At 32.8% G+C, this 106,746-nt stretch overlaps 8 protein-coding genes, 2 long non-coding RNA genes and 1 pseudogene across 16 annotated transcripts; 5 read left to right on the forward strand and 6 right to left on the reverse strand.

The window, feature by feature from the left end:
- Window positions 1–19,608: 19,608 nt before the first annotated feature.
- On the forward strand, window positions 19,609–40,525 carry LOC146919313 (protein HOTHEAD-like; annotated as a pseudogene). The gene is made up of 6 exons (XR_015011438.1): window positions 19,609–19,816; window positions 33,974–34,319; window positions 37,456–37,760; window positions 38,669–39,051; window positions 39,629–40,194; window positions 40,333–40,525. The product of XR_015011438.1 is annotated as a protein HOTHEAD-like (transcript).
- Window positions 22,631–26,547, reverse strand: LOC146919314 (uncharacterized). 2 transcript variants are annotated; one of them, XR_015011436.1, is made up of 7 exons: window positions 26,289–26,547; window positions 25,895–25,957; window positions 25,184–25,742; window positions 25,029–25,097; window positions 24,160–24,215; window positions 23,855–23,993; window positions 22,631–23,044 (listed from the first exon to the last, which is right to left on the reverse strand). It is a non-coding gene; the product is annotated as an uncharacterized LOC146919314 (long non-coding RNA). The 2 variants fall into 2 exon arrangements; XR_015011437.1 differs by lacking the exons at window positions 24,160–24,215; window positions 25,895–25,957; window positions 26,289–26,547 and having other exon boundaries at window positions 25,184–25,740.
- On the forward strand, window positions 28,739–31,644 carry LOC146919315 (uncharacterized). 2 transcript variants are annotated; one of them, XR_015010666.1, is made up of 5 exons: window positions 28,739–28,811; window positions 29,126–29,247; window positions 29,325–29,409; window positions 29,508–29,597; window positions 31,195–31,644. It is a non-coding gene; the product is annotated as an uncharacterized LOC146919315 (long non-coding RNA). The 2 variants fall into 2 exon arrangements; XR_015010665.1 differs by lacking the exon at window positions 31,195–31,644 and having other exon boundaries at window positions 29,508–29,631.
- On the forward strand, window positions 40,094–46,094 carry LOC146919316 (protein HOTHEAD-like). Of its 3 annotated transcripts, XM_085712667.1 has the most exons (7): window positions 40,094–40,193; window positions 41,202–41,241; window positions 41,978–42,323; window positions 43,120–43,424; window positions 44,327–44,715; window positions 45,165–45,730; window positions 45,893–46,094. In XM_085712667.1, exons 3-7 carry the CDS (start codon window positions 42,001–42,003, stop codon window positions 45,945–45,947), a joined length of 1,638 nt encoding a protein of 545 aa, XP_085568793.1. In that variant the 5' UTR covers window positions 40,094–40,193; window positions 41,202–41,241; window positions 41,978–42,000; the 3' UTR covers window positions 45,948–46,094. The 3 variants fall into 3 exon arrangements, with proteins under 3 accessions (XP_085568793.1, XP_085568791.1, XP_085568792.1); XM_085712665.1 differs by lacking the exon at window positions 40,094–40,193 and having other exon boundaries at window positions 41,070–41,241; XM_085712666.1 differs by lacking the exon at window positions 40,094–40,193 and having other exon boundaries at window positions 41,070–41,241; window positions 42,071–42,323.
- A 50-nt stretch (window positions 46,095–46,144) lies between these two features.
- On the forward strand, window positions 46,145–47,866 carry LOC146919317 (uncharacterized). The gene is made up of 2 exons (XM_085710708.1): window positions 46,145–46,237; window positions 47,231–47,866. Exons 1-2 carry the CDS (start codon window positions 46,145–46,147, stop codon window positions 47,864–47,866), a joined length of 729 nt encoding a protein of 242 aa, XP_085566834.1.
- An 8,678-nt stretch (window positions 47,867–56,544) lies between these two features.
- On the forward strand, window positions 56,545–61,465 carry HMGS (hydroxymethylglutaryl-CoA synthase / HMG-CoA synthase / 3-hydroxy-3-methylglutaryl coenzyme A synthase). 2 transcript variants are annotated; one of them, XM_085712672.1, is made up of 12 exons: window positions 56,545–56,734; window positions 57,111–57,217; window positions 57,825–57,957; window positions 58,394–58,537; window positions 58,681–58,839; window positions 59,091–59,164; window positions 59,638–59,713; window positions 59,880–59,935; window positions 60,023–60,110; window positions 60,225–60,365; window positions 60,459–60,608; window positions 61,007–61,465. In XM_085712672.1, the coding sequence occupies exons 1-12, from the start codon at window positions 56,663–56,665 to the stop codon at window positions 61,217–61,219; spliced, it is 1,413 nt and encodes a 470-aa protein (XP_085568798.1). In that variant the 5' UTR covers window positions 56,545–56,662; the 3' UTR covers window positions 61,220–61,465. The 2 variants fall into 2 exon arrangements, with proteins under 2 accessions (XP_085568798.1, XP_085568797.1); XM_085712671.1 differs by having other exon boundaries at window positions 59,880–60,110.
- Window positions 61,466–63,846: 2,381 nt separating this feature from the next.
- On the reverse strand, window positions 63,847–68,555 carry LOC146919319 (phospholipase D gamma 1-like). Its single transcript, XM_085712669.1, has 9 exons — window positions 67,288–68,555; window positions 67,004–67,120; window positions 66,545–66,739; window positions 65,792–66,040; window positions 65,633–65,701; window positions 65,395–65,542; window positions 65,011–65,159; window positions 64,653–64,829; window positions 63,847–64,555 (listed from the first exon to the last, which is right to left on the reverse strand). The coding sequence occupies exons 1-9, from the start codon at window positions 68,254–68,256 to the stop codon at window positions 64,064–64,066; spliced, it is 2,565 nt and encodes an 854-aa protein (XP_085568795.1). The 5' UTR covers window positions 68,257–68,555; the 3' UTR covers window positions 63,847–64,063.
- Window positions 68,556–69,317: 762 nt separating this feature from the next.
- LOC146919320 (uncharacterized) lies at window positions 69,318–70,268 on the reverse strand. Its single transcript, XM_085710709.1, has one exon. The coding sequence runs from the start codon at window positions 70,266–70,268 to the stop codon at window positions 69,318–69,320; it is 951 nt and encodes a 316-aa protein (XP_085566835.1).
- Window positions 70,269–70,816: 548 nt separating this feature from the next.
- On the reverse strand, window positions 70,817–75,417 carry LOC146919321 (phospholipase D beta 1-like). Its single transcript, XM_085712670.1, has 9 exons — window positions 74,384–75,417; window positions 74,133–74,249; window positions 73,115–73,309; window positions 72,746–72,994; window positions 72,582–72,650; window positions 72,333–72,480; window positions 71,957–72,105; window positions 71,626–71,802; window positions 70,817–71,516 (listed from the first exon to the last, which is right to left on the reverse strand). The coding sequence occupies exons 1-9, from the start codon at window positions 75,332–75,334 to the stop codon at window positions 71,025–71,027; spliced, it is 2,547 nt and encodes an 848-aa protein (XP_085568796.1). The 5' UTR covers window positions 75,335–75,417; the 3' UTR covers window positions 70,817–71,024.
- Window positions 75,418–78,783: 3,366 nt separating this feature from the next.
- KNAT7 (homeobox knotted-like protein) lies at window positions 78,784–83,421 on the reverse strand. Its single transcript, XM_085712673.1, has 6 exons — window positions 82,752–83,421; window positions 82,275–82,395; window positions 79,742–79,941; window positions 79,509–79,640; window positions 79,116–79,252; window positions 78,784–79,001 (listed from the first exon to the last, which is right to left on the reverse strand). The coding sequence occupies exons 1-6, from the start codon at window positions 83,022–83,024 to the stop codon at window positions 78,959–78,961; spliced, it is 906 nt and encodes a 301-aa protein (XP_085568799.1). The 5' UTR covers window positions 83,025–83,421; the 3' UTR covers window positions 78,784–78,958.
- Window positions 83,422–92,431: 9,010 nt separating this feature from the next.
- Window positions 92,432–98,928, reverse strand: LOC146919323 (FAM63A-like protein (DUF544)). The gene is made up of 12 exons (XM_085712674.1): window positions 98,467–98,928; window positions 96,950–97,068; window positions 96,760–96,866; window positions 96,588–96,675; window positions 94,803–95,901; window positions 94,632–94,686; window positions 94,429–94,510; window positions 94,186–94,266; window positions 93,755–93,862; window positions 93,618–93,667; window positions 93,235–93,352; window positions 92,432–92,959 (listed from the first exon to the last, which is right to left on the reverse strand). Exons 1-12 carry the CDS (start codon window positions 98,696–98,698, stop codon window positions 92,879–92,881), a joined length of 2,220 nt encoding a protein of 739 aa, XP_085568800.1. The 5' UTR covers window positions 98,699–98,928; the 3' UTR covers window positions 92,432–92,878.
- Window positions 98,929–106,746: the final 7,818 nt, after the last annotated feature.

Raw genomic sequence — 106,746 nt, forward strand, 5'->3', positions numbered from 1 at the left:
TTTGGATTGGGCTCCAAAATATCTCATTCTTCATCATCTTTCTCTCTCTAAGCTTTGGCAAAACTTTCCTCTTCCTTCCCTCTTCCTCTCACGCCATTCCTCTCTTCTCCATACCATCCAAAGATGTTTCCAAAGTTGAATCAAATTAAGTAAAGTTCCCTCATGATTTCTTAAGCCAAAAGAAAGCTTGATTCTAGCATGATTCCACTTCTTTCATCATTAAGTCAAGATTGAAAAAGTTAGGGTTTCAATGATGTTGGGTGAAGTTGAGGCTTGGAAGTTTGGTGAACCAAGCATGGAGGTTAGCAACTTATCAAGCAAGAAACAACCATGGGTTTGAAATGAAGATTGAAAGCTATTTTGGAATCAAGATCTAGAGCTAGAGTTTTGGTGGTTTGAGCTTGGGACATGATGATGCTTCAAGATTATTGATAGGTGAGTTCCATAGATAGATATCCTACCTTTGGGATTATGTTTATGTCATGAAAGATTGATATGAAAATTCTAGGTTCCAAGTTTTTATCTTTAGTACCCCAAAGAAATTCTTGTTGATTATATGTTAAAATTGCCATGGAATATGTTTAAATAAGTCTATATATGTTGTTGGATGTATATGGTGCATTACAGGATCGATTTGGACGAGTTTTGGGTCGAAAATGGCGAAAACCCGTAGCCGAAAGCACAGAAAACGCAAAATTCGCAGCGCTGCCCCTGTACAAGGGCGTTAGGCGCCCACACACAGAGAGCTAGCGCTAGGCGCCATGCTCCTGGCGCCCCAGACAGGGCAACTTTTGCGTTGTTTTGTGTTCAGGTGCTTGAGGCCAGTCGTGTAGGGGTCCGATGCGATCGTTTTGAAGTATATTTTGGCTGTTTTCACTTACTTTACAACTGGAACAAACTTGTCTTTATAAAATCATAGAATTTTCTAAATGGCTTAAGACTTGGGTTTTGGCATTTTCGGTCTTCAGAAATTATTGAAAATACGCACATCACATCAAATGATCCTTGAATCAGAAATCATGGCAATCTTAGCATGTATCACAAGGATGGCTCAAGAGAGTTTATGCATGATGGGGTAGCAATGAACTAAGAAAGGGAATGTATGTAGAGCCTCGGCTTAGCTAGTCGAGAACTAGAAAGATAGTAAGAATCCCTAGAATGATAAGACGCAAAGTGTAATATCTTCGCACATGAGCTAGAATAACTTAGCTAGTACGTAAGTTGTGGATTGATAAGTTATTTCTTTCCACCATGTTAAGTATGAACAAGTATGCGTTACCATTAATCAGATCGATCAAGGTTCCGAGGTAAACAAGTAAGTATGTATATGTTTAACTTATATGCACGACAAGACCATGATTAATATGTGTAGGTGACATGTCTCTTGCTATCCACATTAGGGAGATACAAGGGGTTCTCATAATGAGAACGATTCAAGCCGTAAGGGACCCGCATGTCACTGAGTAAACAAGACGTAGGTGCTCGTGTCTCTTGTTATCCACGTCAGGGGGATACGGGAGGTTCTCGACCTAAGGGGAACGGTTCAAGCCGTAAGGGACCCGCACGACACCGAGGGAGTCCGATGTACGTACATCGGTCATGTATAGGATTGTTCTCGGGGTTACTCCACCTGGGACTATCCGTAAAATGAATCAAGATAATGTTTGTTTGTTCAACGCTAACCTAATGAATGAACTTAGATACGTTTATGTATGATATGAATACGATTATGTTCCTCATGAATATGATTATGCTATGACATGTAGAATGATTCCATGCAAGATTAAGTTAAGAGCAAGAGCATTAGATGCTAAAGACAAGTACAAGGCATGAGTAGAGCGTATCTGTGGCAATGCGGTTTTAGGTTCCCCCTCGACCGCCATGACACGTATAGGAAGTGAAGCCTATAACAAGTAAGTTAATCCTATGACGGGTCTAGCATGCACTACCGTCTAGGGAACATGACCACACACGTATAATCAACCGTCAGGTTGTATTGTAGACACGTGGTGACCGTAGGTTTTCCCCTGAGGTTACCTATAGCCTAGGATTTAGGGGAACTCACTGAGACATTATGTCTCATCCCAATCCTTATTTGTTTCAGATAAGCAAGATGATTATGCATGTTCGTAGCCGGATGGATATTACTTCAAGGGTTTGTTCGTACAGCTGCAGGATGTTATAGACGTCAAGGATGTATTTTTATGTATGGATGAGATGTATTGTATTATTATTATACGAACGTGACTTGATGTAAATATTATTCATTCGGAAAAATTTTAAGTTGTATATTTTAATGTATCCAGTACTAAGAATAACGTTCATGCTAAACTTTCTAGATACGTTTAGTATGGGTGTTACACTTTTCGTCCGCGGTTTCAAGCGTAAAATTTTGATTTTCAATCCATTATCGATTCTGATTTCACCAATTTCATCCCAATCACCTAAACTACTCATACACAACTTCAAAACATCATTTTAAAATTAAATATCTCAAGTTCAATCATCAAACACAAGGCTTATTTCATATAATCACATAAAATGACTTTTAACTTAAAAACTCATTTCCTCCCAACGATTCCACACCCAAAACCTTTGATTCAAAACATATATTCTAATCAATCTAACTCAACACTACAACTTGATTAATCCATTCAAAATCATCAAAAATCAAAATTCTCCTCGTTTGACCCATTTTCACAAAAGTTACAAAAACACAACAACTTAACCACGACATCTCATTTATCACAACCAAATTCGTGGATTTAGAGCACATACTCAATAACATTTAGAGCACGTTGGTCATGAATTCATCAATAATCAACCACAACATCATAATTTTCACCAAATTAAGCTAGAATTTCAAAGTACACAACTTAACATATATCAACAATGAAATTCATGCATCGACAACAAGTTTTCAACAACTTTTATATACTCAAATTCACACTTAATTAAAAGCACGAAAGTTACACATATAATCATCAATTTTCACAAATCAATCAAAACAAATATGACCCATAAGCTAAAAACAAGATTAAAGATTATTACGAAGAAGATACCTTCACTCCCCTCTTTAATCCTAGCTTTCCTCTTCTCTTTTATTTACTAGGTTTATCTTCCTTTTTCCTCTTTCTTCACATCTCTCTCAATTCTCTCTATTTTTCTCTAGCCACCCTTTTTGTGTTAATGTGTGAAATGAATAGCTAACCCGAATTCTCCTCATAAATTATCCTTATATACTCCAATTGATGGGTTAGGTTACCTCAATTAATAATGGGCCTAGTGTCTCTTACCACTTAATTAAAAAGTTACTAATCAATTGACTCCTTAAACCATCTCATTAATTAACATCTCAAAATAATTACTTCCAGTTACTACTAACTTAGTAAAAAAAAACTATTCACGCTAAAAACAGTAAAATACTCTTCCTTCTAAAATTACTAGTTTACTCTCGCTCTTTAAATGACAAAAATACCCTTAGTCCAAAAAAATACTAAAATACCCCTCTCACACAAAAATCCTCTAATCCCAAGCTAAACACTCAAACAAGCAATTAAACCCTTCGTTATTATTTTTAATTTTAATATTTTCATTACTTATATATATATATATCACCATTCCATTTCAAGCTTAAAATGTTTTAGTCTCATAAAGTTGTTTCACAACATTTACAACAGAGGACTAGCTTACTCTTGAAGTTCAAGAGCACGATAACTATTGGGGTTTGTTGCGGAAGATACTCATCATAATCACCATCTCTTTTCTATAAAGCATAACCGGTGAGAATTTGAGCCAAATGTTCAATCCACTATTCTACTATAATTCGTTATATATTGAGTGTTCCATATGAATGTTATGTTTTCTCGAATTTGTGATCGTTCACTATGGACTATCAATCATGTTAGACTACACTTGAGGCGCTTTATTTTTTGGTAAGTTGAGACTTTTAAGCCATCCTTGTTGTTGTTGTTGTCGTTGTTATCATCATCATCATCATCATCATTATCATCATCCTTTGCTTACCCCTTTAAGCCTCCATGCAATAATTTCTTTTGTTGTTACTACGTGATGAGTCATATCACAAGTTTTGCACCTTAATGTAATCTATTTGATTTTTCTTGGAGTTATTTATCAAAAATGAAAAAAAATAGAAAAATATAGATAAAACTATACAAAAGTATGGGTCTGCAGATAAAAAAATAGAAAGAATAAGCAAGACCTATGACAAGTAAGATGTACGTACGGCGGATCTAGTATGCACGACCGTCTAGGCAAGCATGACCACACGTATAATCAACCGTCCGGTTGTATTGTAGACACGTGGTGACCGTATGTTCTCTCCGAGGTTACCTATAGCCTAGGGTTAGGGGAACTCACTGAGACATTATGTCTCATCCCAATCCTTATTTGTTTCAGATAAACAGGTTGGTATGACAAGCTAGTAGCCGGATGGTTATTTCAGCAAACGATCGTTCGTACCCGCTACAAGATGATATGGATTTCAAGGACGCACGCACTATGTTTTGGACAAGTTATGTTATAATTGTATTGTACGAACATTTATGATTGTATAAGATATTCATTTATCATGTATTAAGTTATAATTTTTTTTACTGTATCCAGTATCAAGTTAATCCACATGCTAAACTTTCTAGATATGTTTAGTATGGGCGTTACATTTGGTATCAGAGCAGGTCGATTCAGATCGTGCTATGGGTTCCGGGTAAATGTTCTAATTGTCGTTGCTAGTTGAGCCTGATCAACTCAATTTAGCACTCGACAGTTAGGATGGATGCCTGAGAGCTGAATAGGACCCAGGAGGAACAAAGTATGTGATGAAGATGAGCTCGGAAGTATGAACTCAGAACGAGTAATAGTAAGAAGTTAGTCCTGCCAGAAGGTGCCTGGTAAGTTAAGTTGTTGAAGTTTGAGTCCTCCGGGAATATGAGGCAATGTTAAGACGGAGTGTTCTGATGACGTTAGGTAAGTTGTTAATGATATTCCGTATACTCGAAGGTGAAGAATTTGGAATTGTATTTTGGAACATAAGTGCAAGGCTACGAGATAAGAAAAAGTTGACATATGTTGACGGAATCGGTAAGCTTTCAGGGGTAGTAGTATGTGGACGAAGTCAAGATGTGAATGCCCAGAGTGGACAGGGTTCTAATGTCTGAAAGGTTGCGCGAGGCGACAAAGTTATAAGATAAGCTATGCGTAGCGGAAGAAGTTAAAGTTTTATGTTAAGCGTTAGGACGATTAAGATATTGGTTCCAATATACCGTGTATTGTATTGATTAGTGTTAATGCTTGCCTTGTCAATGTTATGGAATGTTTTTATGATGTTAGGGGTGGTCGATGTTCATTGTTACTTGCAAAATAAGAATTTTATGTAAGAAACATTTTCTGGAAACATTGAATTGAAGAAGCTCGTTAATAGCCAACCTGGGGGCGAAATTCCAGTTTCCTTCGGAAGCTGTCAGTTCGTCTCTAGGGTTCATAGTGGCTATTGGGAGTCGTCTTTGCAATCTTTTGCACGATAAAGATCCTTTATAACATCAAGTATCGAATGTACATTACATGCTAAGATTTCCAAAGGAAATGGCATGGACAACCATTACCATTAGAAGTTAATGTGTTAAGAGTTAGGTAGGGACTTGAATCAGAAGTTCGAGGTTCCGGCTTATGGGATGGACGTTATGGATGTGAAGACATGAGACGGAAAGTATAATGGTTAAGAGTTATATGAGATCACAAGACTCTTGGATTTTGTAAAGATATAGTTATTTCTCGAACCTATGTTTTGCTTGACTGACTTGCTAAGGCTCGTCATGATGTTGAATCATAAAGTTTATATGGTTTTAGAAAAGATATATGCCAATGGGTGATTGGAGTTGACGTTCTTGAAATTAAAAGGGAATTCTGCAGGTACCGGTCCAGTATGACTCGCATAGAGTAAGCTAAACTCACTTGGAGCAAGTTTGATTGCACTGTTGTGTTATCAACTCGTTCTGTGAAATTTTATGGTAACAACTAGTACCCAGATTCACAATGTTTTTATATATAATGACGAAACATCAACGCCAATGACCCGTGTGCTAATTTATAAAGTTTTCCATAAAATAAAAATCAACGAGCAAGCATTAGTATGATTAAGCAAAGCATAGCATGCGAGAATACAAAGATGTAATGTTGGATGTCCAAGAAAGGTATGTATGAGTTCATGATGAGTCTACCATGAGAATTCGTAAGGATGATTCATGGCAATGGTAATTATGTAGTAATAAAGATGTGCACTATGAATCGAGATTGCTCGAGAACAAGTTTAAGTATGGTATGGATATGTCAGGATGTAAGCCCAACCAGTAAATATGTAAGGTTTGACCACAAGGAAAGTATTATGAGTATATGATAAGTTTACTATGAGATTCGATCTTACAAGGAAGTGAAAGGTGCAAGATTACAGCGTTAGTTGCAATATGGAAGGTCTTGAGATGATAGCAATCATATGGTAAAAAGGGAGTGTGAAGTTTCACTCGTCTCAACGGATTAAGGTATTAGTTAAAGCCAACAGGTGGGAATCAGAGTGGCGCAACGAAATTGATCGGTAAGGTCTTTGACGGTATCCATGTAGCCTTCAGTTTGATAGTAAGAATCTTTGCGAGGAATGGGAAGAAATGTCAAGTGTAGTAACACGGTTTTGGTAAGAAGTGTTACGGGATGATTAAGGAGTTCTCGAAACATCAAGTAAGCAATGAGACTTATACAGTCAGTGATAGACATGATAAAAGTATAATGGATGTGTTTTCATCTAAGTAAGATAAGAAAGGCTGGAGTCACCGCAAATGTAGTAATCAGGCTGCCTAGTTGGTGATGTTAGACACACGCAAGAACTGTGAGTCGGTTAGAAAAGAGTATATGCTAAGACAAGAGAGATACATGTAAGATTCGAGAGGTTTCTTCTTGCGACTCAAAGAAAAAGATTCAAGTTCAGTGTCCTTGAAACAAGGGAACGAGATATTGTCATGTGGGTCAAGGATCTTATATGATTTATGTTATGCAGTAATGTGCATCTCTGAGATATACATATAAGTTAAGAAGGAATATGAAAGAATCTACTTTTGAAGTTTGAGGATTTTATCACGAAATGAAATACGATTCATGAGTTATGTACGATAAGGTGCATACCCACATATGCTGAACTTGTTAAGTGATAATGATACATGATTTTATAACTTTTCGATTTAAAATGGGTATTAAGGGACTTGGAAACGAAGTTTATCTTAAAAACAAGATATCTTTATATTCCAAAACTGATGACTCATGTCGTAAGCGAGTAAGCTCACTTAAGATGTGCAATCTTCAGGGCCAACTCGTCATTGACGAACTTGGGGCGAGAGGTAAACTTTTTCAAAAATATAATAACTCGTCTTGTGGTTCAGCAGTACCATCATAGGTTTGGTTCCGCAATGTTCTTTCAAGAAATCATGCATTTATTTGTACCAAAACCCGAATACCAATGTTTAGAAAATTTTATGAAGCATTATGTTGGAACAAGTATCGTTATTATCTAACAAGGTGTGTAAATTGAAAGTATGTAGCAAACTATGGGAATTAAGGTTCGAGGAAGTGAACGACAATGTTCTTCGAAGGGTTATATGAGACGTACAAGTTTCTGTTGAAAGTATACAAGTGCAAGTAGTCTAAGTCAGAAGAATTCAAGAGCATGCAAGCTAAAAGCCTGGTTAATGGATGTCAGGCGTATCAGCGTTGTTGATTTCGCTTCTCTATGCTAAGTTATATGAGTTACCCATGAATTTGGGTGCAATACAATCGTAATAAGATCGGAAGATTTCTTAAGACTCCAAAATGAGATAAGAGAATTGTAGAATCAATGGATAACCAACATAAGTATGAAGTATGAGTCTCAAGGTACAATAAGAAAGATTAAGTATGGACTATGTGTATGTACAATAAGATGCCTTTGATGCAATTGAGCACTGCGGGGCAAACCTGGATTCCAGAAGGACCCCAGTTGTAAGGCAAATCCTTAATGTTCCGATTTGTTGGAACAAAATGTGTTTAACAATGAACTTGAGAATTTTGATGATAACAAGCTATTAAAAATTTTCAATTGGACTAGCTAATATTTGTTCAAGTGTCCAGGACCATAGTAAAAAATATACATCATATATGGGTTCTGAAGAACAAAAGAGAGCTAAGAAATCAACAAAAAGGAAGCTTTAAAGCGTCTGAAGAGAAGTGCTCCTGAAGTCAAAAATGCTCCTGAAGATGATGATGTCATCAGAAGCTGAAGCTCATCAGAAGCAAGTTCATCAGAAGCGACTTCATCAGAAGCTGAAAATCACCAGAAGCTGAAGATTCAATAATTAATACTTCAAAAGTTGTCTAATAGATTCGAAAACAGTGCAGAATACTAGGAATACAAAGCAACAGTCAATTTGAGAAGATTTGAAGGCATTGGATGCTTATCTTAAAAAAGCGTTGACAAAGTACAACTGTACGAAGTGTACAACCACTACCTCCACTACTCTGCAATGTCCATACTACAAGACAAGAGAAAAGCTCTGAAATACAGCTCTGCCTACAACCATGTTCCTTCACATACATAGCTTCAAACGACTCTTTTTGATGTGCTGGCAATTTCACAATGTATCTTTCACACCTCTATATAGAGGAGTGAAGACTTAGAGAATGGTATCAGACATAACAACAATTTACAAGTGCCAAAACTCTGCTGAAATTGTTCTGCAATCAAAGTTCACTTAGAATTTCTGTTTTCAAGTTCATATCTTAGAAATTCTAGAGTCTTAAGAGTCTGTATCTGATTTGTATTGTGAGCATATCTGATTGTATATCAAGTGTTCATCCTCAAACATTTTTCTTTGTAATTCTGTTTGATTAGAAGTCTCTTGCAGTTGTGCTTGAGCAATAGAAGTCTCTTGATTGTGTTCAGGAGCATAAGAAGTCTCTTGCTTGTATGCTCGAGCAATTTGAAGTCTCTTGCTAAGTTTAGTAGTGAGTAGTTGTAATCAGATATTACATTTTAGTGAACTCTCCTTGGAAGTGCAAGGGGGACAGGACTACTTTCGGTTTGTGGAAGGAACCTGTATAATTATTTTGTGTCTTTCTTCTCTCTCTCTCTCTCTCTCTCTCTCTCTCTCTCTCTTTTTGTTTATACCCGCTGCATCTTAGTTCTGAATTTCACTTCAGAAGTAGTTGTCACTTTGCTTCTGATCAGTGTTTTCAGCTTAGGAGAAACGAAGAAAAATCTAACACAATTCAACCCCCCCTTCTTGTGCTTTTCTCACCTTCAATTGGTATCTAGAGCCTGGTTTGTTGTCTTAACACTTAACAGTGTAACAGAAAAAGATCTGAGAAGAACATGTCTGGTGAATCCTCCAACACTGCTTCTGGTCATACAAACAACAACTCTGTTCCATATGACTATGGTGACAGTAAGAAATCCAACTTTGGAAAGATTCCTAAGTTCAATGGAGATCCTAAAGAATTTTCTTGGTGGAAAACCAACTTCTACAGCTATGTCATGGGTTTAGATGAAGAACTATGGGACATACTTGAAGATGGTGTTGGTTACTTGGTCCTTGATGAAGAAGGAGATGTTGTTGATAGAAAGAAACATACTCATGCCTTGAAGAAACTTTACAAGAAGCATCATATTATCAGAGGAGCACTTGTCACTGCTATACCTAAAGCAGAGTATATGAAAATGAGTGACAAATCCACTGCTAAAGCTATGTTTTCTTCTCTCTGTTCTAACTATGAAGGCAGCAAGAAAGTCAAAGAAGCAAAAGCTCTTATGCTTGTTCAGGATTAAGGATGATGAAACTATTGAGGAAATGTACTCAAGGTTTCAAACCTTAGTCTCTAAACTACAAATACTGAAGAAGAGCTATGCTGCTTCTGATCATGTTAGCAAGAGACTGAGAAGCTTTCCTGCTAGATGGAGACCTAAGGTTACTGCTATTGAGGAAGCTAAAGATTTAAACACTTTAAGTGTTGAAGATCTTGTCAGCTCTCTCAAAGTTCATGAGATTAGTCTTAATGAACATGAGCCTGCTAAGAAGAGTAAATCTATTGCTCTACCATCTAAAGGGAAGTCATCAAAAGCTCTAAAGGTTGTTGAATCTGAAGAAGAGTCATCTAATGAAGACTCTAGTGAAGACCCTGCAGAGAAGATGGCTATGCTCTCCAACAAGCTTGAGTATCTGGCAAGAAAGAACATGAAGTTTCTAAGCAAGAGAGGTGGTTACAAGAGCTCCAAGAGAGAAGATCAGAAGGGATGCTTCAACTGTAAGAAGCCTGGACACTTCATTGCTGATTGTCCTGATCTTCAGAAGGAGAAGTCAAAGGATAAGTCAAAGAAATCAAGCTTCAACACAATTAAATTCAGAAAGCAGATTAAGAAGAGTTTAATGGCAACCTGGGAAGATTTGGATAGTGAATCTGGGTCTGAAAAGGAAGAAGCTGATGAAGATGCTAAAGTAATTGTTGGGTTAGTGGCTACTAAGACTTCAGAAGCAGATCCTGACTCAGACTCTGAAGATGAAAATGAGGTTTATTCTAAAATTCCCAGTGAAGAACTTGTTCAGTCACTTAAAGAACTTATTACACACTTTGAGCTGGGAACCAATGAGTTGAAAGATTTAAAAGAAAAATATGTTGTGTTAATGAAACAACAAGAATCAACTCTATTGGATTTGAAAGCTTATGAAGAGGGACTTAGAGGCTTTGACTTCATTTGTAAAACTTATGAAGAAAAGCTCAAGTATCTTTGTCAGAAGCTACAAGAAAAGTGTAATGGAAAGTCTTTAAGCAAGCATGAGATAGCTCTTGAAGATTTCATTATATCTGGTATTGACAGAAGTAAAGTTGCTTCAATGTTTTATAGCATTTACAGAAACAAGGGCAAAAGGATTGGATTTTCAGGAGGGAAATCTAATGAAATCAGTCTCAAAGCATGTTGTGAATGCATCAAAGAAGGATTGAAAACCTTCTGTTGGAACAAAATGTGTTTAACAATGAACCTTAAAGGGTTTTGATGATAAGAAGGTATTAAAAATTGTAAATTGGACTAGCTAATATTTGTTCAAGTGTACAGGACCATAGTTAAATTTTTTACATCATTAATTGGTTCTGAATGAGCAAGTAAAGAGCAAAAGAAATCAACGGAATTGAAGCTTAGGCGCTCCTGAAGGCAAAGTGCTCCTGAAGAGAAAAAGCGCTCCTGAAGTCAAGCTGCTCCTGAAGAGAGTAAAATGCTCCTGAAGACTAAAGCGCTCATGACGAAATAGTGCTCCTGAAGAATAGTGCTCCTGAAGACTAGAGGTTCAATAGTGCCACGTCATCATCAGAAGCTATGATAGACGTTTGGCAAGTGTACCAAATACTATCGAAGTAGTAAAAATATCGATCCCACGAGGACTGTGTTAATCTCAATTCAGCAGTAAGGTTAATATTTAGGATGTGTAAAATTTATTTTGGTTTGCCACTAGGCAGTAGATTTGGTTTGATTTTATGAAATCAAATAAAAGAAATAGATTTGATTAAGAAAATATGGAGAGAGATGAGATCAGGTCTGTCGAATCCTCTATGTTTCCCCTAATTGGTTACTACACCTATTATTACTAATGATTCTCTAGTTTCACGATTGTTAACAAATTAGACCTAATCAATCCCTTGAGTTAGGACCCTCTTCTTAAACTACAGCCTCTAATTCCTTAGGTGGTCTAATAATCCTTGAAGCTTTTATGAACGTTAACCTAATATCACTAACAAACGATTATCTATTCCTAGACTAACCATGTTTATTAGAACAATTCAATTAGGTCTAAGTCGAAAGCTATGGTCAGTAGTCATTAGTTCTCACAAAATCATGTTTATATTTGATCAGGATATAAAAAGCATTAAGAACAATTGAATTGAATAAAAAGTAGAAATTCATTAATAAGCAATAGAGTTTCACAACAACATATGATCAATTAGAGTTACATAGATTCATCTCTGACCTAATCTCTAAGAGATTTAGCTACTCATAATTGAGTTTACAAATAGCATAATCATTGGAAGAATTAAAACATACATAAACTCGGTTAGAGATGATGAAATCCTCTCCGCTGCAGCCTTCTGGGTGTTAAAATCGCACTTTAGCTCTCCAAAATCGTAATCCCTTTGTTTGAGACTGACTTCAGCTTAAATAGGCAAATTTGGATCGCCCAAAATCGTACCACGATTAGTAAATCGTACTACGATGACTTCATTAAACCCTAATTGACTTCAAAGCCCTTCTTGAAATTGTATCACGATGGTATGGATCGTATTGCGATCCAACTCCTCAAAAAACATGTTCTCTGACTTCAAGAAATCGAATTGCGATGGTGAAAATCGCAATACGATTGGCAGCTTCCAGTTCTTCAAATTTTGTTGCTTTTAACATCTCCTGGATACTTAATATTGCTTAGAACTCTATAAAAATGTCAAAATAAGTCCTAAAAATTACGTAATGACAACATGTCATCAAGCTACAACATCAGAAGTTTCCTCATCAGAAGCCATTTCACCAAGAAGCTGAAGATCAACTGAATTTGGGAAATTCAAGGATTCAAGAGTTGTTTCATGGATCGAAATTCATCAAAGGACAGCAGAAGGATAGTGGAACTTTACAACGGTCATTTCAAAGGTGTTTGAAGGCATGTGCTTGCAATTTGGACGAAAGCGTTGACATTGTACTATTGTACGAACTGTACAACCACCTTCTCCACTACTCTGTTTTGTGTCCACGCTACAAGACAAGAAAACAGCTCCTGAATACAGTTTCGCCTGCTAAGATGTTCCTTTGGATTAGGAATGGATTTCAAATTTGTTCTTCATAGGACAACAACCAAATCAGGCAAAGGATCATTGGTGAAAGATCAAGCTTCAACAATGACTCTTTGATGTGCCGGCAATTTCACAACGTCTCTTTTACACCTCTATATAAAGGAGTAAAGACTTAGAGATTTGGTAATGCTGAACGAAAGACTCTCAACATTTTTACAAGTGCCAAACCTCTACTGAAATTGTTCTGCATTCACTTAGAATTTCTGTGTCTCAAAGTCATATCTTAGAAATTCTTAAGTCTTAGAGTCTGTATCTAATTTGTATTGTGAGCACCTCTGATTGTATATCAAGTGTTCAACCTTAAACAATTTTCTGTGTAATTTTGTTTAGTTAGAAGTCTCTTGTAGTTGTGCTTGAGCAGGGAAGTCTCTTGAGTGTGTTCTTGAGCATAGGAAGACTCTTGCAGAGTGTGCTTGAGCAAAGGAAGTCTCTTGCTGTGTGCTTGAGCATTTGTAATCAGATATTACATTATAGTGAAATCTCCTTGGAATTGCAAGGGGGACTGGACTACTTCCGGATTGTGGAAGGAACCAGTATAATTGCTTTGTGTCTTTCTTCTTCTCTCTCTCTCTCTCTCTCTCTCTCTCTGTTTTATTCCGCTGCATTTAGATTCTGATTATCACTTCAGAAGCTGTTTGACTCAGCTTCTGATCAATGTGTTCAGTTTTTAGGAGAAACGAAGAATTTTCCAAAAACACAATTCAACCCCCCTTCTTGTGTTTTTCTCACCTTCAATTGGTATCTAGAGCCTTGGTCTGTTGTTCAACACTTAACCGTGCAACAACAAAAGATCTGAGAAAAACATGTCTGGTGAATCCTCCAATACTGGTCACACCAACAACAATACTGTTGCATATGACTATGGTGATAGCAAGAAATCCAGTGTAGGAAAGATTCCAAAGTTCAACGGTGATGCTGAAGAATTTTCTTGGTGGAAAACCAACTTCTATAGTTATATCATGAGCTTAGATGGAGAACTATGGGATAGACTAGAAGAAGAAGTTGGTGACTTGGTTCTTGATGAAGAAGAAGCTGCTGTGGATAGAAAGAAACATACTCCTGAGTTGAAGAAACTCTACAAGAAGCATCATATTATCAGAGGAGCTCTTGTCACTGCCATTCCTAAAGCAGAGTACATGAAGATGAGTGAAAAATCCACTGCTAAAGCTATGTTTGCTTCTCTCTGTTCAAACAATGAAGGCAGCAAGAAGGTCAAAGAAGCAAAGGCTCTCATACTTGTACATCAGTATGAGTTATTCAAGATGAAGGATGATGAAACTATTGAGGAGATGTACTCAAGGTTTCAAACCTTAGTCTCTGGGCTACAGATTCTAAAGAAGAGTTATGTTGCTTCTGACCATGTGAGCAAGATACTCAGAAGCTTGCCTGCTAGATGGAGACCAAAGGTGACTGCCATTGAGGAAGCTAAAGATTTAAACACTTTAGGTGTCGAAGATCTTGTGAGTTCTCTCAAAGTTCATGAGTTAAGTCTTAATGAACATGAGTCTACTAAGAAGAGTAAATCAATAGCTCTTCCATCCAAAGGCAAGTCATCAAAAGCTCTCAAAGTGATTGAATCTGAAGAGGAAGAACAATCAAGTTCAGATTCTGAACCAGATACTGCTGAAATGGCCATGCTCTCCAACAGACTACAATATTTGGCCAAGAAGAACAGAAAGTTTCTAGCAAGAAGGAACAAATCTAGAAGCTCAAGGAAAGAAGATCAGAAGGGATGCTTCAACTGTAAGAAGCCGGGACATTTCATTGCTGATTGCCCTGATCTTCAGAAGGAAAAGTCAAAGGACAAGTCAAAGAAATAAACATTCAAACCAAGCAAATTCAAGAAGCAGATTAAGCAGAATTTAATTGCAACCTGGGATGATTTAGGAAGTGAATCTGGATCTGATAAAGAGGAAGCTGTTGAAGATGCAAAGGTAGCTGTTGGGTTAGTTGCTACAGCAACTTCAGAAGCAGGATCAGATTCAGACTCAGAAGATGAAAATGAGGTATACTCTAAAATTCCCAGAGATGAACTTGTTGAGTCACTTAAAGAACTTCTTACACATTTTGAAGTAAGAACCAATGAGTTGAAGGATTGAAAAGAAAAATATGCTGATTTGGTAAAACAGCAAAAATCAACTCTATTGGATCTGAAAGCTTCTGAACAAGGACTTAGGGGTTTTGACTTCATGTGTAAAACTTATGAAGATAAGCTCAGGTTCTTATGTCAGATGTAACACCCTACTTCTAATAAACGGTAAAACGCGCGAATACATCAGACATATTCTAGAAATAGATGCTACGTCTTCGAATCAAATCACAAAAATACATGCATAAGATCATGTTACATAACATCGCAGCGGAACATACACATAATTCATAAAACATCTCCCAATCTCAACATAATACAAATATATATCCAAATCTCAAATAACAATTGATGTCTCAACTCCAAAATACATGGTCCAAAATAAAACTAACATGCAAGAACCATCCTAGATCAGAGCCCTAATCTAGACACTTGCATAGATAAAAGAGGAACTCCACTCCTCGGCAACATCAAGCAAAACAGCTAAGCATCCTGCACGCCGTCTACCCGTCCATACAGAAAGGTAGGCGGTCCACCACAGACCACTGAGGGTTAGCATTACATCATCATAATTCATATAAGATTAACAAGAATTTTGAAAATGAAAGATATAATCAAGGATAAAGAATGACAATTCATACATAGTTCCACAATATTCACAAAATATAATGAATCCAAGATCATTCAATATCATCATATCAAGTTCATATCCACAAGTGTATCATACACCTATCGCAACCTCACCTTGTCAATCAACAATTAACAAATCAATCCGCAAGTACAATTGGCAATAATCAACCATCAAACACATCTTAATGCAATTAAATCCACCAACAGTTTATGCAATGTCTCTAGACTCATCTAGATGCATGTGGTACCAAACACCTCAAGGTCGTCACCTTCGATGCAACAAAAACATCGTAATCACCTCCATTGGATATAAAATCCACCACCATCAGTCATGTATGCATGAACATATGACTCAACTACAATGCATATGTTCACACAAAAAATAATCACCTAACCATCAATACTTGTATATATATGCAATCATTAATGATTCACCACCACATATTATATATACAATCACCAATAACATCCAAAACCACACAACATGTAGTTGTCACATAAATACACCTTCAGGAAGATTGAGTTGTAACTAAACCAAAGTGACAATGAAATTCATAGCACTTGCTAAGTAATAGCATATAGAAGGCTTGTTAAGTAATAAGCTACTCTTTCAGGTTTATATTTTAAAACATCAAAAGAAAAAACTAAGTCCAATCAAATATTAATAAAGTTACATGGCAGACACACATCTATATAATAAAAAAGAGACTTCCAATTGCATTCAGACTTGCTTGACTAAGGTTGTTGGTAACCTTTCTAGCTCTTACTATTATATCCCTTTTCAAAACTGTCAAAACCTCAAGTAAACCTCTTTGTCACTCTTACCTGTATTAACCACCTGCATTGTACTTATTTTTCCAAAGTCTACTTAAACTTCTTTAATTCAAAGGTCCATCCACCGTAATCAAATCGAAGCAACCTATAAATACCAAGTAACCATATAAAAAAAAATTAAGATTAGAAAAATTAATTTGTACTAGATATAAGGACTGGAGTTCATGCAGTTAATTTACTATGATGTAATCAAGCCAATTGCATGATTTGAACTGAAAGCCACATATTGAAAGATCAATCAGGTAACTTGTCACTAATTAAAGAAACTTGTTCTAGTTTTTGTAGAAGAGAATCTAATTAAGGGTCAGCCTATCCCTATTAATGAACCATAGCTTCTTGTTTCGAATGTAGATAAAGGACTCTTATCAGGAAACAACACATTTAATGTGAAGCCACTAAGAGTTGCCTCTTCCAATTCATCCAACAATTTCTCTATGACTGAGATTAGAAACTTATTAGGCACTGAAACACAATTAAGGACTTTCTAATCAACACAAAAGCACTAAAACTTTATACTCCCTCCGTCTCACAATAATAGTCGTTTAAGGTTTGTGCGCGGTAATTAAGGAAATGATTAATTGTGTTGATTTCAATGGTAAAATCAATATTATTTACTAATATACCCTTATTAATTGTAGTTAGTGGAGTAGTTAAGTTAGATGAAATTCAATAAATACGGGTATGGTAGTGGAAAAAAGTAATAAATGATGCATTGGTATTCTAAAGTGACTATTATTTTGAGACAAGGAAAAAATGTTAAAGTGACAATTATTGTGAGACGGAGGGAGTAAACTGATCATTCAAAGATATGGAGAATGGAATTTGCTCTGTCATTTTTACCAAGTACATGAAAGGCATGTTTTCCATGTCCTTTTGGTGTGTGCGGAGTCATCAATAATAAAACTATTTCCCTTATCAAGGGCAACCATATAGCTGCTTCATTGGTTTATTATTTTACACATTTGGTCACACACATGGACCATTTAATGCCCAAATTCATTTAGTTGCATTTATGGGCGAATAAAATTGTTTCTTTATTTACGTATTTTAGTGCAAGATATTGGGAAGGGAATGATGACATGTAGGAAAATTAATATTTGCATTAAAAAACAGGATATTAACTTATACTACTTCCATTCTTAATCATAAAACCATTTTGAGAGAACAAAATTGTCCATTGTCATAACACCATTTTGGTATTTCTAACTACATAATCATTTCTTTACCAATATGCTCTTATTTATTTATTTTTTACAATTTTTCTTCAATTAACAATATACAATATAATGAAAACATAAACTCTCTCTCTAAAATAAAATCCATTCTTAATTATAAAAACATTTTGAGATAACATAATTGTCCATTAATTGTTATAACACCATTTTGGTATTTCTAACTACATAATTATTTCTTTACCAATATGCCCTTATTTATTATTTTTACATTTTTCTTCAATTAACAATATACAATATAATGAAAACATAAACTATTTCTCTCTAAAATAAAATTGTAAAAACAACAATAATTACAATCAGATTTAATACTACCACAAACTTTTTTAATTCCCGTGATTTGTTCAAAAAGACCTTGTATTTAGAGATGAACGAAGTAATACACTATTCATCCAAAATAAAGACCACTTGAAAGAGACAACACATATTTTCCATTTCTTTATTATCATGTTATAGGTGTGAAGTTTCTAAAATCTTTGCAACACTATTTATGCAACAACATATATTTTCCATTTCTTTATAATATTTTTTAATAGATTTTTTAATAATTGTAATTTAAAAGGTGTGTCTAATATGAACCTCTAAAAAATGTTAAAATGTGACCTTTTATCATCGTTAGTAAAAAAAATTAATAATAAAAAATGTACAAAAATAGTGTTTTATTAAAATTCATTAAGCATATCATGGTTCACCATTAGACTTGACCCATATTAGCAATCCCTAATGTAGAAATCCAAAAAATCAAACCAAATTAAATCACATTAAGTTGAGTAAGATCAATTTAAATTTTTATAAATGAGTCATCAAAACCGAATCGCGTGCATGCCATAATGTCTTTGGATTGAACAGTTTTTTTGTCTTAAAATTGATCAAAACCGCATCTTAAACATCCTTAAATGAAATTTTATGTTGACACATCATCATTGGCTGATAAACACATGTAAATGATGGGAACACCCCCGCGGCAGTTATGGAACGCCCATACTAAACTTATCTAGAATATTTAGAATGTGCGTTAAATTTAGTACTGGATACATTAAAATTACAATAATAAAATTTCAAATGAATAAATATATACTTCACTAAAGGATCGTACATTTGCTATCTGAATATATGTCTGGAACCGTAATAAATAATCTGAGCTGATATGACACAAGCATGTGAAAATATATCATCAGCCTCCCGTATTGTCTCCTTGCCACATACAACCTGCTGATCTGAAATAAAATAAAAGGGATTGGGGTGATCTCAGGGAACCTAGGATCGCCATCTGTCTCTAAACTCAACCCATTTTGGGTTTATACAATTTTGTCATGCATAACTCAGTGATCGGGGGATAACTAGGATCGCTATCTGAAATGCTGAGTCGGCTCTGATACTAATGTTGAAATCATACTCATAATTATATTCATAATGTCTGTCATATTATGTTAGAAATGTTAGCGTTGAACAAACAATATTATCTGAGTTGATTTTACGAATAAACCCAGGTGGAGTAACCCCAGAATTTATTCCTCTGCTAACCGGTATATATATATATATTTCCAACTGGCGGGAACCCAACTGACGGGGATACCAGACTCCTCTGATTATCGTGGGGTCATCCTCAAGGATAGTGCCCGTTCCAACTGGCGGGAACCTTTCGTATCCAACTGGCGGGATAGCGAAAGCCACAGCTTAAACATGTTTTAATATTATAACTTGAACTGATTTCTGATAACTGAGTTAATCCTCAACTCCACTACTAACGGGGAGCTAGAGAGGAATAACTTATCTTAACTGATTTCCTTGTAGTAATAACATTCTGAGTCTAATAATAAAGACGTAGTAATTTCGTCTTTATTCTAAAATTATTTCTTATACTAACACACCCTTAGTTTGACGATAAAACAAAAACTAGTCTTCATCTTAGTGAAAGTAATAGCCGCTGGTATTGTTGAGCTTTGCACATTATATAATCAACACAAGGAGAAAGGCTGGTGTATGTCACTAAAAGGACTATCAATATTTGAAATCATAAGCTCTAAAATGGGTGCTTTGTTGTGGAAGCTAATTCTTCTTTCTCTTGCTGGCATTCTCTTCTCTCCTAAACATTGTGCATCTCATAGAGGTAATAGTAATATTATTTTATTGAAAATGCTACGAGCGTTTTTGGATACTCTTTAAATATTTTAAATTGTATGTTTTTTTATCTTGATTTTGGTTGGTAACTAATTGAAGATAGATTAGATGGTCATCGCAAAGGGAACCCTTTGAGTAGCTTGTTTAATTAGAAGAAAGCAATTAGAATAGTTACATTATAGTTGTTGCTCATCCAACCTCTTAAAATGGGGCATGTTAGGAAGCAAGCTTCCATTATTATATGAAAATAGCCGTTCAAAAAAAAATTATATGAAAATATACTAGTAGTATATTTTAGGGTTAATTAAGTAAATAATTTTTGTAAATATTTAGAATTTCGTTTTCTGTGCTTACAAAAAATCACACTTCTAGTCTTTGTAAAATTTTCCGTTAACATTTTTAATCTTTGTAAAATTTTCCTTCAACATTTTTAGTTTTATAAAAATTTTCTGTCAGCATTTTTGATTCCTAAAATTGCTACAGGGTCTCCTTGAATGAGTTGCAAGGTCGTATTTTATTTTTTTCTATGAGTGGTGCAAAGGTTGTACTTGAGTTGCAACGTACAATTAATGTTGCTTTTTCTTTTTTATATAAAAGATTTTACTTTAATATTCGCTTTAACTCTTAATTGTCATGCATGATTTTTTTTTACACTTGCATCTATTTAAATTACGCCACATAGATATTTAAGCAACTTAAATTACGCCATATTGATTGGAAACATGAGTAAAATTGTTTTAAATTGTCAACGAATGAAAATTAAACCTTTAATTACGCTGTCGATGTACAAAAATTATATATATATATATATATATATATATATATATATATATATAATATTTAATGATGTGTTGTTATGTAAATTAATGAGGTATGATAGTCATGTGCTTTTAACTTGCTAGATAATTTGGTTGTACATTATTAGATGTATGCGTACAAAAATTTAGATTGACGATAATTTGGTAATACATTATTGATGCAAAGAGATGATGCAAAGCGAAAACATACACATCATCATGAAGGCAAAATGGCTGTTTAGAAAGAATGATTGGTCAATTTATTTCTTAAAGTATTACCGTCTCACCAATTTAATCATTAAACTATTAAAATCAGCTAAAATATTTTTAAATTATTCTTCCATCCAACGATTTAGTCTCCCATTTAACAAAATTGGTTGTTTTTCATAATAGTTTAGAAATTAAATTGATGTATTTTTCATTGTTTAAGGACATTTTAATTGATTTTAATATTTTAAGGATTAAATTAGTGAGAGAACAATGGTTTAAGAGCTATAATTATTATTAAATAAAAGCTGCAACAACAAATGAGTGATTCAAAAAAAAAAAAAAAACTCATAGGTGATTGGCCGTTATAGGCACTCTTATATAAGTGGGAAAATTTGGTCCAACTATTTCAAACGTATTAATCAAAATGTAGTAATTGACTATAGACCTCTATACAACTTTTAAAATTTTCGTGTCAAAATTAATAGGTGCTTGAAGAAGTATTGCACCTCTTCACATTCAAATGATTTATTGATCTTGTGGATGGACTTATATTTGTCATAACTTTACAGAGTATATCTAATCACTAATCCTCAATTCTCAACATGGACAAACCAAACATAATTTTTTTTATTTCAAAAAGCTTAGTGGTAAAAGAGAGATATTGCAAGTTCGAACCCTAACCCACATATTAAATATCTTTGCAATATTTTACTATTTGAACTACGAGACAAATCAACCCTATTTTAATCAACCTATATAAGACTACCTAGGGTTTTATTTTCTTTACTAATACTAGAACATCGACCCGTGCTAACGCACGGGTCATACAAAAGAACAAATATAGCGCAAATATGAAAGTAAATACTTACCTTGAATCGAAAAAATAGTATAATTCAACTCATAAAATAAATTGCCACAAACGTTTTTAATGTACCATATTAAACAATTTCCATGACATCGACCCTGTTACAGAAAGGAAAAACACTGAATCCTAAATGTCTGATTTATGGAGATTGAAGAAATTCGATAACAAAGCAGATAGTTCCAGCATTCGAGCAAGTTAAACAACTTTAGTGTCGGTAGGCTCAATCTTGACACGAACAGCCCTGTTAGGTTTTGTAACTGATGCCTGACCAGCTTCACCATGTTCAACAGCCACAGAGTTATTGCTATCAGAGGACCTCTTAAAACTATACATTGCAGTAAACTTCTTTATATATATACCACATTTGATGTAGTGTTGATGTAATTACCCTCTTCATCAATCAATAAAATTTTCAGTCTGTTTCTTGATGTAATTATAAATGCTCATCAATTACCTCATTCATTGGAGAAGAGTAACCCATCATAACATGTTTGCCACGTTGTAGCTGCCGCAACTCATAACTATGGACCAGCCACTGAGTTCACCGCCACCACCTTGGAAAAAACACTTGAAAAATAAATCATTCTAAAATATTACGTATCATTGATTAATGCGCCATACATGAATTTTTATATAAGAAAGTCAAACACAATCTATCGCACGGGTCTATTAAAAAACACAGAAGAAACAAAAATTATCATTTAAAAAAAACAAAAAAAATGATTTTTTTTTATATGATTAAAGTTTTAACCAAACTTCTTAAATTAAAATAGTGTATGATAAGTTCATTCAATCAAACTTATATCAAAGTAATACGGAAGTTATTAGTGCACAATTAAAATATTCAACTATGGTATACATTATTTTGTGATAATTAAAATTTTATACATAATGTCTAAACTCGACATCACATTGAAAATACTCTTCCACCTTCTATGAAATGTTGTAGCGATCCCACAATTATTATTTCCTCCATTGTATTTAGTACATATAAACAACTCCAATGGAGCTACACCTGTAAACTCAGGTACACCATTCACATTGACATCATTTTATTATACACGACACATACACTCTTTGGCAGGAGTTTCCTATACTAAAATAAAAGCAACAGTACACTAAAATCACACCATCAATCTCTTTAGGATATCAAGCATCTACATCGGTGATGAAATAAATGGTAGCTTGCCAGAGCTGAATAATTTTCTATTCCATGAACTCCAAGCTTCCTGCCTTTCTTTTTCATGATGCGTAAGTAGTACAACTCCAAGATACAACAACTTCATTCAATTACCGACACTTTTTCTAACAGCCACGTCAATTCAACATTCATGTATACATAGTTCTGAACTTATACAAAAATTAATAGTTACATCACATGATGGCTGCAAAATACACTTTAGGCAGGAAAAATTGCAGCAGGAATCATAGGTTTAGGAACAGTCTAAATCCTTAATACCAAAGATTAATGAATAACCACCATCACCATATCACTCTAAGGTGCAGAAAAATTAATAAAAGACAACGCCTCTAGTATATTTTTCATAACACATAATAATATAATATATGAACACCTATGGAATCAACTCTGCATTCTCATAGTAGCTACATGCAGTCATTCTACAATATGTTAAGCTCATATTCATTCTGTCTCAGTCAACTAATGTGTTACTCACAAATCAAATGTGCATCATACCACACCAAGGAATTTGTCCAATAACTTTTAATTAAACAAACATTATCTCTCATTGAAGGATTGACCTCCTCTATGTCTGTTAGCAGTTGGTAATGCACTTTCTTGATAAATTATCTCTTCTTTTGGATCAAGTTGAACACTCCACATTTTAAGTGAAACACAAATTAAAGTTTTATTAAAATGCAAATAGTAGAGAAACATGAATGCTTACTTCATATAAATTGAAAGTTAAACATACTGATGCTTATAAACCCCAAAAAGCAGCAATATCTTTTACACTATTTTATTAGAAATGTCACAAAAGATACAAATATCTAATGTCATAACCATAGCACCAATGATAAAATATAAAACACTTATGCAGAAATTTCCTCATAAACCATTCACTTCCACAAAATAGACATAATAATAAATATGCTTAAAAACCATTTACAGTACTTATATTTTGATTAAGCATACCTCATTCTTAATCATGCTCCACTTGTTTTTCTTAAGCCACTTCATCAAAATGTCTCTTTTGCAACAAAGACCTACATAAATAATTCTTGAAGGTCCCATTCACGTAGGGTAATTTCCACTTTCAATGTGAATTTGAGCCCTACATAACAAAACAAAACATGACAATTACGAAAAGAGAGTTTGACCTCTCATGTAACAAATGTGAAAACTATAAGATTTGGAATGATTATTAATATTGAGAGTTATGAGTCAATTATAGTAAGATAAACCCACATACAAAAAAAAAATCATCTAACACCAAATACCTTGACATGAATCTCTACCATCTAGGTATACACAATTTTCTGCACTATTTTCCAAACTTGCAATCAGAAGTGGTAAAATCAAAAGCCTCAATTAGAAAATCTCAAAAACACAAACTGATCAAAAATTGAGAGGGGACTTATAGAGGGAAGACATAAACACAACAAATAAAGAGCAGAAGAGAACCAAGTCTGATTCCATCCAATTCCTCAAAATGGACAACAATCATCCATTATAAGAACCAAATGTACCAAATCAACATCAAAAACAACGATTAAACGACTTTTTAAATTGCATATCAAGTAAATTTTGACTTTTAAGCTACCTAATTGCTATAAATTTGCACTGCTTTATAGCTTATAGAGCATCCTCATTGACTACCAAAGAACTAACCAAACATGATTCTTTTATTTACTTTGTGAGATTGCAATAAAAACATGAAAAAGAAAATAAAACTATAGCAACAACATTGGAGAATGATTTATGCAATAATTGCGGCATTGGAAAGAAAAACAGAAGTACATGATTGGAAGCCAAATCGAAATCAAATCAAAATCTAAATTGAAACTCCAAAATAGTGAGTTAATTTCAAAACCACAAATTCATAATCATTCGCGCATTTCACTCACGAACGTCGGTGCCACTCTCGTCAATTTTGTACGGCAAGAACAACAAAATTTCCAATTCTCTCCTTCTATGATATTGCCTTGCCTCCGAAAAAATTTGTGGCAAGATGGGAGTGATGGAGGCAGCGCCAATGGAGAGTTGGCTAATTTGCAGGTGGGTTTATTTTTTTAACAAAAAAATATCACATTTACATCTAGTCAATAATTAAATGGACAAAAATAAACATGAAAATCGATAAACTTACCCAGCCAGTCCATAATTAAGAGGACAAAAAAACCTTCATATAAGGCATCTATTTTTCCACGACCAATGTCTGCGACATAGACAAAGGTGTGAATTTATAAGGGAATATAATTACAGGAACAAACCACAAACAGCAAGACATTGCACAAAAAATACCCGCCAATGATATGACAGGGGCAACATTAACAGCACTGCGCACGCGTTCGTTGCCACTCGAACGGTAGATAACTTATCAAGCCACGGATAACTTATCTAAGATAAGGTTGCCATCTTGAAGTGTATATTTTCCAGGAAGCAAGTGACCTTGCAAGCCACGGATTCGATTGTGATGACTCAGACTATGCAAACCAACCGGACAAATTGTACACAGTTGTTGGACGGTCAAGATCATGTGAAAATAAAGCAGATCATTAAATTTATAAGCTAGCATACATCTGTCAATTTTTAAATAACGATAAAGATCGAATAAAATAGGAGGCAGAGGAAAAGAATATATACAACATCATCATATGAGTGTGTGGAGCACTTACTTCACATCAGCCGCGAGACAAAATAACGGTTTAAATGCAAAGACAGAAGGCTCGCCTCCACCATACCTAAATAATGTATTGTCATGTAATGGATGTCTATCTGTGTTGTGCATAGCGGAAGGCTCGCCTCCACCATACCAAATGCTCGCTTCATCCGTTCGAATGCTTGTTCTCTTCAACGGTCTCTTAAATTATATTGATTTGATAAAACATTTATAAACTATTTTTCAAGACATGGAAGCTAAAAACTCAAACCCTAATTGTCATACCCTTAAATTAGAACATCAATAACAAATTTTCATTCACTTAATTAGAAAATGCATTTCACACGTCTCACCGGTTAAAAGTTTGTTTATAACAATTGATCAATCACCACAGCAGCTTCCAATTTATTGCACTTCTAAGTCAAATAAACCAAAAACATAAATAAACCAAGTTACAATAAAATTAACATAAAAAAAAAGACCAAAAAAGAGAATTATGATTAAAATCTAAATCAAATAATCCAAGTTACAATAACAGCACCATATCAACTACTTTATCCTTGGCATTTTCATAACGCGCTTTTGCCTCTTATCGCTTGTTAATCGAGTTGAGAACGAAAAATTAAATTAAGCTCAGTGGGTTGCGATTAGATAAGCTAAAATAATCGAGTTGAGAAAAAAATATGCGAGTAGATAAGCTAAAATAAATAAATTCAAAAATCATAAATTAGAAACAAAGCAACAAACCTGATGGGTTGTGATTAATAGATGGGAAAGGTAAAAAAGCTCCATAAGAAAGAGCCATGGAGAAGAGGTTGGGACATGAAGAAGAGATATAATTTTTTTTAAGAAAAGGTAGATAGAGAAAGGGGAAGAGAAGGTAAATTGATAGAGAGGCCGATGAACGTGTTTTGTCGCCGCCTATGGATTGGGGGAGAGGGTTGGTGGTGGTGATGAAGAAGAAACGCATGAGAGAAAGAGAGGAAAAATAGGAATTTGCGGCTTTAGAAGAAATTTGCAGTTTTTTTTTTTTATGTTTATCCGTTTAATTGTTTTGGTTAGGGTAAAACAGGAATTTTATTCATTAGGGCTTAGGTTTAATTAGGGCTAAAATGTTAGCATGGGTTAACTTTTATATATAGATAGATACTAGACCATCGACCCGTGCTAACACACAGGTCATATGGAAGGTAATATTTGACGGTAATAGGTAACAAAATAGTTTAGATGAATGTCATGATTGTCATATAGTATTTCATAATATTAAGAATCATAGACGTTGGTACTGTACCATAAAATAATTTTTCATGACATCGTCCTTGATACCGTAACGTAACATCATATGTTAAGTACAGGGACGAAGCTAGGTACTAATGAAAAGGGGAAGCCGCCACCCATGAAATATATAGGACCCCTATAGGACTCATGTGCATATTAACCGTTCGCCACCCATGCTTTCATATCCACTTGGTTCACTTATACTAAATTTTATTTTTTTAATTAAAGGTCCACTCATGTTCTCTTTTTTCTTACCATCCACTCATATTATTTTATAATAATAAATATAACATATTGAATTGATCAGTCTATTAAGTTTTATTCCTATTTCCAAGTAGAAGCCAACAACATTTGGGAAATTAATTTAGGGGTGATAGAGACACCCTAAATCATACATTCAAGAACAATTATATTCTAAAGTTGCAATTTCTAAAAATTTCAAGTACCGCCACACCTCAAGATTTAGTAGTATATATATTTGTTATTGTTTATCTTGCAAACAAAGTAGGATCAGGGAAACAAAATAGGAGGAAACTGTTATAGGATGGACTCCGTTAAGTAAAAACAAAGTAGCAATGATGAGTTGAAAATAGGAGCAACGATTATAGGATGAAACATGTAGAGTCCGGGTTAACTTTAATAAATAAGAGATAAGAGATCTCTCCGTTTGAAAATAAGATTTTGATTAAATTGATTAAATTAATTAAATCAAATAGGTTTAATTAAACAGGGGTAATACAGTAAAAGTAAGCGTAGAATTTAGGTTAAAATTAGGGCAACAGTTAGCATCCAGGTTAACTTTAATAAATAAGAGATAAGAGATCTCTCCGTTTGAAAATAAGAATTTGATTAAATTAACTAAATTAAATAGGTTTAATTAAATAGGGGTAATACAGTAAAAGTAAGCATAAAATTTATGTTAAAATTAGGGCAACAGTTAGCGTCCGGGTTAACTTTAATAAATAAGAGATAAGAAGATAATAATAAGAAGAAGAAGAGAAAGAGTAGGAAGCAGATAAGGTTAAACCAGAAAAAAAGCATCTATTCTATATATAAAAGTTGTCCCAAGCCAATATTGAAGCCCTAATTTTAACCTAAACCTAGGGATTAAATTTCCTGTTTTAACCCTGACCTAAAGCTTAATTACTAAACCTAATTTAAACCTAAACCTACCAATTTTTCCCCTCTTTCTCTCACGCGTTTCTTCTCTCTCTCTGCGATCCACACTCTCATCTGAGGACGCTCTCATTCTGCGATCCGCACTCTCATCTGAGTTTCACATCTATTCTATATATAAAAGTTGTCCCAAGCCAATATTGAAGCCCTAATTTTAACCTAAACCTAGGGATTAAATTTCCTGTTTTAACCCTGACCTAAAGCTTAATTACTAAACCTAATTTAAACCTAAACCTACCAATTTTTCCCCTCTTTCTCTCACGCGTTTCTTCTCTCTCTCTGCGATCCACACTCTCATCTGAGTTTCACATCCCTCTCACTCCACTTTTTTGATCCAGTTTAGAAGGCATCTCTCTCTCTCACTCACTCGACTGCTCTGACACCATATTCATCGTCGATGCAACCGATCCTCTCCCTTCACTACCGATGAATCCACTGCCACCGACAATCAATGGTTTATATTCCAACTTAAAGTTTGTTCCTCTCTCTCTCCATCTCTCATCTTCATTTTCGTTTGTTTTTTCAATCAAATTATTGCTTAGGTTTTAACCTAATGTTTTTTCAATTAAAATTCTTCATCTTATCTGGTTATTGAATTTCAGAAGTATTTATGCAATGAATCAATATTTTAATTAGTTATTTCAATTTTGTAAATGCACTGTTGCTGATTTCTTCAACCCACAAGGTGTATGTAAAAGTGTCTGAATGATTGTTTATGAACTATAATATTTGTTGTGTTTTTCCTCTTATTTACAGGTTGTGAAATGTGAAATTATCCATATGGAAGTCAAGTTTGAAGCTTCTATACTTTTTCAGGTGAGGTTCATTTGTATTTTGTTTTCTTATTTTGCAGTTTTTTTTAGATGATCATATCATAGGTCTTTATCTTTTTTTTTTTTCCGTGTTTTTCATTTTACAACTAATTGTTTTATGCTAGGTTGATATTACTCTACACTGATATGGATGATTTTATATGTGCCTCTATATCGACTTTAATGGTGTTTTTTCATTTTACAAGTATTTAGTTTACACTTGGTTGATGTGTAGTTAGTTTTATAGCCGCAGATGCCAATTTGAAAATAATTATTGCAATTTGTTTCCACCATCTCACCTTATTTTATTTTTTTCAGCACATCATGGAAGAAGAACAAGAGCACAATAGTAAAAAGAATTCTCTGGCGGCCGAAAATGGTATCACCGATGGAGCCCGATGAACTAAGAGCAGTTGTCCTTCAGAATTTTGACATTCATGGTGAGGCCCAATGAAAATTGTACTTGCTTTTTTGTAGTTCGTCCTCATCTATTTTTATCGTATTTCTTATTTTACAGGTAGGTGTTTATTAAGGTTCTCTCTTTGTAAACTTCAGATATGACACATGGAGTGATTCCCAAAAGCTTAAAAGTTGTTGAAAAGGTAATATATTTGATATTCTGCCACTGTGTATGTGAGTAGATTGAACTCTGGTTTTGTTTGTGCTCTAATTTCCCTAATTACTTCATTTTTGCTTTCAGATTTGACTATTCATGTTGGATTTGGAATGTGATTGGTTTATCCTTTGATAACTTGGAACTATTTTAAGGTTGATTTCAAACATTTGATAGGTATTTTTCTAACCAAAGGTATTTTTCCTTTTCTGAACATTATATAGTTGAGCTACTGCTTATTTTTCAGGAATCTTTTTTTATACTCCTTAAAACTGTACAAAAAAAAAACAAGTTGTATGATTCCTCGACTTCACCTATTTTTTCGATGAAAGATTCCTCAATTTTGTGAAAGATTCCTCAACCCCTTTCGAGTAATAATTCTTGATCCATTTCCCTTTCTTTTGATTATTGATTTTTATCATCAATGTTAGACTTTTGATTATTATATTAGGTAACTTGGTCTAAACTCTAAATGACAACTTATATAGCATTTATGTTTGTTACTCTGTGTTTTTGATTTAATGTTTTTGTCTTAGAAATCATGTAGATGATGAAATAGAGACATAAGCATAAACCAAAATTTAATGTTTATTATATAGCATCTATGTGTTGTTACTTCTTTTGAATGTCGTATTTGCCGAATTTTGTGAGAAATTTGCTATGGGCAGTGTTAGTAATGTTTTGACAGGCCACAATTTTATGAGGGAATTATACTTTCTTTAGGAAAAACTTCATAATATAACTTATCAATGATTTTAGGCTAATATGTTCTTTACATGTTTTGCCATTGTGTCAAGAGCATATGTAATTTCCTACAATTTCTAATAATTGAAATTTCCTGCTATTGAATACAATGATTTCATCATTTTAGTGACAATGGAAATTGAAAAGTTGTAACCGACTATAATTTAATGCCAAATTATCATACATACCTTCTGTTTTGAAACAAATGATCAAGCCTTTCTCTCACGATCATTATGTCGAGTTTGGAAAACTTTGTTATGTTTGCAAAAGACCAAGATTCTCTTGATGCCCTTATCAACTTGAAAGGTTGTTTATTGTCAGATTCTGTTTTGTTTCCATATTCCTATCAAAGCTACAGCAGTTTTCATACTTCTGTTATTATAGACTACTTTTTTGCGTAAACTTACTTTTCTATCCCGTTGTTATAACATTACCAGTTCAGATGTGTGCAAGACCGTACAAAATGATTTGATGAAACTGACACATTCCACTGGAATTGGACATAGGCATTGCAAGTATATTTTAAGCATCAAATCTGATCTTTGTGTTGACAAACTTAAAAAAGTTTGGCATTTTTCTGTTATAACTTGAGATCATATGAGTAATTGATGATACACAATACTGTAAGCATGAAAAAAAGAGCTTGATACGAATTGTGTTACTTTAAATCATAAATATGTTGTGCAGAATGCTAGATGCACGTTTTTGCTTTATTTTTCAGTTATAAATTTTGGCTTATTCTTCTGTTTGGCTAGATACACATTTTTGCGTAAACTTTTCTGCTTAAGTTTGCCCATTGTATAGCATTGCAAGATGCTCAAATGCACAATTTTGCTTTCTTATTCACAACTATTGATTGCAATGTATCCGCATTGAACTTTGCCCAGTGTACATGTTATTTTCCTGATAGTGTTGTTGATTGGTCTTCAAGGCAATAGTTAAATTTGTATTTGGATTTTTTTTGAAAATACAAATGATAGAAAGGAAATATAAATTTGTTAACCATTATAGCTCATAATCATTTATGCAGGGGAGGAAAAATATATTACCATAATTTAATCGCTTTAAGGACTCCATTGCAACTTTGATCATGTAGTTCTAAGAGATGCATGCACGTTAAGAAGGTATATTCACATTGTTGCTATTGGAATCCTTCTTTATCATTGGTATGTTTCTAATGAAAACAAAAATGGATCTCTTGATTATTATTTGTTTCATTGCTTGGAAGTTTAGTGCTGCTACTATAGTCTTCTTGCTTGGCATTGCACAAAGTCATTCAACTTCACTCAATCCTTGGCATTGTTTACTTTTTGTTCAGTTTCTGATTTTTGAATTATCTATTTGGAGATTTCGATCTGTGTAATATGGTAAAAAACACAGTACTTGAATATGCAGGTTTGGAATCACTGCAACAAAGGTCGAGAGTTTCTAATATGAAATTAATTGTGGTTTAGACTAACGAATAAAGGGAATAAAATAGGTAAGTTGTGTGCACTGTTCTTTTTACTTTAGCATTTAATTTTCAATATATGTTGGCTGACTGATATTGATACATATATATACTCATTTGATTATCATAAGAACATAGTGCACATATGACCAAAACAGAAACTCAGATCATTATTTATCCGCCTTTGGAGACCAATGATCTTTATTTTTTTCTATATTAGTTAGTTTTTCATCTTTTTGTTTTTATTGCTTGATCAAATTATTTTTTCTATATTACTCATCAAACACTTGAATTTTGAGTTCTGATTTTGTCTATGTTATGTTACTACGAGTGATTTGAGGCCTGTTAAAACTTGCAGTAGTACTGTTATGTTAAAGTTTTTGAATGCTTCCTTTGCAGTTTTCCGCCATAGACGCAGTTTGGATACGGCCATTCGAGAAATCTCATCTTCAAATCCAGATTTGTGTAATCTTTTAAGCTTCAAGTACTTCTCCTTTAAATGTTTAATGGAATGCCTCATTGGATTTAACTTTCAACACTCATATTCTTTTTGGGTTGTGTGTTCTATTAGATTTAGGAGTTTAAATCGGTATTATATATATTTTTTGGTTACTTCATATACTTATTGATGTTTATTAGGTGACTGAAATTTGTTGGACGTAATTCCGTGTCCTAAATCTAATCATACTCAAGTGTTAAATGAGATATGAAGTTATATTTATGTATTTTTTAAAGAACTTCTTTGTTAATTCTTTTACATAAGCTATCAATGGTGTTTTTACTAATATTTTTATTTTTGGTTTCAAACTTTGAACAAGCTATGACTCTAAGATTCTTTTGGGGTTTATTTGTAGAAAGGAAGATTAATGGGAAGTTGATTTTTTATGTTTGAGATGCTTAAAGGTTATTGAGGTATGAGTTTTTTTTTATGCTTGAAAGATATTGGTTCTTCCAATTGAATCTGCTCACCAATCAGTGAAATTTGATCCTTAATATTCTTTGTGCAGGAGGATGTAACTTTTTTAATGTGGTCTATCTAGCAAATACAATGCATGTGACCTACATTTTAGAATGCCCTAATAAAAGCCATATAAATACATAATATTGAACAAGTCAATTTTGAATCCCATAAGCAAGTATGTCTTCTATAACATACCATGTTTTGTGCCTATAAATTTGGTTTCTATGAAATTGAAAAATAAAATAGTTCATTTTGTTTTTTGAATGGGCTTTTCTTTTTAAGCATATTAACGTGTTTTTTCTATCATTTACAATTTTCTTGATCCATTTTGCCTTAGAAGAAATTGATTTTACTCCTCTACATCTCCATCATGTTATATTATGGAAAACTCTATCCCCTACAAATGAACTATTTCGAATACTGCAAAGTCCGTAGGAAACGATTTTTTATCTGTAGCATTCATCATGTGAATAATTGATCCCCTAAAAAAACATGTGAATAGTTGATAGTTACTTTTTGTAGTTTTGCTAGCATAATATACTGATAGTGATGAAAGATACTAAAAACAAGTCTTCTTCTCATAGACTATAATAGCATCACTTATTTGCTTGGTTGAGTATAACATTTGGCCTTTGCATCAAATGTGGTCTACAGGGAAGTTTTCCGTAATGTGTAGGACTTTTTTGTGTGATATTCATTTTCTTACTTATTAAAACTATTTGCATGTCAACGAACTTCAGTTTCCCTTTTAAAATTATATGTTATGTTAGAGTAACAGGAATTACGTACTAGAATTATGGAACAATAACAAAGTTTATGGTAATTGACATTATGGATTGATTTACGACAATTTTTACATTCAAGCGAACTACATTGTTTTATTTTTACAGTGAATATTAGCTTCTTAAAATGACCCGTGCGGTAGCACGGGTCGATGATCTAGTTAGAGTTAAAACAGCAAATCTATGCAATAGGTTTAGGTTAAAATTAGGGCTAAAATATTCACCCGGGTTAACTTTTATATATAAAGAAGATAAGAGATAATAATAATAATAATAATAATAATAATAATAATAATAATAATAATAATAATAATAATAATAATAATAATAATAATAATAATAATAATAATAATAATAATAATAATAATAATAATAATAATAATAATAATAATAATAATAATAATAATAATAATAATAATAAGAGAAAGAGTAGGAAGCAGATAAGGTTAAACCAGAAAATAAGCATTAGGGTTAAAACAGTAAATCTATGCAATAGGTTTAGGTTAAAATTAGGGCTAAAATATTCACCGGGTTAAATTTTATGTATAAGAAGATAAGTGTTGCTAGCAATTGGAAAAGGTGTAAAACTAATAAAAAAAATCATGATTATATACAGATACAAGAAGAAAATACAGTTTTATGCAAGATGCAACTTCAGCACCAAGCATATCCTACTATGATTACATCATAATTGGTGGTGGCACCGCAGGGTGTCCTTTGGCTGCAACACTGTCCCAAAATCATAGGGTTTTGGTGCTTGAGCGTGGTGGATCACCTTATGGGAATCCAAACATAACCAATTTAAGTGCCTTTGGTGTTGCACTCTCTGATACATCTCCTTCCTCTCCTGCTCAACGATTCATTTCTGAAGATGGTGTTATCAACTCAAGAGCTCGTGTTCTTGGTGGTGGAAGTTGTTTGAATGCTGGCTTCTACACTCGTGCAAGCCCTCACTACGTAAGGTAACACAGAAATAAACTATTCTCACGGTTACAAAATTAGGGTTTCATTTTTTGTTTTCACACTTATTAAAAAAAAATGTATAAATAAATGAGATATTACTATTTTTAATAAATTAAGTTTTATCATGTATTGGTGTCATCATCTTTTTCATAAATGCATAGTTAATTAGTATTTTACTTCCCTCGTTGCTAAATACACGTCAAAGTTGACCATTTTACACACGCAATGCAAAATTTTGATGATTAATATGTTAAATTATTTATTATTAAAAATTCTCAAAAGTTAATATTTGAAAATATTATTTGAGACAAATCTAAGAACTTCTTATATGCTAACATTTGTTTTTAAATATTATTAAAAAATATGATCAAATTGGTTATGTGAATGCATATTATCAAAAGACATGTATTTCAGAACGGAGGGAGTACTTAAGAGTGATGAAAGTAATATTTATTAGAGGGTAGATTTAGAATATAAGCGATTAATATTACCTTAAAAATCAAAATGTCATTTATTTTGAAATACATTTTGTTTACAAATAGGTCACTTGTCGTGGAACGGAGGGAGTGCTATAGTACGTCAAATATGTTCCACCTAATCTATATTATATACTTGATATCAAAATGTTTTTCTTCCAATTTCATATCAGAATTAGACTCCTATAACGTGATGATTCAAATTCAAACCAAGGTTTGAACTTCTATAGGAAGCCAAAAAAGACGAGGATGTCAAATTTTTGTGCATTCGTTTCTTTTAAATTTAGACTTAATTTAAACTACTCTCAAAACGTAATGTTTTTAATAATCGAATAAAATTTTGTAATTTCTATTAGTTTTTAGAGATAAGCATGATGGGAGCACTTACATTTAGTTTAACTTAATCTTAAACATAACTACTTATAGAGTATAGAAACTCAAAAACACTTGAATGAGATGATACATGTGTCTTTTTGTGGATCCATTTTGAATTTTGAAAATGTAGTAACATAGTCCTATCCAAAGTACTTCTTGTGATTTCAAACTCAAACCACACTAATAAACTTAGATGTATGGAGCAAATAAGTGACAACCGATAATCAAAATAGTCTCAAGCAACAACTACATATTTAGATCTAATCTAACAACCAAGTGTGTAAAGCAAAATTACTATCAATGGCAAGAACAACAAGATAAAGAGAAGAGGGAGAAGAGGAAAAACCCACCAAAAGTTTATTTACTTAGTTTGATCCAACAATGATCTACATTCGGGTGAAGAGCATCTCTTTAATCCATTATCAAAGAGTCATTACAAAGAGATATAAAGAGTTACAAGGAATTAGCTTCAACAAACTCTTCAAGAGAAAAACATAATTTCTACCTTCTTTGTAAAAAAAAATTGAATTCCAACCTTGTAATTTTAAGATTATTTGATTTGAGACCTTCATGACATCAAATTTTAAAATATAAGGTACTTCCACCCCCTGTAATTTGAATGGATTTTGGTTTATCCCCTGACATATCATCTATTTTGTACAATTAAAAGTCATGAAGGTTCAAAAACCAAAGAATCTTCAAATTACAAGGTTGGAATCCAACGTTTTTTTTATAGAGGATAAACCAAAACTTGCTCAAATGGCAGAGAATAATTGAGGGGTGGGAGAATGCTAAGAACACTCTCTTTCTAGCACTTACTCTAACACTCGCTCTCGTATTGGATGAAACTCATGTTGGTCTCATCACTTTATGTGAGATCCATTTCTAAATTGTGGTATCCACATGGATTTCACCTAATAAGTGAGTGCTAAAAAGAGAGTGTCCATAACATTCCTCTCGAGGGGTGATTTAGACATTCACTTTTAACACTATCTCTAACACCACTCTATTATTGGATGAAATTCATGTGATACCACACTTTATAAACTAGTCCCGTATAAAGTGATGAGACCTATATACATTCACTCAATAAAAGAATGAGTGTTAGAGAGAGGATTAGAAAGAGCTAGTGGCGGAGCCACTTGCACTCTTGTGTGGGCATGTGCCTACACTATTTTTTTTCAATTTAGTATATAATGGTGTAAAAAAAATTATATGCCCCTATTACTAAGTTAAAGAAAATACTCATCTTAACAAATTAAAATCAGTCCAATTATTTAATATCTCGTTCATTTATAAATTGAACAATGAATCATAATATTTCAATGCAATCTTAATTAGTTTTTATGATTGTACACCAATAATTGTATTATTTTCAAGTCAACAACTTCTACTTTGTATTTACGAAAACTGTAAATACGTTAATATTTGATAAGAGTAGTTTTGTTCTTAAAAAAGAAGATAAGAGTAGTTTTGTAAAAGTATATTTACTTCTCTTTCGTTTATATATTTTTTCCGGTCACTTTTATAAGAAACAAAATACATAACCCATAAAGACCATTGAAAAACATTGAAAATAATTATTTTTCATTTAATGTTCCTATAATTTAAATTGATTCCATGGATACCCCATTTTTTTATAAACGAAATGACAAGAGTTATTGCACAAACAAGTAAATGACTCAGGATTCGAACCACAGTCACGACGTCCATAATATCAATTTCGGCATTTTTTTTGTCAATTGACCCAGGACATGTGGATGATACTCCTATAATAATTACTCTTAAATCCAATAAGTAACTTACTTTTAATATTCTCTCTCATAATAAATAAGGACACAAATGAAATTAACTTATAACACATTTGAAAGTTTGTCGATGTTTTTTATAAAAAGAACAAAAAATATTGACACTTTTGTTTTTTATAAAAAAGATCGGAGGAAGTATAATTATAGATGTTTATTTTACTTTCATCTTAATGAAACCTAAATAATAAGTTTTCGTAGATGTTTATTTTACTTTCATCTTAATGAAACCCAAATAATAAGTTTTCATTTTTTGATAAAATAGTAATTTTAGTGTTATAGTGTATGAATAATGCTCCCACAATCTAAAATTTCTGGCTCCGCCACTGGAAAGAGCATTCATAACATTTCTCATTATATTTACTCTGTTGAAGAGAGTTTATAAAAACAGTTTATGACATATTGATAAAGCTGGTTTTAGTTTAGAAGACAATCACACACACACATAAATTTTTGTGTGCAATGGTTGATGTTTTCAGAGAAGTCGGATGGGAGGGAAAGTTAGTGAATGAATCATATAAATGGGTGGAGAGAGTGGTGGCTTTCCGGCCTCCTATGCGGCAATGGCAATCAGCATTTAGGGATGGATTGTTGGAAGTAGGAGTATTGCCTTACAATGGCTTTACTTATGATCATATTCATGGTACTAAGGTTGGAGGTACAATCTTTGACCAAAATGGTCAAAGACACACTGCAGCTGATCTTTTGGAATATGCTAACATCAACACAATTACTCTTCTTTTGCATGCCACCGTTCATAAGATCTTGTTTACAACACATAAAGGTTTTCATCTTAATTCTTCTTCATATATATAAATCATTTCATGCATCCAAAAAAATAAGCAATGTGCACTCTTTTATGAAGCATGGACTCTGACACGGACACCTGACACGACACTGACACGGACACGTCGACACCGCTAATGTAAAAAATATAGGACACCGACACCGCTACATATATGTTAATTTATTTAAAGTCGGTCTAAAATGAAAACTAAAATACATATATAAACATCTAACTTGAGCAATTTATTTAATTAGAAAAAGTTCTACAAGATATCGTAGTATTTGACCTTTATTTTTTCATCTACAATTGATATAATCAATTGTAATGTATATATGGTGTGTGGAAGCAAGAGAGAATTTTTTTTTTTAGATATTTGCCTGAGTTGTCCGACACGGCTTGTATGACTGTTATATAGGTGTTGGACGCCGATCGTAGGAGTGTCGAAGAAAAGAAAAAAACAATTATTTGGGAAACCGGTTCGACACGTGTCGTACAAGTGTCATATGAGTGTCGGACACCGATGCGTGTCGGACACCGCGACACGCCTAGTCCTAGAGGTGTCCGTGCTTCATAGTAATTACTAGTAAATGAATATTCCATTCTTCCATATTATAGGAGTCCAGAAATTTAGTTTTTCAAATTTGAGAAATAGTAAGTTAGTCTCTTAAAATAAAATAAGTCAATAATTTAGTTCCTTCACCAAGATATCTCTTAAATTTGCTAAATTTGAACAATGATTAAATTGACTAACTTTGTTCATTTTAAGAGAGACTAAATTACAATTTCTCAAATTTGAACTACTAAATTGCCCGTATGTTACGATTTTGAGTACTAAAATGATAATTTTCTCAATAATTTCCATGTAATAATTATTTTGTGAATGCATGGTGTATGATGTTAAACAGAAAGATCAGATTCAAGGCCTGTTGCATATGGAGTTGTATTCAAGGATGCACGAGGAACAGAACATAGGGCATACTTGAATCATGGGACTAGGAGTGAGATCATAGTATCCGCTGGTGCACTAGGTAGCCCACAACTTCTGATGTTGAGTGGAATTGGAGCAGCACATCACCTTAGGGAACACAACATCAGTGTAGTGTTAGATCAACCTCTGGTAGGACAAGGAATGTCAGATAACCCAATGAACGGTGTTTATGTCCCGTCTCCTTCCTCGGTAGAAGTTTCCCTCGTTTCGGTTGTTGGCATTACCAACTTCGGCAGCTACATTGAAGCCTCGAGCCTTGTAGCGAGATCGGGAAGAGACTTTACAATGTTTACTTCAAAGGTACATCTTATAAATTTAGATACTATAAATCAATTCTTACAAACTAGTGCGATATGTCTTCGACCTATAAATACTTTTTCAACACATAGTAAATTTTCTTTTAGGAAGACATATTACATTTACCGAAACTTTCAAAACCACATGCAATTACACTTGCTAAGTTACACCCACTTCAATTTATTATTTAAAAGTTGAAGTCCAAACCAAATAAACATCAATATGGTATTGCTGTGGCATGACCTAGCTAACAAATAGCAATATTAATTACACTATTTTTGGGACCGACTCCCCCTGCAATTAATAAATCAACACACTCATACAGTCGGACATTGGTAGCCGTTTGATCAAAATTGAACGGTCCATATTCAAGCACGAAATTTTGATTTATAAAACAAAAATAAAAATTTGTATTTTGTTGGAGAATCCGAACAAGATCATCATACGACTACCAATGTCACGAATGCGTGAATGCAAGATCCTAGAATCAGATACAAGAATCCCCATTCATATTTTTCTAAGTATAATGTTTGATGAAACAAAATTATTTTAAATTTAATCACAAATATTACAAATGCAGATTGGTCAATTTTCAAAGTTGCCACCAAAGCAAAGGACCGTAGAAGACATAGAAAAAGCAATAAAGAGGATGGAAAGCCTAGACCAAGAAGCTTTAAGAGGTGGATTGATTTTTTAGAAAGTAATAGGTCCAATTTCAACAGGTCATTTGGAGCTTCGAAACACTGATCCAAATGAGAACCCTTTGGTAACATTTAACTACTTTCAGGACCCAAGAGACTTAGAAAGATGCATACAAGGCATGAGCACAATTGAGAAAATTATAGATTCAAATGCTTTTTCTCCATTTAAATACAATAACATATCATTTTCTATGTTACTTAACATGATTGAAAATGCACAAGTAAATTTATTGCCTAAACACACAAATACTTCAATGTCTTTGGAACAATTTTGTAGAGACACTGTGATGACTATATGGCATTACCATGGTGGTTGTCAAGTTGGTAGGGTTGTTGATAATGATTATAAGGTTCTTGGTGTTGATGCATTGCGCGTAATCGATGGTTCTACCTTCAACTATTCTCCTGGAGCTAATCCTCAAGCCACTCTTATGATGCTTGGAAGGTAAAATATATAGCTAGTATATACATATAAATTTCATTTGTGTGTCACAATGTGTGTACATTGTTCAAATTGTTCCTTAACCTTGTGATTTCATATATCTTATGGTACTTGAATTTTTTTTATTAATTTGGTGTGCAGGTATATGGGAGTCAGAATATTGAGAGAGAGACTTGTTGCTGATGAAACCAATTAGTATTGTATAGATAAATTTAATTTATAGTTTTTCATGTTCATCAATTGATGTCTGGCCACTGAGAAAATCCACTCTAGACTTGGATTGTTTCAAGTTAATATTACTCCACAATGAATAAAATATTGTATCTTTGTCCGATGAAGGCTTTTATGGTGCGCGAGCGTCTAATATCGCTCGTGTTCACCGTATGTGAGTAAAAAAATACCATTAGATTAGGCTTCTATGGTGCGCAAGCGTCTAATATTGAGTTACCTAATTAACTTGTATTAATCATCTTTGATTTGCAATATAATTAATTTATTGATTATTTCAATCAAAGAAATTAATTAATACTACAATGATTCCTTTAGATATAATATACATACATTTTGAAATGCCTTTTTTACTTATTTATTTTTGTAACATGTGTTATCTTGTCTTGATATATATTCTCACTTCATCCCGATATATAGGTGCAATATAAATTAGTTAATTCATCACAAAGTCTGCATTTTCTTGAATCATTGTGGACCATACATGGAATTCTTCGTTTCAACTACTCATAACATTTGTTTTAGTTTGGGCAACAAAAGAGCAAGTAATCTTTATTATTATTATTTTGAGTAAGTAAGTAATCTTTATGTTAGTCCCAGTTATAGCCGCTGGTATCGTTAGGCTTTGCACATTATATAATCATCACATAAAGAAGGGTTGGTATGTGTCACTACAGCATACTCCACCATATACATTTCATATACAAGGACTATCAATATTTGAAGTCATAAGCTCTAAAATGAGTGCTTTGCTGTGGAGGTTAATTCTTCTTTTTCTTGCTGGGATTGTTTTCTCTCCTAAACATTGTGTATCTTTAAAAGGTAATAGTAATATATTTTGCTTATCTGCATTTTGCTCGGTAACTAATTGCAGCTAAATAAGATTGTCAAATCGGTAACAATGTGTTAGTAACTAATATGGATTATATTATTGAGTATGATTGAATGCGCATCATAACAAAGGGAACCACTTCGAAATTGCTTACTTAACGAGGGAAAAAAAAAAAAAAAAAGCAAAGTAGCATGGTTTATGGTTATATTATATATGGAGAATGCTAACATTAACCAATGCCCTAGGGCACTAGTTAGCAAAACTCTAGCGTCGATCCAAGCATAAGACGGTCCAAGTTCTTATTTTTTTGGCTTACCTTTTAGACCTCCAAACAAACTATGTTTTACTAATATTAAATATGAAAGTTGGAAATTCTATACGATGGCAATGTAGCTCAACTGGTTGAGCAACTATCTCTTCTTGACTAGGTTGCATGATCAAATTTGACTATTTGAGTGACAACTTGTTTTTTTTATTTTTGTACAGAAAAACTTCATTTTAATATTCAATTTATTTAAACCTTAAAATTTGTTAGACCCCTAGCTCAAACCATTTGATATCTAATGACTAATCCTCAATTAATTTCTCAATTTGGACAAATCAAACGGATTTTAATCAACCTATAGAACATTACATAGGGTTTTATTTTATTTACCAATAAATAAATGTTGCTAGCAATTGGAAAAGGTGTAAAACTAATTAAAAAAAAATCATGATTATATACAGATACAGGTAGAAAATACAGTTTTATGCAAGATGCAACTTCAGCACCAATCATATCCTTCTATGATTACATCATAATTGGTGGTGGCACTGCAGGGTGTCCTTTGGCTGCAACACTATCCCAAAATCATAGGGTTTTGGTGCTTGAACGTGGTGGATCACCTTATGGCAACCCAAACATAACAAATTTAAGTGCCTTTGGTGTTGCACTTTCTGATACATCTCCTTCCTCTCCTGCTCAACGATTCATTTCTGAAGATGGTGTTATCAACTCAAGGGCTCGTGTTCTAGGTGGTGGAAGTTGTTTGAATGCTGGCTTCTATACTCGTGCAAGCCCTCGCTACGTAAGGTACGTAACACAAAAATAAACTATTCTCTCAAGATGGTCAGGAGTAAGTCTACTATGGTCACAACTCCAAATCTAATGATTTATACCTACATATAAAGTTGATAGTAAGTTTTGGTTTAGTCATTTTTTCTCTTAACTTGTTGCTTTTATTTAAACTACTATATGTACAATATCATTTGTATGGGTCAAGTAATGTCATGATTTTCTATCTGATTAAACTTTTTAAATAATGCCTAAAACTTTGTAACTTTTTTTTCTCTTCATTTTTATAGAGAAATTCATGGTACACTTGTATAAATAAGTTTCATATTTATTCACACGATGAGTGTTAAGGTAGTATTTTTTTTTAACACCTTTTCTAGCACTTACTCATTTAATATATAAAATCAATAAGGGTGCCGGGCTTTACAAATGAGTCACACAGAAAGTTGTCGGACCTATATTAATTTTAACCAATAAAAAAGTAAATGTTGGAGAAAGTGTTAAAAATCAAGTGTCATCTTATTGACATACAGCTTAGATTAAATATCTTATAACACAACTATTTGTACAAATTATTCAAGAGACTCAAGAGCACTTAAAAGAGATATAATAGTAGTGTCAAGTTCGAATTCTAGAAACACAACACCAACATTAAAATTCTACATAATAAAGTTTGTTGTCAATATAGTCCTATCCAACTCAAAGATTGCGATACTCAATTTACACAAAAAGAAAAGTGTTGAAAAGAGTCTATTAAAATAGTTTATGACATTTTGATAAAGCTGATTTTAAGCATGTATATTTATGTTGTTAGTGAAGCTGGTTGGGATGAAAAATTAGTGAAGGAATCATATAAATGGGTGGAGAGAGTGGTGGCATTTTGGCCTCCTATGCGTCAATGGCAATCAGCAGTTAGGGATGGATTATTGGAAGTAGGTGTATTGCCTGACAATGGCTTTACTTATGATCATATTCATGGGACTAAGGTTGGAGGTACAATCTTTGACCAAAATGGTCAAAGACACACTGCTGCTGATCTTTTGGAATATGCTAACACCAACACAATTACTCTTCTTTTGCATGCCACCGTTCATAGAATCTTGTTTACAAAAAGCAAAGGTTTTCATTCTAATTCTACATCATATGATTCATTTCATGCATAAAAACAAAATGTAATGTGCATTCTTTTACTAGTAAATGAATATTATAGTTTTCGAAATTGTAAGATGTAGGGTAATTTAGTTCTTCAAATTTGCAAATTGATAAATTAATTTCTTAAATTAAAGAAAATCAATCAATTTAGTTCCTACGTCAAGATATCTTGTTTTTAAACATCAATGACAACTAAAGAAAAACATAAATATTGATTTGAATAGTGTCATGTTATGATGAAGGTAACCTTGTGAATTATATTTAGTGGTCCATCATGGTGAACTTAAAAATAACCATCTATTTAATAATGTATTTTTTTAATATTGACTATTAAATTTTAATATTATTAACTTAATGATTATTTTTTAGTTCACTTTGATGGACCAATAAATATACTTCACAATGTTTTTTTTTTTTTGTGAAAGAACATATACTTCACCATGTTGTCCCGTGCTTAGTTGGCGGAAACATTGAATTATATATATAGTGGCCGGAGTTTGAAATTTGAATTTTCCACTTATTCACCTTAAAAGGTACAATTCAAGGCACTAAATTACTTGACGGAAAAAGAAGAAGAAAAAACTTCACTTGCCTCTTTTTTGGTTACACTTCACTTGCCTCTTGTTATATCAAGATAAATATAGAACCTTTAAAATTATAGTGCTAAATTTGAAAAATGATTAAATTGACTAATTTTGTTCAATTTGAAAGACTAAATTGCTATTTCACAAATTGGAATGACTAAATTGAATGAATCTTTAACTTTGAAGTGCTAACATGCTAATTTACTCATACTTCTAATATTTATTTTGTTGTCTCGGTCCATTCAATGATGATTATGTGAATGCATTGTGCATGATATCAAACAGGTGGATTAATTTCAAAGCCAATTGCACATGGAGTTGTATTCAAGGATGCACGAGGGACAGAACATAGGGCATACTTGAAACAAGGGATTAGGAATGAGATCATAGTATCCGCTGGTGCACTAGGTAGCCCACAACTTCTGATGTTGAGTGGAATTGGAGCAGCACATCACCTTAGGGAACACAACATCAGTGTAGTGTTACATCAACCATTTGTAGGACAAGGAATGTCAGACAACCCAATGAACTCTGTTTATGTCCCATCTCCTTCCCCGGTAGAGGTTTCCCTCATTTCTGTTGTTGGCATTACCAACTTTGGCAGCTACATTGAAGCCGCTAGCGGCACAACCTTCACAGGTTCTCAAAGAGACTTCGGAATGTTTTCTCCCAAGGTACATTTTAGAATTTGTGTTCGATCTAAATCAATTCTTACAAACTAGTGTGATATGTCTTTCACCTATGAATTACTTTTTAAAGACATGTTACATCTAATGTTTACATCAAAACCAAATAAATAATATGGTATGGCATGACCTAACTAACAAATAACAATATTACAAAATATTTTTCAAACCCGACTCCCCTGCAATTAAAGAATCCGTGCATTCATGCAGTCAGACGGTAGTCGTTTGGTCAAAATTGAATAGTCCTTATTCAATCGTGATATTTTTTATTGGTAAAATAAAAATCTATTTTTATGGAGCATCAGATCATGATCATCAGAATATCACCGTTGTCACGAATGTGAGATCCCATAGTCGGCATTCATATATTTCTAAGTGTAAATATTGCTGTAAAAAATTAGTTATTTTTAGTTTGCTCACAAATATTACAAATGCAGATTGGTCAATTTTCAAAGTTGCCACCAAAGCAAAGGACCCCAGAAGCCATAGCAAAAGCAATAGAGAGGATGGAGAGCTTGGACCAAGAAGCTTTCAGGGGTGGATTCATTCTAGAAAAAATCTTGGGGCCAATTTCAACGGGTCATTTGGAGCTCCGAAACACCGATCCAAATGAGAACCCTTTGGTAACATTTAACTACTTCCAAGACCCAAGAGACTTAGAAAGATGCATACAAGGCATGAGCACAATTGAGAAAATTATAGATTCAAATGCTTTTTCTCCATTTAAATACACAAACATGTCAGTTTCTATGCTACTTAACATGACAGCAAATTCACCAGTGAATTTATTGCCTAAACACACAAATACTTCAATGTCTTTGGAACAATTTTGTAGAGACACTGTGATGACTATATGGCATTATCATGGTGGTTGTCAAGTTGGTAGGGTTGTTGATAATGATTATAAGGTTCTTGGTGTCCATGCATTGCGCGTAATCGACGGTTCTACCTTTAATCATTCTCCTGGAACAAATCCTCAAGCCACTGTTATGATGCTTGGAAGGTAAAATATACAGTTAGGATATATGCATATGAATTTCATTTGTGTATGACAGTGTTTGTACATTGTTTAAATTGCTCCTTTATCTTTGTTTAAATTGCTCCTTTATCTTGTGTTTTCAGATATCTTATGGTAGTTGAATTTTTTTATTAATTTGGTGTGCAGGTATATGGGAGTCAAAATATTGAGAGAGAGATTTGCTGCTGATGAAACCACTTAATATTGTATAAATAAATTTAACATATGATTTTTATCTATTGATGTTCATCAATTGATGTCTGGTCATTGAGGAAATCCACTCTAGACTTAGATTGTATGAAGTTATTATTACTCCATAATGAATATATACTACTGTATCTTTGTTCAATTGAATTCCCAAAAATGATTTTTTTTTTGTTTTGTTTTATTTCAATTAGAATGGATGAATACTCTATGGATGTAAGAGTACGAGATTTGTTTGGACTTGGGAGAATTATATATAGAGGGATTGCTTTGGCAGAAATTTTAAACGTAGGCTAGTTTTTTTTCCTTAGTAAAAAGGGATCAACAGTGTTCTCCGTTTATCCTTCATGACTCCAATGCATAATATATGATCCTAATTTGACAACATTATGTCCTCCCTGATTGCCATTTCTTTCTTGGTATTACATCCCTGATCAAACTAGAATTCAGATTCAAGAACACGGGGTAAAAAAATGCTAAAAAAAGATAAGTAATAAAAGGTAGTTGGGACATACAACATATCTATTGAAGTGTGAATCAGTCTTGGAGACATAGGTATTAGGTGGCTCATCAAGCTTTTAAACGAGATTATGAGGTCAAAACAAATGAGTGGAGAAGAATCACTTTAGTGCCAATCTTTAAGAACAAAGAGGATATACAAAATTACACAAATTATAGAGGTACCCAAGAAACATGTGATAGAGTGCCTAGAGAGATTTTGTGGAAAGCCCTCGAAAATAAAGATCTTAGGGTGGCTTATATTGAGCAATCAAGGATATGTATGAGGGTTCTCGACTAAGGGCCAGCCCTGAGCATAGGCTAGGGGTGCGACAACCTAGGGCCCAGCCCTGTAGGGGGCCCGACATTTTTTTTGTAGGGAGGGGGTGTATATATTAAAGCTTCATTTTATGGGAGCATATATAGTAAAACGTATAAAAAGGCCAAAACAGACTTAAGCCGAACATCTTTTTTTTTTTTTTTTTTTGCAAATCTACTTCAAAAACTCCAAACTCTAACAGACTTAAGTTCAACTGACCTTTATTTTATTTTTTTGGAATTTCTTTTATCACCCTACTCACTTCTCAAGCGTCTTCAATTGATCATTTTTTTGGTTTGAATTTTATAATTCGAAGCTTATTTCTTGTATTTCGGATTTTAAAATCAAAATTGTGATTAACTAGTTTTTTCAAAACAGTGACATAAACTATTAAAATGACATAAATGAAAATGACAATTTAAAGAGACATAATACAAATTATTATCAATGACATTGTTTTGCAGGTAGACGTTCTTGACAGGTGGCGATGGGTTCCCGATCCCATCAACGGTTACACTGTTCGTGGGACCTATCAGTATCTCACATCATCTGATTCACCTATGGAGCAGGGTATGTCTGATATGGTTTGGCTGAAGCAAGTCCCGTTGAAGGTGTCGGTTTTTGTGTGGAGACTTCTTCACAACAGATTGCCAACAAAAGACAATTTGATACGTAGAAGCGTTCTTCAGCCAGCTGACAACGCTTGTGTTGGTGGTTGCGGCTGCCCGGAGTTGGCGACTCACGTTCTTTTCCAATGCAACATCTTTGGTAGCTTGTGGTATCTCATTTATAATTGGGTTGGTATTTCTTTCATTCCTCCTGAGCTGGTTGCTGTTCATTTTCATCATTTTGGTCACTATGCTGGTTTACCTCAGTTTACTTACGCCTACCTTAAGGTTATTTGGCATGCTACTGTTTGGGTCCTTTGGAAGGAGAGAAATAACAGGATTTTTAAGAACACAATTCAGGATCTGGTTAACCTATTAGAGTGTGTTAAGTTTTTGTCCTTTGTATGGTTAAAATCTAAGCTACTCACCTCAGCTTTCAGTTATAACGACTGGTGGCGGAACCCTTTATTATGTATGGGTGTTAGGGAGTAGTCTTTTCTGGTTTTTAGTTGCACTTACTGGCAACAGACTCATAACGTTGTAATCTTTTGGGTCGTTCTTCTCAGCACACCTTGTGCGGGATGAGCCACTTTTGTTGAGTTATATTTCATTTTGGCTTGTTCAAAAAAAAAAATACAAATTATCAAGAATTGAACACATTATATTATTTGATCCAGAATTCATAATATATTTAAATTACATAATATTTATTACAACAAATTATTTGATCAAGAATCAACTATTTTTTTATTGTTGTTTATATAGCAATTACTTTTGTGAAAAATAGATTTGAGGTATCGAAGACATTTGAAATAGTTTTGCAACTCAAAATGCTTGAAGAAACCGCAATCTTATGACTTTCTGATAAAAGTGAAGATTTTTTTTTTGTTGATATTTTGTAAAACAATTGTAGATTCTCAATGGTGATCTATATATCCTAGTTATATTCCTACATATCGTTTTACTTAGCTTTGTTGGGTTTGGTTTAACCCACCAACTTTTTTTGTTGTTATTATTAATAATACAAAGGATGAGGTGTTTTTGACATACGATGTTTTAGGATGTAGCATATTTTGGATTTCAAAACATTTTATTATGGTTACTTGGGGTGCCAACAGGAGTAGTTTAGAATTCAACCGCCATAATTAATGCGTGTGACATTCATCGTTTATCAAGAAAAATATTATGAAGTATTATCTAAGGGGTCATTTTCTCAAACTACGCCTAAGGTCCATAAAATGATAGGAACGAGACCCCGTGACTAGGGGTGGGAACGGGCTAGGCCGCCCGACAGGGGCCTACGGCCTAGCCTATTTAAAGCCTAACTCGGCCCAGCTCGTTTAATAAAAAGGTCAGGCTCAAGCTTTATATAAAGCCTATTTACTTAAATAGTTCAGGTTAAGGCTTAGAAAAAAAGCCTATTAAGCCTGTCAGACTGGCCTATTAAGCTTTTTATATATAATATATCTTTCCTCATTGATATTGTGGAATATTTTTTCATAAACTCAACCCTTCATATGATTTGGTTATTTAGTACCACATATAGTTGTGTGATTAGACATTTGTAAGATTTCGTTATTTAGTAGCAGACATATTCGTGTGTTTCAGACCTTCATATGTTTTGGCCTATTTAGTAGTAGGCTTATAGATGTTGCTAGACTTTAGTGTAAAATAAGCTTTTAAATAGGCTTTCAGGCTTCATCAGGCCTTTAAAAAGGTCAGGTCAGGCCTTAAAAATGAGCCTATGACGGATAATAGGTCAGGCTCAGGCCTATAATTTTTGAAGCAGGCCAGACTTAGGCCTTACAAAGCCCGACCCGGCCTAGCCCATTTCCATCCCTACCCGTGACTAGTATGAGGACGCAAGATATAGATACTGAAGATTTTCCCATAACAACAGGATTGCACCAAAGTTCAACATTAAACCTTATCTTTTCACCATAGTTTTGGATCTACATACAGAACATATCCAAAAACGAACAATAAGATGTATGCATTTTGTATATGATATAGTCTTACTTAAAGAGTCGAAGCAAGAATTAAAAATAATAATAATACCCAAAAGAAACTCAATTATTTGGTTCTAATAAAAATGCACGAGGGCCAAATCATAACCTAACTAACACCAAATAAAAATAGTCAAATGCAGGCTTCTGCGCTGCACTCGTGGCGTCGACATACACAAGCCATATGACGTTCGTGCAAAGCGAGGGAAAAATATAATCATTTAATGACTTCTATCAAATACTATAAGGTTTTGTTATTGGCAACGTGAACCGCGAGGCACCCAAAATTATTATTACTAGTACTACTACTACTTCAATAGTGACAACAATAGCTGCAACTTGTAAAAAAAAAAAAAAAAAAACTACAAATTCTTTTGTGTTTGTGGACCGTGGACATATACAATGAACCAGTATCCTAAGGGCAGGGTCGGACCTTGGAGAGTGTAAGGTGTTTAATCAAGTCAGACTTCTAAATGCTTTAGGTCTCAAAAAATAAATTTAAGTTTAATACCCACCCCTTACTTAAATAAAAAAAATTAGAAGTTGCCTCCTTTTCTTTCTTCTGTTCATGTTTGAGATTTTTCTAGACTCTAGTTCTCCTTTTTGTATATAAATTTGGTGCTATCAAACCACCCTCAATTTGTATAATCACTTAATCATTGAATTTGAAAAACTATTTCATTGAAAGAATCACCTAAATCATTTCTTTTTTGCATAAACAATTCATTTTCTCATTTCCCACAACGGAGGAGTGACAAATCCAAACGACACTATTAGGTAAATTTCACTTCTCTTTCACTTATTTTTTTTATTTCCTTTCATGTTTAGAAGTTCTTCTGATTCGGATTTTTTAATGAAATTTAGCTACACAAAAAAATGCATTTTTATGTTACCGGGAGTCTGTTTTAAATAGAGAGTCGAACCTTCCATTTTATAGGAACGGCCCTGCCTAAGGGTAATGGTTAAGGATTCCATTACTAGAAACTTTGTCTTGGAAATACAAGTTTTTTTTCTTAGCAATGATTACACCACTTTTCGATGCAAACTTATTTTTTTAATACTTTAACCAATACTTCAAGGGCAATGGTTAGCATTCTCCAAATTTAAAACTATAGTGAAGTATCATAACAAATTATATGCCCTCTTTTTTTTTTTTTTTAAAGAAAAATTATATGACCTCTTGTTTTTTTTTTTGGTAGTGCCCAGGATTTGAACTCCGGACCTTGCATATTTTATGCATTGTCCAAACCAACTAAGTTAAGCTCACGAGGACCCCTCTTGGTCTATATTATAAGAGAAAACTTACTTTTTTTTTTTTGACAAGTGAAAAATTATGTCAAATTTACTTTTTATACATGAGTACTTTGATCCTTAAAAAAAAAAATACATGAGTACTTTGAATGTATTATAATCACTAGATTCATTTTACTTATAATTATGTCAAATTTTAATAATCTCAATCGGGTTAATATCAAAGTAATGGAATTTAGAACGGGAAAATGTTTGTTACAGTTTTAATCAGACCGCCCCTGCTAATATAATAACATTACATGACCTGGAACCACACTAGAAGATTAAAAAACAACAAAATATAAATAGATTGATGTTAAAATTTGAGTTAGACCTAACTTAATCTTACAAAAACAGTTTGTAGGGTAAAGATTATCTCTACTTATCTTATAAACCCATGACCATACCTTGTCTCATTTAATATGAGACTCGCAACACTACCTGTTCAAGGACAAACCCATAAATATTTAAATTGTTAGTGAGGCTAAAAATTTTGACAAAATAAATTATACTAAAAATAACAAATAATTTGGAGAAAGTTCAATCATCCTCAATAATTTGTCCACATCAAAAGTTGTAAATGATGGTGTTGAACTCAAGCATGCAACCCATTGTAAAAGTTCAGTAATCACTTTATCAAGCCTAGCATTGAACTCATACAATTGTAAAAGCTCATTTATTATTTTTTAATGGTCAAATGAATCTAAAGGTCCTTTAAGTTTTTCGTTTTTCCCAAAGTGGTCCTTTAAGTTTCAAAAGTTCCAAACAAGTCCTTTTAGTTTTTGAATCGTTTCAAACAAGTCCTATTGTAGATAACATAGTTGGTAATTGCTTCCTTGAACTCATCTTTGGTACCAAATCTGGCTCCTAACACCCACTTAAAATTGGTCATCTTTTTAGGCATGACAAATGGTGGATAATGCTCTTTGTTGCTATCATCTGAATAATCACCATCATCCTCTAAAATGACTTGTTTGAAACGATTCAAAAACTAAAAGGACTTGTTTGGGACTTTTGAAACTTAAAGGATCACTTTGAAAAAACGAAAAACTTAAAGGACCTTTAGATGTGGGTAGGGTTGGTGTGACTATAGTCACACCATGCCCCTCACGTCCAAAGCCTAGATAGCACAAATTTGAGTGGTCCAATAACAAAAATTAGATGACAAACGAGCTTATAGATCTTAGGATATACTCTAATACTATTTTAAAATTTAAGCTGATTTAACTCAATTTACAAACCAACATATAAGATGGATATTGTATCTACCTGTAAACCCTTTTTTTTTAGAGGAATCCACATGTAGACTCATTATCATGCCTTGTCTCATCAAATGTGATTAAAAAAAATATAGATGTTATACCGACGAATACGCAAAGTATACATGTAACACGATACTAGCCTTAATCTTTTGAATCCAAGGTATTCCCGGCCGAAAACTATGAACTATATTTGGCTTGCACTTAGAAATTTTGATGACCAATTGTTGATTTTCATTTTTGTTCTCATAGATGAAATGATAAACAATCATCGAAACTCACATAATTAAGAGGTATGAGTTCGAACCCCAAACACGACGTTTGACCTAACAATTTTAACATTTTTGTCAGTTGAACTAGAACTTATGAAGAGAGGTATATTTCTAACAATTTTTTTAACTCAATAATCCTAACTTGAATTCAAAAAAATAATAATTTCCTAATTTATATATATTTCTAAAAGAAACTATCCGAATGAAGACAAGACAATTAAGGTGCACACTAAGGCATGAACAATCGTGTGATGGTAAGTGAAGTCACAGTAGAGAGCTCCATTGCCAACGGGTTAAGTTTAATTTAAGTGCGTCAAGCTCTAACGTAGCAGCTAGCTTGCCGCCAAGTCAATTAACTTAGAGTCTTGAATTGCATGTAATGTATATTTTTCAAATATAGCAATCTACACATTAAGATCGAAATTAAATACTAGTATTATTAATTATCTTCGGTCTAAAGGAGGCAGCCAACAATGTCTATTTTGCTTTGCAGGTCTTGTTAGTTAACCTAACTGGTGTTGTTGAAGCACCGTTTAAAAAATCAAAAAATAATTTTTGTTTTAGAAATACAAGATTTTATTTTTTATTAAGTAATAATTACATTTTAAAAATTTTACTTCTTTTGGTTGTTTAATCAATAACCTTGAGACACTTTTAGCAGTCTCTTTGTTTAATTAATTCCATCCCTATCATTTCGATTAATCTTCAAAGAATACCGATATGAAATGCAAATGCCAGAGATATATGTGGATTTTTTTTATATGGCGTCATTTTTGTTCATTTTATATCTTTTTTTTTGTTTTAAAATAAAAAATATATTATTACGTAAAGAAAGAGCTTGGCAAGTGATTATTAATAATAAGTGATTAAGGGCTGTACCCATTTGAATAATTAGTAATAACTAATAAGCCATATGAATAAATAAATAAATAAATTGGGAAGCATGGAACACGAGTACGGCTATGGTGCAAGACCCACAAAGTAACGGCACATTACATGTAAAGTTGAATAGCCATAGCATAATAACATAACCTGTCAACACTGTCCTAAGTATAGTTATTAAAGGAACTTTTCATTGTCTATATATAGCCCTTATTCAGCAACACAAAATAAAATAAATGGCCCTTCAATAGTGCTTGACACTGCATGTGGTAGCTGTGTTTGAGATTCACTCCTTTTCTGTTCTACAGAATCTTTTTATATTCATTTGTTAAATAATACTCCCCCCGTCCCGGAATAACTGATCCATTTTCTAAAAAAAAGTGTCCCAAAATAACTGACTCATTTCAATTTTCAATACAACTTTCATCATTTCCAATACAATATATTCCACTTTCCTCTTTATTTATACACTTTTCTTAATCTGTGTGAAAAACCAAAGTAGGTCAATTATACCGGACGGAGGTAGTAGTAAATATATAAAAAGACAATCATTCAGTCAATTATAGATCATATGTATGTCCGGACAATAATCACGTGTTTAACAAATCTAAAATACGATTGTTTAGAAGGAATTAATAAAATAATTTTTTTTAATAAAATGAATTATTGATTAGTATTCTATATTCTATAATGATAATATACATGTATAAATTATACTATTGATTTTGTTTAGACATACTAGTAAAGTAAAAAAAAACCAAAAGGAATGGCGTGTAATTTTTTTGATTTTAAAGGGTTTAATAGTTGAACCCACACATAAATACTAAGTTGAGAATTGTGGACTAGTAAGATAAAGAGATTAACATCTAAACCCAACTCATCACATGTCAATGCAATAATTAACAATTTGAGATGTTGACAACTCAAGATCAGCTGTCTATAAGTGAGTAAATTTGATTTTATCCTATCCAAACACAATTCTATACATGATGAAACACATATGAGAGGAATCCTAGGATTAACATACCATTACAAGAAGATTGAAAACATATGAAAAGATGGGAGATTAAATATTTCCCTAATTCAAGCATTTCCTGAGGGCGTAGATAGGTGTATGAATGGGTTTTTTAAATTATAATGATAGTAGCTATTTAACTATAGAGCTCAACTTAGCATAATGGTTTCAGTAGTTATTAGACTTGGGTGCCCTATCCAACTCTGAAACATATTTTAGACAATAAATTTCATTTTTACATTTTATTTATCACATTTATATTTGGTCCAATCAATAAAAAAACTCAAATCACGACGCTACGCAAGAAAGAAAAAAAATTCCTTAGTAAAATTGTCCCTTTCACTCATTAGATTTTCTAAAGGATATATTTGTTAAATGATCTTGGTACTCTCAAAAGTTAGCTTAAAATATGAGTTTCTAAATATGAGTGTCTAACACATAGTATATACATCCAACATTTCAAAAGTCTTGATAATGTGAGACTTCAATACAATCTCAATGTTCGCCTTCACATCTAGCGTAGGTCTTTAGTGCAATCTTTAACCCGACTCTAATATAATGGTAAATGAGCTTGAATCTAACTCCAAAAATTTAGCTCAAAAAATTATGGTGTCTAACCATATATATATGGCCTGTTTGGTTTGGCTTCTGAGAAGCAATTCTAGCCCAAAATCAATTCTCTACAGTGCCAAAAGCAATTCTAGCCAAAAACAACGTGTTTGGTTCAGCTTTTTAGAATTGCTTTTGTCCTCCAAAAGCAATTCTCCATGAAGCTACAAATCCTAGCTTCTAGCTTTTCTAGAATCAATTCTCCTTGAACAACGTGTATAGGTTTGCATATTTTATTATTACAACATGTTATTTTACTTTATTGCCCTTTATCAATTCTCATTCTTTATCAATTCTCCTTTAGCTATGTCTATTTTAGTAATTATACATTCAAAAGCAATTCTACATAATTGCATCCAAACATAAATCATTTTGTTTAATCAATTCTACATAATTGTATCCAAACATAAATCAATTCTCTCAGAATCAATTCTGTCAGAATCAATTATATCAGAATCAATTCTCTCAGAATCAATTATATTCAAAGCTGAACCAAACGGGCACATACTCTAACCAAGATAGTGTTGGATTCCAATGCAACTTCAACAATACTCACTCCATCTCAAATTATAAGAAAAAAATTATTTCACACCTATTATATGTTAAGAAAACTAAAAATAGTAAATTTGTAGTATAATTTCTTGTGTTATCATTGGAATAAGTTTCATAGAAAGATGCAAGAACAATTTTTATTGGTTATTAATTATAGATAAAATGAAAGGGAGGCAAAATGAATGCAATTTACATTTAATTTCTCTTTAGAAAATATAATTTTTTGAAATAACATAGTTAAATATGATAAAAGTTGGTCTTTTTTGCTTATAACTTTTTTGCTTATAACTTGGAGAGAAAAAAATGAGTTTTTTTTTTTCTTATAATGCATTAACGCAAATTTGAATAAATGAAAAAAAAAAAAATAGAATGCTTCATAGTTGCCAACACACCTATGAAACATAAATTCTTAATTTTACTCAACATGTCTCAATTAAATACTTTATAGAGATATAAAAATGAAGTGTTTTATGAGGGGTTAGAATTCTTCTATTTTGAAAAAATTAAGAAAATTACCTCTCAACATAATATGGTGGTTGGAAGTTACTACCTTAATTATTAATAACAGAAAAGGACAAGGGTAGGTAGCCACGTATAACGTGGTATACCCTCTTGGTATATCACGCAAAATGGCAATCATTGGTAAATAAACACAAAAAGAAAGGTCACTTCAGGTACAAAAAAGAGCCTTCTTTGTATTTCTCGCGGAAACTCACAAATTTCGCATTTTTTCCATCTTTTGTTCGTTTAAAACACAAACCAGCTGGCTTCGCTATTTCTTATCTCTAATTATCTCCTAAATACAATTTCATCCTTCATAATTTTACAAATATCAATTTAGTCTCGGACAAAAATTAAAACTCTAAATAATTTCTGATATTTTTATACTATAGAAAAATTAATCTTTTAATATAAATCATGAAAATGTCATAACTATTTTCGATTTATTTTTGTTTGAGAAAAATTGTCAAAGGCTCTAATTATAAATTTGTTTTAGATGTCATATGTAGGCACAACTTAATTGATAATTGGAAAAACGATAACATACAAAGATCAAAGTTTGAACTTTAAACATTAAATCATAACAAAAAAAAAATATTTCAGATAAATGAAATAATTTATTGCAAACAAAAAATAATATTCATTGCAAACTTTCACGCGGGCGGTTTGAACTCTGACCATCCATCGTTAATAATTATCATATTTTGTTTAGGAGAATTATTATATTGTTATGGTGGGTGTATTTATTTATATATAAATAGAGGTAAAGTTGGCTAAACATTACATGTGATTAACAAACAAACAAACACCTTGGCAACTCTTTCTTATTCATTCATTCATTCAGCGCAATTCTTCAACTCTCTATTCATTCCTTTCCTTTGAACAAGAGAAAGAATCAAGAAATGGCACCAGCAGCAAAGAACGTTGGAATTCTTGCTCTTGACATCTACTTCCCTCCTAACTGCGTTCAACAGGTAACATAACACCGCTTCCTTCTTTTCATCATTTCTAGATTCTTCATTCTTTCCATCTTCATTAAGCTAATCACGTACTTAATCATTCAATATTACCACCGTTATTTCCTAATCATTCAATTAATTCTACTGGAAAGTTAACGCTTCTAAGTTCTCTGATTTTTTTTCAACTTTTCATATATAAATAAAAGAACTCAACATATTTATTAATGTCAGTCATATTAATGTGGATTAATCATTCTTCTATGTTTTTTTTTTAATTAGAAAAAAGGTGTTTACTGTTTATAATGATTAGTGATGTTAATTGAAATTATTTTAAAACCTCTTTTTGTTTTTTCACTTTTTAATTAAGGTTTTAATTTTGTTTTTGATGCAGGAAGCATTGGAGGCTCATGATGGTGCGAGTAAAGGGAAATATACAATTGGACTTGGACAAGATTGCATGTCATTTTGTTCTGATGTTGAAGATGTCATCTCAATGAGGTTTCTTTCTTGTTTTTTTGGCTGTTTATTATGTTTGGAGTTGTCATTGCTTCCGAGTTATCATCTACGAAGCACTGACACAGACACCAGACACGACGCTAATAATAATCTATCTGAGAAAATGACATACTTCAATGTAATCACATGTGCCAGTGTCGTGTTGGTGTCGGGCACTGAGACGTGTCAAACACCGGATAAGCATGTCACATGAGATTTGGTGATTTTAAAGCAAGTTTTACAGATTACAAACTTTGCATTTTGATTTGATTTGTCATCATTCAGGAACATGTAAATTGGTGATTTGGTAAATACAACTCATGATGGTGTTGAACCATTTAAAACCTTGTCAAGGTGTTTTAATTTTTGAATTAAGAACAAATACAAATATTGTCACTTTTAGAGTGAAAAGTATTTTAACTCCTGGGATTTTTTTTTTTTTTTTTAAGTCTTGGTGTAGTTTTAGTGTTTTATTACTGTCTTGTGTGAGACGAACCTGCTGTATGTGTGTTTAATGTTTGATAGGACTTCATACTGAAGCTTTATATTCGATCTTGTAACTGATCATTTTACTAATCTTATTTCTTGATGATTATTATTGCATCTGCAGTTTGACAGTGGTTTCTACACTTCTTGAGAAGTATGAGATCGATCCTAAACAGATTGGTCGTCTGGAAGTCGGCAGTGAAACTGTGATCGACAAAAGTAAATCCATCAAGTCATTCTTGATGCAGATCTTTGAGGTATCTTTTCATTGTCTAACCATTTGGATATGTGATTCTCGCTGTCAATGTAGGTTGATTATTGTTTAAATGTCAATTTAGTACCTATTTGCATGGTGATTAAACCTTAGTTTTGAGTATTTAAACTTGGATCGCAAGCTCTTAAGCAGTCAATCTTGTGTATATCAAACAGAGCGCACAGCTAAATAGAAATATAATTAGCTGTGCAGCGTGCTCTTTTCATCCCGATGCCGTAACCTTAGTAGTAGCGACCAGTGACTGTTTTCATGTAAAGTTATTAATTAATATTTCACTCTCTGATATATTATAGGATGTGGTTAGTGTTAATAATCAGATTGGATTGGTTCTGTTTGTGTTATTATTTTCTTGATCAAACAGTTTACCTACATAGCTTTCTAATACAATATTTATTTATTTTTTTGTCTGGAACAAACAGAAATATGGAAATACTGATATTGAAGGTGTTGATTCAACTAATGCTTGCTATGGAGGAACTGCCGCTTTGTTCAATTGTGTCAATTGGGTGGAGAGCAATTCATGGGATGGACGTTATGGACTTGTTGTCTGTACTGACAGCGCAGTAAGATAATTTCCTAATTATATGTTGCCTCTAGACCATATTCAGTAATAATAAACCTTGATTCTGAACTAAAAAATTCATGTCCTGGATTCTATGACTATCACAATGTTGGGGAGTTGATCCATCAATGCTTACTTTCTCAGGTCTATGCTGAAGGTCCTGCTCGACCTACCGGAGGAGCTGCTGCTATTGCTATGCTAATTGGTCCTGATGCCCCTATTTCTTTTGAAAGCAAATTGAGGGGAAGTCATATGGCTCATGTTTATGATTTTTACAAACCTGACCTTGCTAGTGAATACCCGGTAAGCTTTTCAATCCATTTTCATTGTTGTCACTTGTCAGAACATTTTACTTTGGAATCATATAATTTGAAAAATAAATTCCAATTGTTTTTCTCTTGTGATGATCAAAGCATCCTTGCAACTTTAATTTGGCTTTGATATGCCATGAAGGATAACATTGTTGTTCATACCTGTTCTTTATTTCTACGTCATCCACATGTAGCATTTCAGGATACCAAGTGCACTAAATCCACATGATTTTTGTGCTGTAGGTTGTCGACGGAAAGCTTTCACAAACATGTTACCTCATGGCTCTTGATACTTGCTTTAAAAATTTCTGTCAAAAGTAAGTCTCAAATCTCAATTTTGTTTCTTACGAACTTATTTTTTTATGAAAAATATTAATTAACTAGGGGGTGGAATGAGTCAGCTCAAATAATCTAATATTTTTCTTATGTTGATTCAACATTTCGCTGTCTTGATGCAAGTTGAGTCTGACCTGGCCTGGCCCTTGGTGAAATTTTTTATTGTATACAACTCATTTTCGAGTTCCAATTCTTAAATGAGGTCGGAAACCGGTGCCTGCCAATGTGTCCTTTGGTGAAAATGGAGATTTCTTTGTACATTAGGATAAAGTATAATAGCAATATATTTGTTAAAAATATAATTCTAATTTTGACTTAGCTCAAATCAACAATGGTTATATGTATTTGTGTGCATCCTTAAACCTCTTTCCAAATTTGTACTAACTAAGACTGATCTTGTCTTTAAAACATTAGCAATAACTTATTGACCAAATATCTAATTATGTTTTTGCAGATATGAGAAACACGAGGGAAAGCAATTTTCTCTTTCTGATGCTGACTACTTTGTATTCCACTCTCCTTATAACAAGGTAGTTCAGACTTTAAGCATTTAGTATTTAATATTGTAACTGCCAATGATAATAATGCTCCCTGTATATGCTCTATATATTTTTGTGTCTGACTAAAAAATGATATGGATGATTGTAATTTAGTATTTCGGTTTGTATATTTCTTTTAATACTTTAACTTCTGCAGCTTGTGCAAAAAAGTTTTGCTCGTTTGGTCTTCAGCGACTTCTTGAGGAATCCCAGGTTCTCATCATTTATCCATCCTCTGGAAAACTTTTTAATTTTTATTCAGTTAATGCATAGGTGTTTAAATATTGATTATGATTGTAGCTCTAAGGATGAGGTTACCAAAGAAAAGCTTGGACCTTTTACAACTTTATCCGATGACGAGAGCTACCAAAGCCGGGATCTTGAAAAGGTATGTGATTCTATATAAGTAAAAACAATGTGAATTCAAATTTAAAATATTCTGTTAAAATCAGACAGCAGAGAAAATATTTGCTGACAATGTACAATGTTATTTATTTTGAAGGCATCCCAACAAGTTGCAAAGCCTCTATACGATGAGAAGGTACAACCATCTACTTTGATACCAAAGCAAGTTGGTAACATGTACACCGCGTCCATCTATGCAGCATTTGCATCCCTTCTTCACAACAAAAATAGCTCACTGGTAAATGTTCTGACCACTATCTATGACATATATAGCTTTCTCGCTACCATGTTGCCTGTTTTCTAATAAATATTTACGCCTTAAAATTTTCAGGAAGGTAAGAGGGTGATATTATTCTCATACGGAAGTGGCCTAACTGCCACAATGTTTTCCTTGCAATTACGTGAAACTAAACATCCATTTAGTTTGTCAAACATTGCCCAAGTGATGGATGTTGCTGAAAAGTTGAAGTCAAGACATGAGGTATTGATCCATAAACATCTAGTCAGATATGAAAGTATTCAACAAGTGTTCATAAGCTTTGATATTAAATTGAATATATGACTACAAAAAACATACATATGTATTGCAACTAAGAAAACATCTGTTTTAACAAATATTTTGACATACAACTGATAAGTTTCTAAACGAACAGAGATACAGATTGGTGTTTGAATTATTTTTTCTATTTCCTTTTAGTTGTGCTCCTACAAAAATTTTGAAGCCTCAAAAGGATTTAGATTGTTTCTTTAAAATTTCCTATAGTATGTCAATATGTTAGTTTATTAAAATGCTGGAACAGAGTACTATGTTGTATTGTAATGAAAAAAGAGTGCTATGTTGTATAGTCTTTTGATGAATACATGCTTTTTCAATTGCAGTTTCCTCCACAGAAGTTCATTGAAACACTGAAGCTAATGGAACATAGGTATGGTGCCAAGGATTATGTAACAAGCAAGGACAGCAGCCTTTTGGCTCCAGGCACATTCTTTCTCACCGAAGTCGATACCATGTATCGTAGATTCTATGCAACGAAATCTAGTGAAAGCAATTTGACTCCTGCAGTCAACGGTTTGTCTGTCAATGGTCACTGATAGCTAGCATCTATGCAACGAACAATAAATGGAATTAAGCTCCACATTGAGTGAAGGGTAGTCTTTGTATTGGTTTTGCAAGGGAAAGCAAATGCTTTCTGCAGTTGCATTTGCTCAGTTCAAATATTGTATGAGTCAAAAAATTGTTCTAATATTGTATTGTACCCTTTAAAATGTTACGTTGAAGTCAAAAATTTATATTTTTAGGTTACTTGCTTCATTTTAATGATTGAAATATTTCGAAAATATATGTTCATAATAGTTGTGAAGCTCTGGAATATGAACATAATTGATTCTGACAGAATTGATTCTGATAGAATTGATTCTGACAGAATTGATTCTGAGAGAATTGATTTATGTTTGGATACAATTATGTAGAATTGATTAAACAAACTGATTTATGTTTGGATACAATTATGTAGAATTGCTTTTGAATGTATAATTACTAAAATAGACATAGCTAAAGGAGAATTGATAAAGAAGGAGAATTGATAAAGGGCAATAAAGAAAAATAATAGGTTGTAATAATAAAATATAATATTTACTGTTTATAATTGATTCTAGAAAAGCTAGAAGCTAGGATTTGTAGTTTCATGGAGAATTGCTTTTGGAGGATAAAAGCAATTCTGAAAAGCCAAACCAAACACGTTTTTGGCTAAAATTGCTTTTGACACTTTAGAGAATTGCTTTTGGCTGGGCAGAAGCTGAACCAAACAGACCCTATATCTCCATTGGCATAGATAGTGATAGTGGTCACAGGCTCACAGTCACAGGTGCTAGGAAATCTGGCCTTTCAAAAAGTAAAGTGTCCTACCTTGGACCCACCCTTCTGCGCATTTAACTATCTTTGTCAGACTCTGCATTCTCTTTCATAGTTCCAAATAAAGCTTGAATGAATCAAAAGTTAATTTAATCACTTGCTGGTGACCTTGCAATATGCAATAGTAGGAGTTTGAATTTCTCACTTTTTTTTTAAGAAGATAAATTAGTCCATTTAAATTAACATTGAAGAGAATTGAATTTAAGACCTTAAGGAGAATACTTCAATGTTTCAAACCAACACTAGGCTAATTTAAGTGGGTTTTGAATTTCTCACTTATTCGTCATAAGAAATAAATTTTTAATCGATATGAATACCTTTTTTAAAATTTATTTATTACATCATTGATACTCTAAATCAATATTAAATCAAGAGAGCATAACAAAATGCAAGCACTCACCCAACGCAAGAAGTTATTATGTAGTCAAAATTTAGCAAAAGTGGAGTAGACATCTCTTTCATATGGTCCATAATAGTAGAGACATTAAACACGACAGAGAAACTATACTCATTCATCAATTTTTAAAAGCGGAATGTTATTTAAACAACCATTTTTTAGGATAACTTGTGGGACAACCAAAATATATAAAGAAATATAGGTATTGACACAAAAACCAAAACGATAGAGAGAGAGTAAAAATACAAGAGATATGTTATTTGTTGAACAACCATTTGATTGATAACTTATGGTACAACCATGAATTTACATAGATAAATAGATATTGACACGAAAACCAAAACAATAAAGAGATCAAAATTAAAATTTTATGTGAATATGAGAGAAAATGTTGTCACAAAAGTTGTCATAAATTAGTTGTACAAATATCATCTCTCAAATACAATGTGAGTATGAGAGAAAAAGTTATCAGAAACTAATTGTTGAGATATCATTTCTCTTAAAACTGCTCAAACCATTAAATGTCAAATCAAAGCCAAAATCTTCATAACATCAAACCCTGGCCCCAGAAATACAAAGACAGAAAACCACTCCTAACTACCTACGCATAATATACCAAACTACGAAAGAGAAATAAGATGCAGTAAATAAATGCAATTTAAAGTCTTGGGTGATACCAACACAATAAACAATCTCCAGACTCAAATTTTGAAGTCTTGTTTATTCTTCATTCAGCTCTCAATTAAAAAACATGTGTTCATCAAAGAATCAATTTTCATCGGAATCAATTTTTTCAAGCTTTTCAATTTGGGCGAAATAAATTCTCCCTACCTACAACATACTTTTTTGTTTTTAAACAAAGAGTGCAAATGCATTACATGACAACCAAAATATCCCAACTATGTTGGCATTCGTTGACCGGCGTTATCATCTGCAACACTCTAGAAATATTTATTACCTACAACGTACGCTACATGTTGTTGGCTGTTTGACCCTTCATAATGTTAGGCTAATAAGAGTTCAAGTGTAATTAGTCTTAGTGGTTTTACTGTAGTTTCAAGAGATTGCTTGAAATGCAAGTAATCTAGCTTTTGTGTTTAGTGTTTGGGATTGGCTATAAGTAAGACATATGCTAACCTATATATGCTAACCTTTACTGCCACATTATTTTGCGAACAGGGTCAAAAATTCCCAAAAATCACGCGTAGATGACAAGTTAAATCTCATTCTAATATAAACAAATCCACTATAAGAAAAACAATACAAGTTAAATATTTATTTTGTTGACGAGTTAAATATTTATTTGATTAAGATATATTTCAAAAGAATTATAATCATATGTGATGCGATAAAAAAACATACAAGTAAAAGTAATAGAAAAGCAAAAAGACGGGCACATTAGTGTGCGTGTTTTGACCCTAGTAACAATAAAGTTTCATTGATATATAAGGTGATAGTATATTGACAAAACTTAAAGTAATGTGGGGTAGGACAGTGCCTAAAATCAATAAGGTCAATTCAATCCTTAGTACTCCAACTAAATGAAGGAAAAAAAAATCCTTAAGTAACTTCCAAACAAGCTGTTGACAAAGTTTGATAAATGAGATGAATTAATGGATGAAAATGTTTATATGGTGAGATTTTCTTGAAGTACAGTAAAGGTGCCCTTTATGTTCCCACCAACATCAGGGAATGTTTCACAGCCAACAAGAGGCTTTACAATGCCCTTTGAATCAACCTCAAGTGGGTATTTCAGTAAATGAGCATTCATTTCAGTTACTTCATCAGCCAAATATTGTCTCCAGTTATACTCACTCAATGACCTTATTCTTCTCACACATTCAATGCTCTCTGGTTGCTTGAAACATTCTTCCACACCTCCTATGTGTTCACTCCATAGGGACATTCTATAACCATGCACCTGGCCATGAGGTTTAGATTTCTTGGTTGCCCAAGTATGATTAGGCTGATATGCTCCCATTGCAATTTCTGTGTCTCTAGTGCCTTCCATTGATCTTTGGTTTATGTTGGCAGATCCCATTAACACGTATTCATCATCCACTATCATTCCTTTTGAATGAACATATATCATGAATCTTCTGTGCTTTTGAGTAAGTACCTATAGGTTCCAAAATATGCAAACAATAATGATAAAACTAACTTGATCAAAAGGCAAAAAATTTCAAGTTTACTTAAAGAGAGTAAAAACAAAATACCTGAGGATTGTTTTGTCCAGCAGCTCTTACAACATTTGAAATGTTTTCATTATCGGCGAGCTCGCGATTGCCAAGGCAAAAGAAATTCAAGTAGTCCTGTGGTTCATACTCATTTTCAAGTCCAGCCTCCTCTAATGCCTTGTAAATTGTTCCATACATCATTTGCATTGTTTTGAACTACCAAATCAACATTTAAGAGTTTAGGATAATTTGATAATACAAAGCACACAAATTTGAGAGTTTCTTCTAGCTTAATATACATGTTTGAGAAGAAAATCTTCTTAATCATTATGCCATCAAAATAGAAATTTTTATGATTTATAACATGACACCATTTTAAGTGGTAAAGGAAGCTTACCTGCCAAAAGAGAATCCTCTGAGTAGCTGTACTTGAGGGTACACCTTCAGGCCACATAGGAATCACAATATACACACAGAATCTTTCTTTCTGTTTGATTTTGTTGGCTATTTTTAGCGCAATTTCCATCGGAATTAAGTTGTTTGCACCTGTGAATAAAAGAAAAGGAATGAATATAACAAGGATGCCTGTTGCAACCTATATATTATAACATATTTAAAGGGTAAATACATAAATACTTGATAAGAGTAATTTAATAAAAGTATTATTATTTTCACTCTTATATTTACACACTTTTCTTAATCTGTAAGAAACAGTCAAATATCTCCATTATTGTGGAACAGATGGAGTATCATTTTATTGGTTTTAGAACTCAATACTCACCGAGGTCTTTGAAAGAATCCCAGTTATATGACGAGCCAAGAAAATATTGATTCTCAATATAAATGAACTTCTGTGCTGCTCTGATTGCTTTGACATATGCAGAATGTATGCTCATGTCTATCATTACATTTTTTCCACAAACCAAGTTCTGTTCAATGAAGTAAGCATAGTCAGCTCTTTGTTTCACACCTAACATAACAAAAAATCTAAATTTGAGAATGGAATGAAGTCACTTTACCCTTTGTATTGCATCTTTTGGTTCTTTTGGAAATCCTTTCACAGAATTGGAATCAATAGAACGGAAGATCTTCAATTTAAAGGATATAATAAACAATTAGATACATCAAAATTGAAGAAGTTTCTTTAAGGGAATGAGAATTAAATCAGTCTATGATACCTGAACATGCCAAGTCTCCTTGTTATGCTCATCAAGGCAAGGTACTTCCCGAATGCCGATAATGTCAGAGATTCTGTCAATTTTCAGTAATGAATCATCATGTGAAGTTTTCATCTTTTGAAGTGTATTCATTTTTAGTGCTCTTAACCAACGCTCCTCAAAATTGGTGAGGATGTCATAGGCAGCAGGACCATCAACTTTGGAATGCAAATCATGCCATGGTTGTCTTGGACAACCAGTAACAGAACCCTGTTTAGTATGCAAATTAAAACTCAGTTCATTCATAACCTCTATTATGACAAATAAAACAATTACAACGCAAAGGACAACATATAAAATGGTTAGAAATTTTGAAATTGATTATGTATTCTCAACCATTAAACTCTGTGACGGGCCTTTTGAAAAAGAAAAAGCAGTCTATGGAGATTAAAAATGCGAAGGTGCCTAACTCGAAACATACGTGTCTTAGAATTTCGGTTATGCCTAATTCAATTCTACAGACTCTTAACTCAGGTGCCTCACGTCAATACTGGACATCTGGAGCGTGATCCAAGTGGACTAATTAGCAGGTGACCTATCAGATCTTTGGTAGGCTCTGATATCAACTCGAGCCTAGCTAAAGCTTATAAAACCGGATTGTATGGTGAGGACTGCCCATCATGTGTAAACACATTTTAAAACCATGTCTCACTTAATGCCATACTTTTAACACCGGCAATGAAAACTAATGAAAATAAAAAATGGATAACTAACCACAAAGTTAGGATTATGAAAGTCATCTTTGTGTGTGGTCTGCAAAGTCCTAAAGAGAGAATGTGTCGGAGTATCATATCTTCCGAGACATAAATCAAGTCCTCCAATGAAAGCTATAATCTTTCTTTTATGCTGACCAGCATCAGCATCCACAATGACTGTCTTCTGATGATGCGTATAGATTGTTCCAGCTTCCTGACAATTAAGCAAAAAGCAAAATATGTCCTTTTTAAAAAGATTGCACCTTTAACTATTTCTATTATCTGATTAAACTGTATAGAGTACTCATGTTTTCAATTTCTAAAATATGATACATATAATACATATTTTTTTAGACAAAAGATGTATACAAGAAATATAAAGCAGATAAGTAAAACCAGAAATAACAGAATTGCAAGCATTTTGTGTAATTCAGTACTATGCAGTTAGACATACAAAAATAGTTTTTCTCTAACTGACCTGTTGTTTGAGCAAGCTATGTCCTTTTCCTCCAGATCTTGGGCAAAGAAGCACCCTAACTGAAGAGTGCTTGAAAAAACTGCGAGTTTCCTCGTCATAAGTGTTCATAAGTCCAACCTACATATCAATAAATCATGGTAATTCGGTAATAGAAGTAAGCAACTGGTTTCAAATTAATTGCCTATTCAAAAGTAGCAGGAAGGCATGCCAAGGGAATAGACTAATAGAGTTAGAGAGCCAAATATCAGAAACATAAATAAAAAGGTTTTTTTGAAGATCATTACTGTTTTATATCCAAGCATGCTGTTAGAAGTAGGATCATCCCACACAAGTAGAAGCACTCTCACACCTTCCTGTGATTTAGCTTTGAGAAGATCACCTAAAGTACAATCTTTTCCATCTCTAGTATCCCTAATGAGACTAACATTGTAGTACACGGACCAACCAACGATATAGACCAATCGACGCGCCTGACTTATTGCATCGAAGATATCATACCAACAATTTCCATTCTCATAACTCACATCATGATCACCACCATCAACCCTCAAACTAGGAAGACAACCTTGTGGAACATGAGCATCTTGATAAAGTGTAACTTTTCCACCTTTTCTAAGTGGAAAATATGTAGCAGGAACACCTTGAAAATCACCACCAACACCATTACTATAAAGGGCTACCTTATCAACAGGTGTATACTGAATTGACAAGTTCAAAATTGTTTGTGTCTTAAAGGGTTTTCCATTAGTATTGAGAATGGGAAAAAAGCCTTCAACTTTTGTATCATGACATAATTTTTCAACTGGAATTCCAACTGCACCAATAATCTGTGAACCAACAATATCATTGTCTTTTACAACAAAGTGAATTTCTGAAGCAAGATGTGCAACAGGTACAGTGAAGTGCTGATTCCAAACAGGGTTCTCATTGTTTCTAATTACAAAGGTTCTTGCAATAACAGCACCAGCTACAGAAACAGTTACATACGGATCACTGGTTATATTACGAGACATTTTGCCTTCAATTTTGCCACCAAGTTTTTTAGGTAAGACTGAAAACATTTCCCCCACTTTCTTGTGAAAAGTGTCCATGTTAGGAAGATTTTTCGCTTCTTGGACGCATATTTCTAAGTTGCCATGTAATAGTAAGATCCTTAAGGAACTAGAAGTGGTTTGAAATGGAACAAATTGTTGACCTTGGCCATGGGTTGAGTTTCCAAAAGATGTAGTTTCACCATAAACCAAATGAGCCATATTGTAATAAGAACTAACAAGTTTTGTTTAGAATTGTAGAAACTGTTTGAGAGTTTCTGAAAGATGTTGGTGAAAAATGGAAGAAGAAGAAGAAGAAGAAGAAATGGAGTATGAGGGAGGCTTGTTATTATCCTAAGCATGTAGAGACAGTTGAAGAGGATGTGGTCAAACAAAGGTGTTTGATTTAGTACAAGAATATTGTGGGCTGCTGCTAGGGAAGTCATGAACAAAATGTTAAAGAAGACTTAGGAAATGGCATGTGGAAAAAACAATTGGAGGAAAATGGCATGTGGAAATATAATATTGTTTTTGGACTGTTGAATAATAATAATAATAATAATAATAATAATAATAATAATAATAATAATAATAATAATAATAATAATAATAATAATAATAATAATAATAATCAAAGATAGATAGATCCATATTAAGATGTGATTTGTACCAAAAAATATATATTAAAAATTTTATTTGATGCCATGTTACACTGGAATTTATAATTCTCGAGACAATGATTATATGTTAAAATGGAGTAATGTTACCCAGTCTCAATCCTAACAATAATCTGGATTGCTGCGGTAAAAGATTTGACGCATAATGCAGTCGACATTTTTGTCGTTGTTAGATAAGGATGGAACAGTTTATATTTTAAATTTGTTTTTTTATTTAAAAAAATTAAAGTTTGTATTAAAATTTGAACTAATCTAATCTCAATTCAACGACTACAAATGTGTTGACGAACACATGAATTTTTTGAATGCAAACAATTTGATTTCTTCATATAAGAGGAATCAAAATTATTAGTCGCAAGAAAAATACGATTTTTAGTTTGTGAACAAAATAAACCAAACAAGCTAGTTTGTCTTTTTTTGTCAAAAAAAAAAAAAAACCTAGTTTGTCTTTTAATTTTTCAATACAACAGGTTCTTTTTGTGCAATTAAAATGATGGCCGTGTTAGGTTTTAGGATTTGATTTTTTTTTGGTTGATAAAATTTGAATTTGAACTTTGAATCTCAACTGATTGATGTGAAAACTTGTTTTTTTTTAAGAAATAGTACTTACAGCATTTCATTAATAATAAGAGTGTTGATATAATGGGCAATATAAAAATAATTAGTGGGACTAGCTAGTAATGTGGACTCTCCTACAAGAGCATAAGTTCCCGCATTGACTTGTCGCCCAATGAACTCCACCCGAGAATTTGTGAAAGAAGTGGTAAACAGATTTCGACAAGCAATAATAAGATGACCAAATTCCGTGACTTCGACTCTATTTGAGTGAAATGCATCATTTGTAATTTTAGAATCTACTTCCAAATAAATATGATCGAAATGCATATCACTCAACCATTGAAACGCTTGATAGAGACCCAAGGCTTCGCCTTCTTCAACAGCGTAAACCATTACAAAGCTCACCGTCTTCGCCAAAACAAAGGTGCTGGAATCATCTCTCAAGCACATTCCTATCCCTGTCCGGTTCAGGCGCTTAGAAAAAGCTGCGTCTATATTACATTTGTACCTTCCTTGTTGAGGTGGTTGCCATTGTGGTTGCACAGTCTGTCGCAGATCCTGAATATGGTTTTGTTCTGCTACGCGCTGTCTAATCCCGGTGTCATGTTGAACGACATTGTCCTGCTGTCGTGTTTGCGGTACAGTGGCCTGAGCATGCTGCCACTCATCAATTAATCCTCTCGCTCTCTCTTCGGCTGTTGCACAAGACTCCTTCACATCATCCCAAACTTTGAGATTTCTGTGCTTCCACAAGCTCCACAAAACTGCCGCAAATCTTTGTTCGTAATCGGTTGACAGATTTTGTAACACTTTAAAAATGGCATCAGCAGCTGAGTTGGTATGGATTACTGCAAGGTGAATGTCTTGCCAAAGGCCAGCCATATTCCAAACTTGAATTGCAAAAGGGCACTCAAATAAAAGATGCTGCAAATTCTCATCGTTGGAATTGCTGCTCACACACACCATGGGACAATGAACCCCTTTATCTTGAAGTCTCATGCGTGTCGGTAAACACCCTCAACACATCCGCCAAACCAAGTTTTTAACTTTCGGTGGAACTTTCGACCGCCAAATATTCTGCCGGCTGCCTGGTAGCCGGAGATGTGTCATATCAATTAATTTTTCGACACATAATCTATACGCACTCCGCACAGAATAAGAACCATTCTTTTCTGCTTTCCATATCAGCTGGTCATTCTGTACTTGATCAAAACATTTTGTATGGCTAAATTAATATATTTCAAGTATCCTTTTTTTACTCATATATTTCAAGTATATAAATATTAACATATCATCAAAAAAATTAGTTAGAACTGAATAGTTGTTTGTGCAAAACTGAATATATATATCAACGCAATGTCTGATTAGAGATTATAAAAAAATGACACCTCTTATTTTTTGAGGATGTATTATAGTCAATATAAAAACATAATAGCATTGTATCTGACCAAAATAAAATTGAAAATAATAATATGTATAGCTTCAGTCATTTTCTTTTATTTCAGGATTTGTATAGTCTGTCAGTTAGTTAATTATCATACACGTTCAAAAAGATATTCATTATAAAACAATGAAGTCATTGATACAATAAAAAGTAACTAACTGGACAAAACTTATAGCAACTGGGGGTAAAACCATACTTCAAAGCAGTAAGTTCAACTTTTAGTACTCCAATTGAATGGATGAAAATCCCAAGTAACTTGTAAACTAGATGTTAACAAAGTTTGAAATGTAAGATGAAATTGATGAAAATGTTTAGATGGTGAGATTTTCTTGAAGTACAGTAAAGGTGCCTTTTATGTTTCCACCAACATCAGGGAATGTTTCACAGCCAACAAGAGGCTTCACAATACCCTTTGAATCAACTTCAAGTGGATATTTCAGTAAATGAGCATTCATTTCAGTTACTTCATCAGCCAAATATTGTCTCCAGTTATACTCACTCAATGACCTTATTCTTCTCACACATTCAATGCTCTCTGGTTGCTTGAAACATTCTTCCACACCTCCTATGTGTTCACTCCATAGGGACATTCTATAACCATGCACCTGGCCATGAGGTTTAGATTTCTTGGTTGCCCAAGTATGATTAGGCTGATATGCTCCCATTGCAATTTCTGTGTCTCTAGTGCCTTCCATGGATCTCTGGTTTATGTTGGCAGATCCCATTAACACATATTCATCATCCACTATCATTCCTTTTGAATGAACATATATCATGAATCTTCTGTTCTTTTTAGTAAGTGCCTAGTTTCCAAAATGTGCAAACAATAATGATTAACTAACTTAATCAGGAAGCAGGCACAAAAGGAAAAACATTTAAGTTTACTTACTTAAGAGATTAAAAACAAAATACCTGAGGATTGTTTTTTCCGTTAGATTTTACACCATTTGAAATATTTTCATTATCCGAGAGCTCGCGATTGCCTAGGCAAAAGAAATTCAAGTAGTCCTGTGGTTCATACTCATTTTCAAGTCCAGCCTCCTCTAATGCTTTGTAAATTGTTCCATACATCATTTGCATTGTCTTGAACTGTCAATATCAAACATGTATAGGTGATAAAAATACATCACTGATACAATGACAATGTTATGTTGTTCAAGGATAGATATGTTCATATGAAATTTTTATGGTTTATAACATATAGCATTTGTCACCATTTTTTCAAGTGGTAAAGGAAGCTTACCTGCCAAAAGAGAATCCTCTGAGTAGCTGTACTTGAGGGTACACCTTCAGGCCACATAGGAATCACAATATACACACAGAATCTCTCTTTCTGTTTGATTTTGTTTGCTATCTTTAGAGCAATTTCCATTGGAATTAAATTGTTTGCACCTGTCATAAAAGCAAAGGAATGAATACAACAAGGATGCTTATTGCAACCTATATAATATAATATTTTTAAATACTTCAATACTTGACGAGGGTAATTTAGTAAAATATTATATTTTCTCTTTCAATTATACACTTTTCTTAATCTTTGTGCGTCAAATATGTCGATTATTTTGAAACAAGTTCACATCTCTCCCCTCCGTCTCTTCGTTTTTGAGCTCAATACTCACCGAGGTCTTTGTAAGAATCCCAATTATATGATGAGCCAAGAAAATATTGATTCTCAATATAAATGAACTTCTGTGCTGCTCTGATTGCTTTGACATATGCAGAATGTATGCTCATGTCTATCATTACATTCTTTCCACAAACCAAGTTCTGATAACGAAGTCAAGTAGTAAACATGATTAGCTCTTTGATTAACACTTCACAGGAAAAAAAAATGAGCCAAGTTTGAGAAGAGAATGAAGTTACTTTACCCTTTGTATAGCCTCTTTCGGTTCTTTTGGAAATCCTTTCACAGAATTGGAATCAATCGAACGGAAAATCTTCAATTAAAAAAATGCAGTAAATAGTCAGAAGAAGCATCGAAATTTATATTGAAGAAGTTTCTCAAAGGGAATGAAAATTCAATCAATGATACCTGAACATGCCAAGTCTCCTTGTTATGTTCATCAAGGCAAGGTACGTCATCAATGCCAATAATGTCAGAGATTCTGTCAATTTTCAGTAACGAATCATCATGTGAAGTTTTCATCTTTTGAAGTGTAGTCATTTTTAATGCCATCAACCAACGCTCCTCAAAATTGGTGAGGATGTCATAGGCAGCAGGACCATCAACTTTGGAATGCAAATCATGCCATGGTTGTCTTGGACAACCAGTAACAGAACCCTACAAAACCCGATTTGTAAGGTGAAGACAATCCACCACTTATAATATATTTTCAGACCATATTTTATCCGATGAGAGACTCTTAAGAGAAATAATGAAAATAAAAAATGGATGACTAACCTCGTAGTTAGGATTATGAAAGTCATCTTTGTGCGTTGTCTGCAAAGTCCTAAAGAGAGAATGTGTTGGAGTATCATATCTTCCGAGACATAAATCAAGTCCTCCAATGAAAGCTATAATCTTTCTTTTATGCTGACCAGCATCAGCATCCACTATGACTGTCTTCTGATGATGCGTATAGATTGTTCCAGCTTCCTAGCAATTGATCAGAAAGCAAAATAGGTCTCTTTTTAAATACAGTATACTACTCGGCATAACAATCTATACAGTTTAAGAATATCTGTATTACTGGATTAAAAACATGAATAATGAATTCATCTATTTGTTAGAAGACTAACTATGGATGGAGAGAAAAGTAGAAAAAATATGCAAAGAAAAGACATAGTATTACTTTGACAATTTTGAATGAGAATTGCTATATCCAGCGAAAGAGGTTGTCCCGAAAGAATAGTGAAAGATTAATTAACCAAAGACAAAACAGATATATGCAGAATTCACGGCATGTTGTTGAATAAAAGGCTGAAGTCAATAATACAAACTTGGGTGGGATACGGTCGGGACAATTTCGTGTAATTAAGCCTCGCTATAAACAGCATTTCGCATTTTGAATACGGAAAATGCTTATTGTTACAAGAGAAATGTTTGACAAGAAATGCAAAAATCCTGTGTGGCATCATATATATCACTTACAAATCACCCACTCTCTCATGTATAGTTAGCCAGAATCAATATGATTGATCAAATATCCTATTTTTTCGCATTCATCTCTTTCTTATATAAATCATTTGTAACAAATCGCAATGCTCGTTGAATTAAAACTAACGGCAGTCGAGCAATAGGTTAAATAACACCTTAACTAGTGTACTTATGTTTTCAACTTCTAAAACATGATACATATTATTTTATTCACAAAAGATGTATACACGAAGTATAAAACAAAATTAACAGACTTGTGAAAATTTTCCTTAAACCATATTATGCACTCAATAGACATACAAAAATAGTTTTTCAAACTGACCTGCTGTTTGAGCCAGCTATGTCCTTTTCCTCCAGATCTTGGGCAAAGAAGCACCTTAACTGAAGAGTGCTTGAAAAAACTGCGAGTTTCCTCGTCATAAGTGTTCATAAGTCCAACCTACATATCAACAAATCATAGTAATTTGATGATATAAATAAGCAACTGTTTGCAAATTAATAGGCTATTATCTTATTCAAAATGTAACTACTTGCAGGTAAGAATAAATAGAAAGGTTATTTGACGATCATTACCGTTTTATATCCAAACATGCTTTTAGAAGTAGGATCATCCCACACAAGTAGAAGCACTCTCACACCTTCTTGTGATTTGGCTTTGAGAAGATCTCCTAATGTACAATCTTTTCCATCTCTAGTATCCCTAATGAGACTAACATTGTAGTACACGGACCAACCAACGATATAGACCAATCGACGCGCCTGACTTATTGCATCAAAGATATCATGCCAACAATTTCCACTCTCATAACTCACATCATGATCACCACCATCAACCCGCAAACTAGGAAGAGAACCTTGTGGAACATGAGCATCTTGATAAAGTGTAACTTTTCCACCTTTTCTAAGTGGAAAATATGTAGCAGGAACACCTTGAAAATCACCACCAACACCATTGTTATAAAGGGCTACCTTATGAATAGGAGTATACTGAATAGATAAGCTCAAAACGGTTTCAGTCTTGAAGGGTTTTCCGTTAGTATTAAGAATGGGGAAAAAGCCTTCAACTTTTGCACCATCACATAACTTTTCAACTGGAATTCCAACTGCACCAATAAGCTGTGAACCAACAATATCACTGTCTTTTACAACAAAGTGAATCTCTGATGCTTGATGTGCAACAGGTACATTAAAATGTTGCATCCAAACAGGGTTCTCATCATTTCTGATCACAAAAGTTCTTGCAATCACAGCACCAGCCACAGAAACCGTGACATATGGATCACTGGTTTGGTTCATTTTGTTGCCAAGTTTTTTAGGTAGGATTGAAAGCATTGCCCCCAAGTTCTTGTGAAAAGTGTCCATGTTAGGAAGGTTTTTGGCCTCTTGAATGCAAATTTCTAAGTTGCCATGTAAGAGTAGGATCCTTAAGGAACTTGAAGTAGTTGGAAATGGGACAAGTTGTTGACCTTGTCCATGGGTTGAGTTTCCAAAAGATGGAGTTTCACCATAAACCAAATGAGCCATGTTGTAAAAAAAAAGGTAACAAATTTTGTTTAGAAATATAGAAAACTGTTGAGAGTTTTTGAAAGATGACTATGAGGGATGGAATGTGTTTTCCATATAAATAGAAGGAATTACGTGTACAATAAATCAGTAATTAAATGCAAAAGAAACTATTGCCTAATTTTTCTGTATTATAAAATAAATAAAATTATTATGTTAATAAAACCTATTTAATACATTGTATATACAAAATTAATATGTACACATTGTACAAAAAAAAAACTATTTAATACAATTTTTTTAATGCTAATAGAGCTTATTTAAAACATTTATATTATAATATTTAAATGGTAAGTTTTTTTTTTTTTGAAAGAATTTAAATGGTAGGTTTTGATCTTCATTTTATTTATTTTTTTTAATTGTCACAATATGCTCTAATATAATCTTGATTTTTTTATTTTTCTGACAAGATAATCTTGATTTTGTTATTTTCTTTTTTTACAAATGTTTTCTATTTTTTTTAGTCAAATAGTCTAGTGAATAGAAATTCGATGAATAGGTGAGGAATTTCATGTTTGAACCTCGACCCGTACATATATAATATAATATACCTACCAACTGAGATGAGCTCACGACGATAAATTGTCTCTATTTCTAATAACTTGATATTTTTTTAATGAAAAAATAAATTTTATTATTCGACCTTTGTATAATACGCATAATCAAATAATAAAATTAAATCTTTCAAAAAAATAATAATAATAAAATTAAATGCCTATCTTTTTGCCTCAACTTCTATTAGACTTAGCAAAATGCACCGGGATTTGCAAAATACCAAAATTTCTAGAATCACAACCTTAAATACATTTAATACTCCCTCACGTCCTTATTAACATGAAACGAAAAGAAATCAATTGAGTTAATTTTTTTTAGGGATTTGTTTACAGAGAAATGCTAACCAGTGCCCTGGGCTAGGGCACTGGTCAAATATAATAGTATTTTGTATTGAAAGTTGTGTAATCAATGCATTACAAACTTTTTTTTTGAAGAAAATGTATTAGAAACTTAAAAAGTTTCTTTTTTTATTTAAATTTTTTTTTGGCTTCCTTAACCAGTGCCCCGGGACACTGGTTAGCATGACCCTTGTTTAAATCATTTGAGTTATTAGTTGAAGTAATTTTTTTAAGTATATTTGATTTATTGAGACATTAATTTTTTAATGCGATATTTCTTGTGTACTTGAACATTGATTTATACATTCCTTTTTTGTATCCTTTAATTTATCAATCACATAATTAATATTAAAATAGAGTATATACAATTATCCCGGCCACCACCAAAAAAAAAAAAGAGTACATACAATTTTAGAAAATTCCTTTAAAAAAATTAGAAAATTGATTGAGAGGTTTTATTTTTAGAAACAAACAATAACATTGAGAAAATTGATTGATAGAAACAGATTTAGAAAACAGAGTATGTACAATTTTAGAAAATTGATTGAGAGGATCCATTTTATTCAGGTAACAAATATCTTTAAAAAAAAGTATTGAAACAAACAATAACAAGTTGGCCTCTTAAAAAAAGAAAAAATTAACAAGCTAATTATGGTTCTTGTAATTCTATTTTTAAACAGTTTAGATTATATAATTCGAAATATTATAGAAATAGTTTGAATTGTATAATCTGAATCGTGTCAAACCCCATCAAACCAATATTAAAGAATAATTTTTTTTAAAGGACCATTAAAGAGTAATTATAATTTATATATTGATATATTTTGAATTATATAATTGGAAGATGTAAAGTGATCTCAAACACTATATTTATATAAAACAAAAGAGATAGTTGTCACATGTCTAACCGAAATACAAATATATTTTGAGTCTTCGGCTCTGTTTGGTAAAAATAGCGGATGACTGATAAGCTAGCTGATAGCTTATAGCTGATGACTTATAGCTGATAAGCTACTTGAAGTGTTTGGTAAAATTAGCGGTTCAACTAGCTGATAAATGTAAAATGACATAAAAGGACATTTTTAATTCATAATAAAGTTTTTTTTTGGTTACAATTCATAATAAAGTTTATATCAACTAATGTTTAAGTACTTAAAATTTAAAAATTTAAATTTATTAATTTAATATTATTATTAAATTAATTTTTAATCCCTAAATATTAATTTATATTTATTTTCATTTGTCTAGAAAAATTACATATAAAGTGTTAAAAATATATTAACAATAAATAAAATTACATTTTTTTTTCCTTCAAAAAAAAAAAATAAAATTACATTGCTTCATAAACAAAATTAGATATTTTAAATGTAACAGTGGTTTGTACCTTCTTTAAAATAAAAAGTAGTTTGTACCCAAAAAAAAAAAAGTAAAGCGTAAAAATAATGCTCTGCCGTAACAATATAGCGATAGTAAATATTGAAATAGTTAAAAAAAAAAAAAAAACGTTATGAGACGGAGGCATATCAACTATCAAGTGCTATATTTGCCTTTGTGCACATGCTATAGTAGTGTGTTACCACTGAAGAAAATAAAACGTAACAATTATAAAAACAAAAAAAATAAATAAAAGTAGCGTAAACGTAACAGTAAAAAAATATCTTTCATTAAAAAAAGAATCATTCATATATGCATGTTTAAACCATATGTATTTTAATTTATAATACAATGAGTGTTAAAGGGTAAAAAATGGAATTTAGTTAAACTAATAAGGGTAAAAATGGAATAAAAGATGATAAGCTATAAGCTATAAGCTCAAACGCTACTTGGAATAGCTTCTGAAAAATAGCTTATAAGCTCCTGAAATAAGCTATAAGCTCATGGTGAAAAGGTGTTACCAAACAGAGCTTTTTTTGTCAAATGAGCTTATAAGCTATAAGCTCTTTTGGTGGCCTTACCAAACACACCCTTCATGTTTTTCATTATCTACCAGGTTGAATTTTTCATCATTTTACTAATGAAATGACATAATGTTTTCTCATAATGTTTTTCAATATCTAACCGCTTTTGGAATTTGTTTTTAAGCCTTATTAACGAGTGTCTCTGAAATATTCTCTTAAATGAAAAAATAAAGTTAAATATTTTAATTTGTGTATTGATTACGCAAGTTTTCATAAAAATGTTTCATCAAAAAGGTTTAAACTTTAAAGAGTATCCGACCACACTCGTTAGTATTTCTATGTCTTTTTTGTTCATTTCTACCTTTAGACTAGACCCACATCAAATAATAATATCTGACTATCAATTATTGTAAGATGAATCAAACAAAAAGAATCTTGATTTCTCTTTCTTATACTAAAATTTAAAACAACTCGCCGTATGTGTGGAAGAATAGGACAAAGAAAATACATAAAAGAAGAAGAAACGTGAATCTTTCAAACTTTTTCTGTATCATAATAATAGACATAGTAATATTCCTTCACCGGGTCAGAAAACGTAACAAACACTTTACACAGACAGTTAAAAGAAAGAGACACAACCAACCAACCTTACCACACCTAATAATAACAACAGAGAACAAAAATAGTGTGCATACATGAAATTCCAGAAATATACAGCAACCAGCTCTTTTTTGAAATAAAAACTATGTTACATTTCAGTAAAAACCAATTAACCATAATAATATCTACTATTATTATATCTCTTGGTGCATCTCACTGGTGGGTCTACAGTACACTCTATCAGCAATCAGCAAATAGAGTAATTAGTACATATTATAACATATAGTTGTGTGTTACCAGCTGGTAATTAGGAACAAAATAATATGATGATGATTCATGACTAATTACTACCTCTTGCGTTTCGACTTCAAAGAGGTGACCGATTGAGAATTACTGTGCCAGTTTCTTTTCCTTTGATTAATGAACCAATTATTGATTTGCTTCAGCTGCAGTCCTGTCTCCTCCACAAGTTTTGCTTTGTCATCTTCCTGCACAAACCGTGATATTAACCAGATTAGTTAGTGACACAAGCTTATTACGTGTGTCGTTGGTAATACAGTGACGAAAATTGATTTTGAATGAATCTTGTGTGTATTTGGATTCTTTGTAAATCAGTGTCGGGCTCATTCAAAACTTTAGGTCTTTGAAATCAATTTTATCTTCTCCGAAACTGGAACTAAACATACGCTATATCATCGATGATCAGAAATTACATGCAGAAGGAAGGAAAGTTAATTAACATACAGTTGGGTAAGGCCACTTTGCATGTTGCTGCCACCAGTTCTTTAAGACTGAAGTTGTGTCACCCGGTAATTTTCCAGCTCTTCTTTTCCTTAATATTTCCTCCCTTACATCTTCAATTCTTGACTTAAAACCCTACAAATTAATGCATAATCTCATTTATTAATTGGTCACTCAAACTTAATTATGAAGAGCAGTAATTAACAGATATCATTTAATAAAGAATTAATACAGACCTGTTTGAGCTCAATTTTGAGTTCTTGACGAACTCTTTCCATGAGTGACCTCTCAGATTCCGTAGGAAGTAATGGACCAAGTCCCATCATGTCATGATCACCACCACCACTTGACTGATTATCTAGACCATAATCCATCTGCAATTGTTCATCTTCATCATCCGACATTGTCGCACCACTTCCTTCTCCCAAACTCACTCCTGAAATAAATTCAATACTACATTTACTGCTGTGTGTTTAACATGCAGATACATATGAACATTCCATATCAAATTTTGACATCAAATTATGGAACCGAAACAAAACTAAGGGAAATTCAGCTACATGATCATACAGCAAGAATGTTACCCAAACAAAATTGAACTGAAATAGATAATATGCTTGCATGCATATGGTTTGTAAAAACAAGAATAGTGAATGTTTTAACTGTACTCTTTATATTTACACCATGTATATTTATTCCATGTAAATATGAGTGTAACTGAAATAAAATGTCAGACTTATTTGAAGATTGTTTAAGGTAGTTATGATTAATTAGTTACAAGGACGGTTAAACAGTTTCCAGTCCCTATTGAAGCTCCACTTTGCAATTTCTCATTAGAAATAATTATACATGGGATAATTTTTCAGTCTAAAATGATTTATCAAACAATAAAATGGGAAGAAAAAGCCAGACATGAACAGCTTTTCATTTGGAAGTTTGAGACATGGTGAGAGCAATGTAGTTACATAAGGTCCCCCTTATGTTAGTGGATGTGGATACATGATGATGGGGTCTCTAAATTGGGACAAAATGTTAGTTACATCTTAATCATACATAAAGGAAAGGCATACAATTTAGTTGCCAACAACATCAATGATGGACATCAATCATATACACACAATCAATCATGCAGTAATTCAAAAAACATTGACTAGGCCAACTGAAATAATTAGTGAAGGTTATAATTTGAAGACGTCCAAAAGGGACAGTTAAATGTCGTCTTCATCCTACTTAAATAGCCATGGATACCAGTACATCATAATTAATCAAATAACAAAATATATCATGTCATACCTAGCATTGCCCCAAAGAAATTATATCTTGGAAGTTGATGCTATAAGGAATGGTTTACTTGACAGACCAGTTTAGTGTTTTTTTACTTTCGTTTTGTTCCTAGCATTTCTCATAGTACGAAAAGAATGGATTACTATCATGTTCGCAATTTTTGTCTTAATTGTTGTAGTATACCGTGATTATGTTAAATTCACCGACAATCTAAAAGATGTATTTAGGATTCTTGTCATTAGCATGTTGAACAATGTTTACACACCCTTAAAAACATACTCCAGCTAGGTTAAAACACAGCTGCACCATCCCTATTCAACCAAGGTAATGCTTGATTCCTTAATTGTTCTATGCAAATATGTGCAGTGTACACTAGTACGATTTTAAGGAAGCAAGAACTTGTAAATAACTTTAGGTAGTACAATATGATCCAACACAACTTTTTTTAAAAAGTAACACATTAAATAATGCACCCCTAGTAGCCTAACAGTAAAAGGGTATATATGTGTCCACAAAATCAAAACTGTAAGCTGATGATATTGACAGAAAGCCTAACATATTGGGATTATCTTTTTTCCACAGCACACAAACAATAGATATCAGGACACCCAACCAACCCTTCCAAATGTCTCCTGTTATTATTATTATTTTTAAACTAGATATCATATACGTGCAATTACATAGACTAATTCTTCTAATCGGGTAGGACTGATTAGTGTTCTACTTCCATATGTAGGAAAATTCTGAAATTAATAGGCAAGTCATAGATAAATAAATAAATAAGCTAATTTAAATAAGCTGATTGGTATTGACAGATCATCCTTTCCATAACAAGATTATAATAGTTGTTGGCGGTTTCATATCATGGTTGGAGGGACTATCATTTCATTTCATTCCTTACCAAACTAAACTCTTCCAAATTGGTTGCTATGTAACCAACTAATTAATTTGTGTATACTCTTTCCGGATTACATTAATTAATTAATTAATTAGGAGACCCTACCACACCCCCCCACTTTCTTCAGATTAGCCAAAATCCACCAAAAATAGCTTTAGAAGAATATAATTTTATAAGTATACTATTGCATGTATCTTCTTTCATCCAAATATCTAACCCACCAAACCAAACAACAACATATGCCTAACCTATAAGAGATTAATATAGTGAGAGAATTAAACAAATATTTTATTTGGAAGTGCCTAAAATGAACATAGAAAACAAATTATATTTTAACCAATAAAATAAGTGCAAGTAAAAATATTATAACACCGAAGTTGTTTGGATAAACAGTAATAGTATAAATGCTTATTGAAAGCTATTTCCATAATAAAAAATTAAATTTAAGTCAAAATATTTTTGTATAAACCACAAGTTTTTTCATAACTTATACTTACTACAAGAGATTATGAAAGTAAGCTAAAAAGAACTTTATGAACTTTAAAGTGGTACGGAGGGGGAGATATATGGTTGCAGTGTACATATACCTGTGAGGGCTTGTAAGGTATTTTCAATATCACGGCAAGCCATAACAGCTTCAACAGCATGAACTCTGACATGTTGCTGAAGTTGTTCTTTGAATGTACACAAAACTATCAAATATTGTGCCTGCACCAAACAACCACCAACATATATGACAAATTAGTTTTGATTATAAAAAAAAAATGCATAATTTAACAAATCAATTAAAGTGGTAAAAACAATAACACCCATCCATCAAAATCCTCTTTGTTGGCACAAATAAAGCCAGAAAGCCATGAATTTTACTAAGCCTCAAATTAATCACACCAAAAAAATGAGTTTTGGAAGTAAAAAAATATAAAAACAAAATCAAATGACAAAGATAAAGAAACATAGAAAGATCATAGTACAGACATATGTGTCAACAAAACTTGACCGGTAAGATCAAATAAATACATCAACTTTTGTTGACTCATACATGTCTGAGAGTGAGTATTACGTACGAGGAAGTTATCGAGTTGTTGACGATCATGAGGAGAAAGAGAATGAGTTTGTTGAGAGATATAAGATCGTAGAAGATGATGAGATTGAGATAACTGAGCATCAATCAATGGTAACTGATCTATAGGAGTAGCAACACGAAGACATGCTACATGTGCAGACAGAAGCTGTTCATACAAAGGATGTGTTGCTATCTCCGCCTTCAGTTGTCTGTTCTCACCGCCACCATCTCCACCGTAACCACCGTGCATCATCCCTAAGCTTGGTTCTTGCATTTCTCAAGAAAAAAAGTTGGTAGTATTAATTAAAGGAGAAAAAAGTGATGGATGGGGTTGAAGAGGAAAAAACAGAGTTGAGGTTGAGGACCACTCTAGAAAGTAGTATATGATATATTATTACTATGAAGCGAAGCGAAGCGAAGCAAAGAAAAGCAGTATCTGGATTGATGTATTGTTATTATCGGTGTGTTGTGTTGTGTTTGTGGAATAGTATTATATTATAGGGATCTGAGACAAAGCTTTCTGAGCCACTTCTGATAGAAACAAAGATTTTACATGCGCAGAGAAAGAGGGAGAATCAAAAGCATTTACTTACTGTATTTATTTAAAACAAAGAGAAGAGAGAGAGAAAGAAGTGTCTGTAAGGTATTAAATCATTACTATGAAAGGAGATGGAAGCGAGAGAGGTCAGGAAAAGGGTAAAAGAGATAAAGCTGTTTCTGTCAACCTCATCTCTCTCTTTTCTTTTCTTACTTTCATCACTTTCTTAATTTCCATTGAGTAATGATATTTTGACATCCATTTGATGACAACTTTGTTGACAACATTATTTTTTTCACTTTTTATTGGTCAAAAACAATGGAGAGAGAAAAAGGAATAGAGATGATAACAACATCATGTGAGTATGAGAGAGAAAGTTGTCCAAAAATTGTCAAAAAATGATTGTCAAAATATCATTTCTCATTTCCATTATTTTTCTATCTTAGTCTAGTGGATTTTTGGGTTAAAGGTTGGTTAGGTACTTGATTTGATTGATTGCCGACGATGATTTTTAGATTAATGGTGAAGATTTGGATTAGATGCGGTAACTATGTGGCTATGTTTTGGTCGTCCGATTTAAAATCGATGATTGAGATTGGTTAATCAAATAAAATTAAAAGTGTAAATTAAATCGTATAATCTTAAATCAATAGTTAAAATTTTATACTCCCTCCGTCCCAATTTATTTGACCCCTTGGCTCATTTCACACAGATTAAGAAAAATGTATAAATAAAGGGGAAAGTAGAATATATTGTATTGGGAATGATAAAAGTAGTATTATTTCGTGTTATATTGTATTGGGAATGATGAAAGTTGTATTGAAAATTGAAATGGGTCAGTTATTTTGGGACACTTTTTTTTAGAAAATGGGTCAGTTATTCCGGGACGGAGGGAGTAATCGTTTGTTGTATAAACATGTCTTGTAGTAACTACAATTAATAACGATGGTGTCGTGATATTGTTATGAAAAATATGATTGAGCTCTTAACGTTTATTCAATATTTCATTTTATTTTAATCTATCTCTTTCTTACATATCACAAACTTAACATATCTATTATGTTACTCTATTTTTTTTCCTTCTAAAGATGTTGAGTGGGTGTGTGTATGTGCACAAATCATTTTCCAATTCAATTTGTGTACATGTTTTGTGCAAAAAAAAATTGTTTAGGGGTGGCATAATGGGACAATCCGTCATGTTTTATTTGTTATGGAGTCGTTTCATCTAAAACTTGATGGGATGTGTCAACCTAGATAAGTAAGTTAAACTCTAAATTCATTAAGTCATTCAACTAGCTGGTAACAAAAAAAATCTTCAACATAATTCACAATCAATACATCCATAAGTTTATTTGTTTGTATCGAGATAATATGATAATGAATGCAGAAATTATAACCTAATCAATTAAATTAAGTGAAAAAAAGAAAGAGATTTTTTAAAATTATCCAAAACACAAACCTGTCTCATTGTGTTTTTTAGTAGATGAAGCGAGACGGAACAACTTACGTGATATGGTATAAAATTTTAAGTCTCATCCTAAAATAGCAGGTTAAACAGTCTGATCCAAAAGGTTCACCCCGTTTAATTTGCCACCCCTACATCTTAATCATGAGATGATTAACATAACCCTCTCATGTTATTTTTTACAGATGAAAGGATCTAAATCCATTGTCAAGTGTCTTATAACTAGCTCAGAAAACTTGTTTTGAAAGTTTAGTCTAAAATTTTTTAAGGTCTCTCCCAAGTGTGGCCGCTTCTTTAAGTCTACTTTTGACACCTGCGATATGTTAGTTATGTGACAATTTAAACTTTTGAATGGTCTCACAAACATTTGTCTTCGAGCTCGTTTATGCTGGTCTTCGAAGTTGCTCTTCGAATTCTTGTACTAGTGGCAGAGTTCGATTGCTTTGAATATTACTTTTACTAGGAAAATCCTCAAGGTGCTCTTGGACTTCAGAATAAGACTTGAGTCAAACGAGGACGCATCGGTACTAAACCAACAAATGAAGGCTCATCGGTCAACTTTTATTTACTTCTCGATTCTCAATTTTAAAGTAAATATATTTGGTCAGACTCGGCACTAAAATTTTAATCACTTCTCGGTACTAAATTTATTACCTGGAATTTGACCAACAATATTACAACCAGGAGTTTAAACATAAGTTGGAATAATCGTTGATCAAATTTTATTTGGCTTTCAATTAAACTCTAAATTATCAGGATTTATTTCTCCCAAAAACCAGAGAGTTAAGACATAACAAAAAATGGGGTTGAGTAAGCTTTGAGGTTATTAATAATTTTAAATCATCGGCAAAATTTAAAGATTGTAATACTAATTTGTTTGACAAAAACCAATTAATATATATCTGCATGCAAAATATGTTTATTTATCGATCACAATTATGGATTATATTACTGATGGTATATAAATTCAACCAATAAGTGGGCGAGAACAAACTTGATGAGCACTAAATTCAACAATCGTTAGTTGTACCAAAAGAAAACTATACACAATTTTAATTACCAAAATTAATGTTTGAGAGTATCATTTTTTGGACAAAATGTTTGAGAGTATCATGAAAGCCCTCTTTTTAATATACTCTTTCATTTGATGAAATTTATATAGGTTCTACCACTTTTATATATATTTTTAAATTGTAGAACTCATTATTTTATATAGTAAAAAAGAAGTATTAGAGAAAGTTTTGATAGTACTTATCTATTATTTCATACCTACGCAAAAAGAAAATATGCTTCAAATTCAAACTAGTAGGTTGCACCAAAGTATATATACATGAAAAATAAATAAATCTCAACCAAATGGAATGCTCCACTAATCAAAAGAAGATAAATATATACTCTATCCTATTGTCACCAAAACACCAACCTTCGTTTAAGTCTGATTTCTTTATTCATTCATATAGTCTTTCTAAAGGTTGAGCTGTCAATTTTTCGATATTTGGTAGTGGTGCTACGTTTTTCATATCTATGGTTATTTTACTACTTATGTAAATATGTTCTGTTTTTCTCCTTTGTTAATTTAATTTGAAGATATAAAATTTTGATTTTGATTACACGGAATTAAAATCTCATGCATTCATGTTGTTAGAACGTTGATGACTATTTTGATCAGTTCAAATAATTAATTCTAATTTTAATTTTGATATATTTTATCTTAAAAAATCAAAATCTACATATTTTTTTGAATAATTTAATTTTGAACTAATAATATATGAATACACAAGATTAGGATTCTGATGGCATGCAACTCAAATCCAAGAAAAGGGAAAAGTATGTGTCTACACGCATTAGAGATCATTTATTTATGGAGTAATTTGTTGGCTACACCAGATAAAGATATGTCATCGATCTTTGATAGGAGACTTATAACCGTTGATACATCATCCTCCTTGAATTGCTTAATTACACATTTTTCTACGTTTTCATAAATACAAACATTTGCCAATTTACTTTTAGTAAGTACCACACATGGTTTGGAAAGCAAATTTTAACTTTCATATTAAAGTGGAAAAAAAAATAAACAACGAAGTTATTCTCATTACTATCTAATACACGGTTATTTTAAAATTCAAGAATTTTGTGAACCGTAGTGATCATATATTGACTAATATCGAGCAGTAACCGTTGAAATATGAGTTGATCATAAAACTCTGACGTTCAAGTCAATATGAAAGCAAAAGTATTAGGTAAAATGGATAAATAGTGTACACCTTAAATTATGATTGGTTGGACCTTTTTAAGTGAAGTCGTCTAAGCCCTTAGATTAATTAAAATGAATGGATAGAATTTGATGTCAAATGAACTTTGACACTTAGCGTCAACGAATGTGGACTATCTCATATTTATACACAAACACGTTTATTAAACAAACTATTTAAAGTCATCCAACAACTAAAAAAAATTAATAATACACACTAATTGGGAATTGGCTTACAAGATAAGATGGGAAGAGATGCAGGTATCGGCGGCTTTGGTTGGTTGTGGTGGGTGCAGATAGAGATAACTGGTGGTTGAATCCTGTTAAAGGAAAACCTATAAAATACATAAAGCAATTGAACTGAATATTCTCTCAATCTTGTTTTGTTTGTGATTACTTTTGTTTGAAGAATATGTGTTGCGTTGAAAACAAGGAAGCATTTTATCCAAATATTGCGAATAAAAAATTCCCAAGTACTATGTACAATTGATCTACATATATAAGCATCCTGATATATAAATTTAAAGGAGTATTTAAATTAGAAGAACACCTCATAAAATCAATAAAAATCGCTATTATCAAAATAAAAAAGTTCACCACATTCATTTTCTTCTCCTTGTAAAGAAAAATAATGTACTATTTAACTTCTTATGAAGAAAAAAAAATACTATTTAACTTTTGTTGTTGACAAAATGGTACTACTATTTATTTAACTTGAAAAATAATGTTTATTGATACCATAGTTTGTACATGGAAAATTGGGAATACGTGCCGAGTAAGCTGGTGGATGGAGGAAGAGAAAAATGAGCAGAGAACATAGTCCCAAGAAAAAAGTGGTGGTGGTTGATGGTAGAAACCTCCGTCACCATCACAGATTCACAGCTATATAGTCATGTCCTCTTCTATCAGTATTCTATTTCTATTTTCTAGTGGGATACTATGATCATGATATAGAAAATAAAAAGGTACGTGGTCCCACATTTATTAAGTCCCACCTTAATTAAAGAGAACAAATAATGTACTAAGGAAAATAGATACACCAAATGAAGCTATAGGGCCATGATGTTAATCTTTGAATCATATGTCACTTTCATTTCACCCGACCTCTTCAAAGTGGGAGGGAAACAACACTTCTCCTCCTATCATTATTGTTTGAGAAATGATATTTTGACAACCACTTTTTGACAACTTTTGGACAACTTTCTCTCTCATACTCACATGATGTTGTTATCCTCTCTCTTCCTTTTTCTCTTTCCATTGTTTTTGACCAATAAGAAGTGAGAAAATCAAGGTTGTCAACAAAGTTGTCATCAAATGGATGTCAAAATATCATTACTCTTGTTGTTTTATGGTTTCTTTGTTAACTTAAAAGTTTATCTTGTATGTAATCGTAGATATTAATATTTACATAAAATTTTGTGATTTATTTAAGAATTTGAATTCTTTCAACATATAATTTTTTGTATGTTTTTGTCGGTGATATTGAACCTTACACCCTCCGGTCACAAATATAAGCAAAAATTCATATTTTAAATTTATTCAATAAATGATGTATGTTGTCTACAATAAAGACTACATACATCATTTATTGAATGAATCTAAAACATGAATTTTTGCTTATATTTGTGACCGGAGGGTGTACTCTATATGAGTAAAGAACTTAAATATTTTTAAATTGTGTTTCACCGATTGAGAGACTTAGTTTTTTTTTTTTCTCATTTAAACAAAATGTTAAATAAAAATTGAAACTCGCATACACAAATTAAGGGTTGGGATTTAAATTTCGGTAACAATTATGATATTTTCGTCGGTTGAACTATGAGTTGCAAACCTCTTGTATTTTGAAATGTATCAATGAAGTTTATTTTGTTTAAAAAAAATGTGGATAGTAGGTTGGATAAGAATATAATTTCACTTCATGATTATAAACTTATTTCCATCTTCCTTAGAAAATAAAATTATTTTGCTCAACAATTTTGAATAGATTATTGAATTTAAATCTAAACATTAAATTGTGATAAGAAGAAAATTTAATATTAAGTAAATGTGAGATACTATAATTGTTGAAAAGTGAATTAGTTAATACGAAACGAAGACTACATAAATGTGTGAAATAGAGCAAGGCATTTAAACACTACGAAAAGAAAAACTTGACAAAAATGAAAGGATAAAATATTTGTTTACAACCAAACACAACTATATAAAAGAGCTTGTTCAACAAAAAACTCTAAAAGAATATAAATTACTTTTCATATAGAATATAGATTATTTTTATTAAAATAATTTAACGAAACAACTTCTTTCAATGTGAATTTACGATATACAGGAAGAGGTATGTTATCTGAATAATCATTTTGTGACAACTTATATAACAACTAAAAATATACATGACAATGTGGATATTGACAAAAAAATCAAAACAAGTAAAAAATGATTAAAAAAAATCACAGTGTCTTGTATATATTTGGTTACATCTATATCATTCATATTGGTGGTATAAATGAACTTCACGTAATACAATATATTGTTTCACACTTCTCGATTATTTAAACTATTCAACTTCATTTTCTAAATATTCATATCACTCATTCAAAACTTTAAAACGGGTCCCACTAGATATCCAAACTACACTGTCGTTGCCTTGTGATACCCTGTGATACTCCGACACCGTTAATTGCTCACTCTGATCCTATTTATAAGAAACATTTGACTTTTTTAATTTATTGCATAAATGATGTATTTGGTCTATATTGTAGACAAGATACATCAATTACTCAATGAATATAAAAAGTCAAATTTTTCTTATAAATAAAACCGAAGAGAATATAAATAATAATAATCAAAAGTCAGCGGTGGCCGACAAAAGACTTGTGTCCTTGTCGGGATGCCCTTGAGAGTTTGGGTACTCTTCTTTCATGCCAATTATACATGCATCTCTCGGAACAGTCTTGAAATTTGTGAAACCACGCATTAGGTTTAGCCGATATTCATGTTCTAAGTTGTTCAAATAGTATTTCTCATATAATTTAATTTTGATGGGATAGTTTAACTTTTTTTTTAAAAAATTATTTCTCATATAATAATAACTTTCCAATACTATTTATGTTGTCTTACATCACTTGAATGCTTTTTTAATACAAAATACGTGTAAATATCATTTGAGTAACGTTCCTTAAAAAAAAAAAAATTGAGTGCGATTTGGATCCTCTCAAGTGCGGGAGAAAAAAATTTGAAAGGGTTACGGGGACAATCTCATCATTAAAATGCGTTGGACTTTCCAACTTATAAAATTTATAAGTGGAATACAATGCATTTTAATGGTAGTTCATACAATGCATTTTAATGGTAGTTCATCCTTTCATATTACTTTTTTGATTTCCTATAATTACTAATCACTGTCATTGTCACTATTGATTAAAGTATTGTTAGAGTTAGAAATTAATTGTAGAGTATTATTTTTCCCACCTCGTGGAATTCTCGCGTGCCCTATTTTTTTTCTTCCAAAAATACCTTAGTCTGGATTATATAATCCGAAATCTTTCTGGAAAATGATTTCCGGACAAATTCATGGATTTTGGCACTCATACTAGCCTGATGGATGTTGATGTCAATGTGCAATGGATGGATTCGGATTATAATCAGGACATTTTTTATACTTTCCCGATTATGTAATCTGAAATGTGTCAATCACCTCATAGAAAGTCAACAAAATGGGGTGAGAAATGATGTTTCCGGATTACATAATCCGGAAAGTATAAAAAATGTCCGAATTATGGAATCCGAACTGCATTAGCACAAAGGCAGAAGACATTTGTTTTGACTGAGCATCTGTTTTAGAGCAACGACACTAAACTGTTTATGATTTCGACCATTTTTTCAAACAGAAAAATCAATTTATAACATTAATCACACAACATAATTATCCAAACATTGAACATTAGTCAAACATAATACATAATTATCCAAATGTTACATAACATAATTATCCAAAATATTCAAACATTGTTAAATAAAATACAATCAACCCCTTATAACTACACCCGTACCACCGCCACCACCTCTACCACCACAAAACATAAGTTAAATAATCAGCACAAACACAGCACAAAACAAAAGTTAAATAATCATTCTGGGTGTTTTCGGATTTTATTTTCTAGATTGCAACAATTTTGTCCGGAAAATGAAATCAGGATTGTATCAGTGCAGAAGAAGAAGAAGAAAAAAAGGTGCAATTAACTAGCATGCATAGAGAAATCGAATCCATTTGATGTTTATTAAGGGTTGAAATGTGGTCCTTTTGAGCAAGAAAACATCAATTTTGGTTGGATTTTTTTGGTTCGGATTTTGGGATAAGAGGGGGAGAGAGAGAGTAAAAAGTGAAACTATAAAAATGAGGGTGAACTTGCTTTTATACTACGAATCTGTCCCGGATTATGTAATCCGGAAACTATTTTGCATTTCCGAATTTTGTAATCCGAAGGGCTATTTTGTAATTTTTGCAGGGCGCGTAAGAAGGACATAGGGTGGGAAAAGTAATACTCTTAATGGTATTCAACAATGATTTGCTACATTTTAAGAGTCTAAGCCCTTCTATCTTACCAGTACTATTTAAACCATCTTTCTCTATTCCATTTCTTTCCGTCTGCTGTTTCTTGCACCTTTTGTAACTCATTTACGGTGAGGAAATCTCTATCCCACCTTCAAGCATCATATGGCATTAAACACTAAAGATATGTTTGGGTGAAAACAAAATAATTGGAAGGAAGGGGAAATTAATAAATTTATATAAATTTTAAAGATTACTTAAAAAAACATTTTTAAAATTAACTTAGTGTGATTAAAGTATTACGTATATTATAATCCATAATGTTTTGAAAGATATATATATATATATATAGACCACTTCAAAACTTCCCCGTCTAAAAACCTCCTTTCAAACATACCAAAAAATTTGTATTGATTTGAAAAGAAAAAGAAGGAGAACAAAATAAATTAAAAATATATATAAAAAAGGGGAAACCTAGGCAGAGAAAATTAAACAAAAAAAAAAATATTTCTTCATTTATTAATTTGATTAAAAACATAGAATAAATTACAAATAAATGAGGAAAAAAAATCATACATGTATCAGTGTTTTTGTTGGTGTTTTTTAACTATTTTTCTGGTGTTACATGAAATGGTGTTTGTTAGACAAAATAAGACAAATTAAAGGAATATAATAAAATAATTTTTACTCTAAAAACTGACTACAGTACACATTTCATTTATAATATAAGGAAAAATTATTTCGCATCACTTCTACTGTTGAATACATCATTCATCTGGTAGTTTTGCAAGTATCATAATTCAAAGTTAAATTGCAGTAACATTCTGTAAATTGTTATAAGCAAATTATAAAGGGGTATGTGTAGAAAAAGAATAGTATCCTTCCAAAATGTTCAAATCCTTTTATCCTGAAAATTTTAATACCATCCACTTCCTGCCCTGTTAGTCAACGTCTAACTAGCAAGTTAAAAGCAATATCCATACATCACTCTGACTTTTTACATCAATATCACAAAGGACATCAGTGACAAACTAAAATTATCAAAGTGTAGGGCTGGGCTTTTACTCTACTAAAAGCTGCACAGCCAATCAACACAGAACGGGCCGAAGCTCACAGAAATTTTGGTTGAAATTTGAGAGGTAAAGGCCAAACAAAATATCAAGTGTAGGGAAGTAGAGGACTGTGGTCACAAGAAGGACCTGCCACTGTGGTACACTATTTACTTCCTATATTTACAAAGAAACTTGACCAGTTGCTGTAATTTTGGGATACAAAAGTTATGGCCACCAATTATAAAACAAGCTTCTAATAACTGCTTGTGAAATTCACATCACTGTACATTTGTCTTTAGATTTCGCATCAGGCTTGGGAGATGAAGGTGGATTCCTTCCTGTGCTCCTTGGCACCTGCAAATAGCATTTACTGAGAAATTTCTAAAACTTTAAACTTCAAATATAACGAGAGGTAGTAGAGTAGTCAAAACCAATGATTTTATATATCATATGATTTGGTATCTTCTACCTAATCATAAAGATCTCACTAACTTTAAACATGATCTCTCTATGGTGTTCTCATGAGAGACCAACAGATAACAGGGATGCATATAAATCCAAAACATTGCAGATAATGAACAGTCGAAAAATACAAAAACAAAAAATCAAGGTTGCAAAACAATTTTTACCTGGGGACCTGTGACCAGTCTGGAAGTACCACTAACAGATGGTGTTTGTTGATTCTGTCGTGGTGGCTGCTGCTCAAACTCTTGTTGTTGCAAGGCTATTGCTAATTGAAGATCAGAACTGTCACAATTACCGAAAAGATTCATTGTTACTAAACCATTTTGAATAGATAAAACCATAACTGAAGTTAAAGTCAACAATAATAGTAGTTTGTAGTTTAAATGTTTGGACTTCTTTTTTACGGGAATATTTTTTTACCCAAAGTTAGCTCATCCAAGCGCACTGATATCATTAAGGATGCTTATCAGGTGAATAACATTTTTTTCGTAAGGAGAGCAATTAATTTTTTTTGTAAATATGCTAATAGCAAGTTCAGAAACTCAACTTGACATCTAAGCCTGCATGCGTTGCACTCTCTATGCTGGCAAGATAGTCCTGAAACATGTCAAGTTAACTTTATATCAATGAAAATGTGTTTCCAAGATTAGATATTTACTTATTTTAGGGAAAGAAAATACGTACAGCAGTGTTGGTCATAACATTATTCTCATCCCAGGTGGTGTTATTTTCATGGCTTTCTACCTTGAATTCCTTGAAATTACCAGTCATAAACAATGTATCACCGTTGACCTGAAAGATGAGTACATCAAAAACATGTATATCTTCGATTTAGTTGAATATTACACAAAGGCAAGATGTTTTATTTAGACACTCACACGCAGAATTTACTCAATAATAAAAAATTAAAAAACTCAAAATCATGTGTAAGAGCTATCCAAGAAGCTCAAATCACCAAGCATGCAAAGTTTAAATTTTCAGAACATTTAACTGAGTATATCAACATCTTAATTATAAACTCCCGCCAGATTCAACATAGAAAGGAAAGAGAAGAAAATAATATTTTAAGATGACATAAGTTAAAAAAGTCTGGAGACTAGAGTATCATGTGTTACCTCATTCAGTTTTTCCCAAACCAGATCAGGCTGATTTATGTAGCCTTGGTCTGTAGCTAGAAGATAGAGCTCACCCTCAAACTGTGAATAGAAGGGAATAGATTTAGGATTGAAAAGAAAAGCTATGCAAAACAGAGAGCAAAGAATATTTTTCCCAACGATAAAAAGGAGTTGTTGGGGGTAGTTGATACTTGATATCATTTTCATTGATCCAAATGATGAAAATGAGATGTTGGAGCTCACCTTAAACATGGTGCTGAAATGATTGTTTCGGAAAAAAACACATAACTCACGCTCTTTAAGACCATCTTGAAGACAGAAAAGCCTACAAAAACATTGAAGGTTTATATTATTTAAAGTGAAATTCTTGAGCCTGTGAAGAATAGTATATAAATCAGGGAATTAGTTCAAGAAATTTTGACCAACAGGACAATAGGTCAACATACCCGTAAAATGTCAACTGACTGGCATTATTCTTCAAAAAACTCTTTACCAGTTCTCCTAAAACCAATAAAAAACAAAGATATCTTCTATTATCAAGATAATAATCAATGCTTTTCTAAGAAAATAATATTCCATACATATCTAATCCATTTCCAAGATATAGCACCACTGACCTTGTTCTGGAGTAATTTCTTCCTTAGCCCTTGGATCAAGGGCATCTAAGGTGCTTTTGTCGGCCTGTTCCTGAAGCACCGCCTCCCCTTCATAAACAGGTTCACGATTCTCAAAATTTCCAGTTTTTGTATCCAACACACATTCCTCTCCTTCATACATGGGCTCACTCCCATCAACGGTTGAAGGAAATGTTCCTGAAGCATCAGTTTGATGAAATCTGATACCAGAAGAATCCGAATCTGTATGGCTTGCAGATAAGCATGGCACTCCTGTTGCATCAAGTCCTTGAGATTCATCTGAAGTTTCATGATCTATAGATGTAAGGGAGGATTGATTGTGAACTTTTTCACCCCCCATAGTGCCATCTGCACAGCTCTCAAAAACAGAAACACAATATTTTTCAGGAGAATGGATGGCTGCACTCTTATTCTGAACTAATGCATCAAGTTTATGCTTCTCAACCACATCGTTTTGTTCAGTAGATTCTTCAGGTTCCATAGAAGCTGATTGATGGAAGCCACTTACAGCATCATTCTTAAAGAACGGATTAGCTGCTTCCCCCAATGTAGATGTAGAAGATGTATGTTCATTATAGTCTTTACTAGAAGCAGTGGAATCATCAGGTATGAAGGTTTCTGATTCATGAAAGTCACTGCTTTCTTTACCAGTGTTCTTTCCCAAGTCAACCCCAGAATCGACGGATACAGCCTGTTTGTCACACATATTTTTGTCCATACCAAAAGAAACTTCTCCCCCATTACCATTTGCATGTCCTGCAATGGGATCACTAATTAAAGCTACAGAATCAACTTCAGACATCTTCAAGGCTCTCAACAGCTCTTCTTCTTCTTCAAGATCACCTTTTCTTGGTGCCTGATCAGAAACAGAACGCGGAGAATCATCAAAAGACCTGGTTTTAGAAAGACTGGGAGAAGGCACTCCAAGAGCAGCAGTTGTTGCAGCAACAAAATCAACACAATCTTCTTCTTCCGGATTATTTTTTGGTAGAGTTTCAATGTTCCGTGTTTCAAGAGAAACAAGCTCTCCCATAAGGGCATTATAGGACTTCGATCCAATTGCAGTTGCAGTATCATGATCCTGGTTCACAAGCACATGAAGATTTAGATATGAAACAAACACATCATCAAATAATAAATAAACCCTTCATGGTTGAAGGAAAACAAAGATAACATTTTGGTGATTATTCAAAAGATCACTTGGTCATTTAAAATATACAGCAAACAATGAGCCTTACAAACCAATTGATCGAAACATAAAGAAATCACCAAAACCAATACGGAAGGAGGCTAGATTAATTTACGGGTATCACACAAAGAGGCCACTAACACGTCATTCATAATTTTCAACATACTGGATCAGTTTGCAGACAGCTACATAAATCTTATCAATACAAGAAAATGACTCTGATCAAATGTAACGACTCATTTATAGACCATTCTGAAATCAAATCCTACCTAGCAACATCAAAATGGATGCAGTACAGAAGCATGAAATGACTAAAAGAGAGGTGTGTTATCACTTTGCCTATGACCAAGAGGTTACTAGTCCAAAATTCTGGAATTCACTGAAAGCACACGATTGTCAACAGACTAACATTGATGAGCAAAAAAATATTGTATGTCATTTTACATACAGGATTTTTAGGGCACATTAGAACTTGTGGGAAAATTGGCAAGGGAGCAATCTTATAGAATTTCTCTAATTCATATACGAAAACATGGATGATAGATCTAATTAATTAGGATTGATGGTAGACAAAACACCTGCTGATCAACTATCCAGCCATGATACAAAGGAATGTCCAGCAAATCAAATATGGCACACTCTGGAGTGAATTCAAAATCATCTATTCTGCAATTGATACGTAACTTTGGTCAGAACTTCAAAATTAATGATGGATGCATATATCTAAAAAATAAATAAAATGACCCTGACCTCGTAAATTTTAGATTTACATCAATTCCAGTGGCAAGCCTAGGGAGCAAATCAATTGCATCGGCAATGTTCTGTTGTTGATTTTCAACATAGCCTGCATCTTTGTTCTGTAAGCCAATAAAAAAAATTGTCAGACAAACTTACATTGCGAAATAGTGACGTTACCAATGATTACAAACCCATTTCTTACATTCACATTACTATTTGAATCAAGCAATCGCTCAGCAACCAATGAAAGCAACTTCTCCTGTGAGACTTCACCAATATCTGAGCTCAAACCTAACTGGTTTCGTAGCAGAAGAACGTTACCTGCAACAATGCAATATAAACAGTGAGATGCAAATAAAAAACAAATATTGCAAATAACCCTCCAAAGTGAAAAATTTTAGAGCATCTACTTGTTACTGATCCTACAAAAAAAATTGAAAAATATATAAAGCAAAATTGGAACTTAAGAGACTATTGACCAGAAAAAAAGTATAACAAAATTTCTTCATTTGTCAATTCATCTGATAAGAAATACCTCACTAGATACGAAAAGGAGAATAGTAACTAGTCAGAAAAAATCATGGGAGAATGATAAGATAACACAAATCATTAAAGATTACATGGTGTTTATATTTTTGGAGTCATCTAGTGGGATAAGGCTTGGTTGTTGTTTGTTGCTGTATCTAGAAAATTTCCTTAGTACTAATGTTGACAATCGTGGATCGCAGAAAATATTGGTTTGTTCCAATTCCACTACGCTACAGTGCTATAGAACCACTATTTGACAATTCTTAGTACTAAATAGCGCATCATGGAATGATAGAGGTTTCTTCAAATTCCACTACGCTATAGCCGCTATTTGACAACACTACTTCGTATTAATATTAAAAGTTTCGGCAATATCCCCAAAATGCTTATTGATGCATCTTTGGTATTAGATAATACGCATCAAATGTCGACTAATAAGTTCAAAACGGGATACGCCAATTCTGTTCAAGAAACATGAACAGAATGATAAACTTTGGTATCATGAATCAAACAAACACTCGAATTGTGAATAACTACGAACAAAGCATATCTTGTAGAATTAGCATTTTTATCATTCCCTCATACTCTAAATCTAATGAAAATTTACAAATAAGGCACCATGTTTGTTGTACATTTTCAAAGATACATTTCAAGAAAACAAAATAGCAACTAATGTGTGGCAATGACATACAAAAGAAGATATTAGGATTAAAAAAAGAAAGAAAGCGGAAAAACAAAGCAAAACTCGCAGAATTAAACTGGTAGATTTGATTCAATTACGCTAATGAAAATTTATGAAAAAGACACCGTGTTTGTTGTACATTTCCAAAGATACATTTCAAGAAAACAAAATAGCAAGTGCTAATACAGTAACTAACGAGTAGCATTGGCGTTAAAAAAGAATGAAACTCGCGGAATTAAGCTGTTATATTCAATTCAATTAGAGATAAGGCACCAAAGAATGAATTGAGTAACAATTAAACTAATAATACAATCATAGGTTAATTAGAAATTGAAAAAGAATACAGAATCAAATTCTATATAATCATGAATCAACAATCACCAGTAACGAGTATAATAATATGCAATCGAATATCCGTAACCTAATAACAGTATTAATTATAGAGTGTGATTAATAGACATGCGATGCGAGAAATTGAATAATGAAAGATGGAGAGAGGAAACCCTAACAGATAGCGAGGAGAGGACAAGGTCCATTATCGTTTTGAAGGACGATCGGAGTGGTGCGACCAAGAAACTGAATGATTTTGGTTTTGTGAAGAAAGTCTTTGATGATTGGTGAAGATTGCTGTTGTTGTTCTTGTTGAAGTTGATGTTGAAGATCGTGATGTTGATCTTGAGGAGGAGGAGGAGGAGGTTCGTTCGTTGGAGAAGATGAAGATGATGATGCCGCCATGTCCATGGTGATGAGCACGTTCTTGACAAAGAAGAGAAATTAAAGGGATTTGTATATTGTTATTGTTATTAGAAATGAAATGAAAGGTGTGGCCAATTAGGAAATGGAAAATCCAATATTTGTTATCTATCTATATAATGCGGAGTAAGTAAGTAGTATCAATTGTTACGGAATGGAATCCGCGTGTGGTGAAGTTTCTTTGATTCTTCCGCCTCTACTCTCTACTCAGATGCAATGCAATGTCAAACCCCCTCTCATTATTATTTCTTCAACTTCATCTGTGGTGTGGTTACATCATCTATTCATCTTTGGGCGTGTGCTTGTTTTTTTCTTTTGCTACTGCCTTACGGCGTAACGGTTTGGTTTGCATTGGTTTTTAGTAAAAAAAAAAAAAAAATGTTTAAACCAATGAAATCTTTGTAGATTCGGGTTGGTTCGATTTTTACTATTTTTCAAAAAAAAAAACCGAACCAAACTAGCTGGTTTGGTTGATCGGTTTGTTTGAAATACAAATAAAAAAAAAATCATACTTTCATAAATTTGTATTTCATGCATACAACACGCTCAAATATAAAATCATAATTTCACAAATTTGTATTTCATGCATACAACGCACTCAAATATTTCATGGAACTTTACTTTTCATGTTCTTTGTTTTTCAAACTAATTTGTATAACTAACATGAAAAAACTAACAAGAGATGAACGGCCCCAACGACAGTGTGACTGACATTTAATGTTCTTTTTTAGTAGAAACGAAATAGAGCATGCGTGATAAGGTGAGATGTTGATGGGAGAAAGTAAATGAATTAAGGAGTATTTTATGTTAGACTTTAACTTTGAGCTTAATCATAATTGTGTGTTAGGGGGGTAATATTACTAAAACGGGGAGTGAGGTTAGCATCGATTCGGTTCATCGGTTTTCTGGATCTCCAAATTAAAAACCATAAACCGAACCAACCAAGATCGGTAGGTTGGTTCGATTCGGTTTTAAACCGAACCAAACAAGGTCGGATACTTTTCGGTTTGGTTCGGTTTGGATTTTTGATTTCATCGGTTTTGTTTGAACCACTTACACCCCTAACCGCCTAAGTTACCTGTTTTTTATTTGTGAGTAAACCATCAAATTAGTATGTGTTTGTAAGTCATTTTCAAATTAGTTATTGACTCTATTAATATTTTAAAGTAATTTTTGATGGACCTAATTGAGAAATTTTTGACAAAGACGGAGACTAGTTTGAAATATTAATAGAGTCAAGGATTAATTTGAGAATGACTTACAAAGACAGGGACCAATTTAATGATCTACTCTTTTATTTCTTAATTCCTCAAGACACAAATTAGAATCACTCTTAAAATATTATTCCATTTGTCATATATTGTATCGTGTATAATTTTTGATTTTAAATATCTTTAATTATATACTAGTAATATTATTAAAAAAATGATATTTTAAAAATATTTATCGAGGTAAATCTAACATTTTTTACGATACTATTTGTTATTATATATTAGTAAAAAAATATGATCAAAATGTGTTATGTGAACAGAGCAAATTGCACAAATTATGTCGCTTAATATTGTGTTCAAGGAGTAATATGAAAAGAAAAAAAATTAGTTCCTCAAGAAGAAAAAGAATGAGATTAAAGTATATGATAAAAAAAAAATAATGAGATATTGATTTAACACTTGCACAAACTTTTTCTACATAGAACATTTCTTTTTAAGCCCCCACAAATACTAAATTTGCCCTTTTATATAACAGCTAATAGATATATACCGAACTAGTTAAGAAGATAACTACAGGATGCTCAATTACAAGATTCGGTAGATATAATCCGGATACGTTATGGAGATATCACATTTGTACAACAGTTACGGGAATTACAACAGTTATATAAGACAGAACACAGTTTTGATACTTTTATTCCCTCCTTTGCGGTCCACTTAAATTTTATTCTAACCTTTCCGATTTTGGGATTTTTCATAACAACTGTACGAACAAACAATGTTAACTTCACTCAATTGTGATCAATTAACAGATAAATCGTATTTATTCCTATCACATTTAAAGTCCGCATAATTTTCATTGTTTTGTGTAACTGCCACACAGTTATTTTATGCCCATAGCTTCCAAGGGATTCGTGAACCAACCTCTTCAAAGTTCAAACTATTACTATTACTCCTTCCGGTTGCTTTTGTTTTCTTTTACAAAAAAATTATAATTTTTTTTTAAACAAAAAAAAGAGGATTAAATCGTCTCCAAGTACTAGTAGGCAACATTGGATTAACCTTTGAACCACACAAGCCAAGAGTTGAACTACATCAAATACTCCCTCCGTCCTTATATGTAAACATTATTTGCCTCTAATAAAAGGACGCTTACATATAGGGACGGAGGGAGTATAACATAACATAGATCAGAAAGCAATCAGGAAGTACAAGAACTCAAAGAACTATGAAGAACAGGATAACATCACACTTAAACCAAGGTGGACACCATGCTTAAAAAGTTAGACCTCTTTGGCTTATACCAACTACTCCCTCCGGTCCTATTTACAAAAGACAATTAATTTTTTAGATACATTAAATAATTTATGTATTTGGTTTAGATTCTTGACTAGATACATAAATTATTCAATGTATCTAAAAAGTCAACTTTCTCTTGTAAATAGGACCGGAGGGGGTATTAAGCTTGCAAAATATTAAAATTTAAAAATAAAAAGAATCATTTTTTATCACTTATATAGTACAGAAAGAGGCTATATATCACCCAGATTACAAATTCATCAAACAGTCCAGTAAAGAAGCACATTCATAAATATTACCTTCAACCAGCAGAAATACAACTGACAAACAGATTTAATTCCCACGTATATAGTATCGTCAAGTCACCTATTCATTGCAGTATCTTGTGGCAAATAATTATTTATTTATTTGTTTTGAAAAGGAATGGGTCGATTTTGAACTCACAGAAAGGAATGGGTTGATTTTGTACAAATCATGTACATATGTACAGTACATATCCGGTAGATACATACAGAACTCTTGAATTAAGGGAAAATTAGGAAATTCAGGGGGCATAAAAGATTTTTGGGGGGTTGTTAAAGAAATGTTCCTTTATATAACTCACGGCTTAAGGGGCTTGTATTCGGCTAAGCCCAAAATTGACTCAATTGTGGAAGCCCAACAAATTGATGAATTTTGCTCTCCACCCAGCACAAATCACTCGCACCCTGCAGCCATTCCATTTTTACCCCTGCGCAAGTTAAGTCACGATGCGCACCTTAACTTGCGCAAGGTATATTTTATGCGTGACTTAACATGCGTTGCGCAAGTTAACTTGCGCGGCGTTAGTTAAGTCATTTATCAGCAACACATAAACATATTTCCCTCATTTCTCCAACTTCTCAACTTCGAAAATTTTCCCCCCATATCCGATTTTCATCATTCTTGCACCATTCAAAGCCAATTTCTCCCACATTATCAAGTAAGTGATGATTACCCTACTTAATTGCATTTAACTTGTAGAAATTTTAGTTTTTTTTTTTTTAAGAAATATGACATTTTTAGGTTTTTATAGATTTGGTTTGCATGTTAGTTTTGATGATTGTTAGTGACGAATTAACTTAGGAATTGTTGTTCAGAAGTTGTTTAGAGTAGAATGTGGTAGTTTAGGGTCTACAAATTGTTAGATTAAGGTAGTTGTTTGAAAATTGCACACCATGTGTTTGGTAAAATGTCTCAATGGTAATTATTTTGTTGTTTTGGATTGTGATTTAACAAATTAGTTAACACATGATTTGTCAATTTTGATTATAACATGTTTGACTGCAATGTGGTAGTTTACGGATTGAAATGACATTGTCGAAATATTAGTGTTGTTGTTGAATTGTTAGAAATGACACAATGTCCGTGTCAAAATGTGTCATTGATTTTTTGCTTCTTTAAATGTTGTGCAGATACGTCTCGGAGGAATACGTCTCAGAGGCCGCCTGAGGTGACGAATGACAGACTTAGGTTAGGGAGAGTGCAGAATTCTATTAGTAGTGCACGGAGGGAGAAGCAAGCAGTACGCCCTCCTATGGCTGGTCGAGGGAGAGGTGGGGGCACGAGACTTGCTAGAGATGGAGATGACATTGCAGAGGGGTCAACGTCGCAGACGGGTCCATCCCAGACTATGGACCCGACGCAGTATCAACCGCATTATGAGGTCTATCAGCAGCCGCATGATGCGTATCAGTTTCAGGAGCCTCAGCCTTACCAGTACCAGTTTGTTATTGAGGAGCCTGCTGTTGAGGAGCCGCCTGTTATTAAGGAGCCTCAGCAGAATGATGAGCCTGAGCAGCCTCAGCAGCACGAGCAGCCCGAGCCTCGTTTTCAGGGGGTGCCGAGGGTGGTGTACGAGGCCGGTCCGGACGGCTATGCAGGGGGGCCTTCTGAACTCTCGCTTTTACCTAACTTTGGTGGACATGTGGCATGTAGGATATGGGTTGATGCCGATGTAAGTATAATTTAATGTTTATTTTACTTGTTTTTTGTTTTGAAATTCAATTAAAATAATTAATGTTGTTTATTTTACTTCTTAGTGTTTATTTTACTTCTTTTACTATTTATACAACTTATTCTAATTATTATTTTACTTATTTAATGTTAGAATTAACATTTATGTTAGCATATATTTAATGTTTGTTTTACTTATTATTTATTGGTTTAAATGTGTCATTGGTCCCTGCACTTTCATCAGATTTTGGTATTGGTCCCTGCACTTTTTTTTGTTTGGCATTGGTCCCTGCACTTTGTAAAACTATTGGTATTGGTCCCTCTATTAACTTTCTGTTAAAAAAAAACACAAAACTAACGGAGTGCCACGTGGCCCAATCATTTCACGCCACGTGGCACCAATACCAATATTTTTACAAAGTGCAGGGACCAATACCAATATTTTTACAAAGTGCAGGGACCAATAGCAATAGTTTTGTGTTTTTTTTTAACAGAAAATTAACAGAGGGACCAATACCAATATTTTTACAAAGTGCAGGGACCAATTCCAAACAAAAAAAAGTGCAGGGACCAATGCCAAAATCTGATGAAAGTGCAGGGACTAAAGACATATTTAAGCCTTATTTATTTAACGACTTATTGTTTGTTGTGTTTTGTTTTTGTATTTCAGTTTCGAAGAAAACATAGGGTGAAAGGTATCTCCCACGGGAAGAAGCTGAGCATTAAAAATTTGGCATTGCCTATTCCGGGGGAACAAAATGAGTGGTTTTGGAATGAAGTGAATATGTCCGGTCCCCTCCTGACTAGTGGGTACGAGAACATATCTCACGGGTTCGTTTGTGCCATGACAGAGAGATGGCATGCGGAGACCAGCAGCTTCCATCTACCGGTTGGAGAGATGACCATCACACTAGATGATGTGGCGTGTCTCCTAGGCATTCCCATCACTGGGAGACTTCTTCCGAGTAGCAGTGGGTCAGACATCCAAAAGTGTATCTTGTTGAGCAGCAGTGGGCCAGACATCCTCCGGACCCATACCAGATCATCAGCAACATCAGGGCTAGAGTGGACAGTGCACTTGGGCATCCAGATGTGTTTGGTAATCCAGAGGTTCTTCGGATCATACAAGGCATACAGTCTGAGTGGAGCATGCTGGAGCAGATGCCGACACCGCGGATGAGGAGTAGGAGTCCACGGGATGGACCAGCATGACTTGGCTTTTATGTTTCATGACTTGTGTAGTTTTATTTTTTGTTTGACATTTTGTTGGATTTCGTTGTACTCCTATTACACTTACGCTTTTTAGCGTTTTTATGACATTATTCGTTATCTTATTCGCTTATTTTATCCCGTTATTTTTCGTAATATAATTATGAGTTGATGTTGATTGAATGTATTATTGAATGAATGATGAAAATTCTGTTCTTGAATGAATGTATGAAAGAATGATTGAAAAAACAGGGAAAAAAGAGGTTTCTGCCTCTTCTGGTTGTATGCACAGAGTGTGCGTGAGTTAACTCACGCATGTACAATTTGGGTGCGTGAGTTAACTCACGCAGTATTAATGAGTACGCAAGTTAACTCACGCAGTGTTTAACACTTGCGTTATTTAAGTTGCGCAACGCATGTTAACTAACGCATAGTATTACACTTGCGTTAGTTAACATGCGCAAGGGTAAATATGGAAGGGCTGCAGGGTGGGAGAAAAACGTGCTGGGTGGAGAGCAAAATTCCAAATTGATCGAGGATCCACATATAAAGCTCAAGAGAGTTGCTCTTCTCCCATTTAGAACTGCTCATTTCGCTAAAAAAGTTGAATGTGAGTTAAGGTGTATTTTCAACGTGAATTAACTTACACATGTGTATTTTTCAGTGTGAGTTAACTCACGTAATACGAGAATGAACAAAAACAAAAAGGGAAAGAGCAATTCCCAAAACTCAATCTAAGGTGATGTTTTTTTTAAGGAATCTAAGGTGTTGATTGTTTAATGAGCTTCTCAATCTGTTCACATTTTTTTAAAAAAATTGACTGAAAGTTACGATCTGATCATAGTTCATAAACAAAAAATATCGATCAACAGTTATGACTCTATCATGGCTTGTGAGCAACCTAAGGGGAATATTAAGCAATCATCATTCACGTCAAAATCATCTCAAAACATCTTCATTTCAATGTCTCTTCATCTAGAAGACTAAGGCCCCCAAAGTTCCTAACCATTAAAGGTTCACACAAGAATGCAAACACATATTTTTTAGAAAATAAATAAATTTAAGGATTATATAATTTTTTATCCTTATAAATATATAAAGTTTTGTTTCTAATCCTTGTATTTCTTTTTTCATTTTTTTTTCAAACAAGAGTTCTTCCAATGTTTTCTCTTAACAAGTTTGGTTCTCGTTGCTAGAGGTTGCATACAAGACACTATATAAGTGGGACTAAAAACAAAAATACTTGTAAGGATGAAAATTTATGTGAAAATAATGTGTCGGTCCCTTTAAATAATTCTTTCATTTTTAGTCTCTTTGTATAGTGCCACATTTAACTTATTATAAGGGACTAAAAACAAAAATACTTATAAGGATGTGAAAATAATGTGTCTGTCCCTTTAAATAATCATCTTCCATTTTTAGTCTCTATGTATAGTGCCACATTTTTAGTCTACAAACCAAAAATGTTATATTTATAGCGAGAAAAAATAATTTAATCCTACATTTCAACGAAGAAATGTTATTTTTAGTCACTATGTCAAGTCTTGCTAGAGTTTGCAATAAAAAAATTATTTTTATGTCCACACTTGTTCGATAGGTAGAAAAAATAATTTAATCTTATATTTCCACACTTGAGAAACGATTCAAGAATTGTGCCTAAAAGAAGATATTCTCGATAACCACATCCATCAAACGATTGTGCATGTGTTTCATATCATGATGATTGTGTTAGAATCACGGGACGGCACTATGTAACAAAAAAAAATTAATCACGCTACTCTATCATAATTTCACAAAAGTTACATTTTATAGCTTCTAAAAAATCATGTTGAATCATCTTGACTATAAAATATCACCATAATACCAAATATACATTATGTTGTAGACTTGTATGTAGTGCCACTATGCGATAACGGAAGCACACAATGACAAGTTCGATTATACAGGAAAACTAAAATTTTCAACTACAAACATTATTATTTATGGCTAGAAAAGACTCGATGGAATCTATACAAGGGTACTCCATTCACAAATAAAAACTACTCATTTTTGGGTTCTGCTCATGTTAATTTAATGGATGACACATAAGGTAACATAACACATATACGTGAGTAGATTTTGTCCACCTTGAGATGATAAGAGATTAAAATAATGATAATGTGTTTCATATCTTTGAATTTGAAGGACTCTAATTTTAATTTTGGGTTTTTATTTTTATATAAAAGTAAATTAAAAAATATATAATTTGTTGATTTTGACCTGTCATCTCAGCATATAATAGTCACATGGACGTTTTTTAACGTTAAACAAAAATTAACAAAAAATGATAAAGTAGGAAAAAAG

This window comes from Medicago sativa, chromosome 5, assembly GCF_051527215.1.
Source record: "Medicago sativa cultivar Bolivia chromosome 5, Bolivia_mono, whole genome shotgun sequence".
NCBI classification, from domain to species: Eukaryota; Viridiplantae; Streptophyta; class Magnoliopsida; order Fabales; family Fabaceae; genus Medicago; species Medicago sativa.

Coding starts and splice junctions, on each gene's coding strand:
- LOC146919323 (XM_085712674.1), bottom strand. CDS start 98,698: ATGGACATGGCGGCATCATCATCTTCATCTTCTCCAACGAACGAACCT. Junction 94,511..94,631: donor AGTCAGTTGACATTTTACGG/GTATGTTGACCT, acceptor ATGTTTTTGTAG/GCTTTTCTGTCTTCAAGATG. Junction 93,668..93,754: donor ATGTTATGACCAACACTGCT/GTACGTATTTTC, acceptor GACATGTTTCAG/GACTATCTTGCCAGCATAGA.
- LOC146919319 (XM_085712669.1), bottom strand. CDS start 68,256: ATGGCTCATTTGGTTTATGGTGAAACTACATCTTTTGGAAACTCAACC. Junction 66,041..66,544: donor TTCATAATCCTAACTTTGTG/GTTAGTTATCCA, acceptor CATACTAAACAG/GGTTCTGTTACTGGTTGTCC. Junction 65,543..65,632: donor CAAAAGATGCAATACAAAGG/GTAAAGTGACTT, acceptor TTCATTGAACAG/AACTTGGTTTGTGGAAAAAA.
- LOC146919317 (XM_085710708.1), top strand. CDS start 46,145: ATGGATGAATACTCTATGGATGTAAGAGTACGAGATTTGTTTGGACTT. Junction 46,238..47,230: donor CTTTGGCAGAAATTTTAAAC/GTAGGCTAGTTT, acceptor ATTGTTTTGCAG/GTAGACGTTCTTGACAGGTG.
- LOC146919320 (XM_085710709.1), bottom strand. CDS start 70,268: ATGAGACTTCAAGATAAAGGGGTTCATTGTCCCATGGTGTGTGTGAGC.
- LOC146919316 (XM_085712665.1), top strand. CDS start 41,160: ATGAGTGCTTTGCTGTGGAGGTTAATTCTTCTTTTTCTTGCTGGGATT. Junction 42,324..43,119: donor GCAAGCCCTCGCTACGTAAG/GTACGTAACACA, acceptor TTATGTTGTTAG/TGAAGCTGGTTGGGATGAAA. Junction 45,731..45,892: donor ACTGTTATGATGCTTGGAAG/GTAAAATATACA, acceptor TTTGGTGTGCAG/GTATATGGGAGTCAAAATAT.
- HMGS (XM_085712671.1), top strand. CDS start 56,663: ATGGCACCAGCAGCAAAGAACGTTGGAATTCTTGCTCTTGACATCTAC. Junction 59,714..59,879: donor TCCACTCTCCTTATAACAAG/GTAGTTCAGACT, acceptor TAACTTCTGCAG/CTTGTGCAAAAAAGTTTTGC. Junction 60,609..61,006: donor AGTTGAAGTCAAGACATGAG/GTATTGATCCAT, acceptor TTTCAATTGCAG/TTTCCTCCACAGAAGTTCAT.
- LOC146919321 (XM_085712670.1), bottom strand. CDS start 75,334: ATGGCTCATTTGGTTTATGGTGAAACTCCATCTTTTGGAAACTCAACC. Junction 72,995..73,114: donor TTCATAATCCTAACTACGAG/GTTAGTCATCCA, acceptor CGGGTTTTGTAG/GGTTCTGTTACTGGTTGTCC. Junction 71,803..71,956: donor AGAGGATTCTCTTTTGGCAG/GTAAGCTTCCTT, acceptor TGATATTGACAG/TTCAAGACAATGCAAATGAT.
- KNAT7 (XM_085712673.1), bottom strand. CDS start 83,024: ATGCAAGAACCAAGCTTAGGGATGATGCACGGTGGTTACGGTGGAGAT. Junction 82,396..82,751: donor AACAACTCGATAACTTCCTC/GTACGTAATACT, acceptor TGTTTGGTGCAG/GCACAATATTTGATAGTTTT. Junction 79,641..79,741: donor TCAAAATTGAGCTCAAACAG/GTCTGTATTAAT, acceptor ATTAATTTGTAG/GGTTTTAAGTCAAGAATTGA.